At 42.8% G+C, this 144,179-nt stretch overlaps 1 protein-coding gene and 1 long non-coding RNA gene across 3 annotated transcripts in view; one reads left to right on the forward strand and one right to left on the reverse strand.

Annotated features, from left to right (window-relative positions):
• The window catches only part of LOC138920771 (uncharacterized), a 23,264-nt gene extending 22,343 nt beyond the window's left edge, over positions 1–921 (reverse strand). The window contains exon 1 of one of the 2 annotated variants that reach the window (XR_011432541.1): positions 659–921. This is a non-coding gene — a long non-coding RNA (uncharacterized lncRNA). The remainder of the gene's footprint in view (positions 1–658) is intronic. The other variant, XR_011432542.1, reaches the window with a different exon arrangement.
• Positions 922–27,718: 26,797 nt separating this feature from the next.
• On the forward strand, positions 27,719–76,383 carry RAD23B (RAD23 homolog B, nucleotide excision repair protein). The gene is made up of 10 exons (XM_023629842.2): positions 27,719–28,598; positions 43,517–43,598; positions 44,971–45,050; positions 48,150–48,418; positions 52,539–52,594; positions 57,707–57,834; positions 60,561–60,693; positions 62,439–62,566; positions 63,290–63,460; positions 73,918–76,383. Exons 1-10 carry the CDS (start codon positions 28,533–28,535, stop codon positions 74,029–74,031), a joined length of 1,227 nt encoding a protein of 408 aa, XP_023485610.2. The 5' UTR covers positions 27,719–28,532; the 3' UTR covers positions 74,032–76,383.
• The last annotated feature ends 67,796 nt before the right edge of the window (positions 76,384–144,179 follow it).

Consider the following 144,179-nt stretch of genomic DNA (forward strand, 5'->3'; position numbering starts at 1 on the left):
AGCATTGATCAGTAATGAGGGCCAGACATTGGTCTCCATCTGCTGACTCCTTTGTCTTATTTCTCAGTTGGTTCAAAAATTGGGGAAAAGGAATGCTATTTATTGGGCCCCTTAGAGACTCCACAGGGTCCTCTCCATCAGCCTTTGCTCCTGAGGTCCCAGAATGCCTTGTGACTGAGCCTATAGATCACAAAGGCATAAGCCTTTTCTAAGATAAGAGAACTTGACTGGCAAATTTATTTGATTCTAATTCCTTTCATTACCAATATGTGTATGTGATAATACTTACACAATTGAGCACCTTAAATATGCCAGATATTGCACATACAAACTGAGACCTTGACAAACAAGTGTTATTAGTAACCTAGAGTGTTTAAGTAATTTCCGAAGGTCACAAAGTAACCAAGCCAGTTGTCTAATTCCAAGGCCCTTGCTCTTTCCATTACACATTCTCTCCCTCCCATTTTCTTTCTCTCTTCCCACCTCCATCCCTCCACCTTCCTCCTCTCTTCTCTCTCTCACCCACCCTTCTGCCTCTACCTTCCCTCATTTCCACATTTTCTAGCCCTCTAACACTACAGAAAACTAAGACAACATTTGAAACTTCAGAGATTGCAGTATATGTATATATATACAAAAAAATTCTACAAAATCTTACCCCAACAGCTGGGCCCTCCTTGGCAGCAGGCCATAGGAAAACTGTGGCTGTCTCTTTAGTATCCTCCTCAGGTTTCTCATGAGGAATGTCCAGCATCCCATTCAAGGTCCTGAGGGAGGAGGTCACAAAGAAACTAGTGTGCATTGAGAGAGACCACAGGACTTCATCAAGCTGCAGTCTGTCCAGGCTTGACCTGGGGGCTGGACTCTATGTAGAAAATGCAGTCTTCCCTCAAAATGAGTGTGTGCTGTTACTGCTGAATCAAGGTTTCTTTCGCTGGGGTCAATAGTTGTGTAAAAAGTTCAGGGATTGAGCAAACAGTTTAAAAATTACTTGATGAGTGACTGAGGCAAGAAAAAAAACATGTATATATCATTCATTCTCAATGGGGGTAATATCGCCCCCAAGGGAGTGAAAATTGGCTCTTGGGGGAGAGGGTGAAAAAAATCTCACTCTTTTTATATATAAAGTACAGATGGTACCTACATACATATAGTACCTAAACAAACACACAATATATCTGTGGTATTAAAATTTCATGGCAGGGATATTAAGAAAAACACATCTAAAAAGGCCCCTTAGGGGAGCAATAATTTCTAAAAATGATTGGAAAACACTGATGTATATAAACAGCCTAGCAGCTTCTGTGACACGTGGTAGGTATTCAATACGTGAGAATTCTTGTTGCTATTATCATGGTTAGCTGTGATTACGACTGTTCTACCAACTAACTAGAGAACCACGCCATCCCTCCGTGGTCAGGGTGGAGAACGTGCACTGTGGCAAGTGCCCAGATGAACTTAAGGTGGATCCTGAACAAGCTGGAGGTTCAAACTGCCCCGGCTTCTAGAAAACAAGGAAATTCTCGCACACTGCTGAGATGACCTCTGGGATGTCAGAAACACTTGTGCACCGTGGTGTTAAAGTCCAAAGAAGAAGGCATGGTACAGATGTTTGTGGGCAGGGCACAGGGTCCCACGATGCCCACTTCAATCCTCCGGGAAAGGACACGCTGCCCAATTCACTTTCTTCCTGGCCAAGAACTCCACCAAGTTTTGCACCCACGCCTTTGTTTCTCCTTACAGAGGATCTGGCTTGTGGGAGGCCCTCAATAAATGAGTTAATATGGGCTTGGGGCAAAAGTTGAGCAACTTCTCATGCGTGCTGCACGTGCTTTGCAGCCTGGAGGAAAACTAAATAATCCAGTGACTATTCTTAAAACCTAGGTTTGTGTTACTTTTAGCATACAAAGTGGTTTCATTTATAGTATCTTATTAAATCATCATAATAACTGTGTAAGGTCAGGATTATATCCCCACTTGAAGGATAAAGAAGCTGAGGCTTGGAGAGTTCACTTAGTTATTTGTCCTCTTTAGCCACCCAGAAATAAGTTGCAGAGCAAGTCTCCTTTCTACTATACTACATGACCTTTCATATTCCTTTCCCACAGAGGAGAAAGACACGTGAAATGGTAAAGCTCTGGAGGAAAAGTCATGTGCTGGGATTTGGGGCCCCCCTTTGAGGGATGTGGTAAAGTCTGTGAATGGACCTAATCAGTTGTGAGGGAGATGGTAACGTCTGTGAATGGACCCAATCAATTGTGAGGGAGATGGTAATGTCTGTGAATGGACCCAATCAATTGTGAGGGAGATGGTAATGTCTGTGAATGGACCCAATCAATTGTGAGGGAGATGGTAATGTCTGTGAACGGACCCAATCAAGTTACGCGGGAAGGGGTGTTATCTTCATGGAGTATGAATCTAGTGTATGGCAGAGCCTGCTGGGGCTAGTCAAACCTATCAACTGCCAAGTTACAGGGAAATGAAAAACCATCAAAATAGAGAATGGAAGCATCTCGAGAGGCTGTGAAATCTGAGACATAAAATAAAAGACTTAGGGGCACAAATGTTGAGAACAAAAATATGACATGAAAAAAATGAATGACTAGGCACACACTCAGAAATGTTTATTTCAGAGCCAAGCCTTCAAATGCAGAAATGACGGATATTTGACTAAGAACAGAGAGCATTTTTCAAAGACTGAAAAGAATGTGTTTCGTCAGAGACCAACTCATCTGGCCTAAAGGGCTGTAAATGGAAAACAGATGGGAAGGAGAAAAAAACACCTAGATAAAACTGAAATGGGTTTCCATGGATGACATGAAGGAAGGCCTGGGAAGAATTTCAACAGTGAGGGAGGTGCCGAGTAATTCCATGAGAAAACAATTGGGAAGGACATCAGAAACAAAATGTAGGCAGCAGATGTCCAGATATCATGCACAGCACATGAGCAAATAGTAACCTTGAGATTATGGCACAGGGTGACAAACAAGACCTCAGAGATAGCAGAGAGTTGGCAGGATGGAACGGATCCATGGGAACAATGATAGAAGGGTGTGCTGTGCACGAAAGACTGTTGGGTGGAGATGGAACAGCACTGTAGGCTGTGATAACAATAGATTCAGAGGAACCCCTGAACACTTGGATGAAGATGAAAGGAGAGAGGAACAGAAGTGATGTTTTCATGGAAGCAGAGCTGAGCCACGTGGAGGAAAGCCACAAAATTGGCAGAGCACACACGATGGGGATAACATTCTGGATACTTCATTCAGATAAAAGCAGAGTTCTTCACTTGCCTTCCTAACAATTTCATGTCTTAGAAGGTAGAGGAAGGAATGAAAATAACTGTGCTCTGGCTGATTCCAACCAATGGGAAGAAGCCATTAGTTGGAGTGGAAGGGATAGCAACCTGGAAGAATGTGACTGAGCCATCTTCAAGGAAGGGCAAGGTTGAGCTGAGCAAAACGCATACAGAGGACTTTAGGAAGCTAAACTTCAAAAAAATTTAAGAAAAAATAGGCATAATTCTGCAAGTTTCCAAAAGAAGACAGTAGCAGGAAGGGCTCAGAAGCCTGACTTTGGGGAATTCCAATGAAGAGAAAAGAAGAGGGGCGATTCTTAAAGAAATCAGAGTGATGGCACAGAGCTCTTTAAGCCAGGATATAGAATTAACATTCAAAAAGATGGAGACAAAAGATAATTCTATTAAGAGTGGCATAAAACCACACAAATAGCAGCAGGAATGTTAAAATCCTGCAAGAATCAAAGCATGCAGAAATGGTAAGGACCAGAAGAAGTGTAACGGGCCAAGGGAATTATGATAACGGATGGTAGAAAGAATGTATTATTTCTCAATGATGTCAGATTCCTTTAGGCTCTGACAAGGACTGTGATTGCGGGGCTGAAAAGACAAAAGGATAAGAGTATGTTGCAATCCAACTTTGAGGAAGATATTACTGATCCCTTTCAGAATCTAATCTGGGATCAAACTTGGTGGTCTACAGTCTGCCCATCTCCAAACTTTGTTTCTTCTTCCTAAGTCTTATCAATACCATTTCAGGAAGTTGATCTTCAAATTCTTTCAGGATCTTGGGGGTATATCATTCTTTTGGGTGAGAAAAATTGATTCCATTTGAATCATCTGCATACTCTCTTTTATGATGTTTTTAAATTAGATATGTCTAGTTGAAGGCTTGAAACTAGCTAACTAGCTACAGACAGTTTCGAAAGTCCTCAGCAGGATCCTGTTTATACCTCTAGGCAAAGAAAGCTTACTTACTTAAGGTATTCCACCTTTACCAACACAAATTGAAATGTGCTGGAGTTGTCTAGAGTGGTTTCTCTTGAAAGTACTTGGAAAAAGGAGTGTCAATGTCTTTTATAACAATTATGAAGTTAGCCCATAATCAATACAGTATTTTATCAAGTTCAAGAATAATCAAAACTGATCCCTGGGATAGAAATCATAATAGTGGTTGCCGGCATAGATGGGGGCAGGGATGGAATGGAAAGGGACCCTAGTGAACTTCTAGGAGGATGGCATACTCTGTTTTTCAGCTGGAGTGTTGGTTACATGGATATATGCATTTGTCAAAACTCATCAAACTGTCACTATCACTGTATGTAACTACACCTCTATAAAAATACACAAAAAGCATATAATAAATCTGGGCAGTGATATAAAGAGAAGAAAGAATGATTTTGAATGACTCGACAGTAATCAAAAGAAGTTGACATAAATAGTCAAGGAATCAGAGAAAACTAGAGTCACAGAGTTTGAACTTAGCCATGCTCTCCAAGTAGATTTAGGCAAAAGTAAGTCTGACCAACACCCTCAAGCTGTTAATTTCCTATTGCAAAGTCCTCCACACTGCAGAGAAGGAGCACCACCACCTTTTAGCCTGGTTCCATTGGAACCAAGTACCAGTGGTTCTCAAACTTCCATGCACATAAGTATCACCTTGACTGCTTGTTAAAAATGCTGATTCTGGGTCCATACCTGGAGATTCCGATACAGTAAATCTAGGTTAGCACTAGAAATTTGCATTTTAATGAACATCCTTGGTGAGATTGATGTAGGTAGTCCATGGACCTACACTTTGAGAAACACTTCATGAGATGATCAAATCGTGAAACTAGCTCCTACTTCCTCTAATTTCAGGCTCTCCAGGCAACCTTCTGATAATAAAGACCTTTTCCATGCCTTCACAGAGAATATGTTGCTTATATCCACACATGTATTCCAGCCCACGTGACAGTGCTCTTTTTCATTCCAAACAATAAATAGGCATTGGTTTTGTACCTCAGTCTGATGAGCTTGACAAATATTGGTTTGCCCCTTATAAATAGATGTGTTACCACGTGATACTGAAAAATTGTGCTTCTAGGATCATGAGGGACAGAAACGTGATTTGTGCCAAATTACCAAGATAAAGGGTATTTCCAAAATTTCCTCTTTAAAGAAATCCTATGCTTGACATCATTATGGCTATGTTTTCCCTTTTTTTTTAATTAATAAACTTTTTTTAAGAGTAGTTTTAGGTTCACAACAAAGTTGAGTGAAAAGTACAGAGAGTTCCCATTTACCCCCTCTCCTCCCCCACACACAACCTCCCCCAATATGGACATTCTCTACCACGGTGGTACATTTGTTATGATCAATGAAACTGCTCTGACACATCATTATCCCTCAAAGTCCACAGTATAAATTAGGGTTTATTCCATGTTGTACATTCTATGGTTTTGACAAATATTGTTCTTTTAAGCAATTGAACTTAACAATAATCATGTGTTAATATATTTTCATTTTAAACTCAATGAATTTTTAAATAATTTGCATTGTGGCTTATTTTTCTAATTCTAAATAATGTTTATTATTGACATTGACATTTTGTAAAAATGGGAACATATATAGGGCCGGCCTGTTGGCACAGCGGTTAAGTTCACACGTTCTGCTTCCGTGAAACCCACCTGTGCACCACTTGTCAAGCCATGCTGTGGCAGGTGTCTCACATATAAAATAGAGGAAGATGGGGATGGATGTTAGCTCAGAGCCAGTCTTCCTCAGCAAAAAAGAGGAGGAGTGGCAGCTGATGTTAGCTCAAGACTAATCTTCCTCAAAAAAAAAAGAAAGAAAGAAAGAAAAGAAACAAAAATGGGAACATATAAAAGAAAAACACCAATTATTCTACTACCTTGGGCTAACCACTGTGAGCATTCTGATTTTTTTTTTTCTTCAAGTCATTATTCTGTCTTTAGGTACATGTATTTATGGTGGTGGTGGTAAAGATGGCTATTTCTTTACAAAACCTGGGATTATACTATATAAACATCTTCTAACATTGTATCATCGTATCACATTTTAACAGTATTAACTCTCCTCTGATCTGATTTTATTTTCCTTCTTAGCATGAATCACCACCTGACATATTTGTTTGCTTATTTATTCTCTGTCCTTTCCTGAATGTTCCAGGAGAGCAGTTGTTCCAGGAGAAAGTTCTGTTCACCATGAAAACCCAGCACCTATAACAGTGCCTGACACATGTTAGTTATTCAATACATATTTGCAGAATGAATGAATAAATGAATGAGTGGCATTTTATTGTGTCAGTAAATATGCTTCAAAATCATGACTTATGGTGAGTAGGCAATTCTATCAAATGTATACAATGTAATTTGTTGAACCACTCTTCTAGAATTTAACAGTTGGGCTATTTCCACCTTCCAATTGTCACTATTATAATTAATGGCGATACATACATCTTGCTTACAAAAAGGAGTTCATATTTCTGAATATGTCATTAGGACTAATACCAAGAAGTAGAGTTGGTATCTCAAAAATCATGAAAATCTTAAAGACCTTTTCACATTGCCATATAACTTTCCAGGAATATTGCAATTTATATGTCTACAAGGAGTGTAGGAAAATGTCCATCTCTGCACCTTTGCTAACACTGAGCACTGCCATTCTATTAAAAAAAAAGGTCCTGGCCAATTCAATTAATCAAAATATATTTCTTTGATGTTTGAGTGGATTAATAAAATAATAATAAAGGGTTTTGTCTCATTATACATGAAAGACTATTGCAACACTTTTTCCCAGTTTATAATTTCCTTTTTTATTTCATTTATGTTTTTTCCAATAGACGCATTATTGACTTTGATGCTGTTAAGTCCATCTATTCCTCTGCATTTTATTCCACTATTTTTGTGCTTGGAAGCCCTTTCCCCATTCTGAGATAAGGTAAATATTCACCTCCACTTTTGCTAATTGTTAAAAGGCTTCATTTTTCACATATAATCCATTCATCCACTTGGAATATATTTTAGCATATGGCGTGAGGTATAAATCTAACTTTTTTTTCCATTTAATTTATTAATGACTCCAATACAATTTAAATGAGTCATCTTCCTTTTCTTTACTTACTTGGGTTATCACTTTCATCATACAGTTTTTTTTTCACATGGAAGGGTCTGTTGTGAAGCATTTAAATCTGTTCCCTTGATTCATTTGTCTATTTTAGTTCCAGTATCACCTTGTTTGACATCTTCCAAGTTATTAAGTTTAAATATTTAATAAGGTATGTCACCTCAAATTTTTGCTCTGTTTGGGAAGTGCCATACACGATAACTAAAATCTCATGTTCTTCTCACTTGTGTTGAGTTAAATACTAGCGAAGTGGAGTGTTTTTTCAAATGTGTGATATTGACCACTTGTGTTTTTCATTTATTTATCGCATGTCCACATCATTTGGCAAGTTTTCTATTAGACTATTTAACTTGTCCTTATTGATTTATAAGTGTGCTCTATTAGTTAGAGATATTAATGTAACACATGGTTTATTTTTGTTTTCATTTTAATTCTTCTTTATCTTTATCATGAAGAATGTTAGCTGGAGCACCAGCCCCCTCTTATAATTGACTTAATTTCTGCAGGAGCAGCTTACTGTCATGGAAACAACCATTCTTTTCCCACTGATTTAAAATGCTCACTTGGATCACATTCTGTTTTTATGGTCTAGCGGTTAACAGTGAAAACTCTGGGATCAGACTGTTGCCATTTCTCTTTGCCAGTTTCTGTAAGGTTGTGAGTGAACTGGAGCAGTGGCCTTCGGCTCGTGGTAAGTGGCATATAAGTGAGAGCGGTCAGGACTGCACTGGCTAAACATCTCTCCTGGTGTGTCTGGTTTGTCTTCACATCTTGCCTCATTTGATGAGATCAAGCTCAGTAAGGCTTGACCTTTGCTCTTTGAATATTTTCAGCTATTCACCTCCCTAAAGGCAGTTAGGAAAATCCCTCAAGTAAGATAAATGGAGTTCTCCAAATTCTTTGCTTTGATGTGCCCCTCCCCCACCCTTAAAAACTCCCGCTCAGCATTCCAGCCTCTGTCCTTGGGATACTAAGGACACTGTAGGAAGTTACTGTGGAGGTGACATGCTGAATTATCATGACATGCTCAGTTTACCACAGCAGCCTGAAAGGGCACTGCTGCCACCAAACTCCTTTCCGCCCAATTTAAGAGCTGCCTGTGGCAAGCCCCTCACTTAGCCGGCACACCGAGCAAAGGGAGGTGTGCCAGGCCTGAGGTCCTTCTGTTCACAGCCCTACCCAACTCTTTGCGTCTCAGGGCTGGCTCCTGATAGCAGCGCCTCTGCTCTGAGATCGGAATTTTCTTCCTTGAGCTCATACAGGAAAATCCACCTGGGTGTTTTTTGGTCCTACCAATCCATTTCCAGATGCTTTATAGCTTCCAGAACAAGAGCTGCGTATCCCAAAAACTTCATGGCTTAAAACAGCAATTTCTTATGACCTCTCATGATGCTACATGTTGACTGGGTTCAGCTGAGTGGTTCTTCCTCCGGTCTCTCTTTAGATCTCTCACACAGTTACAGTCAGACAGCTCTGCTGCACAGGGACATCCAAGATGACTTCTCTCACACATCTGATGCCTTGGTGCTTCTGCAGATGGCCATTCTTCCCATCCTCAGGGGCAGCTCATCCTATAGGGTCTTTCTAAGTGGCCTCTCTCTACAGCATGGTAATTGGACTTTACACATGGTTGCCAGCTTCCAAGAATGCGTAGGGGACCAGAATATGCCACCCCAAAATACGCCACTTTGGCGTAAGGATTATTTTGACCTGGAGGCAAATGAGAATGGACAGATGCAGAAAGAAGCCTACCCGGAGCTTCCCTTATCTGATCAAAAGCAGAAACGTCTGAGCAATGAGGACTGCCATAACTCCCCTCTTCCAGGGAAGTTTTATGGCCATGAAAAAGACAGAGTCAACACTGAGATGGACCTGCGCAAACACACCTTACTCCACTAGTTTCCACCATATATTTACCTTCCCATAGTTTGCCACCAGTGGAAGCCTAAAACCCTTTTCCTTTGTCTTGTCACTTCTCCACAAATTTACTATTCTTTGCTAAGATGCCATATAAGCTCAAGTTCTAACCACCTCTTTGAGATACTCATCATTGAGTTCTCCCATATATATGCAAATTGCATGTGTTAATAAAATTCTTGGGGCGGGCCAGTGGCACAGTGCTTAAGTTTGTGCACTCCGCTGCAGCAGCCCAGGGTTCTCGGGTTCAGATACCGGGCATGGGCCTACACACTGCTCTTCAAGCTATGCTGCGGCAGTGTCCCATATACAAAAAGGAGGAAGATTGGCACAGATGTTAGCTCAGGAACAATCTTCCTCACCAAAAATAAATACATAAATAAACGCATGTGTTATTAAAATTCTTTTGTTTTTCTCTTGTTAATCTGTCTTTATTCCATCTAATTTGCAGGGCTCTAGCCAATGAACCCAAGAGAGATAGAAGAAAAAAGTATTTTCCTCCCCTACAAGTGTAAAACAGGAAGCTGCCTGAACTTTTAAAGGCTTAGATACAAAATGGTACATCATCACGCTCACTGTATTCTGTTGGTTAAAGTCCAGCTACTATATGGGAGCTGGTTACACAAGGACATGAGTACCAACAGGTCTGGCTCACTGGCAACATTTTTGTGTAACTATTACATCACCCTTTTCAGTTTTCCAGAGCTCTTATGGCTCTTTTTTTAACTGGATTATTTTAAGAAGATTTCAAGGAGAGACAAATGGTGAATTCCTAGTTTGAATTCACCATCTTCCAAGAAAAAGTTGAGTACTTGTTTTGAAAATAGCTCTGTGAATTATTTTTGGGTATTTATGTCATTCTCTTTTTACATATATGTATTGCGTAATATTTACAATGATCTCTTCATTGTCTGATCCTATCAACATCAACTTAATTGAAAAAATAATTTTTTCTTTGACAATGAAATCCCTCAGAATAAGAATATATTCGATTCCTCAATTCAATAAACATTTTTAAAATGCCTATTATGTGCTGGGTCCTACAATTAAGGTGCTGACAGACTAATATGTTCAATTCAATTCAATAGTCAGTAACCACAAGCATCTATTTTTTTTTTTTTTAAGATTTTATTTTTTCCTTTTTCTCCCCAAAGCCCCCCGGTACATAGTTGTGTATTCTTTGTTGTGGGTTCTTCTAGTTGTGGCATGTGGGACGCTGCCTCAGCGTGGTCTGATGAGCAGTGCCATGTCCGCGCCCAGGATTCGAACTAACGAAGCACTGGGCCGCCTGCAGCGGAGCGAGTGAACTTAACCACTCGGCCACGGGGCCAGCCCCACAAGCATCTATTTTTTCAAAATACATTGAGCTCTTGTTAAATGCATGGTACTATAAGGGATATAAAGGATTATAAGACACAGTGCTGTCCTTAAGGGGTCTTGCAATATGGAAAATTATCAAATGTAATAAAAATGAACATCTATGGGGCTGGCCCCATGGCCGAGTGTTTAAGTTTGCATGCTCCTCTTTGGCAGCTCCAGGGTTTCACCAGTTCGGATCCTGGGCATAGACATGGCACCACTCATCAGGCCACATGGAGGCAGCATCCCACATGCCACAACTAGAAGGACTCACAACTAAAATATACAACTATGTACTGGGGGGCTTTGGGGAGAAGAATAAAAAGAAGAAGAAGAAGAAGAAGAAGAAGAAGAAGATTGGTAACAGTTGTTAGCTCAGGAGCCAATCTTTAAAAAAAAAAAAAAATGAACATCTAGTAGCTACATGCAAAAAAAGGAAATTGGACCTTTCCCTAACACTGTATACAAAATTTACCCAAAATGGATCAAAGACCTAAACATGAGATACAAAACTATTAGAGAAAATCATAGCTTCATGACATTGGATTTGACAATAATTTCTTGGATATGACACCAAAAGCACAAACTACAAAAGAAAAAGTAGATAAATTGGACTTCATGAAAATTAAAGAATTTTTGTGCACTAAAGGACACTGCTGTGGTCTGAATGTTTGTCTCCTCAAAATCCATATGTTGAAATCCTAACCCCCAAGGTGACGGTATTAGGGATCAGTACCCTTATAAAAAGAACTCCAGAGAAATCCCTCATCCCTTCTGCCATGTGTGGACACAGGGAGAAGACTGCCATTTTGAACCAGGAAGTGGGCCTTCACCAGACACTGAATCTGCTGGTGCCTTGATCTTGGACTTCCAGACTCCAGAACTGTGAGAAGTAAACTTCTGCTGTATACAGACTATCCAATTTATGGTATTTTGTTATAGTAGCCCAAGTGGACTAAGACAGACCATTAATACAATAAACAGGCAACTCACAGAATAGGAGAAAATATTTGAAGATCACATATCTGATATGGGATTAACATTCAGAATTTAAAAAGAACTCCTAGAACTCAAAAACCATAACCACAACAATACAACCCAATTCAAAAATGAGCACAGGACTTGAATAGACACTTCTCCAAAGAAGATACACAAATGGTCAAAAAGCACATGAAAAGATACTCAGCATCACTAATCATTAAGGAAGTGTAAATCAAAACCACAATGTGATACCACTTCATACCCATTAGGATGACTATTACCAAAAGAAAACAACAACAGAAAGAAACCAGTGTCAGTGAGGATGTGGTGAAATTGCAACCTTTGTGCATTACTGGTAGGAATTACTGGTAGGTAAAATAGGCACTATGGAAAACAGTATGGCAGTTCTTCAAAAAATTAAACATGAAATTGCCATTTGATCCAGCAATTCCACTTCTGGTTATATACCCAAAACTATTCAAAGCAGAAATCTGAACAGATGCATCCATGGTCACAGCAGCATTATTCAAAATAGCCAAAAGGTGGAAACTGCCCAAATGTCCATTGGCAGATGAATGGATAAACAAAATATGGTATATACATATAATGGAATATTGCTCAACCTTAAAAAGGCAGGAAATTCTGATATGTGCTACAACACGGATGAATCTTGAAGAAACTATGCTAAGTGAAATAAACCAGACACAAAAGGACAAATATTGTATGATTCCGTTTATATGAGGTACCTAGAGTAGTTAAATTCAGAGACAGTGGGGCTGGCCTGGTGACGCAGCGGTTAGGTTCACAAGTTCTGTTTCAGCGACCCAGGGTTTGCCGGTTTGGATCCTGGGTGCCGACACGGCACCGCCTAGCTAAGCCATACTGTGATGGGCGTCCCACATATAAGTAGAGGAAGACAGGCACAGATGTTAGCTCAGGGCCAGTCTTCCTCAGCAAAAAGAGGAGGATTGGCAGCAGTTAGCTCAGGGCTAATCTTCCTCAAAAAAAAAAAAAATTCAGAGACAGAAAGTAGAAAGGTGGCTGCCAGTACCTGGGGGGAAGGGAAGGAGTAATTGTTTAATAGGGACAGAGTTTCAGTTTTGGATGATGAAAACATTCTGGTGATGGATAGTTGCACAACAATGTGAATGTGTTACATGTCACTGAACTGTACATCTAAAAATGGTTAAAATGGGGGGCCAGCCCTGTGGCATAGCAGTTAAGTTCAGCATGCTATACTTCCGCAGCCTGGTTTCACATGTTCAGAACCCAGGCGTGGACCTACTTCACTCGTGAGCCATGCTGTGGTGGCAACCCACACACAAAACAGAGGAAGATTCACACAGATGTTAGCTCAGGGCTAATCTTCCTCAAGCCAAAAAAAAAAAAAGGGTGAAAATGGTAAATTTTAGGTTATGTATATTTTACCATAATAAAAAATAAAATAAACACATAGAATAAAGAGTGGTGAATGCTACAAAAAACACACAAATAACCTTTCTCTAGGATTTTCCTCAGATATTGTATCCAAAATTTCAATCCTGTTTCCATCCTGATACTTCTTAACTCCCCAAACTCGCTTCATTTGTTCTTATTGCTATGTAATATTCCATAAATTTAACTTTATTTTTTTATTGTCTGCTTTCTCCCTTAGAATGTAAGCTCCATAAAGGTAGAAATTTTTGCCAAATTTATTCATTGCTTTATCTGCAGGGACTACAACACATAGTAAATGCTCAATAAATATTTGTTGAATGAGTAGAAAAATGTTGAAGGAATTGAGAGGAAGGAAAAATGATTCACTGAGCAGTTGAAGGAAATCTTCAAAGAGAACGTGGAAATTGGGGCCCCCGATTGGGTTAACCCCGGAAATTGGGTTAAGTTCTTGCACTCTGCTTCGGCAGCCCAGGGTTTCGCTGGTTTGAATCCTGGGCGTGGACATGGCACTGCTCATCAAGTCAGGCTGAGGCGACATCCCACATGCCACAACTGGCAGGGCCCACAACTGAAAAAATATATATACAACTATGTACCGGGGGGTTTTGCGGAGAAAAAGGAAAAAAAAAATTCTAAGAAAAAAAAAAGAGAGAACATGGAAATTAAATGTACTCTTAAGGATGAATAGGATTTGAACTCTTGAGAGGCAAGAGTGATTTGCCCATCAGATTAGCAAAAAGGAAAATTACACAACACATTAAGTGTTGGGCGGGGGTCAGGGGAAACTGGTACTCTCAAACAGCGTTGATAGGAACGTACATTGATGCAGCAATTTGGATAGCATTTTGGTAGGACCTATTAAATTTAAAATACACATTCTCTATGACCCAGCAGTCTCACTTCTTTGCATCTTTCATGGAGAAATCCTCAGACACGTGCACAGTGGAGGAAAACTGAGGCACAGAAAGAGTAAGTACCTTGACCAGAGTCATCTCATAATTCATGTGAGTGTTAAAAGTTAATGCATTAGGCATTTAGAAAAGGACCTGGGCACATAATAAGCACTATATAAACACTGGCTCACATTATTATTTATTGGCTAATTGTACCTTTTCCATGAATTTTCTGTATAAAACTTTTGTGCTTTTGCCTAATTGGATCGTAATGCTTTCCTTTTCAACTTGCATGAGTAATTTATATATTAAGGATACTAAATTTGTCACATGTTGAAAATATTTTCCATTTTGTTGCATGCTTCTTATTCTGTTTACATTGTTATTACATGATGAGATAATGAAATCTGTATGTAGTCAACTCCATTATAAGTTAAGCTTGGATATTTCCTGCCAACCAGAAATTTGACAAATATTTGTTTCTTATTTCTTCTGTTTCTGTAGCCTGACTTTTTATACTTACGAATCAACCCATCTGGAATGTACATTGGTGTACATAGAAGTTTTTGTATTAATTTCCTGGGGCTGCTGTAACAAATTACCACAAACTGGGTGGCCTCAAACAACAGAAATTTATTGTCTCACAATTCCAGAGGCTAAAAATCTGAAATTAAGGTATTGGCAGGGCTATGTTCTCTCAGAAGCTTCTAGGGGAGGACCCTTCCTTGTCTCTTCCTATCTTCCGGTGGTTGCTAACAATTCTTGGTGTACCTTGGGTTGTGGCAGCATTCCTCCAATCTCTGATCCATCGTCACATGGCATTCTTCCCTGTGCCTGGGTCTGTGTCCAAATTTCCCAGTCACTGGATGCGGGTCCACTCTAATCCAGTGTGACCTCATCTTAACTTGATTCTATGTACCAAGACTATATTCCAATAAGGTCACATTCACAGATACCGGGGTTTAGGATTTAAACATATCTTTTGCAGGACACAATTCAACCCACAACTAAACAGCTAGCCAATTATTTCACCACTAACACTTTTCTCTATTAAAGATTATTAAATAATGTTTTTTTGTGCCATCAAATCCTAAATTAAATGGATATACACTACAGTCTCTTACAGACTGTCATTTTTCACTCTATTCTATCTATCCTTATACCAACACAAGAGGCAATATCCTTTTAAGTGGCGTATAACCATTTTTCACAACTACATTTGGTCCTGGAGACTTACAGTGGTTCGATTTACGATTTTTCAACTCTATGATGGTGGGAAAGGGATACACATTCAGTAGAAACCATACTTTGAACTTTGAATTTTCATGTTTTCCTGGGCTAGATATGCAGTACGACCCTCTCTCGTGATGCTGGGCAGCGGCCATGAGCCCAGCACCCAGACAGCCACACGAGCACGAGGGTAAACAACCAATACACTTACAACCATTCTCTGCGCATCCAACCATTCTGGTTTTCACTCAGTACAGTATTCCATAAGTTACATGAGATGTTAATCACTTTATTATCAAGTGGGCTTTGTGTTAGATGACTTTGCCCAACAGTAGGCTGTCAGTGCCCTGAGCACGTTTACGGTAGGCACGGCTAAGCTATGATGTTTGGTAGGTTAGGTGTATTAAACGCATTTTTGACTTATGTTTTCAACCTGTGATGGGTTTACCAGGATGTAACCCCATCATAAGTCCAGGAAGATCTGTAGTTGAATATAATGACTTTTTTAAATGTCACATAATACAATACAACCATATCATTTCCCTGAGCAGCAGGGTCTTCTTCATTCCTAACTTTCTCAGAGCCACTGGTTTTGTCACGAAAGCTAAGAAGTACAGTTTTTGCTATGTTTAGGAGCACGCCCCACTCTAGCCCTGTTGTGTTTTTTGGTTTTATTTTATTTCAACTAAACTACAATGTGAGCTACATCTACTTTATAACAATTGGGAACTGGCAGTGAGGAAACCCAAGAAGGAATGAGACAGACTGGGAATACCAATGGGAGCTAGAAACTACAAAACCAATTTCACTCAACAATGAATATGCAAGAAAAGATGGATCAGTGAGCCAACTGCTATCTAAACTTCAAACACTTTGGGTCCTGGGGCTCTCCTTAACTTATACTATTACAGCTCTGCAAAACACAAGCATGCTTGTACTGTAAAACCACAAATCATAAACACGAGTCTGTGAAAAAGAAACCCATGCTTGCCATTTAAAGTTAAAAAAGAATTCTTCTTAATTCTCTAAATATAGTCATGCACCACATAACAATGTTTTGGTCAGCAACAGACCGCATATATGATGGCAGTCCCATAAGATTAGTACCATATAGCCTAGGTGTATAGTAGGCAATGCCGTCTAGGTTTGTATAAGTACTGTAGGGAAAAAGAACTTCTCCTCTACCCTTCTAAGTTCTTCTGGCTGGTCTAACAATCAAATTGACATGAGACAGACTAACAGGAGAAAAACAAACAAAAGTTTAATAACATGTACACATGGAAGAAACCCAGGAAAACCTAGTAATTTGCCAAAATGGCCAAATCCCTCCCCTTAAATACCACCCTCAGCTAAAGACGAAAGAAAATGTTGGGGGTGGGGAGAGTCAGGGACTCCAACGGGAACGAAGGCAACTCACAGGTAGTGAAGAGGAGCAAACGTTTGGCCACACAGAAAGAGAAGAACACAGAGGGGAGCCCAACAAACAGGCTTTTCTAGGTTCCTCGCTGTCTATCACCCAGTTCATGTGATGCCAAGGTGATAGCTCGCTTCCTGAGACAGGTTTTTTATCTGAATTCTTTTAGGGAGTCAAGGGGGAGGTAACAAGAAAAACTTTCTGACTCTGATTCTTAAAAATAATCAACCTGAGGCCGCCCGGTGGCGCAGAGGTTAAGTTCGCACGTTCCGCTTCGGTGGTCCAGGGTTCACCGGTTCAGATCCCAGGTGCGGACATGGCACCACCTGGCAAGCCATGCTGTGGCAGGCGTCCCACGTATAAAGAGCAGGAAGATGGGCACGGATGTTAGCTCAGGGCCAGTCTTCCTTAGCAAAAAAGAGGAAGATTGGCGGCAGATGTTAGCTCAGGGTTAATCTTCCTCAAAAAAAATAATAAAATAAGATAATCAACCTAAAATAATTCTCATGTTAAAGAGGCACATTCTGAGGTGGCAAATTTTGTTGCCCTTCAGTACACTCTACGATGTTTGCACAACAGTGAAATTGCTTAATGATGCATTTCTCAGAATGTATCCCCATCATTAAAGTTTCTTCAGAGAAGCCCACAGAATTGCATTAATTTATTCATAATTTCCTTTAGGACAAGATAATATTTTAATTTGAATACAATTTTCAGAACATTGGCCAATACAAAGATTAGATAACCAGCTGTGAAAGAGAGAGAGAGAGAGAGCTGAAAGATGCTGAGTCCCCGGGTCCATCTCCCACCCCACCCAGGGCCAATCAAGCCCACTGCCTTCCTGGAACCTGCCTCCACCCCAGCACCAAACACAGATTTTGTACTTGTTTATTCCTCCTAGCAACCTCCTGAGGGCAGAGAGTCAGACTTATCCGACACAGGTAGGGCGTGTGGGCATATAATCAATTCCCAATAAACATGGGAGAATAAACAATAATAAATTAATTAACGAATAAACATGATTTCAACAAAAATCCAGCTATGATTTTTAACTCTAAAGACAAGGCAGGTAGACTTCAAACAAATCATGTATTAAAATCAGCTTTAGCTGAGAACGAAAAGATCTGTTGAATGAGAAAAAGAACATTGAGCTGGGAAAAAAGAAAAAACAAGAACTGTTTAAACATATTGAACTTTAGCAAAAGATCTATTTCACAATTTATTGCTAACAATCTTTCTACTCTCTCTTGCAAAACTAATGAGAAAAATCAATTCAAATGAGAAAAAGAAATGTTGGGTTGCGTAAATGATACTGTTTAAACATAAGACATGTGAATGCCAGGCCTTTGCCCCAGTGGCTGGCTGACTGCACCATAAAATCAGCTTTTCAAATCATAGAGAGCTGAGCCAAGAAAAGTAGTTTTAGGGGTATTCATGTAGTGTGTATAAGAGTTGAAATTCTGGAAGTTAAGAACCACCTATATGGCTAAACGGCTTTCCAAAAGGTTGTAACCAATTGTAAGCTCAACAGCAAACTATAAAAACACCATTCCCATGCACTTTGGATGTTATTGGAGGTTAAGTCTTAACTGTTAATGTTAACACATAATATAGCCTTGTTTTAATTTGCTTTTTTTGATGGGTGGCTCAGTTTTCCTTTCATTATTAAATGAGTTCTTTTCTCTGTTCCAGGCACTCTTCCTGGTGCTTAAAGAATGTGAAGGAGCAAAACAGATAAAGATCCCTGTCTTCCAGCAGGAGAGACAGACACTCAACAAGAAGACATAATAAATAAATAAATCATGTAGTGTCGCAGAAGATAGTAAGTTCAATGAGGGGGGAAAAAGGAAAGCAGGGTAAGGGGAATCGGCAATGTTGGACTGGGAAGTGTAGGGCATTGTGTCATACTGATAGGGTGATCAAGGGGTCAGGGTAGGTTTCATTGAGAAGGTGAGATTTGAGCAAACGTTGGAGGAGGTGAAGGAGAGGTCAGCTATCTACAGAAGAGTGTTGCAGGGAGAGAGAACAAATGACGGAGGTGGGAGCGGACCTGGCCAGTTCAAGGGACAGCAAGCAGGCCAGTGTGGCTGGAGCAGAGTGAACTTGGGAAATGTGTAGCTGATGAGGAGGAGAAAGGGGGGAGGTATTGTAAAGACTTGGGAGTTTACTGATTGAAGTGGGGAGCCATTACAGGGTTTCAGCATGAGTGAACTGATCTGATTTATGTTTTAAAGGGATCTGACTATTGTCCTTCAGAATAGGCAAGAGTAGAAACATGATGGGCACGTGAATAGAGTGACCATGTGGCAGAGATGGAGACTATGCATAGTCTCTTGGCATGAACTCTCAGTTAGACTGATGTAGCTACGATCACCTCTGAACATCCAACCTGCCAGAGAGACCACTACTGAATTTCCAATATGGTACCGTTCTTCGAGGGATCAACTGACCGCCTGGTGGCAAGTTGACTGCATTGGGCCCTTTGCATGCTGGAAGATCATGCACTTTGTTCTCGCAAGAATAGACACTTATTCTGGGCACAGGTTTATATTTCCAGCCAGTAGAGCTTCAGCCTGACCCACTATACAAGAGTTTACAGGATGCCTGATCCATAGTCACAGAATCCCACCCATCATAGCATCTAACCAGGGGACCCACTTCACAGTGATGGAGGTTTGGGAGTGATCCCGTGATCATGAGATCCATTTGTCTTATCATATACCACCCTCTCCAGAAAAGGCTGGCTGAGAGAGCAATGGAATGACCTGCTGATAGTGCAGTTGAAGCTGTATCTCAGAGGCAATATTGTGCAAGAACAGGGTCTCATTCTCCAGGATGCAATCTACGCACTGAATCCGAGAACCCTATAGGCACTGAGTCCCCAGCAGGAAGACTAGTTGAGTCCAGGAATCAGGGCAAGGAAGCAGGAGTGATCCCACTTATCATTCCCAGTGACCCACTGGGGACTTTTCTGTCCCCATAACTCTGGGCTGTGTGGGGTTAGAAGTCCTGGTCCTCAAAGGGTAAGCACTTTGTAAGGGGACAGAGCAATGGTCCCATTGAACTACAAGCTATAGCTGCCATTGTTTATATCAAGAGACCAATAAGCAAGAAGAGTCATCAACTTGGTAGGGGCAATTGATCCTTACTAGCAAAAGGAAGCAGGGCCACTGTTACACATCAGGGACAAGAAGGAATATATGTGGGATTGACTTGGGTGCTTCTTGCAACTCCCTTGCCCAGCTGTGACTATGAATGGACAAGTGCAGCCATCCAGGTCTGAGAAGAGTGTCAACATCAAAGGCTTACTCCCCTCAGGAAGAAAAGTTTGGGTCACACCAGTAGCTAATGCATCTAGACCAGCAGAGGTGATGGATGAGAACAAAGGGAGTTTAGTAAGGATGGTGGAGGAGGGAAATAATGAGTACCAGCAGTGGCCCCAAGCCCAAATCCTGGTGTGAACGGTGTGGTCTGTCCCACTATCTTACCTCTTCCAGGCTTCCCTCCAATAAGAGAGGCTCAATGGGCCCCTGGAGCAGCCGTGTCCTGAGTGTGTATGGATGAGTGGGTCGACACGGTGCAAGCAGAGGCCTGTGGCACTCAAGCAAGCACACTGCTCAGATTGCCTGTCGAGAAAAAACTTACCTGTGAGAACTCAGCTGTGAGAAGTACAGTTAGCTGATAGCTTTTCCTGGGCAGTCCCTGAACATGGCGGGGATACCAAGGTCTGGCAATTTTGTCCAAAAGCTGACTGCTCTAATGGGTAATCTTTGCTCCATTTACTTTCAAGGGTTGGCTAAGGCTTGTCAGATCCGCATCACAGTCTGAATCTTTCTCTACCCAATCTGTTTCCTTCTCTTTCCTTTCACAGGAGACATCAGCACTGTGGTCTAAAGCCTTTCTCTGCCAAATCCTGCTTCCTCCCCTTTATTTTTCACAGTTGATACCCACCACAAAACCTCCTGTATTCCTAATTCCATTTCAGTGTCTGCTTCTTCCCACAAACCTGAATTGGCAGAGTGACTGAACAATAAACGAGATTCACACGGCTGAGAAACCCAGGGGGGCAGGGAGGAGGGAGCTGGGCAGAGGTTAAGGAAGCCAGGAGTCTAAGCTAGAAGACATCAGATATTTTTAAAGGTCAATTGTTATGGGCTGAAATCGTTTTAAAAAGTATATTTAATTCTGGTATGCAGAAATACTTTCAATAGAGTTGCAAGCTTTGATTACAACAAGGAAATACTTGCACCACTCTACAAACATCTAGAACTTGCAAAGAGGTTCTATTAACATAAAATTTGTCATAAATCACCCATAGATTTTACAGTATAATACAGCCTCTTTCTCTCACACTCCACGTTGACGCCATCAGCAAAGCCTGTGAGCTCTTACAATAAATCCAGAATCCAACCACTTCTTACCACTTGTATGGCTTCCACCTTGATATAAGTCACTACTCTCGTCTGGATTATTGCAGTAACCTCTAACTGATCTCTTTGCATCCATCCTCCTCGAGCTCCCCCAGGAAGTTCTCCACATAGTGATCAGAGTAATCCTTTCAAAACATAAGTCAGATCCTGTCACTCCTCTGCCTTAAACCCTCCAAGGAGGTTCCATGTTACTCTGAATAAAAGCCAAAGTACGCGATGGCTTTCCGCCCATTGCCCCACTTCCTTTACATCTTGAACGTCACTGGCTACTCTCTCTCCATGGCTCCCTCAGCTCCTTCATCTGACCTCCTGGGGATTCTTCCAATATGCCAACGATGCTTCTACCTCATGGCTAAATGTGCTATGTGAGTATGAACATTTGTGGCTAATACTGTTGCTCCTCTATTTGGTTTCCTCTAAATCTCCCTGGAACCTGCGTGGCTGGCTTCCTCACTTCTCTCTACTCTAATATCACCTTATCACACAGACTTTCCCTGATTAACCGGTCCATCAGTCAGGGCCTCAGCAGAAAAACATGCCACATTCAAATTAGGTATTGATATGGGTTGAATTCTGTCCCCCCAAAGATATGCTGACAACCTAACCCCCAGTACCTCAGAATGTGACATTATTTAGAAGTGGGGTCATTGCAGATGTAATTAGTTAGATTAAGTCATACTGGTGTGGGTGGGCCCTTAATCCAATGACTGGTGTGAAATACTAAGAAGTACCTATATTGGTTTCTGCCCCTGCTTCCTGCTAATATTTAGTCTTTGACCCTGGTTCCTGACACCGGATTCCTAAATCCCTTGGAATCTCCTGGGTGATAGCAGTGTCTTTTGTTCTAATGAGGCGACTCGTGGTGGGCTCCTTGATGGGTGCGGGGCACCAGAAAGACTAAGCCTGGATTAGAAGCTTGGAACTCTCAGCCCACTCCCCATTCTCCAGGGAGGAAAGAGGGGCTGGAAATTGAGTTAAGAATCAATCACGCCTAGGTGAGGAAGCCTCCATAAAAATCCCAAAAGTACAGGGTTTGGAAACCTTCTGGGTTAGTGCACACATCCACATGCCAGGAGGGTGACGCACCCCAACACCACGGGGACAGAAGCTCCTGCACTCAAGACCCTCCCACACCTGGCCCTATGTATCTCTTCATCTGGCTGTTCATCTGTATCCTTTATTATATAAGAAGCTGGTGAACGTAAGTGTTCTCTCAGTTCTGTGAACTCTTCTAGCAAATTATCAAACAGAAGCAGGGGTCGTGGGAACCTGTTTATAGCTGGTCGGTCTGAAATACAGGTGACAAGCTGGGACTTGGAATTGGCATCTGAAGTGGGGGCAGTCTTGTGCAACCGAGCCCTTAACTTATGGGATCTGATGTTAACTCCAGGTAGTATCAAAACTGAATTGAATGGTAGGACCCCCAGGTGGTGTCTGCAGAGAACTGGAGAACTGCTTGGGGTGGGAAAAACCTACACATTTGGTGACCAGAAGTAAAGTAATGAAAGTAGTGATACAGTGGGGAGTAGAGGAGAAACAATAAGAGTTTTTCCTCATCTACTGACGTCCTTATAAGAAAAGACAGAGACACAGACATACAAGGGGAGAACAGCATGTGATGATGGAAGCAGAGATTGAGGTGTTGCAGCCGTAAGCCAAGGAATGCCAATGATTGCCAGCAAACCACCAGAAGCCAGGAAGAGGCAAGGAAGGGTTCTCTCTGACAGGTTTCAGTGGGAGTACGACCTTGCCAACACCTTAATTTTGGATTTCAACCCTCCAGAACTGTGAGACAATAAACTTCAATTGTTTCAAGCCACCCAGTTTGTGATATTCTGTTACGGGGGCCCTAGGAAACTAATACAGGTGTATTCCAGGAAGATCCATGAAAGGGACTCTACAGTGATGGAGGGGAGAATACAGGGAAACTACAGGGAGAGCGCAGTACCCCGGAGTGAGAAATAAGGACCCTGTAGGCCTGAAGGGGCAAGGTGGGGAGCAGTGACCAAAACCTGGAAGAACAGGGTCACCTGGAGAGGGGCCATCCTACAGAAGCAATGACCTTGTGTCAGGGGCACCACCAAGCATAAAGAGGAATAAATTCCCTAACTTCACTCTCCTCCCTCACTCTCATCTCCCACTGGGACTCCCCAGGACGCCAACTGAGGGAGTCCATATAGGTTGGCCTTCCTGGGGCCAAGTGCTGGATGAAGAAGGGAGAAGAAAGAATCATGGGGGAGGGGAAGGAAAGATCTGGCACATTCTCTGTAGCAGCTCTATCTTTTCTGAGCACTAGCGATTCTCTTCATGTGTTTTTTTTTTTTTATTAAATGCCTTTTTTTTTTAAAGATTGGCACCTGAGCTAACAAATGTTGCCAATCTTCCTTTTTTTTTTTTCTGCTTTATCTCCCCAAACAGCCCCTCCGCCCCCCGTACACAGTTGTATATCTTAGTTGCAGGTCCTTCTAGTTCTGGGATGTGGGACGCTGCCTCAACGTGGCCTGACGAGCGGTGCCATGTCTGCACCCAGGATCCGAACCCTGGGCCGCCGCAGCGGAGCGCGCGAACTTAACCACTCGGCCACAGAGCCAGCCCCTCTTCATGTGTTTTTCGCTTATCGTCAGCTGATATATTTTTTTATTTTTAGCTTATCATCTGTTCATCTATCATCCCACTTGAATAGACACCTCTTGAGGGCAGTTGTGTTCCCTACTGTATCCCCAGCATGCAGAATAGTCCCTGGCAGGGAGAGAGTCTCAATAACTATTTGCTGAATCAATGAATGGTTTGAACCTGGGCATTTTTTACCCTGGTATTTTCGAAATCAGTAGCTGCCGCATCTCTGCTTGCTCATCCTCTTCCCTGTAATCATTTGACTGATTTCCAAAGATGCGAGCAAAATTCCTGGGCTTGTTACCAAAAATTTGGAATCAAGGACTCCCTCCATCTTTTTGTCTGGGCCCAAGAGCTCTGCAGGAAGCCTAGCCTACAGGGCCTTGCTCACAAGCACCCTCACCTCGGTGGCCTCTGCATTTTGGGGGTGGCGGTGGGGTTTCCCATCATGTGTCATGTGAACAGTGGGACTGTGGGCTCAGGCAACTACATCTTACAAGGAGGTATATAGTCTGTCCAGCCTGTGCTATTGGGCCAAGAGTGGGTATGTCTGGCATACAGTTTCTCCAGAAATTAAAAGAAAACAAAAACAACTTTTTATTTTAACACTGTACTTTAGAGAATGTTACTGGGTGAATCTTTCAATTAATTGACACTGACATTTCAAATCTACTATTGTCACAACTATTTGGGGGAATATGTTCTTGCATATATCTAGAAACTTTTTTGGGGGGAGGGTGAGGAAGATTGGCCCTGATCTAACATCTGTTACCAATCTTCCTCTTTTTGGTTGAGGAAGATTGTCACTGAGCTAACATCTGTGCCAATCTTCTATTTTGTATGTGGGATGCTGTCACAGCATGGCTTGATGAGCAGTGTGTAGGTCCACGCCCAGGATCTGAACCCGTGAACCCTCGGTCAGCAAAGCAGAGTGTGTGAACTCAACCACTATGCCACTAGGCTGGCCCCTAGAAATTTTTAAGACACTCAAAACAATGGTTATTTCTAGGAATGGGGAATGGAATTTTATTTTCAATCAATCCCTTTCTACAGTTTTGTGGGGTTTTTGCCATGAGAAAAAGATTATTTATTTAAAGACACACACTAATATATAGAGAGGCATCTCTGACCTCTCCTTTTCTGCAGATAATAGTAGTTGAAGCAGGAAAGGTTTTAATACCTCTGTACAGCATCTTCTGGTTTCTAAAATAGTTCCACATGCTTTTTTACAACTGTTATCAATTATAACTAAAGTGACTTTACCATTTTTTCAAGCAACATAGATCAAGCATCCATATTGTGCTAGACTCTGAAGATACCATGATGAACAAGACTGACACAACACCTCGCCTCCTGGGGCTTACAGCTGAGTTGGGAGTCAGTCAACACACGCTCTTGAGCTCCTACTTGTTCCAGGCACCATTCTAGGTGGTGGGGAAAGAGCCGTGAAAAAGACAGTGAGTTCCTCTCCCCAGAAAGCAGAAATGGGAAGTGGGTAGTAATGTGAGATAGACAATAAACAAGTTAAAAAATAGTAATTTCAGGTAGATCCATGAAAAAATTTAAACCAGGGTAATGCACTGATCTGATGGAGTTTTGTGGGACTTAAATGAGACTATCTAAGTAAAGTGCCTAGAATAGTGTCTTGTCTAGAGTAAAGGGTTAATACATGTTTATTAAGTGTTATCAAAGCTGTTGGAGAAGTCCTCTTAAGGAAGTAAAATATGACTTGGAACCTGAACGATGAAAAGGAGGTAGCCATGCAAAGATCTGGGGGGACAGAGTTTCAGGATGAAGTCACCTCAACTGCAAAGGCCCGGAGGCTAGAACCAGCTTAGCCCGTCTAATGGGTGAAAGAAAGGTGGTGCAGAGGGATGAGAGTGACTGAGAGGGAGAGAGAGGAAAGAGATGAGGCCAGAGAATGTGGCAGGAGTCAGATCACATGAGCTCTGCAAGGCCAGGTGAAGAGCTTGGATTCCATTCGAAAGTGTAATTAAGTGTTAAGAATAGATGTGATGGGCTGGCCCAGCAGCGCAGTGGTTAAGTTCACACGTTCCGATTCAGCAGCCCGGGGGTCACCAGTTCGGATCCTGGGTATGGACCTACGCACCACTTGTCAAGCCATGCTGTGGCAGGCGTCCCACATATAAAGTAGAGGAAGATGGGCACAGATGTTAGCTCAGGGCCAGTCCTCCTCAGCAGAAAGTGGAGGATTGGCAGCAGATTTTAGCTTAGGCCTAATCTTCCTAAAAAAAAAACCCCAAAAAACAATAGATGTGACCCGATTTGATTTATGGTTAAAAAAGACCATGCTGACTGCTGGGGAGGCTGTTGAGGGAAAAGAGTGCAAATGGAGAGACCAGCTGGGAGGCAGGTGAAGGATAATGATGAATTAGCCTGGAGTTGTAGAAGTAGAAATGGTGAGAGATGGCTGAATTTGGGATATATTTGGGAGAATAAAGTTGATAGGAGTTGCTAATGGACTAGATGTGGTAGTTGTCAGGGAGGAAGGGAGGAGAGAGATTTATCAGGGACGATGACTAAATTTTTGGTCTGAGCGCCTGGATGGATGGTGGTGCAATGAACTAAGATGGGGGGAAACTGGGAGAGAAGCAGGTTTCAGTGGGAAGGGAGGTCCAGAGGGAGATCAATGGTTCTGTTTGGCCATGTTAAGTTTCAGAGGCTTGTTATATTTCAAGTGAAGATATCCCATAGGCAAGTGGCTAACTGTCTATGGTTAAGGGGAGACATCCAGGCTGGAGGTATTTCAAAACAAGGGACAAGATGAGATCACATGGTGACTAACAGCAGATATACAGGAAGACAGAGGGCAGAGGGTTAGATACTGAATTACCATACAGGGAGATACCTGCTGTGGAAGAGGAAATACCAGGTTAGTGGAAAGGGAGGTTGGTCAGGGAAAGTTCCATGGAAGAATTATATCTCAGCTCCTAGAATCCATGGAAAACCAAGCAGTGACATTGTATCAGTAAGGACACTGGCCCAGAGAGGTACTTTGTCATTGGTCACACAGCTAGTGGTCTCACTAACTTTCCTTTATATTTGAACCACTTTAAGTCAAATGTGCCACAGCGTATCCTACGAAGAGACACAACAGCCGGGCACCTAGGCGCACAGGCTCTGGACTCATTCTGCTAAGGTTCAAATTCTGGATCTGCCACTTACTAGGTGGGTGACTCCAGGCACATTACTCAACATTTTGTCTACTTTATTTTTCTTATCCGTAAACGGGCATACTACAAAGAGTTAACTACTTACGGACTGCTTACTATGTTCTTTGTACTAAGATTTTACATATATTATTCATCAGAGGGCCCTTATTCCCATCTGACTGATGAGGAACTGGAAGCATATTCACCCATTCCACAAATATTTATTCTGTGCCTGCTATGTGCCACACACGTTTCTTCGTGCTGGGGGAACATAGGTTAACACAATAAAATTCTTGTCTTTGTGCAGCTTCAGTCTGGGGAGAAAGATGATAAATTATATAATAAATATGTACATTCTATGGTAATTAAAGCATGATAAATACTATTTTAAAAAAAACAGGGCAGGATAATGGAGCTAGAGAAGTTGCGGTTTTAAGATGGGTATCCAGGGTAGACCTCATTGAGAAGGTGACATTTGAGTAAAGATTTGAAGGAAGTGAGACAGCGAGGCACCCAGGTATTTGGGGAAAGAGGACTCGGAGCGAGGACAGCAAGTGCAGAGGGAGGCCCTCAGGCGGGAGGGTATGCCTGGTACCCATCAACGCCAAGGGCACGCCGGGAGATTCCTGAGATGTGCCGAGAGGCAGGGGCTATGTGGCCAGTTCTAATAACTTTGAGTTTTACACTGGGTGAGATAAGGAAGCATTGGACAGTTCTGCCCAGAGGAGTGATATAACTTGACCTCCCACATGGTGCTTCTATTTAGGTCCAAGGTCCATCCACGCAGTCGGACGCTGGAGTCTGTGCTCTCAGGACTAAAGAATCAGTCGCGACCCCAAAGACTCAGCCACACAGCAAGCGCCCCGTAAGCGCCAGCCCATCTCAGTGGTTTCCACGATCCTTTCGCTGAAACCCCGCCCCGACCTACCGCCCTCTAGCTCCCCAGCTCCAGGGCTGGGCATCCACTCAGTCCGGTCTCCACGTAGAGCTTCCCCGGCTACGGATTGCGCAACTCCGGCAGCGGGGCGGAGTCCGGACGTGGGCGGAGCGGCTGCGCGCGGGAGAACGCCCCGGCTCTCAGACGCGACTAGGAAGCCCTGCGAGCCCCCGGAACGCCCACTGACTGCGCCTGCGCACGCCGGAGCCAGGCCGCGGACATTCCAGAGCCGCAACCCGCCCCGCCCCAATTCCGGGGCGGAGTTCTCGGCCGCGCCTGCGCACAGCCTCGCCGCACCCTACGCCTGCGCACTTCGCCAGCCCGGCACCATCCTCGGGTTCTTCGGGTGGGGGAGGGGGCGCGTCTCGGCGAGTCACGATGATGGCGGCCACCAGCCTGTGGTGAGCTAGCGGATTCTCTGCTGGTCTCGCAGAGCCCCTCGCGCCTCCTGCAGACTCCGGGGCTGTCGCCGGGCACGTGAGGGAGCACGGCGGCCCGAGCTCGCGGGGAAGGCCGCAGTCGCGGAGGCAGCGGCGCGGCCGAGGGCGAGGGCTGGGGGAGAGGCCGCTCCACAGGGCGAATGTGACAAGCCCCCACCCCCCACCGCCTTCCTCCCGAGTGCGCGAGGCGCGCGGGCGACCCCGGGGCCCCGCCAGGCCACAGACCCCGCCCAGCGGCCAGCACCCGGAGCAGGCCCGGCAGCCGAGCTGCGCGGCGGCACCATGCGGGTCACCCTGAAGACCCTCCAGCAGCAGACCTTCAAGATCGACATCGACCCCGAGGAGACGGTGCGAGCGGCGGGGAGCGCGGGCCCGGGCGCGGCGGGGGAGTGCGAGGGGCCCTCCGGGCCTGGGCGCGCGGGGGGCAGCGCGGCTGCGTGCGGAGCCCCGGCCTCGGCTCCGAGCAGGGCCGGCGGCGCGCCGGAGCGGGGAGAACTCCCGGCGCCCCCGCGGGAGGGGCGGCGAGCGCGGGGTTCGGGCCCCGGGTGTTGGATGAGGCCTGCGGGTTCCGGGAGCGGGTAGGGCCCCGGGGCCCGGCCCTTCGGAGTCCGCCGCGGGCTTTGTGGCAGAAGTGAGGGGACGCGGTGGCCGGACGCCGCGGGCCTGGTGGCAGATGGCGTAGAGCACACGTCCGCGGAGCCCGGGAGGCCTCGGCCTGGGAGCTCTCGGTGGTGGGCCGGAGGGGGAGGCGGTTAGGGCTGCCTGGGCGGTGGAGCCGGCTCCCTGGAGTCGGTGCCTAGGTGGGGGAGGGAGAGGTAGGCGTCGCCACTACCCCTGCGTGGACGGGTTAGGCGCTAAGGTCTAGGAGGTGGTAATCGGAGATAATGAGCCTTAAAAAAGTAGGTATCAGGTTCCGTCTGCAGGAGAGAGGTGAGCGGTGAGGAGTGGTGGAATGAATTCTTTGCCCTCTTCTACCCAGAATTGGGAACCCTTTTATGTGTACGTTTCTTGAATTATGGAGCTGCAGTTCTCCCGCCACCCACACCCACACCCTTATGTAGATTGTACTTTGAGACCTCTTTGGTGGTGAAGATTTTTGCATTAGAGCCCTTCCAAGAAAGGCTCAAAGTCAGCTCCAGATTAGCTGGTCCTCTGTGTTAGACGTCTTGGAATTGTAGGAGTTGGAACCCTGCACCCCTACCCCGACATAATAGCGTTTCAGGGGGTATAAAATTACTTTGAATCTCTTCTGCGCTTAAACCCTTGAACACTTCCGAAGTCCACGTGGTAAATTCTCATGCCACCTTCTGTATTTGTGACTGCAGAAAGAACTACTGTGTCGAAATCAGTACAACTTCATGCCAAGAATCTAAAAATGCTTTGGGTATAAATTTACGACTTACGTTCTGAAATTGTGATTTCGTACCCCGTTAAGATTTGTCATAATGCTAAGTTTAAGCCAGCAACTTTCTGCCCATCTCTATTTAAAAAAATAGTTGATTCTATTTTTGGTGGAGATCGGGGGCCTCCTGTTAAAGAGACCTGAGTGCCATTTGTGGCTCTAACTTATTTGATAGGACCTTCGGAAAATTAATCTCTTAGTTGCACCCTTTGCACAATGGGAGTAATAACTGCCTTGCAGAGATGTGAGGATTAAATGGTATTTAATTTGTGGTCAAAAAGTCGTATCTGTTATTAATCAACGGATGCTTTTGAGTGAACATATAGTGGTGTTTTACCTATCTCATATAATCTAAAGTTTTCCACATCTTTAATTATTTAAGAAACATAGTTCCCAACCTTTTTGGACTTGTCCACAAGATAATTTGATTTCAGGATATTAAGTGTATGTGGAAGTATGCTGTGTGGTACATTCTTAAAAGTGCAGGAAGTAACAATTACATAGGAGAAACTTCAGAGTCCTCAGAAGTAATTGACAGCACACTGTGGATTGAAATTACTTACAAAAATCAAACTCTTCTTGAGTATTCCTTTACTGCTTAGTGTGCACTAAGTTGTTAAAGGATTTAAAAGTTAAAATGCAGCTGTTTAATGTTTTCAGACAAAATTTTGCATGAGATATCTATTTGACTTTGGTTCTTCATAGTAAGAAATGTTGGTGCTGCAGGAACTTTATCAGCTTATAATATTCAGAATTAATTCCAGAATTATCGGAATTAATAAACCTAAAGGAATTTTTTTTTTTGGTGAATATCTGTGGATTTATTGAAGTTATGCAGTGACTTCCACAGTGCCACTGAAATATTTATGTTCTACAAGGTTTGTATAGCTTTTTAGGCACTTTGTGCGTACAGTATCGTAGAGCTAACATTGTATTCGTATAGATTCTTAACTCTATTTGCTGCTTTCAAGTTTATTTCCAGGGGAATGTGTTAAGTTATATGAATTATAAATACATTTCTAGAACTGTATTTTCTGAAGCCTCATTGTAACAGAGAGAGGCTTCAGCTTATTGTTGCTGTTTTTATAAAGGTAATTTTTGTTGCCATTTATATAAATATGAAAACTGACATTGTTAACCTGGGGCAAGAAATGAAAACATTTATTTTGTGATATGACTTGTAGGCTTTCGTTTTAATGGCTTTAAATTTCACAGATGTTTCTCAAGCCAGTAGTATTTTAATTTCATTTTATAGTGGTTTTCTAGTTAATATTTATTTTTGATACAGTACTTGAGAGTAGAATTCCAGTAAGAAAAGAAACAATAAAAGTTATATAGTATAGGGAGACTTTTAAGTGTTCTGTTTCTAATTTGTTGTGAAAACTAAATAACCAAATATATTAGAAATACATCTAAAACGAAGGGAAAAAATAGGATTTTAGTGAGGCCTGTAGGAAGATCTACATAAAATTAACAGATTTTGGTGTCTGAGAGCTCGTATTTTGGCTGCTCAAAGGTTTGTCCTTGTTTGATTTTTACCTGGAAGGAACTAAGGAAATTAAGTAATTAGAGGTGGCCCATACAGAAACTCTTGTGAGCTTGAGATGAACAGGAGCAAAAATGAGTGAGAGAGAAGACTGAAAGATAAGAGGAGTCAGGGGAATGATCCATTTGTTGAACGAGTAAATGTTTAGTAAGCTTTGACTGACAGGACCGGAGGAGTTCAGGGACGTGTGGGACATGGTCTGGGTCTTCTGGAAGCCTTATTGACGTAGCTGGAGCTCACTGGCCATAGAGTAGATGTACCGAGTGGAAAAAGCAAGCCGATTTGTTTTTAAAGTGTTTGTATTCCTTTAGTTTTTGAATGTTCAAAGTCCTCCCCACCTTTTTTTTTTAACTAGCAAAACTTTCTTAACACTTACTAGCCATTTTGTACCGTTTATTTGACCATTACCATGCACTGCCTTTAGTGTTAACTGTTGGAAAGTAGTCATTTTATTATTCCAATAGTAATGCATCTCCTCTTCTGTTCAAATTCTAGAGAAACAAAATGAGATGGTAGTATGTGTGGGATGGGGAGACCATTGCTAAAGGAATATTCTTCATTGTGTGAGGTTCTATATTAAATAGATAGTTTACTGTAAAACAATGTAGGAGGAATTTAAATAATCTATATGTCTAATAAAGCATTTAGAGAGGTGTAATAGACTGCTGCTCCTTTAAATTCTTAAAAATTGTGAAGTTTCTTGGTGTGATGGACATTTAGTGGCAAGTGGAAGATACTGTTTTTAAGCTTAGATCCAAAGTCACTTAGTTTTTCGTTTTGCTGTTACTTAAACTCATTAATTAAGAACAAATGGATTAAAGAACAAAATTGAGATAATTGTAGTACAGTGCAGATTTTATTGTATCACTGAAAATGCTGACAGAAAGAGTATGTGGTATACAGTTAATCCTTCAATCTGCTAATCCTTGCTACTGTTATGTGCTTTTATAACTGAAAAAAAAACCCAACAGTAAATTTGAGATAAGAGTTTAAATGCACAAGCTGAAATGTGATCATACTACTATGTAAGTGACATCAAAGCTGTGTATATACACTGGAAAGTTTTTGATAAGAGAATTGTAGAGATACAGTAGTTTTAATTAATATAAACAACATATTTAGTGTGGTATACAATAGTCTGCAAAGAATGACCTCGTTTTGTGGTTTATCTGTGTAATATTGGTGATTATGCTATAAAATACTGCTTTAGTACTTGTTCTTTATACAGTATTTGCTACTCATCATTTATTACCGAGTTATTCCTATTGTGGTTTATTGTATTTTAGTATAGTTGTGCTGGAGATGGTGTTTTATAGAAGCTTCCTAGATTATTGAAACATTAAGCGGTAAATGTATTAACATACTATATCATGTAGGTGAAATTAAGGTTTCTTGGCATAATGATATTGGTAGAACAAAACACGAGAAGTACCTGTGAGATCTGGTATGGTTTCTGCTAGGCTTTTGCTCTTTCTATGCCTGGCACACAGTAGGCATTTAATAAAGATCTTTTGAATGAATTGAATGCATTCTTTTGGTGAATTGTCAAGTCAGTGATCCCTCAATGTTTGCGTGTTGATTCATTTATTTAATACTGATTGAGTACTTATTAAATGTCAGGTCCTGCTGTCATGGTGCGTACGTTCTAGTGGAATAAATCAGTCAAAAAACAAATTTTAAAAATGAGATAATGGTAAGTGCTTTGTAGAGAATTGAAATAGGGTGAGGTAATGTGATAGTGCATGACTGGGTGGCTACTTTTAAATTGGCCACAGGAGGCCTTTTTGAATAAGGTGACATTTAAACTGAGATCTGAGTAATAATAAGTACTCTGAGAAGGTGGGGAATTTTTTCTTTAGGGAAAGCCCTTTAAGAGTGTGTTTTGGCAATCAAAAAAGGCCTGTATTGTGGATCTAGGAGGCAAGAGGAAGAGGGATAAGAGATTAGAGAGTTGGGCAAGGGGCTAGAGCCTGCAGAGCTTTGTAGTAAGCTGGGGGTTTTCAAGGTAAAATAGGAAGCTTTGTGGGATTTTAAGCAGAAGGGGAAATGATATCTTTTATGATTTGGAAAGGTTACCCTGCCTGCTGTATGGAGCACGGAGAGTAGAACGAGCAAGAGTGAAAGCAGGGAGACCAGTTAGGAGGCTTGTGCAGGAGTCGTAAGCAGTCAAGGCTTTGACCAGGGAAGTAGGAGTGGAGATATGGAGAGAAGTGGGTGGATTTGAGATACATTTGGGAGGATAGAGTTGAAAGAATTTTTTGATGGGTTGGAGTGGGGAAAATTGAGAAACATAGATTGTGATTGTATAAATTGTATACTTGTGTTCTTTCGTGAGATGTGGAGGGTGGGAGAGGAGCAGGTTTGGAGATCAGGGTGGGAATCTGAGGCTTAAGTTTAAAGTGCCTACTAAACATTCAAGTGGAGATGCTGAGAAGATTTGTTATGAAGGTTGATTCCAGAGAGAAGTTGGGCTGGAGATAGAGACAGGAAAATAGCCAGTGTGTATGGTTGACTTGAATCCGTGGGACTGGAGGAGATCATCTAGCAGTCTTTTTCAGTGCCCATTTCTTGAGGAAATTGGGCCCTAATGCCTAAATTATCCATTGTACGTAATTAGTACTTCTATGCTACTAGAATTGAGGAACGTTGGTGAGAATGTTGCTAGGTAATAGGATTTGGCCTAGAGCTGAATCCTGGGATGCTCTAACATGTGGAATTTGGTCAGTCAAGGAGCAAGCCTTGAGGTAGGAAGAAGCCAAGAAGAGAAAATGTTTCAAAGAGAAGGAAAGGGTCAAATGTGTGTAATGCTTATGTCAACGAAAATAATCCATAACCAATCTATAAATAAAAATTTGGGAGAGTTTATTCTGAGCTGAAATCTGAGGACCATGGCCTGGGGCCTTTCTTCCCGAAGGAAGAAAGGGCACCAAGGAAGTGAGGTATACAGAGTGGTTATATACCCCCATACAGGACATTTCACATGATTGAAATGTCCCTCCCACAAAAGTCACAAGATTGCCCTGCCCTGTTGGCACAGCGCTTGATGGACACAGCAGGTAGTGGGTCCGCTATCTCGGAGGGCGTAGCAGGAGGCAAGTCTATTGTCTTGAGCTGGGTGGTCACAGGTGAGCGCAGCAATCAGTTTCTAGCCTAAGAAAAGATGCTTAATCCTTAAAGAAATGCCGAAGGTTGGGAGGGGGAGGGAAGTTGCACCTTTATCTCAAGGGCCTTTGCTCTTGCCATAGGGAATATCTAAAGCAGATATACAATGCACGCTCAACAGCCTCTGTCAGGCCCTTTTGGAAAGACAAGGTCAGGCCGAATTAGGTTTACACAAAATGGCTTCCTCATATTCTCCAATATATGCTATTGCTTGCCATTTTTATTTGTCGCTTAAGAAATCCAAAGTGAGATACAAATGCACATGACCTTTGATTTTGGCACTGTGGGGGTAATTAGTGACTCTGATGAGTAGTCTCCTTGGAGTAGGGGGCTGGAAGCTAGATTTGAGTGGATTGAGGAACGAATGGGAGATGAGAAAGTGGAGATAGTAGCTTTGGACACACAGTCGTGTGCCAAATAATGACGTTTCGGTCAATGACGGACTGCATATACGGTGGTCCCGTAAGATTAGTATCATATAGCCCAGGGGTATAGTAGGCTATGCCATCTAGGTTTGACTAAGTACACCCTGATGTTCACACAGTAGTGAAATCACCTAACAATGCATTTCTCTGATCATGTCCCTGTTGTTAAGCAACACATGACTGTATATTGTTAATGATCCTTGACATTGTCCTTTTTCCAATCTAGTTGCTTTTATCTGTGGGTTAAAAACATGAAAATGATTATAATAATTCTGAGCTTCGCAGCATGTGGTAGGCATTGTTTAAAAAGAAACCCACACCAGAATTGTGAAAAATATGTAATAGTGTATCTTTTAAAAAGAAGAAATGAGAACCAACCTGATTAGTAACTTGCCTGGGGTCACAGTCAGTGGCCTTGGTAGTTTCAATGTCTTTGAAAGATAGTCTTGCCCATACCCTGGCCTTCTGTTCTTTAATCTCTCATCCAGTGATCTTTCCTTCTACTCTACCTCAAGTATTCAGTCCCATGGCTAGTAACTAGCTCTTATCATTACCAGTAATTGTAACTCACCCCGCCACCCCCACCCCGTAGTCTGTTTTTAGTATCTCACTTTACCTTCTCTCTTATTCCAACTCTAATGAGATCTATAATCCTTTTGATCTATACTTCTTTTCGCTGGCCCTCCCCTCATGTTATCACTTCCACCCTTGCCCAGCTAAAATAGAATCAGTGATTATAATCACTCCCTGCAAGGGTCAGCATAGCATGACTGTTGAAGCCTGGGTTTCAGTCCTGGCTGTACCACTTGCTATGTGACCTTGGGCAAGTTACCCAATTATATACCTGTTTCCTCATCTCTAAAATGTGGATACTCCCACTGGAAGTACTAACCTTGTAAGGTTGTTTTGAAGGTTATGTAAGTTTGAGATACTCCATATAGAGTGCTTCGAACGATGACAGTGCTTGGCAATATGGTCCCACACTCACTCCGTTGTTCTTGCATAGAAAACTCCAAATGTGATTAAATTCAATTCTATGTGCTTGCACCTGTGCAGCTAGAAGACAAACATAGCCACATTGACTTGTCTCACTTAAGTTCATGAACATTAACCTTAACTAGGCCCTTTATGCTGCCTGACAGTCATATATTTCACTCACTAGACCATTCACTCTTCTGCTTCCATAGGCCGATTTCATGTCATCTCCTCCTTATTTTCAGCTGATGACCCTAGATTTTAGATATTATTGAGATTATAGAAGCAGTCAGGACAGAACTTCTACAAGGTCCTACCAGAGCTACCTACCTGCCAGCTTCCTTTTCTTGTGGATAGCTATCTGTTGTGGATGGTGCTGTCTAAGGCCTGTCCCTCCACTTTTCCACTGTATCCTGTCCTCTGTCACCTGTGAAGGACATCACTCCATCAGTTCTCCCATTCTCCTCTGCATCATTGATTTTTCCATTTCTAGAGTATAGTACAAACATTCTCCCCATCTTAAAACCCTGCCATGTCTTCACATCCCTCTTTGGCTGCTGCCCCATTTCTCTGCTCCTTGCAGCAAAACTTGAGCAGCTCTTGATTCTGTTTACTTTTTTCCACATCTTGTTCTTTTTCAAATACATTGTACTATTCCTAAAGTAAAGGAAACTTTTCTCCCACTTTGTACTTGTCCTGTATCCTTGAGCACAGTACTTAAAAAAATCTCTTTTCTCATTAGTAAAAATGAGTAATAATTTACCTGCCTTCCTCATAAAGTTGGTGTGAAAATCAGGTGAGATCATGGATCTGAAAATTTCTACTGAATTGTGAAAATGAAATAAATTTATGCAATTTTTTAAACAAATCTGCTTTCATCACTTTTCTATTATTTTGATCGATGTTTTCATTATCCTTTCTAAGAAAAGGTTTGTGTGAATGAGGTGGTATTAGTATCTCAACTTGACATAATCAGCAGTTTCAAACAGTTTGTAAGAGCAATGTCCTGCCCTTTTTTAACTTGGAAATTGTGAGATTATTTGATAGGTAATGTATAACATTTCTGTTACTTTTTGAAAGAAATGTGCTAAATTTCAGCGTGCTGCAGCACTGGTCCATGCCGAAGGACACCACAGCATCTGCTCCCTGTAAGTGTGGATAAATGAATGCCTTGTGTAGTGTCTCAAAGAACTAATTTTATAACTGAATGACCTTTATGAACCCTTTAAACATTATGTAAACCTATTCCAGCAGAGGCAGTAGACTGACTACAGATGACTAATATGTATGATCAGGTCCTAGAGGCTTCAACAGAGAGATAAAGATTATACTCTCTCTCCCCCTCCTCCACACACTTCTGGTTGAATAGGTAGGTGATTTTTTTTCCCTAGTGTATTAGGGAGATCCATTCTCTGTTGGTATAGAAACTTTAAAAATTATGTGTATCTTGGGAGTTTCTACTTTTCTACTTAACTCAGTCTTCAAAGTCCTGTGTGTTTTTTGGTCTTGTTGAAATCATCCTGTTAGGAATATATTTTAGAATAGGATAGATTAAATTGGCATGCGTAGTTTGCCTTAGGAGCCTATGGACCATAGTTGCTGTGGGAAAAATGAATTCTGGATTTCAAGTTATATTTAAAATAGTAGGCTCTTGGATCCTAACCTTAATTTAAGGATTGATTGCCCTTGTTTACTGTATTCACTCAGTACTGTTTACTGTACTCAGTTATTTTTTTCAACAAAAAATATCTCTTGTGCTATATTTTTTCATTCCTTGGGTCCAGTGAGGATATTTTTTTCTGTTTGCACTGAAGTGGACTGACATCTTTATAATCAATTCTGTTTTTAGAATTAGCAGGAACCTACTTTTGGGGAGAAATTCAGGGACGACTACTTAGTGCCTGTGCCACTTTCTCAAATGGAGCGATACCACCCAAGGAACCAGAGAGGAAAAAGCTTTGCCCATAGTGAAAATCTAGGAAATCCTTCTGTCAACATATTTGGCTTTGGCACGCTCTCCTTTTGCTAATAATTGCCAAAATTTGGTTGCTCTTATTTTTTAATTTGTTAGGTTATGTATTAGAACTGCTGCCTTAGACTTTTTTTTTAATGAAATCTCAAAATTGCAGTGTTTTCTTGTGTAATATTAGTAAGCAATAGTTGGGGAGGTGCAGAGAGATTTTCTTCTTCTTTAAAACTATTGTTTTCCCTTAAATTACTAAAATAATCCAGGCTTATTATAGTAAATAAAGTATATTGAGTTAAAAAGCTTTAGGCCCCTGATCTAGGTAACCACTGTGGTCTCTGTACATGCCCTTGGTCATGTTTGTTTCTATGTATCTAAATGTAATACATGAACACAACTACATTGTGTATGTTTTTTAAAAAATCAATTGCTTAGCAACTGGCTTTTTTTTCCCTTGAGGATAATTGTAAATATTCCTTTCATCATTCATTCATATGTGCATGCGTTTAGTGAATACCTTGCTTACATAGTCATCATTCTTGTATTGCGTAGTATTCAAATGAATGCATGTGCAATAATGTATTTTACCTTTTTGCAATGCTGGATGTTTAGGGTTGTTTTTAGTGTTACAAAGAGTTGTGTAGTGCACATACTTTATGGATAGATCTTTGAAGTACTTCTGAGAGTATCTCTCTAGCATTGATTTCTGGATGTGGGATTGTTGGATCAAAGGCTGGCAGATTGGTTCAAAAACACCTGCATCAGTGCTCACAAATATCACCTTTATTTGTTCACAGATATCGACTGCCATATGAGTAACTAGCCTGGATTCAAATTTAGGCAGTTGGCCTCCACAGCCTGTGCACTTAATCTTCTGTTTCTATGCTTTTGTGTCCCCCTCAGAAAATGAGGATAATAATAATATCTGCCTATGTACTAGTTATCTATTACTGCATAACAAATTGCCTAAAACTTAGTGGCTTAAAACAACAATAAACTTTTATTATTTCATAGTTTCTGTGAGTCAGGAGTTCAGGGGTGGCTTAGCTCTGTGGTTCTGAAGGTTTCTCATGAGGTTGTGTTAAGGGCTGTAGTTATCTGAAGGCTTGACTGGCTGGAGGATTCCCTTCAGGCTTTACCACCTGGCTAGCAACTTAGTACTGGGTGTTGACTGGAGGCCTCAGTTCCTCCCCATGTGTTCCCCCCCACCCAGGCTGCTTGAGTGTCCCATGACACGGCAGCGGGAATCTCCCAATGTGAGTGATCCAAGAGAGCAAGACAGAAGCAATGGCCTTATAAACCAGCCACGTCGACTGTGTTTAATATTAGATATTGAGTATGTTTTTGTTTCAGAATTCACAGTTTTATAAGAGGGAAGTATTTGGCTAGGAAAAAAGTTTGATTTCTTGAGTATTGCTATGCTTTAGCTCTAGTTGAGTCAGATGTTCAACTCCTGTTCTTTATCTAGGAGGATAAGCAACAAAAGGAAAGCTTAGTCCTGGCTTCTTGTTTATTAGTCTTGGATAAGATAGGCCTGGTTGTTTACTGGGACTGTAGTGCTCAGTTTAGATCTATCCTGTGGAGATGACTTATTGGAATGGGAGTGCTGGCACAAGGCTGAGCAGTTAGAGGAGTCATGACTATATCCATTGCCGGTCATGACCTTCTCAAGAGAAACCTTGTGCAGGGTTGCTGCCACTTCCTTCTTTGCAGCACCCAGAAAGAAGGCCCTTCTTTGTAAGCTGTTATAAAGTGTGCTCGATTGGGAAAGGGAAGGTTTAGACAAACTAGAAACTATCCTTCAGCAAATACATTGTGGTTGAAATACCTATAGGACATCCAGTGAAGGTGTCCAGTAGAGAGATGGGTATGCGTAACTGAAGGTGAGGAGAGAGCTGGGGGATACAGATGGCATCTGGATGGTTATTAAAACTACGAGTGGATGAGATGGATTATCCTGGAAGTTTTGTGCAGAAGAAAAGGCAACCTTGGGCATAACCCTGAGTAACACTTAAAGGGCTAGCCAAGGAAGAGGATTTCACAGAGGAGTGAACAGAGAGATAGGAGGACAGCCGGAAAAATATGGCCTTATGGAAGCAAAAGGAAGACAATGTGAAAATGAGAGACAGGTCAGTACTGTCAAATGTGACAGAGAGGTCAAGTAAGATAGAGAAGGACTAGGAAGTGTCTGGTTATGATAGTGCCGAATTCAGTGATACTGGTAAGAGCAGTCTTAATGGAATTGTGGGAGTTGGCACGACTGGAGAAAATATGCAGCGAAATGAGAATAAAGTCCATGCTTCTGTTTATCAGTGCTGTATTGCACTCTTGAGAAAATAGGTGTGAGGTTATAAGTAAGTGAAGAGAATATGTAGTTAATTTTTTGAAAAATGCTTGAGGGGCTGGCCCCTTGGCCGAGTAGTTAAGTTTGCCGCTCTGCTTTGTTGGCCCGGGGTTTCGATGGTTCAGATCCTGGGTGCAGACTTAGCACTGCTATCAGGCCACGCTGAGGCGGCGTCCCACATAGCACAGCCAGAAAGACCTACAACTAGAATATACATCTATGTACCGGGGGGGGGGGGGGGGGGGGGGGGGGGGCTTTGGGGAGGAGAGGAAAAAAAGGAAGATTGGCAACAGATGTTAGCTCAGGTGCCAACCTTTTAAAAAAAAAAAAAAAAGAAAAATGCTTCAGACTAGGGGGAAGAGAGTATAGCTGGCAGGAAACAAGGGGTTGTGAAGTTTTTTTTGTTTTGTTTTTAAGATGATAGAGAATTGGACCTGTTTAAGTGTGAATAGAAATGAACTGACCTAACCTTTTAAATATATATATTTTATGGGTGCTGGGAATGAAAATACAGTTTCTGTTAGATAGAAACTAATATATATATATATATATATATATGTATATATTTATCAATTAAATCTGTCTTAATTGCCTGATTCATTCTGACCTGTCAAGGAGTAAATTCCTGCTTGTTTCTTTTACTTTTTGGCTCATATATTTCTTCTTTTTATTTCCTTTTTTCTTCATGTATTTCTATGCTACATTAATTTACTTATTCAGCAAGTGATAATTGAGTTACCCCTATGTACTAAACCACTATGTACTGTTCTGAGAACTGGATTGACTCAGAGTGATTCATGTGGTCTATAATTCATTTGTGATTTTTCACCAAGTAATCACAGTTGTAAATATTGCATCTCTTCTCCCTCTCTAAGCAAAAAAGTGTGAAAGGAAATTTATCATTCACCACAGAGTGCTCTAACCATGCTTTGCTACTGCTCACTTGACTTTGGGCAAGTCATTTAGCATGTAAGATAGCGGTTTTCAAACTTTTGGTTCTCAGGGCCCCTTTACACTTAGAAGTTATTGAGGACTCCAAAATAACTTTTGTCTGTGTGCTTGTATTTATTGATATTTACCATATTAGAAGTTAAAACTCAGAAATTTTTTGTGTTCAGTTAAAAATAATAACCCATTAAATGTTATAATCAATATATTTTAGTATGAAAAATTATTTTCCAAAACAACAAAAAGCAGTAAGAAGACTGACATTGTTTTACTTGTTTTGCACATCTCTTTAATATTTGGCTTTAATAGAAGATAGCTGGATTCTCATCTGCCTCTGCATTCAGCCTTTTGTGATATCACATGCTCTGTATCCTGTGGAAAACTCAGAACTGTATACTTGTGAGAAAAGGCAAATGATGTCTTTTGATCGTGCAGATGACCTAACAGGGCTCCCTGGACCACACACACCTGGAGAATCTCTGCTCTAGTAGCAATAGAGGGGTACTAGATGGTCTTTAAAGGCTACTATAGGTCGGAAATTGAGATCGTGTCTTTTATTTCCCACTCTTATAAAGTGCTAACGGAATGTATAGGTAAAATCAGAACTGTCATAAATGGTATTTAAAGCAGGGACAAACCGTAGAGTTGTTAGAGAAGTTGTGGACTCTTTGTGCTGTTTCAAACTGACCTCACCTAGCATAGAGTTTACCATCTAATAGAGTAACAATGTACTAAATTGGATATAGACATGGAATTTATATCCTCAGTTTGTTGAGATCAGATTTTCTGAGCGCTTTTTTAAAAAGTTGTTACTTATGTTAGTCTTACTTTTGAAATTCAGAGCAGCAGAAAATGGTTGAGATTTTTGTAATGGCTTTCCGCTTTGGGGAACATCAGACTAGCAGTGATGCCACTGACCTATTTCAGGAAGATCAGTGTAGAAAGGGTGATTTATCTGGATGGTATTTGCACAGTATACTGGGTTCTAAAGCTTAGAGTCAGAAGAGCTGGTTGTGGGTTTCAGCTACTACTTAGTAGCAATGTGATTTGGGGAAGAAATTTAACCTCTTTATTTCTGTTTCCTCATCTATAAAATTGAGTGGACGATATTCCCATTTGTCCCAGAGTTTTGAGGATTATGTGAAATTGTGTTTGTTAATGTACTTGAATCTATATAAACATTACTATCTTTTTTTTTTGGAAGAATATGCCATCACTTTGTAATTGTACAAAGGAACCCTCTCTTTGTATCCCTTTCTGTCAGACAGTTTTTCACTGAGCTTTTCATAAAGCTCAGAACTATCAATTTAGACAATTTTCAGAAGTATCCTGGGAAGTAGAATTTTCCCCCTTGATTCTTGTGCCTTTAAAGTGATGAAACTAGTTCCATTATGTCTCCTTGCCTTTTTTACTCCTATGCCACTCTACTGTCTGATCAGTTTCAGAAGTTGATTGGACTCGTTTTCTAAATACTTCATAATGAGCCTATTTTTGCATAATTTTAGTAATCGAAGAGACCATAAAGATCATCTGTTTTAGTCCTTCTTACTTTACAGGTGAAACTGATGCTAAGATAAGCCAAGCCACTTGTTTAAGATCATTTAAGTAGAACACTGGTTCTCAGCCTTGGCTGAACTTTGGAACCACCTGTAATGCTTTGTAAAAATACTAACGTCCAGGGGCCAGCCCGGTGGCACAGCAGTTAAGTTCCCATCTTCTGCTTCGGTGGCCCGGCGTTCGCCGGTTCACATCCCGGGTGCGGACGTGACACTGCTTGGCAAGCCATGCTGTGGTAGGCGTCCCACATATAAAGTGGAGGAAGATGGGCACGGATGTTAGCTCAGGGCCAGTCTTCCTCAGCAAAAAGAGGAGGATTGGGAGCAGTTAGTTTACTTTTTTTTTTTTTGGAGGAAGATTAGCCCTGAGCTAACATCTGTGCCATCTTCCTGTGCTTTATGTGTGGGATGCCTACCACAGCATGGCTTAACAAGCAGTGCATATATCTGTACCCAGGTTTCAAACCTGCGAACCCTGCACCACTAGTCCAGCCCCTCTACACACTTTTAAAGTGAATCATTTGCCTTTTAACATTCACATTTAACTTTTGTTATTGTAGATGAGACCATTTTATTTCTTAGACCTTTTATATTAAAGAGGTTTATTTTCTTTATGGGAAGTAAGCCCAACTTTTTAGTGAGAATCAAAGCTTTTTGATGTGAAGTCTTTATTTTGAATAGATTTATCAAATCAACTGGTGAAGTTTTTTTTAAATCTATGTGTATTTAACACATGGTGGTAAAACAAAGTTTATACCTATCATACCTAATAATAGAGGTTAATAATGAATCTCTTGATATAATGTTAGAAAGACATGATCTCAGGTTTTTGGAAGCATTAATTAAAATGTATAAAAATTTTATCTTGCATCTTTTATTCAGATTCTAGATTGTCATTTGTTGTTTAGAGTTTTTAAAAAAGAATCTTTATTTTTCCTATAGGTGAAAGCACTGAAGGAGAAGATCGAGTCTGAAAAGGGGAAAGATGCCTTTCCTGTAGCAGGTCAAAAATTAATTTATGCAGGTATGAATTAAATACTGAAATTAGGATGCCATTTTATTGTTTATGGTGACATTCTTTTAGTTTTAGAAATTATCATCTTACAAATTGTAGTGTATACAAATTGATTCTATCAGAAATATGATTGTACAGATAGAAGCAGTGAACAAGTAGTCGTTTGAATGTAATTCAATCTTCTCTTTAAATAAAATAGCAAAATTGACTGAAGAATATAGAAAACGTTATGTGTCAAAAGACACAAATAAGTGACAGGAAAAGAAAAGATTAATATTCACATTATATAAAAAGCTCTTAAAAATTAGGGGAGAATGGCCCCATAACAAAATCAGCAAAGGATATGAATAGGAAATTGCAAATTTAAGTAGCTTTACTAGTAACCAGGAAAATGTGTGTTAAAATAGACTTCATTTGTGAATTTTGTGGGGAAAATTCTTCTGTTTGTTCTTCAAAAGAAATACTGAACGCTGTGATTGTAGGTGACAGTAGGGTGGATCTTGAATTGCCCGTGGTTTCTCATCTCTTCCTAGATAATGGATTTTGTAGTATTTTCTTAACTGAGATGGTTTAGAGGAAACACTAACGCCATGATTAGGAATCAGAAGCCTAAAGAGGAAGACAGAAAACTAGAATTTCTGGTTCCTAGTCTTAGCCTGTTTACTTATTTCTATACAGAGTAAGAACTCTGTTCCTGTCTTAATGCTTGCAGCTTTTGATTCAATGACTTTTTAAAAATGGAAAACTAAATTCAAGGGAAAGGAAACCTGAGGGAATCCTCATCTAACACTTGACCTTCAACATGACCAGTCTTGTGTACTCTTTTGTGCTTTATTCAGTTCTGTACCGTCTGGCCTTTTGTTGTGTACCAAGTCATTTTCTGAAGTACTTTTGATTATGAATATCTCGCTTTCATAGCATTGGAACATTCCTGTTTTGCCAGATACTCGGTATTTGTGGCAGCAGGAAGTTTGTTATTTTCTCCTTCCTCTTATCAGGAAGGATTATGGATTATTCCCCAGGGGGATCCCTGGGCAATTGCAGTATTGAATTTTATTTGTCTTCATGATCTCCCCTTTCTCAGGACCTAGTTAATGTTTCCTTACCCAGCACGTCTTTTTTTTATAAGTAATAATTTTGAAGAATTGCTTGGGATATCTATATACAGTGTATGTTTGATATCTTAGTCAAATGCTTATGCCTTCTTCACTAGTCATGTTTCTATTTCCATTTATCTTTATCTTGGCTGATTGGTTAATGTTTTTCTTTGGGGAAAGTGTTGACTAATAGAATTGCCATTGGTGATTGTTTTAACTTCAGTTATGCATAAGACAAAGGTTATGTTGCCTTAAATAACATGTTTTTTCTCTTAATGAATTAGGCAAAATCCTCAATGATGATACTGCTCTAAAAGAATATAAAATTGATGAGAAAAACTTTGTGGTGGTTATGGTGACAAAAGTAAGTTCTAGCTTCATTCTGTATATTTTGCTGCCTGCAGGTCTTTAAAAAACAATGCCTCCCAAGTCCAGCCTTTACGCTTTGAGGTGAATACACTTGATACACATCCAGAGTGGCACGCACTTAACTGTTAGTAAAGAGTCTAAGTTTCCCTTGGGTCAACCGTAAAGTTAGTAATTTGATATGTTTGTAGTTTGAACGTAATTTTGAGTAAATTAAAACAGTTTTATATAAATATCTTGTTGAAAATTGTTAGGTTTTGCTGGAGTAGTGAAATCACTAATTATGTAATTATTAGAAAATGTGGTTCTTAGAAATTGAATAATGTTTCTTATTTTGTAGTTTTTAATAGGGGTGCCTTAAAGGGACTTGCTATGTTATCTACTAGACCTGACAAACTCCTCAAGGCAGAAAAGTCATGTAGACTTATAATTTCAGTGTTATTTCTTAGTTAGTGGGGTAGATTTTTAGAAACAAAAAAAAAGGAAAAGGCAGCTAAAGAAATGATAGAATGATCATTGTGAAGAAGTTTTAAACAGAAACAATATTTAGGAGATTTTATTAAAGTCTTAAGTTTTTCCCTAAAGTAGAGAATGAATGTGTTTTCAGAGATTTTTAAAATTTATGTCCTTGTTTAAAGATACATAAGCATGCAGTGGAGAGTTAAGACAGAGAAGTGGTGGTACTGACATTTGTTTTTAGGACTGAATTGCTATAATCTGAGAAGAACAGTGTTACTTCTAGCTCTAGAAATAAGTTTAAATAGTTAATTGAAACCAGTTTATCAAAGACCAAAAGTAGAACAAATAAATTTTTAAGAAGTACGGTTTTTTTTCTTAAATAGCAAAATAATTGATTTGTGCAGTGGAAAATAGAGTTGAACAAATAAATTTTAATTACTATACAGTAATTAAATACTATACTTTGTACTGAGAAACAAAAAACAGGTAAACAGCTGTTTTTTTTACATGTGTTGGACTTAAAAGTTTTACATCCATTAGAAGCCATATTGATTTTGCTATATTTAAGCACTTATTAAATGTTTAGCTTTAAATCAGAGGAACAGAATTCATATTAGGAAACTTTGTCTCATCTAGTTTTTTTATCTAGTTTTTAAAAAAATTGTGATAAAATATACATAACGCAAAATTTGCCAGTTTAACCATTTTTAAGAGTACAGCTCAGTGGCATTAAGTAATTACATTCACGTTATTATGCAGTCATCACTACATCCATCTCCAGAACTGTTTTCACCTTCTCAAACTGAAACTATGTACTGTTAAAGGATAACTCCCCATTTTCCCTTCCCCCCAGCCCCTGGCAACCATTCTACTTTCTGTCTGTGAATTTAACTGCTCTGGGTACTTCGTATTAGTGGAATCAAATGGTATTTGTCCTTTGTGACTGGCATATTTCCTTTAGCATAATGTCTTCAAGGGCCATCCATGTTGTAGCATGTGCCTGAATTTTTGTCCTTTTCAGGGCTGAGTAATATTCCATTGTCTCATCTCATTTTATCATGCATAGTACATAATGGAAAATGTGGTAGCCACACATGTGGAAATCTATTTGTTATTGGTCTTATTTCCTTTAGTATTACAGTAACCTTGACTATTTAGAACGTAACTAAAAAATTAAGCAGCATGGGTCTCAGAATAGGTGCATGCATTTGAAGAGTAGCTACTTGGAGTTGAACCTATTCTTATTTACATAGAATTCTAATGATATTTGTGGTCATTTTATTTTCAGGTGAATAATAGAGGCCAGTTGTTAGAAGGGGAAGAAAACAACTACAGTTAAGCATTATGAAAGTGATGAGAAATGACCTTCTTATAAAGAAGAGACAGGAAAAAGCTGATAAGATCAAAACTAAGCAGGAAAAAAAGCAGATGGGTTTGATCCCGTTTAGAATGAGGCTTAAATAGCTCTTTGTGGCAACAAATACCTTGAGGGCATGGTTGTTGCAACATTATATTGATCACAAATAATCTTAAGGGAAATATTAAAGGAGTATAACACATCTAAATTACGTTTTTATCCAGATTGCAATTCAGAACATCAATAATTTGTGGAGTATTATATTGGCAGTCAAGAAAGTTAGAGAGCTCAATGTAAGACTTAGAATAGGGAAAGGAGAGCGAATGCTGCTAGTCGTTTTTAAAGCCCTCTCCCGCTGCCTTGCGCTCACCACTTTTCCAGTGTGCGCCTCTGCTAGCTCACATCGAACAAGACAAGACTCGGCTCCCTGCTTTTACAGTTTGTTCGTTTATACTTGGGGCAAATTATCTTGAATTTTAACCTTGTCTTCCACCAAAAATTACCTTTTGTCTTTAGGAAAGTTATGAGCTAAACAGGTAGTGAGTATTGATAAACCTTAGGAGAAGAATAAAACTCATAGTATGATTTTTACACATATGTAATTGCTTTTTGCTCTGTGGGAACCTCTCTGCTTCTAGTTCAGAAAGTTCTGAGCATGTAGTTATAACTTTATTTTACCTTTATTTTTCTGTTTGACTACATATACATCTCAAAATGTTATGTCAGCCTCTTTGTATTTATACCTATTGGTTTGTAGTTAGTATTGGGATTTTCCTCCTGCTTCTAAAATACTGCAGAATATCTGGCATGTTCATTAATCATAGTTCTATTTATATGTCCATTATAAGAAAGTTACTTTGGTAATGCTTTTAAATGACAATGAATACTTTAAAGTTATAGCCAAGGAATTTAAATTATAAATTGGGGCAGGGGGCGTTGTGTGGTTCTTTTTCTGGGTACACATTCTCTCTATTATTGAATACTGGCTTCTTTTTCATATTAACTTGATGGGAAGACTGGAACTGTTGCCTAAAGCTATTAGAGGTTGATAGTTAAGGTAATATATATGCTTTCATCAGCTTTGAAAGAGTAACATAAATAGTGATTCAGATTGCTAATATTGATCTCATTTATTATGTCACTTTACAAAATTATTTTCAAGTTGTGGGTTTGTTTGTTACATTTTTTGTAGCATCCTGTAACAATACAGTCTAATTAGAGATCGGGTAATGATGTAGTATTTTATCATAATTCTTTATTTTGCTTTTTACTGTGTTTTAGCCCAAAGCAGTGACAACAGCAGCACCAGCTACAACTCAGCAATCAAATTCTGCCACGACTGCCACAGTTAGTTCCTCCACAGCACCAGCTGCGGCTCAGGCTCCAACCCCCGCCCCTGCCTTGGCTCCCGCTCCCACGCCTGCATCCATCACTCCAGCATCAACAACAGCGTCTTCTGAACCTGCACCTGCTAGTGCAACGAAACAGGAGAAGCCTGCAGAAAAGCCAGCAGAAGCACCAGTGGCTACTAGCCCAACATCAACTGACAGGTAAGAACTGGATTCTAGGAAATTGTATCTCACAATATGTTTATAACAAGAACTTCATGCATGTATTTATTTTGATTATTGTTTTGATCAAACTAACTTTATCTGCTGTGTTAAAGTTTTTCTAAACTTTGAACTCTGGCTTGTGTTTGTTTAAATTTCGGTAATCCAGATTTGTATACTGTGCATTGGGGTTTTTTCCCCCCAGGGGGAAGGGAAAGAGGGTCAAAGTTGTTATTCATTTTGTGTACAAGAATTAGGAAATACAAATGACCAAAAAGAAAAAGAATTATAAAATAACTTGACATTATAATTTGACATATAAATAATATGACATTCCCCCAATCATCATTCATATTTGATCTGTATTGTTTCTGATCATTGTCATATATATATCACGAAGATCCTTCCATGTCAGTAAATATTTTCGCTTGCTGCTTAGCATTGTGTTTCAGTCTGACATTTGTTAGCTTGTAACCTTAGAAAAGTAATTAACATCTTTGAGTTTTTTCCTCATCTGTAAAATGGGAATGACAATAGGACCTATCTGATAGAGTTGTTATAAGGGTTAAATGAAATAATGAGTGTAATAGATGTGGAATAGCACATGGCACACAATTAGTGCAGAGTAACTATCAGCTATTATGGATATGTCACCTACTACCACGTGAATTGTTTCAATTTTGCACTGTTTTGTCTATACTTTTGTGAACTTGTGTAGAAATTTAAACTTTTGCCTGTGCAGATCTTCAGATATTTTTTCCCCAATGATAAATAAAATAACCAAAGCAAATGCATCAATTCTCTTGGCTGGAAATAGTACAAGGGAATTACTCTTTCATCTGAGAGCACAGGTTGTATTATGTCCAGTGTTCACTGGCACTGGAGCTGTTTGTATTTTGTGACTTTAGTTGCAGCTCAAGACTCCAGTGGTATTAGTTAAGAGTCCTTGGACTCAGAACCAGACACAGTGGAAACCTATGCAGCTACTGGAAACACTTACTGACGTGGAAGGATGTTTGTGATAAATACAACAATGGTCAGAAAGAATGTGGTCATGTTCCTTCATTTTAGTATTCTGCCTTTAAGTGCGGTTTCTGTGTCTGACCCAGTCAGCTGTGTGGAGGGGTTTGAGTCACCTGGTTCATTGCTCACTCGGGGCCTCTCTCCAAGGAATTGATTCCCTAAGAAGAGAGCATAGGCTCAGTTAATAAAATATTTTCCCTTTGCCTGCCTGCCTCACTTGACTTTAGGTATTCTGAGGCACCATTTCCTAACTTGATCCTTCTCGCATGTATAGCTAGAAATGCATTCAACACTCTTACCTAGTGGGAGACAATCCAGAGTCAGGTTAAGTTATTATGTCAAAAGGCTTTGGTCAATTTTGTGTATGGTGGGGAACTTACAAATTTAACAAATTGGTTTCCCAAAGCATTTAAACATTGTAAACTTAATTAAATCTTGGGTAAGTACAGTATGTCTATTTTCTTAAATGCTTTAAGCTCCTTAAAAAATTCATAGTATGAGAATTTCAGAATTGATCAATACGTTTTAATGCGCTAATATCAATTCAAATTTCTTTATTGTTTCTATTTTAAGGTACAGTCTTATTTACCTAGTCTCAAGAGTCAGGATTACCTTTTCAAACCTATAGAGGTTGCATAAATGAGTTGATGGTCAGGGATCCAGAAGAGCAGACACCAGAGTCACTTACTTAGTTGCGCTTTGTATGCCAACAATTTACTCTTATTTCTCAAAATTACATACCTCAGAGAAGGGTAACACAGGAAGGGAAGGATGTGAGAAGCTCAGAAAACAAACTACTTAAGTATACCTTAGTCCTTTCATTTGTGCTATAAAACGTTTAGTGTCCTGTAAAGCACAAAACTTAGTGAGATAATTATCAGGAGATGTGCTGGTAAGAATTTGAGGGGTGGCAGAAACTCTGTCCATTGCCACTGATCTGATATTTCATTTATTAATGATTTGTTTCTTTAGGTTGGTTTTGTTCTTTAAAAACCACCTATTACAATGCAAATTCTACTTATTGATGTCTCCCTTAGAGAAACTGCACTTGTGCATAAGGACTGTATTGTTTGTAATTGAGGACAAATTGGAACCAACTTAAATAGCCATTAGTGAGGGAATAACTTGACCTGTGATTTATTCATATTAGAGAACGTTGCTGCTCAGTGCATGGTAGTCAGTAGGCAGCATCAGCATCACTGGAAGTTAGTTTGAAATGAATTCTTAGGCTCCACCCTAGACCTCTAAATCAGAGTTATTTGGGGTGGATTCCAGAAATCGGTATTTTAACAAGCTCTCCTGGTGAATTCTTGGACAACCTAAAGTTTCAGAAGCCCTGATAACCAATACTAAAGTATGCAGCTGTATGCATATTAAATGAATGTGGTTTCAAGGCTTTGTTATCAAATGGAAAAAGCAAATTGCAAAACAATATAGGCAATAACCATACACCAAACAAAAGCCACCAAACAACATGGTGTATTTTATGTGGGTATGCATAGTAATGTATAGAAAACCAGTAGCGAAGGGACAACACACTAACTGATAAGTGGCTTCCTCTGCAGATGGGGAGGGGAGAAGTGGTGAGGCAGAAACAAGAATGAAGAACTGTGGTTAAACAATACCGCAGTCTTATCTGTAATGTTTAGAAAGAAATTTTAAAACTGTGCAAAAATAGCACAAATTGTTCTGTAAAAGAACAGTAATGAAGGGGACTAGTCCTACCATATAGCAAAATATATTATACATGGTAATGATTACAACAATTTACTATAGCTCTTCCTAGAGAGACTGCTCAGTGAAATAGTAGTCTAGAAACAGACCAAAATGCCTACAGGGACTTAATATAAGATAAAGATGTAATTTCAGACCACTGTGAGAAAAATGCTACTGGGATAAATGCCTGTCCATCTGGAGGGAAAAAAGATAGATCACATACCTCCACTCGTAAAAATAAATTGTAGATGGATAAAGATTTAATGTAAAAGTGAAACCATAAACCAGAGGAGAATGTGGGAAAATAAAGATAATCTTAACCAAAAATGTCATAAAAAGAACAATTGATAAATTTGACTACAGAAAGAATTTTAAGGTTAGAAACCAAACTGAAAATTCCTTAATAAGAGCTTGATTTGGTGAATTAAATGGAATACTGTGAGTCTTTGGGAAAAAATTGAGGTGGTTGTGGCTGCGCTGACATGGAATAATTGTTAAATAAAATACGCTAAAGCAAGACACAAGTTGTTATGTAGAAACTGGTGGTAGTGATGTCTCTGGGTAGGGGTCTTGGGCAGGGTTTTCTCAGAACTAAAGTCTACTGTGTTTTGTTTTTAAAATTGGGACAGAAGTATAAGTGTGTTGTGTTGTGTGTGTGTTAATCTAAACTTCTAACTCTTACCTTTACCACTTTTGTAAACTTCGTTTTATTTTCCTTTAGTCTACTCTTTATGATCTTTCATAATCTTGTTTTTGTCTACTTTGTTTTCCATACTTACTTTTCTACAGTTCCCCAACAGAAACTTAGTCTTTTTAACTGGTTTACTTTGGTTACAACTTGGGTTTATCCCATCTCTGCATATTTTGCTTACGCTATGTTCCTTCAGTTTCTGTGTTCAAAACTGAAGTATAAGACCTAACTGAAATTCCGCTTTGTAAAGACTTCCTGGGCCTTTCCAGCCTCGTGTGGTTTCTACATGTGCCATTTATCGTGGACTGCTTTTGCTGTTTCTTCTACTGTGACTTCACTTATAGATTATTTAACTTCTCATGTAAACTCTTTCAGGGAAATAGTTGTGCATTGTCCTTTTTGTATTCCTTAAGTAGTAAGCTATCTGTAAGGATGTTATTTTGTGTCCTTGGACATTTAAAATGATGGATTTTCAGAATAGAATGAGTGTTAAGATTGAAATTTCTTCCCAAACCATACCTATTACGGATAAAGCTTTGAGGGTTTAATCTAGAAGAATGTTGAAATGCTGTAGCTAAACTTCTGCATTTAATTAAAATCAAAGACTCTTTGTAAATTAGGCAGTTACTAAACTTTAATGTGAATTTTACGTACTTTTCTGATATATGATTTTCTAAAAACCTTTTACAGTACCTCAGGAGATTCTTCTCGGTCAAACCTTTTTGAAGATGCAACAAGTGCGCTTGGTAAGTATGTAAGTTGTAAATAACCTTAGAAGAGAGAGGGAAGAGGTTTAAGTTTTGTTTTTCTAGATCATGAAAATCTGTTCATTTTCATGGTAGCTAATAATCAAGGTACTGAATGATTTAGGTGATTATTCAGTTAATGATGTTGCTAAAGGGCCGGCTCCGTGGCCGAGTGGTTAAGTTCGCATGCTCCGCTGCGGCGGCCCAGGGTTCGGATCCTGGGCACGGACATGGCACCACTCGTCAGGCCACGTTGAGGTGGTGTCCCACATCCCGCAACTGGAAGGACCTGCAACTAAGATATACAACTGTGTACGGGGGGGGGTTTGGGGAGATAAAGCAGGAAAAAGAAAAAAAAAAGATTGTCAACAGTTGTTAGCCCAGGTGCTAATCCTTAAAAAAAAATAAAGAAGATTGGCAACAGTTGTTAGCCTAGGTGCAAATCTTTTAAAAAAAAATAAATAATGTTGCTAAAGACTTTGTAAATTATTGTTTATATATTGACTCCTTTAAATTGTACTGTTAAAGTTAAGCATACTCCTTTCCTTAAAGCAAATAATTGTCCATTTTCCAAATGTGAATTTTAAATGAGATCTTAACAAAGTTTGATCTGTGTACAGGTTTATTACAAAGTGTCTTCAAAATGAGTATAAAATGTTACTAAATCTGTCTCACACTTGCTCTTTATTCACCTCTAGCCTTTTATTCCAGCTTGTAGCCCTATAGGTTCCTATCTACATCTTGTCGCTTCTATAGTACTTGCAGTGAAAATGCCTTTTTATCCCACCTTTCACTTTTGCCTCTTGAATAATGTCTTTCCATCTCCCCTTCGTACCTAATCTGTCAAAATCATTTGTTTCTTTCCCCATTTTCCCATTGTAACACCTCTGGTATGGTTCCTGCTGTGCCTGCTAATTAACAAGTCCGTGGGCTGGCACCCCCATTCCTGCCCTTTGGTACTCTTCTATGTTACTGGAAATGGGAGGTAGACAGACAGCTGGGCACAGCAGCTTCAGTGGACTGTGGGCTTCTGGATTCCTGCTTAGCTGCTGCAGCAGTGGTAGCACCTCATTAAGATCTGGAGTAGGCCCTCTGTCCTAATTGGACTTCAATTCCATGATGCCCTCACTGCTGTGGGAAAGGGCATACTGGTTACCCATAGCATGTAGGGGCAAAACAGTTTAAATAATCAACCTAAGTTCACCTGGATGTACCAGACCCACGTTCACATATTTGAGGGACTGTTTTCTGGGACTACTCTGCTACCAAATGAATATAAGTTAGTGTCCAGTCAGAAAAACAGAAATCTGTTTCGAACATGGGATGGCTTAATCTTAGGAAATTGTTACAAAGATACTGGAAGGGCTCACGGAGATTACAAAGAGATGGGTAAAATGCTCTGTAGTGTCAGAGCTGGAGCCAGCTGACACTTGCCCCTGGTGCTGCTGAAGGCTCTGGCCCTTGCCACTGCTGTTTCATTCAGTTGGACTGCATTGATGCTACCGAGCAGGGGTCCAGGAGACCACAGCTCTAGCTGCTGCTGCTACAGCTACACCAAAGCCTCTGATACTGATAGCTTACCTTTACATCTTATGTCTCCTACAACAGCCATTGTCAACTTGATGGTCTCGGGATCCCTTTACTCTTTCATTTACCCAGTCTTTGTGTTGATACCTTGCTTCTTTAAACTTTCCTTTTTGGGGACTCTGACACTACTCATTTCTTGATCTGTACCTCTGACTTTTCCTTCTTAGGCTTTCTTGTTAATTCTTTCTATTTTACCTTGCCCTTAAATATATGAGTTTTCTATGGTTCTGCTCTAGGCCATAGTTCAAAGTTCAAATTATAGGAATGGCAGATACCACCCATCTACTATAAGAGCTCCCCCAAACTATAACATCTTTAAACTGCTAATCAGAAAATCTACCACCTCCACAAACTCCTTAGGTTCCAGATTGATTCATCTTTTCTTCCCCCATCTGATACTTCTCCTTTGTTCCTTTCCTTGTTTGCATCATCATCCACCTTCTACCGAAACCTTGCTGTCTTCATCCTTGACCCGCTGCCTCCCCTGGCCCCGTGAGCCCAGGAGTCCTGTTGATCCTCCTTCCTGAAGTCTCTAGAATATTTGTTTCCACTGCCAGTCAATTGCCTTAGTTTATGTGCTTACGCCACTGATACTCTTGCATTATTCTCTTCTAACTGGTCTATTCCTGCCATAGTGGGCTTTCTAAAAGGCACATCTGATGAGGTCATTGTTAGTTCCTTTCATAGCTCCTCGTGGCCTAGAAGATAGGTCCGAACTCACTCTTAAAGATAGAAGGTTTCTCATCACTACTTTTTTAGCCTCATTAACTCTGTCTCATGTTATCCATTGTCTCTAGTTTTCCTACAAGTCATTTGCCCTTGTACTTTTAAGCTCTGAAAAGTATCAAACTACTTATAGGCATTTCTTTTTGAGTTTTTATAACTTGATTAATTAGGAAGTGTGATTTTAGGAGAGATAGCCTAATGATTAGGTGTGGTGCTCTGCACTCTGACAGCCTGCGTTTGTGTCTCTGCTCCAGGACTTACCAGACATTGATACCACGATCAAATTATTAATCTCTCTAAGCCTCAGCCTAATCTTAAAGGGAGAGGAATATTAACCTTTTTCATAGAATTGTTGTGAGAATTAAATGAGAAACACTACATTAAAATAGTGTGATCTGATACTCCACAGCTCTTAATTTTGTTTACATTGATGCTAATTTCTGTATCTGGTAGCTAGATTACTGAAAGTGTATTGCCACTTGAATGACTTTATGCTAGAATTCTGTCAGTTGGTAATTAAGAAAATAAAATTATATTAACAAGTAAGGAAACATCATTACTCTAAACAAGATATTAAATGCCAAATTTGCTTAGTGATAATTAGTTTTTTTAAGATATACTTTCATAGCTATTAAATACCTTTATTGACAATTCCACAGAAAAAAAGTCATTCAACTGATATTGTCACCTATGGGTCAGAGAAATAGTGATGCAAAATGATATGTCTCTTTGCACAGTTGAACTTTGCATTCAAGTAGGGGAAAGAAAAAAAGAATGTAACAAAATAGATTGCAAATCATATTAAGAAAACTAATGGCTTCCATAGAGAAAAAAAGAAGGCTACTTATATTTAGGATAGTTAGGCAATACCTCTAAGACTGTAATGATTAAATTGAGAACTGGAGCCTGTAAACAAACTGGCCATCCAAGACGCCTGGGGTCTAAGGTTCTGGGGCAGAGAAGGTACGGCTTGTGAAGTAAACTGGAGAAGATTGGTGTGGTGTGTAGAGGATTGTGGAGGGTTGGGAGCCTGAAATGAGATGAGGTTTTCTTTTTTAAAAGCTTTTGCAACTGTCTGCAGAATGGGTTGTGGGCCTGGGGGCAGGAGAGGAAGCAGGGTGTGATCCAGACCAGAGGTCGTTGTGGACTGGTCTTGAGTGAAGGCAGAGGACAAAGAGGGAAGAAGATAGGTCTGGGTTATAAGTTAGAGAAGGATCTACCAGATAAGTTGTAGACTAGATGTGGAAGGAGAAGAAAGGGAATTGAAACCACCGAGGTTTCTGATTCAAGCACTTGGATGGATAGAGGTGCTGTTTTTTGAAATGGAGAAGGCAGATAATGGTGGGACACATTTGAGGGGAAAATCTTTAGAGATGCAAAGTCACATAATGATACTGGTTGAAGAGTCAGTGAAATGCGAGGAAGTGGACATTGCATGTGCAGATATATGTGGCTGCGCAGGGAAGAGAGCAGAGGGACCAGTTCCTGAAAGAGGAATTCGGATGCAGTCAAGGGAGGCATGTTTTTGTTTTTAGGATGACATGCCAGGACATAGTTAAGTGGTGATCAGGATAATTTAAGTGGAGATGTTGGAACGGTGGGAGACGGACATCAGAAAGGATCACCAAAGAGTCCAGTTCTTTGGGGAGACAAGAAAGGGAGTAGTACCCAGAACACAGATGAAAGAAAAAATAGGTTAAGTGAGGTAAGTGTAGTGGGAGAGAGTTTGGCTTTCTTTCAGTCAGTGTGTTTCTTGTCTGACATTTTCATGAAGAACGAGTTAGGTTTTCAGCTGAGAGAGTCGGAGAGAGCCTGTGGGAAATAACTTACTGGAATAGTAGTGCTTGGGGCATTTGTATAGTATGGGAAGTTTTTCTTTGTATAGTATGGGAAATTCTAACTTTCTAGCTTCTAACCTCCTCTCTCCCACTATTTTGATAATAAAAGGTGTCAAAGGAAAACTGAACTTGTTATAGCAGAGTTGATTGCTTGAAATGTCCCTTCTACTTGTTTTTAAAAATCAGTTCATCTGTCTCTTCTTCCAGGTTGTCTTCCCTGACTTGCTGATTCTCTCCTATATTTGTGCTACATTTGTACCTGATTTTCCTATTAGACTTATTAAACATACTCTAGTAGTTTTCTGTTGCCACTGTAATAAATTACCACAAACTTAGCGGTATAAAACAATACAGATTTGTTATTTAAAGTACCGTAGGTTAGAAGTCCAACATGGGGCTCGCTGAACTAAAATCAAGGGACTAAATGACTGGGCTAAAATCAGGGCGGCATTCCTTTCTCTAGGCTCTAGGGGAGAATTTGTTTCCTTGTCCTTTCCAGCTTTTGGAGGCTGCCCACATTGCTTGGCTCAGAGCCCCTTCCTCCATCATCAAAGGCAGCAGCATGGAATCTGACTCTGCTTTTGTCTTCTCTTCCTTACATCTGTTTCTCTGACCCTCTCATCTGTTTCCCTCCTACTTTTAAGGACCGTTGTAGTTAGATTGGGCCCACCTAGATAATTCAGGATAATTTCCCTGTCTTAAAGTGAGCTGATTAGCAACCTAACTCCCTTTTGCCATGTAACCTAACATATTTATAGGATCCAGGGCTTGGGGGAGGGCATTATTCTACCTACTACATATATACTGTAGTTTATACTGTTATTTATCTTTTTATTCTTAACACTATCATGGCTGAAACATCGTATACATGTATATATACTCAAGAAATGTATGGAGAATGTTTATTTATTAAATGTTTCCTTTCTTCCCTCTCCTTCTGCCCCCATATGCCTTTTTTTAGTGACAGGTCAGTCCTATGAGAATATGGTAACAGAAATCATGTCAATGGGCTATGAACGAGAGCAAGTAATTGCGGCCCTGAGAGCCAGTTTCAACAACCCTGACAGAGCAGTGGAGTATCTTTTAATGGTGAGAAGCGTATTTTACTTTCTTCATTCTGGTTGTTTAAGACCAAAATCTCAAGGGAACAAAGATTTTTAAAGAAATAGTAACAATTCATTGGAAAATAACATGCCAGATACTCTACATAATGCTTTTATATTTCTTAGTGTGTTAACATTTTGTGTAGATTCAGAGCAACCTCTTCTAAAAGATTTTGGTACGTGATTTTTAGTTAGAAAACAGCATGACTAAACAAGTTATAAAATTGGCTATCCGCTTGTGGTGCTTGTATCCCAGTTATGTCATCTTAAAAGTATGACAGCTGTGTGTTGGGGCGGCAGATTTTTAATCTAATCTAGTCCAGTGTTTTACTAGGTTTTTTGACCGTCACCATAAGCAAAAGTTTGAAGTTGGAAGCCCAAGCGAAATTTTATTTGCCTTGTACTGTGTAACTTTTTTTATAATTAGCTGCCAACTTTTAAAAATTGAGAGATTTCATTTAAAAATTCCGATATGTGGTTTATCTGGACAACATTAATATCAGATTTTTGCAAGGGTTTAGGAAAAGTTTAGATCATAGACTCTTTAATTTACTATGTTCCCATCCCTCTTCTGTTACCTGACATGGCATCATACATTTGATTTAATGTGTGTTGTGACTTGCCTGGTTCCCTTGGCATTTAAATTGTTAGCTTGTTTATAGTCATTAGCAGTCGAGGGAATTTTGGATAAGTTACCATTTTGTTACTAGCATAAAGGTTTTTGAGAAATAGGATGTTGTGGGCATGGACTGAAACCCTTGATATTTTATGACAGTGAATGTCTGTTCATTTTACAAATGTGGCACGGGTTAAAGTAATAGCCTAGAATTTCGGAGTAATATTGGATTAACTTTTTTTTCATCTTAACATTTTATTCTGTAATTGTCTTAGGTGTTTTGGGGTATTATCAAAGTCTGAATTACCTAAATATCATCTTAGGAATCCACGATCCTATCTCTGGGGAATATAGTCCACAGTTTAATCCATTCCCTTGTCTCCAGCTTGTGCATCTGTTAGAAACTCCTTTTCTCATAGTACTTTCGAGAGTCACAGTTCAGAGTGAATAACTGTGCTCTGCTTTCACCGGTTGTTTGCCTAGTCATTTGCATGTGAGATTCACAAAATCTTTTCTTAGCATATCATTTTATCTTGTGAATTCTCTTTTCCATCGCCCTCTTGAGAAAAGTCTTTAAATGCTGGCAGTTTGTTTATTTATCACTTTGTTTGGAATTGAGGAATCATTGGATTGATAACTGTCATGCATCTATTTGTGGTTATCCTTTCACCTCCCCCCACCCCCACAAAAAACCCATATTATATAAAAGTATTGCCTTTTCTCTTATAGAATGGCTTTAATTTATACCTGATCTGTAATTCTGCATAAGTTTAATAGTATCAGCTATTCTGATCTAATAGATTTGAAATTTTGAGATATATAAAAATGAATCACTATTTTCAAAGTTGCCACTGCTGTTTAGCATCAAATGTAATTGAATGGATGAGAGAAGTTCACGAAACAGTTTAAAGTGTTTTGATATATTTACTGGTTTGTTTCATAGACTGAAAAGGGCTACCTTTAACTCTTACTAGTTCTGTATAAGTGAGGGTGAATGGATGGAAAGGAGAAACACTGATCTAATGAAAAGCTGAATACCGTGTGTGAGAATTTGAGGTAGATCTGTAGCATCATTGACGATTAACTTTTTAGTTTAACCCGTTTGAGAATTTGCTGGAGGCTTTGGACCCTCAATCTGTATATAATTTGTGAGCATTTAACAGTGCCTCATCTAAGGGTTTGAGTTGGTGGACTCTCAAAAATATTGGTTTCCAGTTTGTGGAGTGACCTTTAATGCAGGCAACCACTACCCTACTATTCCTTACACTTCATTTTTCATATGTTTATGATTTTGGCTTCTGATTTATTGGGAAATGGAAGTATATACCATCTCTTATTCAAATGTAATATTTCCTTCTTGATTCTCCTCCTTCCAAATCTATGAGAATTTCGTAGAGACTTTTTTTAATAAGTTGTATATTAGAAGTCTTGTAAATCATTTGCATCAAAACAAGGTGTTAAAAAAGTCTTAGTGCAGTTCTAAGTTACAGTAACTTCAGAAGATAAAATACTACAAACTTAGAAAAAGCATCACCTAAATATATTTAATTATTGAAAGTTCTTTTATGCCTATTTAGTAGATTTTGAATAATGAATTTTAACTTTTTGTATGTGATACTTTCTGAATGACGCTTTCTCAGGACCATGGATCAGCAGAGGAGGTTCTCCTTGCTTGGCCACTGTCTTCACCTGCTCTAGCTATTTAAACTTAAAAGTAAAAGTAAATTAAAATTTTAGTTTCTTAGCAACATTAGCCACGTTTCAAGTTCTCAGTAGCTGTCTGTGGCTAATGGGTCGTTTATTGGACAGCGCAAATCTAGAACATTTGCATCATCGTGGGAAGTTCTGTTGGGAAGTGCTGCCTTACAGTAATCTGTGTTCTTCTACACCACACTCAGGCCATTTCTCATCTAATTTGGATACATACAGCTTTCAGATAAGTCTTGATCCTTTACTTTTAATTGAAGGAGACATCTGTTTGATGCCTTTGGAAATTAGACAAGGATATGAAGTAGATGAATACATCTTTTACTCTGTATAATGTTTAACTAATTTTGAATGACGGGATGTTTTAAAGCATGGAAATTGTGTTATAGGGAATCCCTGGAGATAGAGAGAGTCAGGCTGTGGTTGACCCCCCTCCAGCAGCTAGTACTGGGGCTCCTCAGTCTTCAGTGGCTGCAGCTGCAGCAACCACGACAGCGACGACTACAACAACAAGTTCTGGAGGTAAAGTGGAATCTTTTGGCTGGGGAAGAAGAGGCCTTGAACTTTTATTGTAAAATAATTTAATCTGAAATGCTTTTGAAATGAAGTTTATTCCCATAGCATTTGGATAACTCTTAAAACAAGTTCTCTGTTCATTAATGTTAGAGAAGGGCCCAAAAGAAATTCTGCCAATTGGATATAAATGCTACCCTTGCTTGTATTAAACATCATTGCTGCAGTTTTGGCCAAGGGCATATTCTCTTTAGCTTATTCTAAGGAAGAGATGCTTCCCGGTTTGCATTTAGTGTTACATTCTGAAGTAGTTCAGGATGGTTAGCCCACCTTGTCTCTTTCACTTTCTGTAAATGTCATAAAGTATGTATAATTTCAAAGCCTGTAGGATCTTAGTGGTTATGCAACCAAGGAAATAAAACCCTGGGAGTTTTAAAATCTTGTATCTAGAGGTGACATCCAAGTTTGAATTTAAGTCTCTTTACCAGCCAGTGCCCATACTTCCATTGCCTAAGGTTTGACTAGGGAGCAAAAACGACCCCGTGGTAGATCCAGGAGTTACTTAGTGTTCTCCTTCGTTCTTCTCTATATTGATAGAGTACTTCAAACTGCTAATTTTGAAGAGGCCATTGTTTGATACATTTCCTAGCTCTAATTCTGGAAGCCAGCTCTGGTTAACAAAAATCCATAAGCACTTTGTGTACAGTCTCCCAGGACAGGCTTTTCATTTCTTGAGATTCAGCATGGGAATGGAAAGAGGAGGCCCCAGCTTTAGTTAAGATTTAGGGTGCCGTGTCATTCAGCAACATACTAGGTAAAATTTCTTCATCTGTAAAACTGATGTTATACAAAGAAGGATAAATACCCGTGTTATGTGGTCATTTTAATTTGAATGATTTTCTTAAAATTTAGGAAATGACAACATACATGTAAAAAATTCTCATTATTCATTCGTAACCTCAAAAAGAATTCTTTTGTATGCAATTTCTGATTTTCAGTAGCATAACCGGACAAGTACCACCACCCTAAAAAGACCCAAATTCTATATCTCATACCTTATTTGGTATTATTAATATTTATTATTGTAAGATATCACGGACTAAACAGTTGTGAGAGTATTAGGACTGTGTTATCTTGCAGCTTATTTATCTCAAGCTTATAGGTTACAAATTTTTGAAATTTAATGATAAACAAAAGTCTTGTTTCTGCTTGTAATTCAGGTTGTGCTAATAAAACTCCTTCTGATCTACAAGCATGAACTCTTTTAAGTATTAAGTATCTTTCACTTATTTAGTTTAGAATTTCCTAGGAATTTAAGGTCGGATTTTCTTTGGGGTTTTTGTTTGTATTATAAAGTAAGTGAGTTTTCTTGTTTTTGTTAGTCCTTATATGTATTTTTCTCAGAAACTTGACCAACAGGAGCAACTTTTTTAGAAGCTTTTATTTTGATGGAGTACATGCAGAACACAAGTTCTTAGTATTTGATAATACTGAGTACCCAGGGAAATTGTAGGAAAACATTCCTTTAGTCTTCTGCACTCTCTACCTTTGCTACTAGGAATAATTTCTGCAGTATCAGACTTGCAAGTTGGTGCAGTTTGAAGGTTTTGTCACTATTTACTTCATTTTGTATACATCTAAGAACTCAAATCATATGTTTTACTTGCCGCTGTTTGCTATCTAAATTATGATTGAACCAGCTGTTTGTAAATTTAATTGCAACTTTTATTTAAAAATGTTTATGTGTGTTTTAGGACATCCCCTTGAATTTTTACGGAATCAGCCTCAATTTCAACAGATGAGACAAATTATTCAACAGAATCCTTCCCTGCTTCCAGCATTGCTACAACAGATAGGTCGGGAAAATCCTCAGTTACTTCAGGTGACTCTTGCATCAGTGTTAATTTCAAAAGTGGGTTTAGAGTGTGTCACATTTTGAAAAAGTCTGTGAGCACCTCCTTCCACTCCAGCAACTCTATAAGCTTTTCTTCTAAGCTATATTCAGCAGAATATGCTTTAGATAGATGTACTGAAAAAGAGTTGTGTGTGGAGGTTGGGCTAAGTTGGTCAAATAATAAGCTTGGGAAACACTTTATTAAAGAATCTGAGAGACTCTTTAGCACAGGAACTGTTTAACTTTTTAAGTCTTTTTTCCCACCTTATTACTAATGTAGCACTGCCTCTTAGACAACATACCCATGGGCTTAGTACTGGTCAGGTCATGAAATATTTGAGTTTTGTCCAGCACTGTAGTGCCTACTAGTGTGGAAGATAATTTTATATATATATATAAACCCATATATGTATAAAGGTTCTGCTGCTTCTTATAATGTCCAAGTAGTTTTTTAACATTGATTTTTTGAGAGGGAAACGATTATGAAAGAGAATTTTAATTCTCCACTGTTCACCTTGCTCAAAGGTACTGAAGTTTCTTTCATAATTTATAAGGAATCACATTCTGCTGAAGACTGTGTAATCCAGAATCATTCTAACATATTGCAGTTGCAAAGTTACAGGTTTTTCTCTATTTTTATTTAGAATTCTTATTTTCTGAAGCTAACTTTATATCAACGTATCTTTTTCTCTGTCTTTCACATCACCACAGCAAATTAGCCAACACCAGGAGCATTTTATACAGATGTTAAATGAACCGGTTCAAGAAGCTGGTGGTCAAGGAGGAGGGGGTGGAGGGGGCAGTGGAGGAATTGCAGAAGCTGGAAGTGGTCATATGAACTACATTCAAGTAACGCCTCAGGAAAAAGAAGCTATAGAAAGGGTGAGTTGAAGTAAAACTGAAAATTCATTTAGTTACACTAACCACATTTCAAATGCTCAGTAGTCACGTGGGGCTAGTGGCTACTGCATTGGATAGCACAGATGTAGAGTGTTTCCATCATGGGATATAGTTCTATTGGACAGAGCCAAATAAACCATTGCCCTGGGAATTGCAGTAAAGACAGTCTCTTCTCAGCCCTGCTCTCTCATCTTGACCTTTGTGAAGCCAAGAGGCTAGCAGTGAATACCAGTCTAGCCTGAAATAATTGTAAATATATTAAGAAACTAAAAATTTCATTTATGTTTTAAACTTCAGGAAGAAAAAAATGGTCTTAAAGTGTATGCTCAATACAAGATTATCCATTTTTAATTAATATTTTAAATTTTACATCACTGTCACTGAAATGTAAAATAGATATGTATATCAATTGTATAAAAAAATACAGTGAACATCAGAACCTGGTATCCTGAGTCTCTCTCTGTCCTTACCATGTTGACCAGTGCAGGTTGTGGCACTGCAGTAACTCAGTCATTTTCCTCTGAGCCCCATTGTTAACATTTGTAAATAGGGAATCAGTACTTGCCTTGTGTTAGCTCACGCAGTGTTTTGAGATGGAAAGCAGATATAGTACATTTTAATTTAATATTCAGAAAATCATCTGGACAGTAATATGTCCTTGTTTATGATATAAACATATGAAGTGTTTAAGATTTATAATTATATATTTCTTAAAAGATACTTTATATATCATGCTGATATTTTTCCCTTCATATAACAGAAGCAAGCAAATGACACGTGCCTCAGTTGTTCTATAGCACCTATTTTGAGGTTAGAGTTATCAGTTCTTGATTTCTATGTTGGATGATTTTTTTTCTTTTGTTGCTTGAGCTTTTGGTTTCATACTAAGAGAACGTTGCCTAATCCAAGGTCAAAGAGGTTATAGCTCTTATTACATTTAGGTCTGTGATCCATTTTGAGTTGCGTTTTGGTTGTGCTAAGGTGTAGGAGTCCAGCTTCATACCTTTGTATGTGGATATCCAGTTGCCCCACTACCACTTATTAAAAAGATGACTCTTCCCCATTATATTGTCTTGGCATCCTTGTTGAAAATCAATTCACCATAAAAGTGAGTGTTTATTTCTGGGCTCCCAGTGCTGTTCCATTGATCTGTATGTTTATGCTTATGCCAATACCTCACTGCCTTGACTACTGTGGCTTTGTAGTATTGAAATCGGAAAGTGTGAGTGCTTGGGTTTTGTTCTTTCTCAAGATAGTTTTGACGTTTCTGGATCCCTTGCATTTTCCTATCAATTTTAGGATCAGCTTATCCAATTTCTGCAAAAATAACTGGCTGGGATTTTGATAGACACTGTTTTTTCTGTAGATCAATTTGGAGAGTATTGCCATGTTAGCAGTGTTAAGTCCTACCAAGCCATGAACATGAGGTCTCTTTCCATTTATTAGGTTTTCTATAATTTCGTTCAGAAATGTTCTATAGTTTTCAATTTGTGCTTCTATTCTTAGGTTTATTCCTAAGTATTTTTATTCTTCTTGATGCTATTATAAATGGAATTGTTTTCTTGATTTCATTTTTGGATTGTTCTTTGCTAATTATATGGAAATTCAAGTTAATTTTGTGTAGTGATCTTATACCTTGCAACTTTCCTGAACTCATTTATTCATTTTGGTAATTTGCGTGTGTGTTCCTTAGGATTTTCTGTATGCAAGATAGCATTTGCAAGTAGACATAGTTTTACTTCTTCTTTTCCAATATGGATTCCCTTCTTTATTTTGGGCAAGGAGGGACCTAATTGCCCTGTCTTGTCTTTCACCATTAAGTCTAATGTTAGCTGTGGATTGTATTAGATTCCTTTCATCAGGTTGAAGAAATTCCCTTCTATTCCTGCTTTGTTGAGTGTTTTTACCACAAAAGGGTTTTGAATTTTGCCAAATGCCTTTTCTGTGTTTACTGAGATGATCAGGTATTTTTGTCTCCTTTTCTGTTAATATGCTTTATTATGTTGATTGATTTTTGTATGTTGAACCAACTAACATTCCTAGGATAAATCCCACTTGATCGTGCCGTATAATCTTATTTGTTGCTGCATTTGGTCTGCTAGTATTTCTGTTGGAGATTTCTGCATTTATATGCGTAAGGAATATTGGTCTGTAGATTTCTTGTAATGTCTTTGGTTTTGATATCAGAGTAATACTGGTCTTATAGAGTGAGTCAGGAAGTATTCCCTCTTCTATTGTTTGGAAGAGTTTATGAAGAATTGGTGTTCATTTTTCATTATGGGGTTGGTAGAATTCACTAGTGAAGTTATCTGGGCACAGCTTTTCTTTTGGGAAAGTTTTGTGATTACTAGTTCAATCTCTACTTGTTATAGGGCTATTCAGATTTTCTCTTTCTGCTCGTGTCAATTTTGGTGGTTTTTGTCTTGCTGGAAATTGGTGTCATGTGAGTTAATCTAATTTGTTGACATACGATCATTCATAGTATTCACTTAATAATTTTTATTTCTATAAAAAGTAGTAATGTTTCTGCTTTTATTCCTGCTTTTAGTAATTTGAATACTCAGACCCCTTTTTTCCCCCCTCATTTTAGCTAAAGATTTATCAATGTTGTTGGTCTAAAGAAAAAACAGACAACTGTTTTTGGGTTTTGTTGATTCTCTCTCTTGTTTTTCTAGTCTCTCTTTTATTTATTTTCTGTCTCATCTTTATTATTTCCCTCTTTTGCTTGCTTTGGATTTAGTCTCCTCTTCCTTTTTTTAGTTTCTTAAGATAGAAACTTAGATTATTGATTTAAGATCTTTCTCTTTTTTGTATATATATATTTTTGTGTGAGTTCATAATAGTTTTACATCATTGTGAAATTTCAGTTGTACGTTATTTCTTACCTGTCACCACATAAGTGCTCCCCTTCAACCACTCTGCCCATCCCCCTTCCACTGGTAACCACTGAAATGTTTTCTTTTGTCCATGTGTTTGTTTATATTTCACATATAAGGGAAATCATCTCGTGTTTGTAACTTTCTCAGTCTGGCTTATTTCGCTTAACATAATACCCTCCAGGTCCATCCATGTTGTTGCAAATGGGATGATTTTGTCTTTTTTTAATGGTTGATTAGTATTCCATTGTATATATATTCCACATCTTCTTTATCCAGTCCTCGGTCAGTGGACACTTGGGTTGCTTCCAGGTCTTGGCTATTGTGAATAGTGCTGCGATGAACATATGGGTGCATATGTTACTTTGGATTGTTGATTTCAAGTTGTTTGGATATATACCCAGTAGTGGGATGGCTGGGTCATATGGTAGTTCTATTTTTAGTTTTTTGAGGAATCTCCATAAGGTTTTCTATAGTGGCTGCGCCAGTGTGCATTCCCACCAGCAGTGTATGAGGGTTCCCTTCTCTCCACACCCTCTCCAACATTTGTTATTTTTAGTTTTAGTGATTATAGCCATTTTAACAGGTATAGGGTGGTATCTTGGTGTAGTTTTGATTTGCATTTCCCTGATGATTAGTGATGTTGAACATTTTTTCATGTGTTTATTTGCCATCTGTATATCTTCTTTGGAAAAAGGTCTGTTCATATCCTTTGCCCATTTTTTGATCAGGCTGTTTGTATTTTTGTTTTTCAGTTGTGTGAGTTCCCCATATATCATTAACCCCTTATTGGATATATGATTTGCATATATTTTCTCCCAGTTGGTGTGTTGTCTTTTTGTTTTGATCCTAGTTTCTTTTGCCTTGCAGAAGCTCTTTAGTCTGATGAAGTCCCACTTGTTTGTTTTTTCTTTTGTTTCCCTTGTCTGAGAAGACACGGTATTTGAAAAGATCCTTTTAAGTTCCATGTCAAAGAGTGTACTACCTATATTATCTTCCAGGAGTTTTATGGTTTCAGGACTTATCTTCAGGTCTTTGATGCATTTTGAGTTTATTTTTGTGTATGGCGTGAGATAATGGTCTACTTTCATTCTTTTGCAAGTGGTTGTCCAGATTTCCCAACACCGTTTATTGAAGAGACTATCTTTTCTCCATTGTATGTTCTTGGCACCTTCGTCAAAGATTATCTGTCCATAGATGTGCAGTTTTATTTCTGGGCTTTCAGTTCTGTTCCACTGATCTGTGTGTCTGTTTTTGCCAGTACCGTGCTGTTTTGATTACTGTGGCTTTGTAGTACATTTCGAAGTCAGGGATTGTGATGCCTCCGGCTTTGTTCTTTTTTCTCAGTATTGCTTTAGTAATTCAGGGTCTTCGGTTGCCCCATATGAATTTTGGGATTCTTTGTTCTATTTCCATGAAGAATGTTAGTGAGATTCTGATTGGGATTGCATTGAATCTGTAGATTGCTTTGGGTAGTATGGACATTTTAACTATGTTTATTCTTCCAGTCCATGTGCATGGAGTCTCTTTCCAGCTGTTTATGTCATCATCGATTTCTTTCAGTAATGTCTTATAGTTTTCATTGTGTAAGTCCTTCACCTCTTTGGTTAAATTTATTCCTAGATATTTATTCTTTCTGTTGCACTTGTAAATGGAATTGTATTCCTGAGTTCTCTTTCTGTAAGTTTGTTATTAGAGTATAGAAATGCCACTGACTTTTTGTAAGTTGACTTTGTACCCTGCAACTTTACTGTAGTTGTTAATTATCTCTGAAAGTTTTTCGATGACTTCTTTAGAGTTTTCTGTATATAATATCATGTCATCTGCAAACAGTGAGAGTTTCTCTTCTTCAGTGCCACTTTGGATTCCTTTTCTTTCTATCTCTTGCCTAATTGCTCTGGCCAAAAACTCCAGTACTATGTTGAATAAGAGTGGCGAGAGAGGGTATCCTTGTCTTGTTCCTGTTCTCAGAGGGATGGCGTTCAGTTTTTCCCCATTGAGTATGATGTTGGCAGTGGGTTTGTCATATATGGGCTTTATTGTGTTGAGGTAATTTCCTTCTATCCCCATTTTGTTGAGTTTTTTTTATCGTAAATGACTTGTTGGACCTTGTCAAATGCTTTCTCTGCATCTATTGAGATAATCATGTGGTTTTTATTCCTCGTTTTGTTAATATGGCATATCACATTGATTGATTTGCGGATGTTGAACAAGATATTTCTTAATACAGATATTTACATCTGTTAACTTCCCTCTAGTCACTGCTACAGCAGCATCCCATTAGTTTTAAGTGCACTGTGGTCTTGTTTTCATTCATCTCAAAGTAGTGTCTAATTTCCCTTGTGATTTCTTCTTTGATCCATTGGTTATTTAGGATTGTGTTAATTGCCACATATTTATGAATTTCCCAAGTTTTCTTCTACTGCTGATTTCTAAGTTCATTCCATTGTGGTCAGAGAGCATACTTCATATTATTTTAATCCTTTTAAATTTATTGAGGCTTGTTTTATGGCCTAACATGGTCTTTATGGAGAATGTTCCATGTGTACTTGAGAAACATGTGTAATGTGCTGCTGTGAAGTGTTCTGTAAATGTCTGTTAGGTCTAGTTGGTTTATAGTGTTGTTCACATCTTCTGTTTTCCTGTCAGTGTCTGCCTGGTTCTTGTATCCGTTAGTGAATATGGGGATATTGAGGTCTCCAAGTGTTATTGTGGAACAGTCTGTTTCTCCCTTTGATTCTTTCCATTTTTGTGTCATGTATTTTGGGAGTTCAGGTTTGTTGTTACATGTGTTTATAATGAAGTCTTCCTGATGTTTTATCATCGTAAAATGTCCTTTGTTTTTAGGAGCAATTTTTGTCTTAGTCTGTCTTGTCTGGTATTAATAAAGCCACTCCAGCTTTCTTGTTGTAACTGTTTGCGTGGTATATATCTCTTTTCATCCTTTCATTTTCAGTATGTTTGTGTCCTTGAACCTAAAGTGTGTGTGTCTTGTAGAAGCATATAGTTGCATCCTGCTCTTATCTGCCTTTTACTTGAGCTAGGCCACCTTTAATTTGGACAAGACCTAGGTAACAAAATCATTTTTGATTTTCTTCTTTCATGGGTGAATAGTTAATCATGCTGAATTGGGACTTTTGCCCAGTTTTTTAGGTCATTTCTTGATAGAGTCTAACGCAGGGTGATTGAAACAATTGAGGAGGAGGTTCATAAATCACATTTGGCTGACAAGTATATAGGATTTAATGAGTGAGGTAATTGACCTGAATGTTCTGAATGTCTGAAGTCTTTTAAAAGCAGCGATTATTGAGTCAGAAGTGATTTTTAGGAGACTAGGAAAATGAAATTGAGTGGCTGGTATCACCATTTAAAATACTATAAAAAGTAAGCAGCTAAGAATAGAACTCCGTATGTCTTGATCTCAAAATAGATCATGTAATATAACTAATAGTTGATCTCCTATTTTTCTTGACTGAAGTATTTCATAAGGCAAAAGAGAGTGAGAGTGATATTTGACCCTAACGAAAGACATGACTTTCTTTTTCTTTTTTTTAATGCTTTTTTAATGAGGAAGATTGGCCCCAAGCTAACATCTGTTGCCAATCTTCCTCTTTTTTTCCTTTCTCCCCAAAGCCCCAGTACATAGTTGTATATCCCAGTTGTAGGTCATTCTTCTATGTGGGATGCTGCCACAGCATGGCTTGATGAGCGGTGCCAGCTCTGTGCCCAGGATCCAAACCGGTGAACCCCAGGCCACCGAAGCAGAGCGCGTGAACTTAACCACTCAGCCATGGGGCCAGCCCCAGACATGACTTTCTTTACAAATAATTAGATGAGGTAGTAAGACTCATCTCTAGTTGCTGTCATCCCTCTCTTCGCTTGTATATACTAAAAGCCATTTGATTTACCAATCTGTAGGGTCATTTATTTTTAAACCACCACAGTTCACAACTAATTGTTTCTTTTAAATTTTTTTATTGTGGTCTAAATAGTTTATAACATTGTGAAGTTTCACTTGTACATTAATATTTGTCAAACACCATGTAAGCGTGCCCCCACACCCCCCCCCCGTAACCACTAAATTGTTCTCTTTGTCCATGAGTTTTTTTATATTCCACATATGAGTGAAATCATATGGTGTTTGTCTTTCTCTGTCTGGCTTATTTCGCTTAACATAATGCCCTCAAGGTCCACCCATGTGGCTGTGAATGGGACGATTTTGTCTTTTTTTTATGGCTGAGTTGTATCCCATTGTATATATATACACCACATCTTCTTTATCCAATTATCAGTTGACGAGTACTTGGGTTGCTTCCACATCTTGGCTGTTGTCAATAATGCTGCACTGAACATAGGGGTGCGTAAGTCTCTGTATTGTTGATTTCAACTTCTTTGGATAAATACTCAGTAGTGGAATAGCTGGGTCGTATGGTATTTCTATTTTTAGTTTTTCGAGAAATCTCCATACTGTTTTCCAAAGTGGCTGTACCTGTTTGTGTTACTTCCAACAATGGATGAGGGTTCCCTTTTTCTCCACAACCTCTCCAACATTTACTATTTTTTGTCTTGGTGATTATAGCCATTCTAACGGGCGTAAGATGATATCTAAGTGTAGTTTTGATTTGCATTTCCCTGATGATTACTGATATTGAGCCTCTTTTCACGTGTCTATTGGCCATCTGTATATCTTCTTTGGAAAAACGCCTGTTCATATCCTCTGACCACTTTTTGATCAGGTTATTTTTTTGTAGTTCAGGTGTGTGAGTTCTTTATATATTATGGAGATTAACCCCTTATCAGACATATGATTTGCAGATATTTTTTCCCAGTTGGTGGGTTATTTTTTTCATTTTGATCTTGGTTTCCTTTGCCTTCTAGTAGCTCTCTAGTCTGATGAAGTCCCACTTGTTTATTTTTTCTTTTGTTTCCCTTGTCTGAGTGGACATCATATTTGTAAAGATCCTTTTAAAGCTGATGTCAAAGAGTGTACTACCTTTATTTTCTTTCAGAATTTTTATGGTTTCAGGTCTTACCTTCAAGTCCTTGATCCATTTTAAGTCTGTTTTTGTGTGTGGAGAAAGATAATGATCTACTTTCATTCTTTTGCATGTAGCTGTCCAGTTTTCCCAGCACCATTTATTGAAGAGACTTTCTCCATTGTATGTTCTTGACCCCTTTGTCAAAGATTAGCTGTCTCCAGATGCGTAGTTTTGTTTTTAGGCTTTCAGTTCTGTTCCATTGATCTGTGTCCCTGTTTTTGTACCAGTACCATGCTGTTTTGATTACTATAGCTTTGTAATATGTTTTGAAGTCAGGGATTGTGATACCACCAGCTTTGTTCTTGTTTCTCAGGATTGCTTTGGCTATTCGGGGTCTTTTGTTGCCCCATGTGAATTTTAAGATTCTTTGCTCTATTTCTGTGAAGAATGTCATTGGGATTCTGATTGGGATCGCATTGAATCTGTAGATTGCTTTAGGTAGTATGGCCATTTTAACTATGTTTATTCTTCTGATCCATGTGCACAGAATCTCTTTCCATCTCTTTATGTCATTATCAGTTTCCTTCGGTAATGTCTTAGAGTTTTCCTTATATAGATCTTTCACCTCCTTGGTTAAATTTATTCCTGGATATTTTATTCTTTTTGTTGTGATTGTAAATGGAGTTGTATTCTTGAGTTCTTGTTCTGTTAGTTTGTTATTAGAGTATAGAAATGCCACTGATTTTTGTAAGTTGACTTTGTATCCTGCAACTTTGCTGTAGTTGTTGATTATTTCTAATCTTTTTCTGATGCATTCTTTACGGTTTTCTGTATATTAGAATCATGTCATCTGCAAAGAGTGAGAGTTTCACTTCTTCATTGCCTATTTGGATTCCTTTTATTTCTTTTTCTTGCCTAATTGCTCTGGCCAAAACTTCCAGTACTATGTTGAATAAGAGCAGTGAGAGTGGGCACCCTTGTCTTGTTCCTGTTCTCAGCGAGATGGCTTTCAGTTTGTCCCTGTTGAGTATGATGTTGGCAGTGGGTTTGTCATATGTGGCCTTTATTATGTTGAGGTATTTTCCTTCTATATCCATTTTATTGAGAGTTTTTATCATGAACGGATATTGGGTCTTGTCAAATGCTTTCTCTGCATCTATTGAGATGATCATGTGGTTTCTGTTCCTCCTTTTGTTAATACGGTGTATCACATTGACTGATTTGCGGATGTTGAACCATCCCTGTGTCCCTGGTATGAATCCCACTTGATCATGGTATATGATCTTTTTAATGTATTGCTGTATTTGGTTTGCCAATATTTTGTTGAGGATTTTTGCATTTATGTTTATCAGCAATATCGGCCTGTAGTTTTCCTTCTTTGTGTTGTCCTTGTCTGGTTTTGGAATCAGGGTGATGTTGGCCTCCTACAGTGTGTTAGGAGTATTTCCGTCTTCCTCAGTTTTTTTGGAATAGTTTGAGAAGCATAGGTAATAAATTGTCTTTGAATGTTTGGAAGAATTCCCCCAAGAAGCCATCTGGTCCTGGACTTTTATTATTGGAGAGGTTTTTGATTACTGTTTCAATCTCTTTACTTGGATTGGTCTATTCAGATTCTCTGTTTCTTCTTGATTGACTTTTGGGAGGTTGTGAGAGTCTAAGAATGTATCCATTTCTTCTAGATTCTCCAGTTTGTTGGCATGTATGTAGTTTTTCATAATATTCTATTTTAATCTTTTGTATTTCTGTGGTATCCATTGTAATTTCTCCTCTTTCATTTCTGATTTTATTTATTTGAGCCTTCCCTCTTTTTTTCTGACTGAGTCTGGCTAAGGGTTTGTCGGTTTTGTTTATCCTCTCAAAGAGCCAGCTCTTTGTTTCATTGATCCTTTTTTGTTTCAATTTCATTTATTTCTGCTCTGATTTTTATTATTTCCCTCCTTCTGCTGAGTTTGGGCTTTGTTTGTTGTTCTTTTTCTAATTCTGTTAGGTGTAGTTTAAGATTGTTTATTTGAGCTTTTTCTTGTTTGTTAACATGGGCCTGTATTGCTATAAATTTTCCTCTTAGGACTGCTTTTGCTGTATACCATAAGAGTTGGTATGGTGTATTTTTGTTCTTGTTTGTCTCCAAATATTTTTTTATTTCTCCCTTTACTTCTTCGATGACCCATTGGTTGTTCAGTGGCATGTTTAGTCTCCACATTTTTGTTCCTTTTCCACCTTTTTTCTTGTAGCTGATTGCTAGATTCGTGGCATTATAGTAAGTAGAAAAGTTACTAGATATGATTTCAATCTTCTTAAATGTATTAGCAACTAATTTTTAGTGTTAATGCCAATGAGTGTTAACAATGTATCTATTAGTCTGATAGTTTTAACTGGGAACAAAGACTTTTTTGTAGGTAGTTGTTAAAGGAAAAGTTCTGGGTTCCATCCAGCCCCTTGAGTTGGACAATGAATCCATATTCAGGTAGAGATGAATTCATGTAAAATTCTCGAGCTTTTTTGTGTCTTTTATATGTTTTCAAGTGATGATCTGTCAGTAGTGCTATACTGGAATCCATAATATGTTTTCTTTCTTTTCTTCCAGTTAAAGGCTTTAGGATTTCCTGAAGGACTTGTGATACAAGCATATTTTGCTTGTGAGAAGAATGAGAACTTGGCTGCCAATTTTCTTCTACAGCAAAACTTTGATGAAGATTGAAAGGGACTTTTTTTTAATCTCACACTTCACACCAGTGCATTACACTAACTTTGTTCACTGGATTGTCTGGGATGACTTGGGCTCATATCCACAATACTTGGTATAAGGTAGTAGATTGTTGGGGGTGGGGAGGGAGGGACGTAGGATACAGGGCAGGGATAAATACAGTGCATGTCTGCTTCAATTAGCAGATGCCGCAAATCCACACAGTGTGTAAAATACTATACAACCAAAAATCAGCTTTTGCAGGTCTTTATTTCTTCTATAAAACAGTAGGTAACTTTTCCTAGGTTTCACTCTTTATAGTGTACTAGATCCAGAAATTTAGTGTAATGCCCTGCTTTATATTTCTTTGACTTAACATTGGTTTCAGAAAGAATCTTTGCTACCTAGAATCTACAGGCTCTATTTCATGGCAACACTGGATAAATGGCTTTGTGAAATTGAAAAAAATTTTGGAGCAACTGTAAACAGAAATGCCAAATTATTGATGGTTTTTGTTGCTGCTTCAAATAAGTATAAAATTAATGTGTAAGGAAGCCCATTCTTTCATGTTAAATACTGGGGTGGGAGAGGGGTGCAGGGGAACCTTTTCTTAAAATGAAAATAATTACTGCTATTTTAAAATTTCTTGATCATCGAATGGTGAGACCCTTCTAACATGATTTGAGAAGCTGTACAAGTATAGGCAGAGTTATTTTCCTGTTTACATTTTTTTGGTTTGTTTTGGGGAAAATTGGTAGGTGTCTAATTCCTGTTTACTTCGTTGTTATATTGCAGTAAAAGTTTTAAAACCACCCTTGCATGTTTGCTTTTGATGTATCCCTTTGTGAGATTAGCACTTTGGGGCCAATGGAGAAACGCAGCATTCACGCTCCCTCCTCCCCTTCCCCCGGCAGAAACGTGTTCCTCAGCAAGTCGTCAGTTCAAACTGCTGCCTTTTTTTAAACCCACAGAATGCTGATTCAGTTCAAAATTAATGCAGATGTTTCAAAACTGGGTTTCTGATATTTGTAAATGTTTTTCCTTATTAGATAAGAATGTATGACCATCAAAGTCATTAGGATTATATTGCTTTCATAAAGAGAAGTGGACAGAACTATATAATCCAGCATCTTTTATTGCTTTTGAAAGACTGGCAGAATCTTTTGGAAGGGTTGGGAGATGCGGCTGGAAAAGTACTTTGGAAAATATACAATCAAGATCTCTCATGACATATTAAAAGAAAAATCTTAATAGCAGTGTTGGCTTTTGTTTGGATGTTTTCATCTCAGTTTTTCTTTGCAGTCTCCTTCGTTGACATTGTTATTTGATCATAAAGAGGGGGCAGATTTCTGCCTGTTCAGTTTTTCAAAGTTGTTTTCTGAATATGAACAAAAACTATTTCAAGAAGTAATACTGGTTTTTTTTTCCTATCCTCTGATACTGAATTAAAAAGATGAATTTGCACAGATTTCTTCCTGCATAATCTCTCAGAATAATCCTCAGCACAGTTTAGTGACAACTTTCAAGCTTTTACATCATGCACTCGTAACCTCTTTCTTATGAAAATAAATGAAACCATGATTTCTCCCCACAGTGTTTATCATGTGGTTTAATCTTCATGTGTTTATTCCATAAACACGGCAGGCCTTTGGACTTTGTATTACCTGTATATTTTATAATGGATCATGCACAGTGTCTCAGGAGAATAAAATGAGGATGTGTAAATAATGTTTCTCTTTCAAGGCAGAGCAATGAGTTGGGAAGAGGGGTGGCATTTCTGGTCAGATCATGGAATACTCTCATTTATTTTATGACATTTTATCTGCTACCTGACTGCCCAGAGCGTAGTGAAAAAGGAAAGTAACAAAAACAGTAGCCTCTTTTCTCTGGGAAGTGACAACAGGAATTGGTGGCATGGAGCTTTTGTCTTTGGACAACAAAACTACAAATAGTGGGATTAATAATTACTGGAAGACAGTTGAGGCCGAGTTTTGTCCATTCTTTACAGTACCTTGTTTATCTGCTTCAAGAATCAGCAAGACACTATGAAAGAAACAGGCTTTTTGTGACCTTCTGCTGTTATAATTTACAAACCGTTTTGGTAAATCTCTTAATGTAAGTGGCTATTATTTGACTTTGGAATTTCGCATTTGAGATATTCTATTTCTTGAAATATTTTTATTGTTTAGTGGCTGTATAGAAAATGTGAGGAAGCTTAAGTTTATATTTGTTAAATTCTTATTGCCATCCTCTAGTCAAATATGTCTTTACATTGTTTAAAAATGCTGAAATGTTCCACCATATAATTTTTTCCTGTATTAGATGGCTAGGATTCTAGAGAATTAATTATAAAATATTTTCAATACATCCAACATTGCATTTCTCATTTTTTTAAGTGATTTTGCCATATGGAATCTGAGATTGAAAGTTGACAACGCTTCTATCACCGATATTTGTTTTTTCAGTAATTGGTGAATGTAGCATATAGGAGGCCAGGCAGTAGGTCACTTTTATTGGTATGTTTGTTTTCTTAACCAAAGCATCAACACAGAGATGGGATACTTGATCAGGGTTCATGGGGGCTTTTAGAGATTTTAGTAAATTCCCATTATTCCTGTGCTTCTTGTCTTACAGCAGCCAGCCTAAGACTGCTAGGAAATAACCAAAAGTAAGCAAGCAGTTTCAGGGAGTAAGTACTTCCTGACCCAGTCTATACATTGGTGAGTTCCCCAGCCATGAGGCTCAGGTACAACATGTCCTCTCAGTTGACCTCCCATGTCTGCTTTGTTCTTTTAAACCAGGGGCTGGCAAAGTTTAGCCCCATGAGCCCAGGCTGGCTCACTGCCTGTTGTGTGGTCCATGAGCTAAGAATGGTCTTTACATTGTTAAATGGTTAAACAAAGAAGAATTTTATAATGTGAAAATGATTATTCAAATTTCATTGTCTGTAAATAGTTTGATTGAAACACAACTATACTTTTTCGTTTCCCTGTTGTCTCTAACTCCTTTTGTGCTACAGAGGTTTGCTGCTGACTAGTTGCGGCAGAGACCGTGGCCTGCAGAGCCTAAGTAATTACTGTCTGCCCCTTTATAGGAGAAGTTTGCCCCCCCTTGTTCTAAACTGCAACTAGCCCATCATCTGTTCAATTATGTGATGCTTTTTATTCCTTTTTTGGCATCTTGGCCTCTTCACTTCAGTTTGGTTTGCGTGTGACCATCACAGGCTCTTTCCAGAGGAGTGGTGTCACCCGCACATCTCCACTGTCATGGAAGGAACAGTGCGTGCATGATGTACTAGCCTAGCGTGTGTGGTATCCAGAGTACCACTTTGCAATGATTCTTTGCTGTTGCTGCACTATTCCTTGCTCTTATGGTAAGATAATGAAATTCAGCACAAAGCACACTGTCAAAAGCACCTGGCATAGTGATGAATCTACCAAAACAAAAAATTCAGATCCAGGACTGATCTGGGAATCCTTGGGCCCTGGGATCAGTCTTCAGCATCTTAACCACTGCTGGAAGAAGAGAGTGGGAGGAACACTGGAGGTAGGAGTATAGCAGTTGGACCTGTTTGGGTGGCTGACTAGTTTCCAAAACTGTGTGGGTAGTTTGTGGATAGGAGGATGGTAGTGGCGGTGACGAGGCAGGGGGCAAACGTTTGAATTCGCTAGGGAAAAGCCACAGCACTGCAGTAATGTTTGGGGAGGTACAGGACAGTGATAGTGACAAGTTGGTTGTAAAAGGCCTTCCCTGTCATGATGTGGTTAGATATCGAAAGCAGTGGTCCCTCAGGTAGGGTTTTCACTGTGGAGAGGAGGCTGGAAGGACCAAAGAAACATCAGTGGTGACAAGTTTGCCTCGTGATGCTGCAGATTCCAAAATGAATGGAGACGTGGTCTCTGCCGTTGAGCTTGAAGTAATAGAGACCGTTTGAAGAGTAATGGGTCCTTTAACAGGTAGAGCATAATTTGTCTTCCAAGAGCACAAATGAGAAAATCACAGACTTCTGCCTCATGTCTCACTCAAACTGAATTCTCCACCCTTTCCCACCTGGCTCGGAACGAATTATAGATAGTAATCCTCTCCAGCCCATGGGTGGTCTTCAGGACCCTGGCGAAGCTGGCCTCCTCACCCTAGCCCCAAGCAGCCTGTCTTTTCTCCCCAATGTTTTGTACAAGTGGTTTGCTGTGCTGAAGATGTTGGGAGGCTCTGTCCTACACTCGTGCTGGCGCTCTAGATGGGCTTCCTGCCTGTGGACAGCTTCCACACTTAGGCATGTGTCCACCACACCTGGGTACTGCCTGTTGCATTGCCACCTAGGGTTCAAAGGATGTTTGCTGTGGATCCTGGGTTTGGTTATGGACAGCTTCCATCTCTATAACAAGGCCAAAATTGTCTCAAAACTGCTCTTTTAAAGTGTACAGCTGTAAATTATAGAAGCCAATCTGGGTTTTCTTGCCTTGCAGTAGCAGATTTGAAGAACACTTGATAAATTATCTCAAAATGTATTGGTTAAAAATTGGATGAGAGTGGAGACCTGGTGGGGCTGTGCCTTAGAACAGCCTGGGGTTAGGGTTCTTAGATTTGAATGTTTTTGTGAACCTGAAGTGATTTTTGCAACTGTTTAGCATTTTAGTCTATTTGAGGTGGTTTGGTTTTTGGTTCTTTCACATTTCTTTTTGGTCCATTAGGCCTGCTTCTGCTTATCTGGCCACACTTTGACTAATTTTTATGTTGTCTCCTGTTCTAAGGAAATTATCTGAAGAAAAAAATATTTAATTTATTACTTTAATTGTGAAATATTTTTTTATCTTTTACTTTGGTGCTATAATTTTTCCACCGTGTTTGCATTTCTGCAAAGAGCATTAACAATGTTTTCATCCTTACACAGGTTCTAACTTGAGTTGCAAGAGCAGCACAAAGAGCTTCCATTTCTCCCCCTCCCCCAGCCCGTTTAAGTTTTGCGGTTGTCCCAGTTATGTCCTCCACAGCAGAAGGATCCAGTCCAGGACAACACACTGCATTTAGTCAGCCTTCTCCAGTCCATACTCTCTCACAGCCTTCCTTGATCTTTATGACCTTAATGTTCTTTTGAGATTACAGAACAGCTGTCTGACAGAATGTCCCTCAATTTATGTTGGGTGTTTCCTTGTGACTAGACTCTAGTTAGGCATTTTAGGAAGAAATACCATGGAGATAACTGCTGTGCTCTTTCCACTGCGTCCCATGAGGTGGCACAGGGTGTCAGCCTGTCCATCACTGGTAGTGTTCACTTTGATCATTCAAGGAAGGTGGTGTCTGCCAGGCTTCTCCACTGAACGGTGACTGTCCATTTGTATTTTAGTAAGTGTGTTATATGGAGATATTTTGAGACTGCAAATATCCTATTTCTCATCAAAAGTTTGCCCATTAGTTTTAGTATTTACTGATGTTTCTTGCCTGAATGAATTATTACTAAGATGGTTGCCAAGTGGTGATTTTCAAATGACATAATTTCTTGTGCATTTATTAGCATTCGCTTGTATTCTGGCCTTCTCTTTTTTCCATTTATAATTTGCATCTGTGACCTCAGATTCCCATTTTACTCAGTGGTATATAATCATTACTGTCGGTGTTTTGATGCTCAAGTTGTCCCAGGTTTTACCATTTGGTTGCATCCTTACAGCTGGCTTCTGTGTTTCACTCTTGACGACTTCCTTACTTTCTGGCACAGTAACATATTCCAGGCTCTCCTACTTTCTGTGTCCCGGCCCTGGAATTCGCCGTTTCTCCAAGGAGTTCTGGCTCCCTTTCCTGCAGGTTGTACTTAGAAACCGGCACTGCGTGCCTACTGCTCCTGGAGTCACCGCTCCTAGGCCGGTTCTGAAGACACACGCGCATGCATACATCTGCATTTCTGTCTCAGTATAGATGCCAGACCCCGGAGTTCACACCCAGACCTTGGACACAAGGGTCACCCCAGCTTTTCCCTTCCACGTTTCTGACCCCTTTCTGGGACAGTGAGAAAGTTGGCGCCCATTCTGCTCAGTCTGTTTACCTGTTTGTCACCTTCCCTCATGTAACCAGACTTCTCAGGCACTCCATTGCCTTTCTTGTGTGAGTGCCAAGCTGCCACTCTGCTCAGCCACTGTCTTTGCACAGCTGGAGGAGTAATGTTTACTGTTTTTTTTTGAGGAAGATTCGCCCTGAGCTAGCATTCATGCCCATCTTCCTCTGCTTTATATGTGGGACGCCTACCACAGCATGGCTGGATAAGCAGTGCGTAGGTCCACACCCGGGATCCAAACCAGCGAACCTCGGACCGCCGAAGCAGAGTGCAAACTTAACCGCTGTGCCACCGGGCTGGTCCCTGGAGCAGTAATGTTTTAAATGTTCTTTTCCATTAGATTTAAATGGAGGCAAAAATGTGTTTAGATGATTGAGTCTGAATTTAGCACTCCAGTAACAGCACCTCTCCACGAGAGAAGGCAGCCTTATTTATTCTGTTCCAGTTGCTGTGCCACCAGATCAGCCTCTAGAGGCCCTGCAGTCTCGTAGCATATAAACGCTGAAGTTGTGAGTTAAAATGCTGGGTGAGGTTTCCCAGTTGCCTTCTCCTTGGGCCTGGGGACCACTGTGTTTTAGGTGCTAGTAGGGTGAGGGAGAGGAGGAGAAGAGCAGTGGAGGGGAATGCAGCCCACGCGCTGGACTGTTGGGGCTTCCCCCAAGAACTGTTTTCTGTCACATCTTTGTCTTGGCACATGCTGCTTCCCTGATTCATACGTTTAGCAGATAACGAGCAGTCCCCGAGGGCCAGGCACCTGGTTTGGAGTTGTTCCCACCTCCTTTATCTTGCTAATTCCTCAATATCCAAAACCACACAAGGTCCCTCTTCCAGAAAGCTTTCCCATGACCCTCTTCTCCCTCCAATTTGGGTAAGAGACTTCTGTTTCCTTAGCTGCTTGTAAATAAATATCTCCCATAGAAGTGAAAATCCATTAAACTAAGGTGGTGAGTGAGAGAGTTCTTCAGAGTCAACGGCTGTGCCTTTCGTCTCTATATTCTCAGAACCCAGTGAAGGGCTAGACAATGCCCCGTCTGCACTGGATGGACAAACGGTCAATGAACGAAGAGTTGGGAATCACATCTGTTGTCTTTCCTGGGGCTCTAGGCTTTTCCTGCCACCCTTCCGTTCTAAAAGCCGACTAAGAAGTTGAGAGAAAAGGAACAGTATCCTGAAGGCTGCTTTATTTTTCTTTCTCAAGAGGAAAAGATGCCCAGGGACCTTTGTGCCAGATTCTGAAAGACCTGACACATACTACAGTGAGCTGGCTGGTAGAGACAGTGGGATTCTGTTGACACATTCCAGTTGGGTCTACATCTGAGACTTAGGTGGAGAGCACACCAGGAGCTGCGCTCCAGGGGCCCATGCTGAGGCCAGGTCAGAGGGACTGGGGGTCAGGACGCGGACTCAGGCCTGGACTTCTGTCACCCATCGCTCTGCCTCTGTCCTGGTCTCCTCGTCTGTCAAACAGAGCGTCCCTCACAGCTTGCAAGGGGAGGGGGTCCTCACCAAGGCCGGGTGTGTCTGTGTGGGTGCTGCCCACCTGCCCTGCAGTCCGGGAGGCGAAGTTCTCCACCCTTCTCCAGTGCGGAGAAGGTTGCACCGGAGGACTGAGTGGGTGGCTGAGTTATTGTCAGCAGCACTGAGTGCACCCCTGATCTCTGGGGGCCTTGTCCTCCCTGCTCCACTGTTGTCACCTCAGAGTCCTCAAGAGGCTCTGGGCTTCCTGCTCAGGCGGGCAGCATGGGTCAAACATCTGCCATTCCAGGCACGGGAAGTTTTAATTTCTGTGAACTGTTTGAGCAGTGCCGAGCTTTCTCCTGTCTGTGTGAAGGCCGAGGAATCGGCAGCCACATCTCAGACCAGATTAGCAGAGAACCCAGCCAGCCTGCCTGCCAGGATGCCCACTGGCCCTTCCACCCGGATGGGACTCTCTACTCCATGTTTTCCTTGAATTCCTCTCACAGGCTTTCCAATCAGCCAGAGGCACAGGAACTCCAACCTGGAAGGGGCCTGTGGGCACCACCCGGTGATCCAGCCCAGCACCTCTTACATGCCTAAGCTCCAGCCTCCACTTGAACCCTTCTAGTGACGGGGCACTCATTACTGCCAGCTCAGACTTCTCAGGTTTCACACACTCTGCTTGCCCTCTTCCTCTCTGGATAGGCCATCTTCAGGCTGTAATTCACTTCTGGGGGTCACCTTGAGCCAATGTGTCAACCTTTCAGTTCTTTAAGAAGAGTGACTGTGTCTCTTCCTGACCACCTCCCACCCTCTGACCAAGTCTTGATGCTGAAAATAATCCCTAACTTGGAATGAGTTGCGTCGTTGAGTCTCTTCCTCATCCTGATGAACACAATACTTGAGGAAGGGTCTGAGCAGTATGAACTATCAGAGGAGCTCTCACCTCCCTTGTTCTCTGTGCGATACCTCTATTAATGTGGCCTAAATTTGAAATTGCTGGTTTGACAGTCACATGACACCGGGGCCTTGGATTAAGCAGTGTTCTTGCATTTGGAGTCCACATCTGGTCCATGTTAGAGAAGCAAAAGCAGTCTACCCTAGACCTACATGTATCTCATAGCTACTGAACAAATGCTGCTGTCACCAAGTCCTATTCTGGCCCAAGAGAGGAGAGCTGACGAGCCCAGGTGGCTCACCCTGTGCTAAATGCTTTGCCTGTCCTAGCATCATTGCCATTTGCCGGATGGGTTAACTGAGGTCGACAGGCCAAAGCTGCACAGCTACTAAGTGGCAGAGCCAGGAGGCAAACCTGTGTCTGTTGCCTCCAAAGTCACCCTAGGTGACACTGCCCAGCTTTCTTCCCTGCCTCTTCACATCCCCAGGCTAAGTGTCTGCCCTTCCTGTGATTATTTTTATTCCTCTTTGCTGTTGTGACAGTTCTTTGCTCTTCTGGTGGTTGCCTGGCTGTTGCTGGACCAGCAGCCCCCACAGTGTGGCTCGAGGACCACTTTCGGGGGTCTGTCAGGTCAGAGCTGTTTCATCGTAGCGCTGGGCCTCTGCTGTGTTCACTCCAGCCTGCAGGTGCAGAGTGGAGCTCCCAGAGGCTCCATGATGTGTGACTGCGCAGCAGCTGAACCAGCAGCGGCGGACTCCACCCGTCCTCCATGAGCCAGACGAGAGGGCTGCAGAAATCAAATGGAACACCGTTCTTCTCGCTAGTTTTTCAAAGATGATTATTCTTCATAAATATTTTAAAAGTTTTTAACTTGTAGCGGATTTCTTAAATGAATTCATATTTTTTAGATTTCTCCATTTTAATTTTTAATCAAGTAAATTTTGATAGATATAACCGGCGTGATAATTTTTAAGAGGGAAAAGAAGCCCTAAGACCAGAAAGTTGGAGAACTGCTGTGTTAGGGATGGTTTTTCCACTTTACACTTATTAGGTGACCTTGAAAATACTGCTTGGGAAAGTCACTGGGGCGCTGGTGGGTGTTGCCTCCTGTCTGCTGGGGACACGGTTGGAGTATCAGAGACCTGACGTTTGTTTGATGCCCACTGCCGCACGGCCCTCCATTCCTACTTTCAGGATAACGCTAAACTCGTCCGCTTGGCTTTCAACGCCCTTTACACCCTTGCTCCAACTGACGCCTTCAGCCTGTCTTCCTCCCTCCCCACCCCATACAGCAGGACCTCATGATCCAGGCCTTTGCATACCTCTACACCTTTACACCTGCTGGTCCTGCCCAGAAGTTCTCCCACATTCCTCTCGTGTGAACTCCTACTCAACCTTTAAAACCTGCTTCAAAGTTACAGGCTCTGTGAAGGCTTTCCTGCCCAGGAGCTGGCCGAGGACGGCTTCTTTGTTCTACTCCCTGAGCCTGGAGTGCACGAATGGTGCATGTCTGACTGTAATTATGTATTTGCACATTTGTTTTGTGGACGTAGTGTCAAAGCCAAGAGCAAAACTTGCCATATGGAGCAGCGGCAGGAGCTGAGCACCCAGAGCTAACGAGCAAACTCGAAGGAATCGCACTTTGAAGGCTTGCCTACAGGGCTGGGGTGGAAGGAGGGCTGGTCTGACATAGAGGGAAAGTAAGATGGAAGCCCAAGAGAGTGATGGGGAAATGCCAGGACCCCACAGAGAACGGGCTGGAAAGGGAAAGGGACAGGGACAGTGCTCTCCACCATGCCGTGACGCCCCCTTGTGGTGAGGGGAAGCCATGCAGCGTTTCAGGTGGGAGCACAGAGTGGGGACCCAGGCAGGTGAGGCAGCACCAGCATCTCTGGGTCATAGAGCTGAGGCAGCCTGTGGGGAACCAGGCTCGGGGAGGAAGGGAAGATGCTGCTCTGGAAAACCCAGCCCACACTGGCACCCTGTTCCCCAGGCTTGGGCGAGGGGGGCGGGCAAGGGGGAAGGGAACCACAGCCTCAGGACCGCGGGTACCCAGCTGGATCTGCACTGAGTCACAATCCTCCCGAAGAACTGCCACGCAAATGAGAGCCCAGCCCAGCGAGGGCGAGCCGCAGGCCAGGTTCTCATGACTGGAGCATAGCCGAGGCAGCGTGGGAACTCACACCTCGCTCCAGGCCACCCCCAAGGCCCCTTCGTGCCAATTTTCTGTCTACACCAGCGGGGTTGGGGAGACATGGATTTTCTCCATCTGTGGTGGTTTTGGACCTCTGCCTTCCTATGACATGCCTGGAGGGAGGGGCACAGGGAAAGCTCATAGGGTTTGGAGTCAGATGGGGTTTTTTCTTCTTGGGGTTTATATTACTGTACATGGAGGGGGGTGAGGGCGGAGAAGTCCCTCCCTTGAGAAAAATCAGCCTTGCTCCCCTTCTAAACCCACCCAGAGAGCCTTCATGCAGTGAGAAGGCTGGCTCTTCGGCCCCCTCCGAGGAGGTGTGAGGGAGACATGAGGTCACTACAGGTTCCCCGGGCTAGCGTGTCACACCACCTGAGGCTCCCTGCTCCCCGCTGTCTGGCCCTGACCCAGTCCAGGTGCCACCTTCCAGCTGGAGCATTGGCCCTCACTTGGCCATGTGAATTCTTTGGCCAGAGGCCCCGCAGACCCCGGGCAGGGGGAGGTAGCTGGGGGAATGAAACAATTCATTCCAAAGGGCCATTCTTCCTTCCCTGTGGCCTGGAATTCTTTTGCAACCTCCTGTGTCCCTTTATGACTTCACAAAGCTGATGGTCTTGAACTACTCAATGCAATTCTGAGCAATGCTGGATTTGTGCTAATCCCAGGAACTGATGTAGGAGTCATAAATTTCCCGCTGTGAGCTTGGCAGACACACACATACACACGCACACACACACATACAGATGGCTCTCTGTAAACCTGTGCTCAGGGCCCAGGGAAAAGGCCTGGCCTCTGGACCTTTGCTCATACTGCTCTAGGGCCTCTCTCGACACTTCTTCCCCTGGTTCTCTCATTCAGCCTTCTAGACTCAGCCCAGATAAGCCCTCTTCCCCAAGCCTTGCAAGATCCCCCACACTGGACCAGGAATCTCCCGTGATTCCCCACACTGATGCAAAGCCTCCCATTATCCTTCACACTGGACTAAGAGTTTCCCACAATCCCCCACTCTGTACTAGGATCTTCCCATGATCCCCCACAGTGATGCAGAGCCTCCCGTTATCCTTCACACTGAACCAAGAGTTTCCCACAATCCCCCACACTGTACTAGGAGCTTCCTATGACCCACCCCCCACACACACACACACTGGATGGAGAGCTTCCCATGACCCCCACACACAGACACACACACACTGCACAGAGAGCTTCCCATGATCCCCCACACTGGAGAGAGAGCTTCCCATCATCCCTCACACTGGACCAGGAGCCTCCCATGATCCCCCACACAGTATTAGCAGCTTCCCATGACCCCCCACACTGAACAGAGCTTCCCACGATCCCCTACATTGAGCCAGGAACCTCCCATAATCCCCTACACTGGACAGAGAGCCTCTCATGGACTCACCTGTCAACTTGCCATTGACACAAGCTTTGTTTTTTGTCTCATTTCTTTTTCCATCACTAGAGCTGAGCTCCTTCGGGGCAGGTCCGTATCTCAGTCTTCTGTGTATCCTTAGTGCCTGGCACCTAACAGGTGTTCAGTACATTTCTGTTGAATAAATAAACCCAGTGATAAGGGGTTTCAAGGCTCTGGTTAATGATCACACCATGAAGGCTTCCCTGATGCTTCCCTCCCCCAGTGGAAAAAACAAGCTCACTGAGAGGCTTTTATTTTCAAAGTTCCTGCAGCAGAGGGCTTTGGGTTCTAACTGCAGCTCTGACAGTCATTTGTGAAACTTTGGCTAAGTCACTTTACTTCTGTAAGCCTTACTTTCCTCATCTAAAAAGTGGAGATGTTCATACTCGCCCGTCAACAATCTGAGGAGCAAGATGTTGCCATGTATGATGGCAACTAGTGTCTGGCATGCAGTCAGTGCTTAGTGAAAGTGTATCGCCGTGTATAGGCTGTCATGTTGTCCTCGTGTTTACCACGTCTTCCATTAGAGTGTAGCTCCTCATGGCTCTGTCCCCGCTCTGGGCCTGGCTAGAGTTTGTTCATGGTTCCAGTGACCTTTCTGTGTTCCCAGACACCTGCTGGCTGTTTTGTATTCATTGAGCCCCTAAAGCAAAGCAAAGCGCAGCGCTAGGCACGCCTCAGGCCAGCAGAGAGAATGATGAATGAGGCAGGACCCAAGACCTCCACAAGGATCACCATCTGGGAAGGGGACTCAGGCAATTCTCAGGGACCAAAGGGGCTGTGGGTGTTGCCCATGGAACTGCCAACTACAAGATTCCAAAGGGCGCTGTGCTGGGGGCTCTTCCCCAGGGCTGTCTGGAGGCTGTGGCGGTGGGAGGGACTTCTCCAAGGCTGGGGTCTGGGGTGAGCAGGGAGGGAGGCGTGAGTGCTGGAAAAGAGGAGTCCTCGGGCAGGAGGAGGTCCCTACCCCTGCAGGAGCTGACTCCTGATTGGCTGCTGCTTCTCAGCTGTAGGTGGTGGGCACCCAGCCCATAGATTCCTTCCTCTGCCAGCCTGCAACACAGATAGAGCCACCTTCTTGGGGCTTGACACACATTGCCAGGTGTCTACCATTGCTGCTCCATCTGGGAGGGCTGCTCTGGGCTGACTCCTCCTGTGATGGACCTCCAATGGGTTGACTAGTGTCTCCATATTCCTGTGTTGACATTGTGCTATTGATTCATTCATTTATTCACATAATATTTGTTGAGCATTAAGAGCCAGACCAAGCACTAGCCTGAGGATGAGGACTAAGGGCTCGAATCCTGCCCTGAGGAGTTGTGGGACAGAGCTTTCCCATGCCAGAAAAAGTACCATAGCCGATGGGGCTTACAGGGGAGTTGGCAGGAAATTGAGAAAGGCCTCATGGAGCGGGGCATATGTGAGCTGAACTGTGATGGTTCGGTGGGAGTTCACACAGCAGGAGAAGTGAGAGGAAGCGCATTCGAGGCAGAAGGAACAGCTTTTACAAAGGCACAGATGTGAGAAAGAACCCGGCAAATTTGGGAATGATGAGGTTGTTGGTGTGGCTCAGGCATCGGTCGGGGAGGTGGGAGGTTAAGTTAGGACGGGGCCAAATTTATAAGGGGGCATAAATGCCATACTGGAGGCTCACACCTGACCTCACGGTCAGTGGATGGCCAACCGGGTTCCAGGCACAGGCCTCAAGGCCTACTTCATGAAGTCCATAAATATTTATTGAACACCTACTGTACACCAGACACGAGGAGGAGATTGAACAGGCCACTTGCCCTTAAAGCTACGATTTAACGTCTTTCATTTGGGGCTTCTGCCTATGATTCTATTATAGGAAAAAAGCCAGTTATTGTCTAAAAAGGAAAACCAAAACAACAAGTGTGCAGCCTATTGCTTCACTGGGGAGCCACTGTAGGTTTTGTCTTTCCTTGGTGGGCAGTGGGAGGGGTGTAGTGCCGCTTGTTTATTTTGTTTTTAGCAGGAGAGACAGATAGGGTCAGATCTATTTTCAAAAAGGTAAAGATAATTATGTGGCTCCTCAGGCCTTCCTTGCAGCCAAGGTACAGGAAGCAGGAAGCCCAGAAGGGGGCCTGTTTCTCTGGGCCCTGAGCTCAGGACTGGTTCCCTCTGCCCTGCTGGGCGCTCCCAAGGAAAGCCAGTAGTGGCAGATGATGTGGCTTCCCCTGTTGGTTCCAGGTGCCAAAAGGAAATGTCATTTCCTTCTGGGAAGGCCGTTGACCTCCTGAGAGGCTGGAAGTAGGAAGCTAAAGCGATCAAAGTACCATGCCAACCCCTTTTCCTTCCTGGGAAGAGACGCGTCTGAGGAGAGCCGCTGGAGTGGAAATGGCCTGGTCTTTGAAATAATACAGATGTGGGTTCAAATCCTACTTTGGCCACTTATTAGCCGTGTGATCTTGGACAGCTCACTGAAATTTTCCAAGCCTGCGTGTCCTCTTCTGTAATGATCATAATTGTTATTTACGCCTACCTCATTCACCTGTTATTAAGACATATCACAAAGCCATAGGCAAAAAAAGGAGCAGAGAACAAAGCAGACAAATGGAAGAAAACAGAAAATCCTGAACCAGATCTAGGAGTATAGGATATGAGGGAGAAGTGACAGCAGAATCAGTGGACCAAGCATGGAATATTTAGTAAACGGTGTTGGGGAAACTGGCTTCTCTCTGGACGAAAATCAAATCGCCTTATTATACATTTGTGTGTCTTCAGTTATCTTTGGTTGACTAAAGACCTAAATGTGAAAGGTGAAACTGTAGAAATGAGTAAAAGGAATATAAGCATTATTTTCCTTAGGGAGGGTAAGGATTTCTAAAGGGGAGAGGGCGTGGAGGTGGGCCCTGAGGGGCACATGTTGCCTGCAGGAAGAGGCCTCTGGACTGTCCTGGAGGGGGTGGGGGGGTTGGGGGGGAGGCAGCTGGACCCTGCTTCTGGCCCAGAAGGTTCAGGAGAGTCTGGGGAATTGAAAGTGTCAGAGGCATCCACCCAGATGTCCCTCTCCCATTGGTCAGGATCCCAGGGCCCTAACTGGATCCTAACAGGGCCCTGGTTGGGCAGTTAACTGTCTTTGAAGTTCAGCCGCTCTCGGACTGTTACATCTGGGGTTTGTCCCGGCCTCATTCCCCCTTCCCTGTGGAGAAGATGAAAGTTTCCTTGTATGAGATTGAAAAGGCCCTGTGGCTTCCAGTCCTGGCTCCGTTATCTGTTACCAGGCCTCAGCTGTTCATCATCTTTCTGTAGGGGCATCTGTAGTGCTTAGCCACAGCCGTCTAAGCATCTAACACTGTTACCTTCAGAGCTATTAGGGATCAACACCCCGGGGAAACCGGCCGGAGGAAGAAGTCAACTGCGATGCCGGCCTGACGAAGCCTCGGCCAGTCCCCAGGGACTCCTGGAGCAAGCCTTGCTGGCAGAGCTGTCCCACCTCTGGCTGAAGTGGCTGGGCCTTCGTACCACCCCCCTTCCCCCTCACGGGTTACCAGGTGTGGCGGCCCCAGGAAGGGCATGACCTCAGGCGAGGCTGCTCTCAGCAGCAAGTCCCTCCATGAAGGGGGACCTGGGCGCAGTCCCTAGGTGTTTGTAGCAGTTGGCAGAGTGTATGGATAATAATAGGAGCCAACATTTATTGAGTATGTATAGAGCCAGCCTTGGCTAAATGCTGTTGATGGTCTAAGGCAAGAACCTTGATATCCCCACGTTGTATGCTCAGATGAAGAAACTGAGGCACAGAGAGCTTAAGTGACTTGGTCAAGGTTGCACAGCACGTGATGGAGTTGGAATATCTGGAGAATTTTTAATTATTTTTAATAAAACTTTTTTGGAATAATTTTAAATTTTCAGAAAAAGATACTGCAGATAGCTTCTATATACTGTTCGCCCTGCATCCCCTGATGTCAACATCTTACACAACTGTGGTGCATTTGTCACAACTGAGAAACTAACACTGATACATTACTGTTAACGAAACCACAGACTTTTTGTGGATTTCCACTAACGTCCTTTCACTGTTCTAAGGTCAAATCCAAGACACCACGTTGCAGTTAGGATCCCAGAGATCTGGACTCTTAGGTGTAAACTTTTGACCTGTCTGCTTACTGCCTGCTGTTCCCACAAAGGTTTGGTGGCCGTGAACCACGCAGGTGCACCCTCTCCCCAGGTGTGTGTGGGCAGCCCCAGATGTGGGCTGCTGACTCGCTTGCCTCTGCGGGCATGTGGAGACGGCTCCTGCTGGCCCTGCTCAGTACTGTTTGTTTGGATTGGCCCATCAGACATTTACCTGTGCGAATGGGGTGGGCGCTGTACCTGGGCACACAGAGCTGCTTCAGGCCTGGCTCTGCTGTCCAGGAGCTACCCACAAGCATGCCCCTTCTGTCTGACCCACCTGTCGCCCAGGCTCACTGGCCCTGCAGGTTTAGCTTGAAGCAAAGAGGAGTTAAAGGGATCCCTGTCCTCACCCCCACATACCTCATAGATACCTGTTGTGTATCTATGCTCTGGTCCTGAGCCCCGTGGGCAGCTGCCCACTGAAAACTGTGGGGCTCTGAGGACACTCTATTTATACTATGGACTGAAAGAGAGACACCGAGCTTTCCTGGCTGGGATGTGGAAAAGATTATCGCTCTCCATCCCCAGCTTTGCCACTTAATTCCTGTGAGACCTTTGCGTCATTCCAGGTCTCATTTTCTCATGGAACCAACTAGAACAGCATCTTGCTTAGTGGTTAAAGAGGGTAGGCTGATGCCAGATGATTTGAGTCTCTGCCATTATCAGCTGTGTGACCATTGCCATGTTACTTAACCTCTCTGTGCCTCAGTTTCCTCATCTGTAACGTGGAAAGAATAACATCCACTTTAGAGGACTCTTATGAAGATAAAGGGAATTAATAGTTGCAAAGCATCTAGAACCGTGCCTGGCATGGATAAGCTCTCAGCAAATATTAGTTACGATCATCTAATTTGCATGGATGTTTAGAGAGAATCAAATGAGAGCATTATTGTAAAGGTGCGCTGTAAGTGGCAACCATGACAAAAAATGATTAGTACTGTTATTTTTTTAAACTATTGTATCTGGAGATACAAGTAGTCCGTAGAAAATCCTCGTTCGTCTGGGTTGGATTACCGTGACCAAGTTCAACTGGAAAACCGATGAGCTCGTGAAGTCTCCATCCTTTATGGAGCCCCTGTATGTGCTGCCTATAATTTTAGGCATGTGTCCATCTATTTTCTCAATCATCGCACAAAACTGGGATGGCTAGTTTTATCTACACTTACTGGTTGTCGAAACTGAGCCTCAAATATGTTCCCTCCCTCAAGAAGCAGGAACCGGCCTCGACTAGTGGCTATTGATTGAAAGCCTGGAATGTTGAGACCCTTCTGGGTGCTGGGGAGTAAGCGGAATGGGTCCCAGCCCTGAAGGAACCCGCATTAGGCGGGAGATTCGGTGGCCGTGGGAACCTGGGTGCTCTCAGAGCCTTTCCTCCCATTCTGCACCAGGGAAGGGCTTTCCTCGAGAGGGGCACTGCCCTGCCTGTCACTCCGAGGGACTGTCAGGACTCTGGCGACGGCCTCAGACTTGCCACCCGCTAGACCTGGGTGAGAGCCGAGCTGGAGTCGCTACTGCCGGAAGCCTCCTGGGTGCAAACGCTTGCGTGGAGCCAGGAGTTCCCTGGAGAAAAACTGAGTCTTGACGATGTCATTCACATGCTGAATCCAGCTGTGCCTGAAGCTAAGGCTCTTCCTGGGGTAAGAAAGTCTCATTTTGTCTCAAGAGTGGCCTGAAACAGTCCTGATGCTCTCCCAACTGGGCTGCTTGGAGGATGAAAGATTCCCTGGGGAGAATTTAGCCCGGTGCCCGCACCTAAGCCACCACCAGCGCTCAGCTGTCATGATTAACTAAATACAAAGGAGCCGTTATTGCCGCTGTGGCCGTCGCGGTTGCTGTCGCTGCGTCCGGGTGGAGCCTGCCTTGCAGATGTGGCCCAGGCAGAGCTCCAGCTGCAGAGCCTGGGGTAGACCGAGCGGGGCTCCCCTGGGACGCGCGTGTCGGAGGCTCCTCCTGGCGCGCGTGCTCGCTGGGCTTCCCTGTGTGCGGGTAATGCCGTAATTGCAGCTTTGCCAGCTGTCGGCCGTGGAGACGGCCCAGAAAATGAGGCTGGCTCGGTAAATATTGAACCAAATTATGCAAATGAGCTCCACAGGAGACTCAGCTGCAGAGACAGGGTCTGATCGGTGGGCCTTGACGCAGCTTGCAGGAGCGCCCCTCTCCCACTCAACTGCTCCCAGCCCCCTGGGGCCCGCCTGAGAGCCTGGGGCTGGGATGGGGTCCCAGTCCCCACTGCCTGCTCCTGATGGCCATCAGGGATGAGGGTTGAACAGCTTTGGGGGTGAAGTTAGCAGGGAGTGATGAAGTGTGTTTGTGGCGGCGGGCTGGGGGGTTGGGAGGGATGCTATTTAGTTCCTGCCACAGCTTTATCTCACCCCAAAGGAGACAGCCTGGCAAATCTTTTTTTTTTTTTTTTTTGGTGAGGGAGATTCACCCTGACCTAACATCCACTGCCAATCTTTCTCTTTTTGTATGTGAGCTGCCACCACAGCATGGCTGCTGACAGATAGTGGTGCAGGTCTGCGCCCAGGAACTGGACTCAGGAGCACCCCCAACTTAACCACTGGGCCACCAGGGCCAGCCTGCAAATAAGTCTGTGAGGCACAAACCTGGGCAGGGTGCTGACTCTCAGCTCAGCGTGCCCAGCTGCAGAGGGGAAGTGGGATGGGGGATCACCCCGCCCTGTCTCCATCCCAGGAGTAAAGCATTTCAGTGGCTCTTCCCGACGGGCAGGCCGAGGTCCTGAAAACTCCCGTGGTGGCTGAGTTCACTGTGAAGGAAGTCAGGATTCTAGAAACATGGGTTAGGGAGCAGGGTGGGGGCAAGTAAAACTCTGAAGCTCTCCTGTGGTCATGGAGGGGATCCCTGCGGCCTTAGCAGGGATGGAGACACATCTGGCACATCTGGCAAGAGTGGGTGCGTGTGCAGGAAGCTCCCGGATGTGAGGGTGCTTGGCTGAAGGAGCCAGGCGGGTTGCAGCGAGAGCCTGGGGGAGAGCCAGGACAGGACAGATGGCCGGGGTGGGGCCAGCGTGGTGTTGCAGGCACAGATGCCCCTCCTTCCCCACAGACTGCGCCCTGAGGTGATGGGGATGCAGGCTGAAGGTGTTGCACAGGGACACGAGCAGCACTCCCTTGAGACCAGACGCTCAAGAGAAACACGACGTAGGGGGAGGAGACTTCTAACTCTTGATGGACCGCAGTGGGGTTTCGAGCGATGGGGACAGCAGGGATGGGGGCAAGCATTTGATGCTCTGTGTCCCTGGGGATGGGCCTGGGTGCTCTCAGGGGACACCTGCGGCAGTGGCAAAGCATGACCCAAAGGCAGCGCAGGCCTCACACATCCCCGGGGGAGCCGGAGTGGAAGACGGCGGGGGAGTGTTTGTGAGTTCTCACGAGGCAGCCCAGGGATCTCTGTCCAGAAGAAACAGTGAGGCTCGGGGGGTGGAAAGGGCTCCGCCAGTAAGGGCATTACATTAGTTTCCCATTTCTGCTGCCACAAACCACCACAAAATTGGCTTAAAACAACACAGATTTATCCTCTTACAGTGCTGGAGGTCAGAGGGTCTCACAGGGCTAACATGGAGGTGTTCGAAGGGCTGTGTTTCTTTCCAGAGACTGCTGGGGAGAATCCATTTCCTTGTCTTTTGCATCTCCTCGAGGCCGCCCACATTCCTTGGCTTGTGGTCATGTCACTCAGACCTCTGCTTCCAACGTCACGTCTCCTTCTTCAACCCTGAACTCCTGTCTCCCTACTATCAACCCTTGTGCTTACATTGGATCCACTTGGATCATCTCCTTATTTTAAGGTCAGCTGATTAGCAGCATTAATTCCATCTGCATCCTTAATTCCCCTTTGCCAGTTAACCTGACACAGTCACAGGTTCCGGGGGACAGGACGTGGACGTCTTGGGGGGAGGTGCACATTATTCTGCTTCCCACAGGCATAAACTGAAAAAATTGAGTTATTACTATTCACTGTAACCTCAAGACTACCCACAGGTTGGCAAGGCCCGGGGAAACTAGGTTATGCTTAGAAATATTTTCACGTTCATGAAAATTAAACAATCAAGATGGCATATTACACAAAGCGAGTGCCAGTGACATGTTATATACGTAAAATTAGAAATTCTGGCTGCCATGTTATTATTTTCTGTGTACCATCTCTTGTTCTATGTAAACTTTAGAGAATTTTTTTCTTCCATGGTTTTAGGAAGAAACTCAGCCATTTATTTTGCGGTGTTGCAGACAAGCCAAGCCAAGCCAAGCCAAGAGGCAGTTTTTGGTTTGTTTTCTTGCTTGCTTTTTTTTTTTTTTTTGAGATGGAAACTATTGTCTCAAACTCTTTTTTTTTCTTTCTGCTTTTTCTCCCTAAATCCCCCCAGTACATAGTTGTGTATTTTAGTTGTGGGTCCTTCTAATTGAGGTCTGTGGGACGCCGCCTCAACATGACCTGACGAGTGGTGCCATGTCCACGCCCAGGATCCAAACTGGCGAAACCCTGGGCCACCAAAGTGGAACGCGCAGACTTAACCACTAGGCCACGGGGCCGGCACCTTCTTATTTTCTTGTCTGATCCTTTATCCCAAGAATCAAAACCTTTCTGATTTTACAACTGAATGTTCCTAAGTGTTTCCACTCCCAAATTCACGAAAGATCTTTATCTGAAATTATCCTAGCAGTGGGAAGAGTAGTCTGATAAATCTAGAGAAACCAGAATTATCCATAAGGGAAACTTGCAATTGGGAAGAAACACAGATGAGCTCATCCAACAACAAAATGCTCTCCTTGCTGCCAATCAGGTGTGGGGCAGCTGGAGGTACGCAGGAGGTTGCGCTTGTTTTCCATCCTGCCTAAAATAGCCTCAGACGTAGAGGTCTGGTTTGATCCCCACCATGAACCCATAAGTCAATTTTGTTATCCATTTACGCCCCGTATGGGTCTGGTCCCTCTTTATCTCTGGAGGCTTATCTCTCCCCGCGCCCCCACGGGCCACCTGTGAGGTCCAGGCACAAGGCAAGAGCATCACTCTGGGAAAACCCCAGCTCGCTCACACCTGCTGCTGCTGGCAGCCTCTCCCTTGTCCACCTGACTAGTCATCCTTCGAGCCCCAACTCAAAATGTCAACCATTCTGTGCAAAACGCTGCCTCCAACTCAAAAACTGGTGAGCCTAGGCCTCTCTTTCCTGGGAGCAAGGGGAGGAGAACCAGATCTAACAAGTGAGTTTTCAAGGTCCTCATAAGTAGCCTTCTCTGCTCATATTCAGCCACGCCCTGGGATGAGCGGGCTGTGTGCGTGGTCTCAGTTTCTCATTGTGTGCTGTGTCTCACAAGGACTTTATGAGTCAAACCTTATCATCTCTACTTTTCAGCTGGGCAAAGTTTAGAGAGATGGGGAACATGTCCTAAATGATAGAGCTGGTGAACGATAAAGCCAGGCCTCGAGGCCAGTGTGTGGATCACAAGCCCGTGACCTTAACCTCTGTATAATCCCGTCTGCACACCTGAGGCGGAAGCAAAGGGAATGGCAATCTACACAGGCGGCCTGGGACGGCGGACCAAGCAGAGGAACTGGTATGAGAAAACCTTGGTTTAAGTCCCAGCGGGACATATGCATGCTGTGGATTCTTGGGCGGACCACTTGGCCTCTCTGAGCCTCGCTCAGCTTCCTGGTGCCTGTCTCATGAGCTTATGGTGAGGATCAGATGCATGGAGCCCATGAACACCCAGGTGATCTCTCTCAACCAAGCTTCGGGGGATTATTGTCAAGGGGCACCGGGGAAGGCTCCCTGGCCAAGGCAACAAAGCAGACGCAGGATCAGCCAGCCTGTGTTCCGAGGCCCTGGCGGCAGGCCCCGGGCAGGTGGAGAGAAGACGCAAGAGGAGGCCCAGCCCCACAAGCACCAGCTTCTCCAGAAGTGTTCCAGAAGCCGCAAGGACGTGGGTGGGACAGTCGGCTGAACAGAAAGCCCAGCTGAGGGGAGCTGGGGTCTGACAGAGGGGGGTCTCAGTCCAGGCTGTGCTCAATCTCTGGATCTTGGGGTCTCAGCTTCCTCGTCTGTAACACGTGCTGATTTCTACTACCTACTTTACTGTGGCAGGAGGAGTAAGTGGAATAAAGAAAATGAAAATTAGTTATAATTGAAGAAGTACCTACACAAGAAACCAATAATAGTGGGTTTCTATAGGCGGGGGAGGGGAGGACTGTGTGGCTGGGAGACAGGAGCAGGAAGGGACTTTTCACTGTGTATCCTTTATACCCTTTGATATTTTGAACCACGGAAGGCACTGCTTTTTGAAAAAGTAAACTTAGAAGAAAACTCAAAGTCAGTAAGAAAGTCAAAACCAACAAATAAAAATAAGTCATTAGCATCAGCAGCAGCAGTGGCACCATCTCTATTTAGAAGACTCTTCCCCTGAGGTTTACTCTCACCCCGCTCTAAGGAAACCAGGTCCTCGGTCTCCAAAATCCCCGGCCCCCCGCTGCCCTGCCCGGCGTCCCAGGGCATGTCAGAGGCTCTTCCGCATCCACAAGGACCCAGTCCCTGCAGACTGGGCAGGGAAATTTCAACTTAACAGCACCTGCCACAGAATAGTAAGCAGGCATTTAAAAAGAGTCGGAGTGGCGGGCCCGTGGCCGAGTGGTTAAGTTCCCACGCTCCGCTTGGCGGCCCCGGGTTTCCCCGGTTGGGATCCTGCGCGCGGACATGGCACTGCTCATCAAGCCACGCTGAGGCGGCGTCCCACATGCCACAATTAGAAAGACCTACAACTAGAATATAGAACTATGCACTGGGGGTTTCGGGGAGAAGAGGGGGGAAAAATGAAAAAAACAGTGGGAGCCCTTCAGGTGACCTGGAGGGATTTCCAGGAGTCGCTGCTGGCAAAGGCAAGATGCAAGGAAACAGGTGATGGCATTTTCTAAAACGAAGACCAGTGGTATTTGGCTACAGACAGCAGACTGAGGATTGCATGGGTGAGGGAAACAGGAAGGACGCAAACCAGGCTGTGAGCAAGGATTGCCTGCAGGGTGTGGATCCGGTGGGGGGACGGGAATGGAAGGTGTCGGTGGTTAAAAAAACTAACAGTACCTTCCCATTGATGGAAGTTGACATAGACACGTACATCTGCGGATGCAAAAAGAGGTGCAAGAAGAGCAAGAACCAACATCAGTGGAGGTTAGCTTAGAGTGGGGAGGTTTTAGGTGGCGTTGTTTTGTCCAGATATTTACATGAATAGTTCTAATTACTAAAAATCTTCATGTATTATTTACACAATCAGAAAAAATCTAATTTCAATGGGAAAGATAACCAAAACAAACTAAATAACTGATATGAACCCCTGAAACAGCTGTAGTTACAGATAAGGTCAGATTTCTTTTAAAATTCAGATGGAATGATCTACTGACAAAGTCTTTCTCCCTTCCTGGTTCGCTCTCCTCTGGTAAATTGGGAATCCTGGAGGTGCGGTGTTGACCCCAGAGGCCGGCCTGCATGTTCTCGCCACCAACCACGAGGAGCAGGGCAGACATGCCTGCCTCTAGCTCGTTGGCTGCAGGGAACACTGGCTGCTCGTGGTGGCTACCATGCCACCTCCAGGACAGCCACCTGCCGTTGCTCTCTCATCCAGCACCACCTCGAAGTTCTCAGTAAGAGGCGAGGCGTGTGTCGCTGACTGCTGCCGCCCATGCTCCTCCCCCAGGCCATTCCTCAGAATGGGAGGCCATTCTCCCTTCCGAGTCACCGTCAGGGGAGCGACCCACTGCAGAAGCCAGCTTTCAGGGGACATCGCTTTAGTGACAGGGCTCTTTTAGTTTACACACACACACACACACACACACGGCTACTTTCCACCCAGCGACCCCACTGTGCCACAGGGCTCAGGACCAGCCTGGCCTGCCTCCTGGGAGGAGGGCTGTCTGCTCTCAGTCCACAGCGTCTGTCCCAGCTGTCCCCATTGCTCCCTGGTGAACCTGGAATCCACCTTCAGACCCGCGCCTCCGGCGGGTGGACGCTCCGGCAAAGCCACAGGAACCCGGGGAGGGGAGGACGGGAGCATTGTCAGGGACGATGCCAACAGTCCCTCTCCTGACCTCGAGGGCAGGGGACTCACTCTACTCCCTGGAGGGAATGTCCTTTCTCTCTCCTCCATCCTCACTTCTCCCCAGGGAAGGCAGTTCCTTAGGCAAGAATACAGTTGCTCTGCCCCTCGCTGGCCCACCTGTTCCTCCAGCAACAGGACACGCGCGCTCTCCTCTCCTTCGTGGGCTCATTAGCGAGCCCCTGCCGGGGAGGCCAAAGGTTGTCTCAGACTGGGGGCCGGGGGGTTCTGGTTAGGATTATGGTTATAGTTGTCATTAAGGCCATGGTTTAGGGTTGCCCTGGGTGGGCGGGGGGAAGGAGTGGGCAGGTCTGGATTACATTCTCCAGCCCAGCTTTCCAGCAAAACGCTGCCAATTGGCTCCCTAGCTGACTCTTGTGTCTATTTCTCAAGTGGCTCAGCTCTCAGGGAGCAAAGCCATGCGATGCATTAGCCAGGACCACCCAGGGCCACCAACCATCAGACCTTGACAACCTCCACCGAGAGTACCAACCCCACCCCTCCCTGCAAGTTCCCCAGAGGAAGTCCCTGCCTTGTCAGTATGAAGGGCCACGTCACTGTGTGCCCCAGCAGGCGTGGTGGCTGCTAGATGCCTCCTTTGCTGCTGTGGCCCCGTAGAGCGTTAGGAGAAGAAAGCAGTGTGACCGTTGAAATTTCCCCAGGTCTTTGTTGCTCATTCATATTCCTGCTGAATGAACAACTGAATTGGTCTTTTTTTTTTTTTTCCATATTAAACGTTGTATTAGTCTGCTAGGACTGCCATAACAAAATAACAGACGGGGTGGCTTAGACAACAGATATTTATCTTCTCACAGTCCTGGAGGCTAGAAGTCCAAGATCAAGGAGCCCACAGGTTTGGTTTCTCCTGAGGCCTCCCTCCTTGGCTTGCAGATGGCGCCTGCTCGCTGGGTCCTCACGTGGTCTCTCTTCTGTGCACTCACATATCTGTGGCCCTTTTTCCTCTTCTTGTAAAGACATCTGTCACATTGGATAAGGGCCCACCCACATGACCTCATTTTCCCCTAATTACCTCTTTAAAGGCCCTCCCTCAGATACGGCCACATTCTGAGGGCCTAGAGTTACGACTTCTACACATTAATGTGTATAAAGAATGGGAGGAGTGCAGGACCATTGAATAATTTAATTTGGGATAATTTTTGGAGAATTGGAATAAGTTTAAACATAACCCTCTTCCTCCAACTAACAGTCAAAAATCTCCAATAGTTTTGTAGAAAACCCACTAGCAAAAACCTGTAGAAATACTTATCAAATTTCTACAGAAGGAGAAAAAGCAGGAGTTCCTAAGCTTAAAAGAAAAGGGAGGCTGAGTGGTTAAGTTCACGTGCTCTGCTTCAGCAGCCCAGGGTTTGCCAGTTTCGATCCTGGGCACAGACCTACACACCACTCATCAAGCCATGCTGTGGTGGCATCCCATGTAGAAGAACTAGAATGACCTACAACTAGGATATACAACTATGTACTGGGGCTCTGGGGAGCGCCCCCCCCAAAAAAGAGGAAGATTGGCAATAGATGTTAGCTCAGGGCCAATCTTCCTCGCCAAAACAGAAAAAGAAAGAAAGAAAGAAAAGTGTGAGGGTGAGGGGGAATTCACACAGAGAACAATAATTGGTTTAACTACACACAATAAAAATTTTTCATATGTACAAAGTTGGAGAAGCAAAAGGGTGGAAAATATTGATTATAATGGATAATTATTTGTTACAAAAGCTTATACAGATCGTGAAAATCCTTACCTTCAGAGTTGAAAGAGGATAAGAATGAATAAAGAAAAATGTAAAGGCATTTTACAAAAATGTGAAGCAAAGTAGGAAAACATTCAATATCATTTATAATCAAAGTACATTTTACTTTATTTATTTCATTTTTTTGAGGAAGATTAGCCCTGAGCTATCAACTGCTGCCAATCCTCCTCTTTTTGCTGAGGAAGACTGGCCCTGAGCTAACATCCGTGCCCATCTTCCTCTACTTTATACGTGGGACGCCTACCACAGCATGGCTTTTGCCAAGCTGTGCCATGTCTGCACCCGGGATCCGAACCGGTGAACCCCAGGCCGCCAAGAAGGGGAAAATGCAAACTTAACCACGACGCCACCGGGCCGGCCCAATTCTTACACATTTTAAAGTTTGAGAACGTATGATGCAAAAAACCCAAAGCCGATGGCCCCTGCATCTCTGCCCCTGTGCTTGAGGCCTGACTCTGACCATCAAATCATAAAAGGTTAGGAGTTTGAAAATGGTAGAAATGGAGGGCAAAAACCCAAAATAAAACCTTTACCTGTCAGCCTTTTACCCACCTGTCACATCAGGACATGAATGAATAGTCAATCTTTCATAAATTTGCTTGATTTTAAGTGAGCAAAGATCTTTATGCCGTAGAACAAGAAGGAAATTCATTGCTTTACTAGAATGGCACGACAAACCCACGTTTGCATCAAAATAAACCACTACCCTCCCGAGACACAGGGAAAGAGGAGGCGGAGACCACGAATACTTGGCTTCTCTTGAAGGTCAGTAGCAGAAGCAGGACAGTTCTCGTGATGCTCCCGACAATACTTAAGCAACAGGACACTGGGGAGTCTGGGGACAGGGTGCACAGGCCTTCAAGGACTCCTCAAGTTGTTCCATCGTCACAACTCGGGCACGATGTTCCGGGGGCCAGGACGAGAGGCTCAGGAGCACGCGGGGCTTTGTACACGGGGCTGTCCAAGGATGGTGATTTCGACCAAGTTCCCAGGGTTAACTATGTCCACCGTCAGCAGGGCCCGGCTTTTCCACTCCGTTTCTGGAATTACGGCTTGGTCTGGGCCGAAGACGCAGTCAGCCAGCCAAACATCCACATAAAACCCCACAGGAAGCCACCACAGCTGGGTGCGAGCCCGTGGTGGAGGCAGGGGTAACCTCAGCAAGGCGCCCAGGACTGAGCAGGTGTCCATTCCCCACCTGGGCCTCGGCAGCACCTGTGTCATCCACCATGCTAGCACAGTCGCCCAGGAGCAAGTCCGACCAGCTGGCCCGGACTCCCTGAGTTGGTCTTTGGTCAGCTGGTTGACCGGACTTTGAGGGAAGGGAGTCTTTGCTGGTGACACCTGCTTTACCCTCTTAGCGGCCCTGTGGAGCAGGCATCATGATGTCCCTGCTGAAAGGGACAAACGGAGTCTGAGAGGTAACACATCTTGGTCAGAGGTCTCAGCCCAAGTCTTTACGATGTGAGTTCTTGCTCCTTGAACTATGTTCTGTTGCCTCCTAGAAGCTGTGAACATCCCACAGAAACTGCCTGTGTGAAATGCTAATGTGTATCAATGAGAAGGATGGATTAAATTCATGAATATTCACTTTACATATGGCGCCCGAGGAGGTGCTGAGGAGGGAGGGTGCACCAGCTGCCTTGAGGCTGACGTGCTCTGAGCGTCAAGTCTGCCGGTGACACTTGAAGGGCCGTGGATGAAGGTGTCATGGCAGGCTGCCCCACCCTCGCTGGTCCCCGTGAGCCCAAGGCCCAGCCTGCTTTCAGGGATCATCCCATTTACGCCCTCTATCATTACTCCCTCACTCATCTCTACACTAGTCTCCTGGCTTCCGACACTTGGTCCCTGGACCCCACACTACCCCTGGGATTTGGCTGCAGCATCTGGAGTTCTCCACTTGGCCCCTTAGGGCTCCATGACCTTGTTCCTCCTCTAGGCCTACCCCGCTTCTGATGGCGTCTGCTGGTCCCTCTTCCCTTTGACAGGAGGGGGTATCTGCACCAACCCTGAAATGCTGCCCATCTCCTGTCCTCACCTCCTCTGGGCTCCCTCACACCCGCCCTCCCAGGCCCCCAGGTGGTCCCTGCATGCCTTGCTGAGTTGAGATGTCACCGTCTCCAAGAGCCGTGGAGGAGTGAGTTCAGGGCCAGCCGTCAGAGATTTCCAAGGGAAGAGAAAATGTGGGTGCCGCCACCACTGCCACGAACACGGTTGATTTGCCCAAGATGAACTGAGCCCCCTGATCTACGGCTGAATCTGTAAACCACTTGGTTTGGGGGCATCTCCAGCAGCAGCAATAAATCTCAGGCCCCTTGAAGACTCTCACTGTGAGTCCCAGTGGATCCAAGCAACAGCCTCCTGCCCTGCCCTTTTGTTTGAGGGTGCCCAGGGTTTGTTTTAATTGGGGATGGGAAGACATGCAGACACGGAAATGACTGTCATGGAGGAAGAAACTTATACACACGGCTCTCTAGAAGCAGGCGCTGCACGTGAGGCAGGGCCACATGGGGTGCACCAGGGTCACAGAGGGAGTTGGGGAAAATGGAGCGAGAGCCTTTATTGTGGTTTCCATGGGAAGGAACAGGCAGGGCAGGGTAAGCAGGTTTAGGATTGGCTAGTTGGAATAATTTGAGTGGGCTCCAGGGTGTGGAGGCTGTCCCTAGTTGCCTGGTTGCCTGGTACCCGGCTCTGGGATGGATAGCAGGTGGATAGTGAGAACATGGGAGCCTGAGAGAGGAGGCTGTGGGTGTGTGGGCTCTGGATTGGTTGGTTTGCATAGGAAAGTCATGCTCCCAGGTCAGTCACTTCCTATCTCTAGGAATTAACTAGCCCTGGGAGGGACAGTCCCTCCAGGGTCAGCAAGGCCCCAAGATGTCAAAGCATCAAGAATACAGAAGAAGAAGAAGACATGATTAAACCATTGACTCTGTCCTGAGCCATTGGTTCATTCCGTACTGGACTTTCTCCATGAGATTTTACAAATCCTTTGCTAGCAATGGATCACCACAATGAAGACAATAAAAAGCTATCAATTATTTGGCACTTTCTATATGCCAGGCACTTTGCACACATGTGACTAAGTTTGCTCAGTGCAATACAAGTGAAAGTGGTTTTTGCAACCTAGGAAGTATCAGTAAAGGAAGGGGATGTGTTCTTTCTCTTTGCTTCTTTAATTTGACTGGAATGTGGATGTAATGGCTGGAACTTGAGCAGCCATTTTAGTTAATAAGGAGAAAGCCTCTGTTGAGACTGTCAGTGCAAAAAGAGGAGATCTGAGTACTTGATGTTCAAGGAGTCACCATATCATCTTGAGCCACCATCCTGGATTTTACATGAGAGTGAAATAAACTTCTTTGTTTAAACCACAGTTATTTTTATTTTTGAAACACACAGCTAAGGGCAGTCTTAACAGGTAGTTGCTATAATTATGCCAATTTTTTTTTTTGAGGAAGATTAGCCCTGAGCTAACATCTGCTGCCAATCCTCCTCTTTTTGCTGAGGAAGACTGGCCCTGAGCTAACATCCATGCCCATCTTCCTCTACTTTATATGTGGGATGCCTGCCACAGCATGGCTTGCCAAGCGGTGCCATGTCCGCACCCGGGATATGAACTGGCGAACCCCAGGCTGACAAAGTGGAATGTGCACACTTAACCACTGTGCCACTGGGCCAGCCCCTATGCCAATTTTAAAGATAAAGAAACAGGCTCAGAGAAGTTAAATATTTTGCTCAAGATCACTGTGGCAGAGTGATTGTATTATTGTTTAAAATATTTGAACTCTTCCTTAAAGAGCCTTCCTTATGGAGGCTGGTACTTTCTGTCCCATTGATGTCAGACTTGTCCCTATGACCTGATTTGGCCAATGAAATGAGGGAAGAAATGACACATGCAATTTCCTAGCACAAGTGCTGTCTCATTGTCCCATCATCTTCCTTTATTCCTCTGCTACAGAAATGGCGATGTCACTGATAGGGGCTGCTCCTTCAGCCTGGATCCCAGAGCTATGGCCAACCATGGCCGCCATATGCATGAGTTTGAAATAAATACCCATTGTTGTGAGCCACTGCGATCTGGGTTATTTTGTTACCACAGCATAATCTAGCCCAAGATGACTAATACAATTGCACACCCAGCAAGAGTTAGGCTGCGGTTTACACGTGCACCGGTCAGGGCCCAGGCAGGAGACAGAAGCCACGTGTCTTAGTGCATTTGGGCTGCTATAACGGAACACCATAGACTGAGTGGCTTAAACAACAAACACTTGTTTCTCACGGTTCTGGAGGCTGGGGAGTCCAAGATCAAGGTGCCAGCAGATTCCATGTCTGCTGAGGGCTTGCTTCCTGGCAAAAGGGGTGAGGGAGCTCTCTGGGGCCTCTTTACAAGGGCACTAATCTCATTCATGAGGCTCCACCCTCATGCCCTAATCACCTCCCAGTGCCCCAAGACCTCCTATCACCATCACATTGGGGAGCAGGATTTCAATATATGAGTCTCAGGGGAACGCAAACATTCAATCCATAATTACACCTCCGAGGTGTGAAGAGTGTGTATTTAACATAAAGAATTGATAACAAGGTAATGGAAAAAGTTAAAAGAAAACTCTGAAGAACGACAAAGGTAGCAACCACAGGAAGCAGCCAAAACTTCTAGAGCAGAGGCAACAAAGGGAAGATGCAGTAATTATTAAACCTTAAAAATGTAAACGAGGGACCCCAGGGGGCCGAAACTCAGATCCCTGAGCAAGCAGGGGGTGCCAGCTGGCTGGTGCTGATATGTCGGAGGTGGACAAAATGAAGCTGTTCCTGCAGTGCTGGAAACTGCAACCCGGATTCAGGGGCTGCCACAGGGGGAACAGCTGCTGCCACGGCGGTGAAGAAGCCAGGCAGGTGGCTCACAGGAGCGGGAAGCAGACAGGAAGGAGCTAGTCCCTCCCGCTAGCGCCCCCTATGGACAGCATTTATCATCAACAGAACGAACTGGCAAAGCCAAAATGAGGTTTGCAGGCTCCCAGCCCTGGCGTCACAAAGAGTGGAGAAGGGTCAATTTGGAGCTGAGAGACGATAACACAATGGCATAAACCTAAGCATCGGCACCTTCAAACCCCTCAAGGAGCACTGATTTTCCAAAGGCTCAGAGCTTTCACAGAGATACTAGCACAGCAATCCTTAGGCAGCTTATGCAGAACAGGGGGAAAGGAACCATCTTCCTGCCAGTTGTACGGACTGGGAAGCAGGAGTGGCCAGCCACAGGCTCCAGACCCACCGTGCTTTCCTCTGTGTTCCATCAGCAGGTGCAGCGCCACCCTCAGACCCAGGGAAGAGGGCGCTCTTCCCAGCCCCATGCTGTAGAGGGCCCTGCATTTCAGATACACTTCCTAAAGAACACATGTGTGCCTCTCTCACTTGGGGTCTGGCACTCAATGCCGTGAATATCTGCTCTTGTGACTGACTCCATTCAGGCCCCAGGGAAACATGTCTTCAGATTTCTTGGCCTGTGTCCTGAAATCAAAAGGCAACTGAGTCCAAATATTGAGAAGGTTTGTGGCTTTGCTGCTGGTGATAGTGGATGTGGATGCTGCTTCGAAGTGTGGGGAAGATTTGACTAGTGGAACTGCTTAGATAGAAGATGAATGAACTCACTTTTAAGGTCCTTACGCTCTTGCTGTGCAGAAGCTTTTAGCTTGATGTTGGCCCACTTGTTGATTTTTGCTTTCGGTGTCATATCCAGAAAATCGTTGCCGAGACCCATGTCAAGGAGCTTTTCCCTATGTTTTCTTCTAGGAGTTTTATGGTTTCAGGTCTTAGGTTTAAGTCTTTAGTCCATTTCAAGTTAATTCTTGTGAGTGGTGTAAGACAGAGGTCCAACTTCATTCTTCTGCATATGGTTATTCTGTTTTCCCAGCATCATTTATTGAAGAGACTGTCCTTACCCCATTGAGTATCCTTGGCTCCCTTGTCAAATATTAGTTGACTTTATATGCAGGGGTTTATTTCTTGGCTCTTAATTCTGTTCCATTGGTCTATGTGTCTATGTTTTTGCCAGTACCATAGCATTTTTTTTTTAAGATTGGCACCTGAGTTAACAACTGTTGCCAATCTTCTTTTTTTTCTGCTTTATCTCCCCAAATCCCCCCGTACATAGTTGTATATCCTAGTTGCACATCCTTCTAGTTGTGGCATGTGGGACACCACCTCAACGTGGCCTGACAAGCTGTGCCATGTCCTTGCCCAGGATGCAAACCCTGGGCTGTCACAGCGGAGCACGTGAACTTAACCACTCTGCCACGGAGCCGGCCCCTAATACCATAGCATTTTAATTCCTTTAGCTTTATAGTATAGTTTGAAACCAGGAAGTGTGATGCCTCTGGCTTTTTCTTTCTCAGGATTGCTTTGGCTATCAACAAATGGGACTACATCAAACTAAAAAGCTTCTGCACATCAAAGGAAATAATCAACACAATGAAAAGGCAACCTACAGATTGGGAGAAAATATTCGCAAACCATATATCAGATAAGGGGTTAATATTCAAAACATGTAAAGAACTCATACAATTCACTAACAACTACAACAACAAAAACAATACAATGAAAAAATGGGCAGAGGATCTGAATAGACGTTTTTCCAAAGATACACAGATGGCCAACAGACACATGAAAAGATGCTCAACATCACTATGCATCAGGGAAATGCAAATCAAAATCACCATGAGATATCACCTGACACCTGTTCAAACGGCTATTATCAAAAAGACAAGAAATAACAAGTGTTGGCAAGGATGTGGAGAGAAAGGACCCTTGTGCTCTGTTGGTGGGAATATAAATTGGTGCAGCCGCTATGGAAAACAGTATGGAGGTCCTTCAAAAAAGTTAAAAATAGAACTACCATATGATCCGGCAATTCCACTTCTAGGTATATATTCAAAGGAAATGAAAACATGATATCAAGAAGTTATCTGTACTCTCATGTTTATTGCAGCATATTCACAATAGCCAAGATATAGAAACAACCTAAGTGTCCACCAATGGATGGATGGACAAAGAAGCTGTGGTATATATATACAATGGAATATTATTCAGCTGTGAGAAAGAAGGAAATCTTGACATTTGGAACAACATGGATGGAGCTTGAGGGCATTATGGTAAGTGAGATATGTCAGGCAGAGAAAGAAAAATACTGTATGATCTCACTTATATGTGGACTCTAAAAAGACCAAACTCATAGAAACAGAGAGTAGAATGGCGGTTGCCAGGGGCTGGAGGGTGGAGGAATTGGGGAGATAGTGGATCACTCTGATTCCGTTTTGAGAACAGACTGGGCATGGGAAGGCAAAGGTAGAGAAAAGGTAGAATCGGGGAGACTACGTAAGGGGGCCATTTAATAACTCAAGTGACAGATGATGGAGGCATGGACCTGGATGACAGTAGGGGAGGTAGAGAAGAGTGGTTGAATTCTGGATAGCTTCTGAAGGTGGAGCCAACAGCATTTCCTGATGAGTTGAATGTGGAATGTGAGAGGAAGGGGAGGCACCAGGTTTGCCTCCAAGGTTTTAGCATGAGCCAATGGAAGGATAGGATTCCTATCAACTGAAATGGGAAAATCTGTGGGTAGAGCAGACTGGGAGAAGGACAGTCCATTTTGGACATGTTGAATTTGAGAAGTCTATTAGATGTCCAAGGGGAGATGTGAAAAGGCTTGTTGAAGGATCTGGGGTGGAGATAAACATCTGGGAGTCATTAGTGTGGAGATGATATTGAAAATAAGATCACCAAGGAGTGAATGAAGATAGAAAAAAGGAGAAGAAAAAGTACTAGGGGCCCTGAGGCCACTCCAACTGAGAAAGAGAGAAAGACAGCTAGAGAGAGAGAACACCAAAAGAGACTAAGAAGGAGCTACTGGAGAGGTAGGTGGAAAACAAGAGAGTAAGATGACCCAAAAGCCAAGTAAAAAACATGTATCAAAGATGAGAGAATAAATACTAAGTCCAATGCTGCTGATAGGTTAAGTAACTCGAGGACTGGGAATTGACCATTGAATTTTGCAACGTGGAAGTCCCTAGTGAGTGATAAGAATGTTTTTGATGGGGGAACTGGAGAAGAAGTCTAATTAGAGTTGATTTAAGAGAGAATGGGAACAGAGAAACAGGAGAGGGCAGGTTTGGATGACTTTCAAAGAGCTTTGCCTACAAAGGGGAGCAAAGCAGAAGGGAGACAGGAGAATTTTTTTTAAATGGAAGCATAATAGCATGTTTGTATGCTGATGGGAATGGTCCTGCGGAGAGTGGGGAACCGATCCTGTAGGACAGAAAGGAGCAGATTTGCTAGACTAACGTTCTTGTGGTGCATGGAGGGGGAGACTGCACGTGGATCATTCCTCACCCTTGATCCTCAGAGTTGTAAGGTTGCACTGTTTTGATTTATTCAGTGTCATAGAGCCAGATGGCATTTGAGTCCCGGAGCCGTGTGTCTATTTTGTGGATATCTCCACCCTGATACGAAGGATTCTGGGAAATTGGAAGACAGTTTGCAGACATGAAAGACGATGCCGAATTTTCCATAGTGCTTACCTGAGCACCTGGACACACATTTTTAGCTCCTTAGGCACCTCTGTGCTGGGTTTGCCAAGCTCTTGCTTAACAATCAGTGGGATTCTCACTCCTGAGTGAGCACCATCCCCAGGACCCCAAGTTTCACCTACTCCCTCTAATTACCAGTGTTGTCTCTCTGCTGTCATCATGACTGAGGATGATACAACCGCAAAGGGGAGTGAGATGCCAAAAAGGTGGGAGGAGCAGCTTGAGAGAAAGGTGTGGGGACAGTGTGTTTCATGAAGAATGGGGTGATTAACACAAGAGTCTCACAGAGAGGTCAGGCGAGATAAGGGCTGAAAAGCACCCACTGGGTTTGGCAGAAGGAGGCTATTGACCTTTGTCAAAGCAGTTTCAGCGGAGAGGTGGGGAGGAAACCAGGTTGCTGTGGGTTGAGGGTGTGTGGGAGGCGAGGAAGTGGAGACAAAGTGTGAGGGATATTTGTTTGATTTATTCAGCTGTGAAGTGAAGGAAAGAGATGCTCTGACCCCTTAAGGGCGAGCTGGGGTGAGGGGAAAGAGAGTTCAGGATGGGAGATGTTCAGAGGGTTCACATGCAGAGAGGAGGGATCCAGAGGAGGAGGGACTGGAGGGCCAGATCCAGATCAGTGGAACAGAGTTTTGAAGGAGACGGAAGGGCTTCTGAGCACAGTAAAGGGAAGGAGAGAAGAGAAGTGAAAATAGAGATATTCTGAGATGAGGAGAAGTTGGGCGTTCACCTGGTGCAGAATGAGACAAAGTTCCGTAGGATGAAGGACTTTGAGAAATGTTCAGGCTGTGAGAAGAGGCAAAACATTTTTGAAAGGCTAGTGCAGCGAAGAGGCCAGAGCTAGAAAAAGGACTTTGGAGCAACATCGTGGCCTCACTGACTCCATCCACAGGAGTTTAGAGCTGTTGATGCTCCCCGCTCCTCCAGAAAGGAAGCAAGCAGGAGCAGGGGTGGCAGAAGGAGAAGGGGCGGTGAGATAGAAGCCCCAGATTAAGATTAACCAAAACCATAAATAAGGAATCTGTCAGGTATTATGAATGCATTTCTAGCCAGCCAGAGGTAGCCCCTCAGAGTCCAGCTTACCCTCCTTGTGGTCTCTGACCTGTCAGAAACATGGTGGGATGGCAGAAACTCAAATTCCTCTTCCTGTCACAGGAAAAATTGGGGAATCAGAGAGGAACTGTTTAGAATGCTTCCAGATGGCTCAGTGAGAAAACAACTCAGCTCATGTGGGGTTCAGTGTAATAAAAACAGGCCAAAGAAGTTTCTTTGAGCACAAAAATGCCAGGGTGATAGAGTTACGAGGAAAAGGGTCAATATTTTCTTAGAAATATACATTCATCCTTTGAGACGAGACTGTTACGTTTGGAAGAAGGTTAATGGTGTCAGTGGTGAGGGGTGCTGCCCTCAGGTAATTCAGAAGGAACTAGTGAAAGCTTTCTCTGTCGGGGAGAGCCAACTGCCATCGGAGCACCCCAAACCTCCCCACCCCCTCTTCACCCCAATCCGCAGGGCTGATTCCGAAAACAGGTAGAGGAGCATTTCCAATAACAATTGGAAAACTTGGGGTTCCAGAGCTTGCAAGATGCAAGAACTGAGAGCCAGGACTCTACCAGGTGAGGACAATGGAATTACCCAAGTCAGGGAGGTGGGGACGTTGGGTTGAGGGGCTGGCTTAAAAAGAGTCTGTGGGAGGAACTGAACAATGAGAGCTTGAGGAGTCAGAGAAAGATGGGGACTGAGTGTGTGTTTTTGTGGATGGCAGAGGCCTGAGTCCCCGGCAGTCACAAGGGCCTTGTGGTTAGAAGGCCCCTGTGCTTGGTGTAATCCTCTGATGTCACCTTCTTGAAATCCTTAATATATTTTTGGACAAGGGGCCTCACATTCTCATTCAGCACTAGGACCTGCAAATGATGTAATCAATCCTGTGGGAGGGTTTCCAAGAATCCAAACGAGGTGGTTGAAGTCACCACTACTGCTTTGGGTGGATGTTTGACACTTTAGTAACAAAACCAACTGGGCACCACCAGGCAGAAAGCCCCGAGCAGCAGCCGTCATCTCCTCCAAGACAAGAGATCCTCAGCCCGACTTGCTTGATATTCCCCCTCAGGATGACAAGGGACGACAATTTTCCCCCCAACTGACACCCCCAGCATGACATAGAGTAGAATGGCCCAGCTACACTCTGGTAACCAAGGTAACACCCTCATCCTTAATCCCCACGGGATGGCATTTTGTGGTTGCCATGGCCAAAGATCTGTGTACCTCTTGGTTCCTTTGAAGTAAGTTCTAGTTTCTGTCATTGCTCTCTGTCCTTCATTCAACAACCTTTTATTGTTAGTCATTATGTAACAGAGTGTTCCATCTTCAATCCGTCTGCCAAAAGCTTAGCATGCCCCAGCTACCCTTCAAAATAAAGGAGCCTAACAGAGAGAGGCCTGGAAAGAGGAGGAAGGAAGGAGAGGTCATGCAGAGTGCACGTGCCATTTCTCCATCCACTTTTCAATGCAAATTCAAGTTCAAAATCCCCTTTCCTCCTGTTCCAAGCGCACTATTTAAAAAGTAGCCATTAATCTTGCAGTATGAATTTAAAAGCTTCTCACAAATTTCCACCTTGGAATCTACAGGGGCCTCTTGTAGGCACTGGTGGTTGACGGAGGGACAAAATAATGCAATTGAGCTATGCACTCGACGTGTCAAAGACAGAAGGAATCTTTGGATGAACATCCATTTCCCATAGAGTCTCCACGAAAAAGATTAGAATGTCATTAAATAGAGAGAAAAAATGAAATCTCCCCTTCACATCACGTGTTCACACCTTCCTCTCTCCCCAACCACTGTCAACAGTTTCGTGTGCATTCTCCCACAGCTCCTTCTTCACGTGTCAAGTCATATGTATGTATACATATTTTACATATAACTTTTTTTAATGAATAACAAAACTTTTCTGTTTTCACCATTTTTAAGTATACAGTTAAGTGGCATTAAGTACATTCATATTGTTGTGCCAACATCACCATTATCCATCTCCAGAACTCTTTTCATCTTGCCAAACTGAAACTTTATGTCCGTTAAACACTACCTCTCCGTTCCTCCCTCCCCCCCGGCCCCTGGTAACCCCTGACCTACTCTCTGTTTCTGTGATTTTGACCACTCTTAGTACCTCATATGTCTCAGTCCCTTTGAGCTACTATGATAGAATGCCATAGACTGGGTGGCTTATAAACAAAAGGAATTTATTTCTCACAGTTCTGGAGGCTGGAAGTCCAAGATCAAGGTGCCAGCAGATTAGGTGTCTGGAGAGGGCCTGCTTCCTGGTTCATAGACGGACATCTTCTTGCTGTGTCCTCACGAGGTGGAAGGCGTGAGGGAACTCTCCAAGGTCTCTTTTGTAAGCACACCAATCCCATTCATGAGGGCTCCACCCTCTTGACCTAATCAGTTCCCAAATACCATCACTTTGGGAGTTAGGTTTCAACATAAGAATTTAGGGGCAGGCCAGCCCCATGGCCGAGTGGTTAAAGTTTGGGTGCTCTGCTTCTGTGGCATGGGTTCACAGGTTCGGATCCTGGGTGCAGGCCTTCTCCACTCATCAGCCATGTTGTGGTGGTGACCCACGTACAAAATAGAGGAAGATTGGCTACAGATGCTAGCTGAGGGAGAATCTTCCTCACCAAAAAAAAAAAAAAAGAAAGAATTTGGGGGGCACAAACATTTAGCCTATAGAATCACAGTATTTGTCTTTTTGTGATGGGCTTATTTTGCTTAGCATAACGTCCTCAAGGTTTACCCACATTGTAGCGTGTCAGAATTTCTTTCCTTTTAAAAACTGAGTAATATTCCATTCTATGTATATAACACATTTGGCTTAACCATTCACATATAACTTTTTAAATAAAAAAATTTAATGTGGGCTGGCCTGGTGGCACAGTGGTTAAGTTCACACATTCTGCTTTGGCAACGCAGGGTCTGCCAGTTGGGATCCCTGGTGCAGACCTACGTACCACTTGTCAAGCCATGCTGTGGCAGGCGTCCCACATGTAAAGTAGAGGAAGATGGGCACAGATGTTAGCTCAGGGCCAGTCTTCCTCAGCAAAAGAGGAGGATTGGTGCAGATGTTAGCTCAGGGCTAATCTTCCTCAAAAAAAAATTTAATGGGATCCCAACACACAAAATGTTCTGAATCTTACTTTTTTACTTCATGACACCTATTTTCATTATAGCTTATGTGGATCTATGCAATTCTTTTTTAATGATAGTCTATTATACTGTAAAGATGTACCATAGTTCATTTAATCACTTTATTTTTGCTAGCTATTTAGGTGGTATACAGCTAATGCTATAAACAATCCTACTACGAGTGTCCTTGTGCATGCATATTACGCCCATAGGCAAGGGTTTTGTCAGGAGACGTGCTTAGAAGAGGAATTTCCAGATCCCAGGTTATGCTTATTCTTGCAACAGCCAAGTTGAAATTTAAAGAATTTCACCAATTTCTTCTCAACAATGTGTGAATGTGTTTCCTTCCCCAAGTCTTTGCTAATATTTGTCGTTGATCTTTCACTGCTGTTTGAACATTCATTTTGCTGGCTATTAGTAAAGTGGAACATCTTTTGATTCTTTTGTTGGCTGCTTGAATTCTATGAATTGTCTGTTCATGTACTTTACACATTTTTCTCATTTCATCCAAAAAACTACCCTAAGAGTGAGGTGCTGTTATTCTCCCTACTTTACAGATAGAGAACTGAATGTCCAAGAGCCAGAGGATGATAAAGAAACTTCCACTGAACAGTAAAACATAGTGGGAGGAGCTCAGCCCTGGAATCAGAATGCCACTTCCTGGCTGTGTTACTCAATTTTTTTTTTTTTAAACATCTGGTGCCCATATTCCTCTTTTTTTTTCTTTTCTCCCCAAAACCCCAGTACATAGTTGTATATCCTAATTGTAGGTCCTTCTAATTCTTCTGTGTGGGATGCCACCACAGCATGGCTTGCTAAGCGGTGTGTAGGTCTGTGCCCAGGATCTGAACTGGCGAACCACAGGCCGCCGAAATAGAGTGCACGAACTTCACCACTCAGCCACGGGGCCAGCCCCTCAGATAAATTACTTAACCTCTTTGTGCTACAATGTCCTCATCTGCAGAATGGAAATACTACTAGTGTCTATCTTATAAGGTCCTTGCGAGGATAAAATGAGACAATCCATGATAATGTTTGAATAGTAGCTGGCACAGCACAGACACGCAATATACGCCAGCTATTGTTAATATTATAGAAAAATATGCAGATCTGGAGTAGCCTGGAAAATGTCCATGACAAAATAGAAAATGCAAAGAACATCCACTAAATACTCTATATTCTATGATCGCTATTTTGTGACAGCTATGTCTGCTCATGGAGAGAGACTTGGAGGAAATATGCATCTGTGAAAAGAAATTCTTTGTTAGGGCGATGGGATTATGTGCAGCTTTTTTATATCATTCTGTAATTAATGAGAAAGGGAGAGAAGACAGGAGAGGAAACAAACTCCAACTATGGACTTTGCCCTTGAATTTGCCCTTGAAGAGATGGAGGAGGTTTCCAAGCCTCCCCCGGACCAGTCCCTCCCTCCTTGAGAACACAGCTCTGATGTGCCCGAGCCCCAACGAGCTAGCTTGCCATGCGTTCTCCTCTCCAAAGGCTGCTGGTGGCTTTGTCTCTCTGAGTTACAAAAGCCGGGGCTCTGTCTCCGTGGTCATTCATTCTTCCGTTCATTTAACAGTATTCCTGGAGAGCCTTCTATGTGCTGGCCACCATTCTAGACCCTAGGTACACAACGGTGAACTAGACAGGGAACTTGGATCTTGACTCATCATAAAGAACTTAAGACAATAAAGCAACAAATATATAAACAGAAAACAACCAGATCGTAATAAGTGCTAGGCTGAGAATTAAAATACAGGGCTGTGACAGTGGCTGACTGTGTGGCCACTTTAGATTGATGGTCAAGGAAGGTGCCCTGAGGAGGTAGTGCTTCAGCTGATGGCAAGAAGGTACCAACCTGGGAAGATCAGGGGAAGTATATTCTGGAGAGTGGACAGCATGTTCAAAGGCTCTGGGGCAGAAACCTCTTTGGTGGCAGTGAGGTCTGAAGGAAGGCTGGCGTGGCTGGAGTGTGGTGGGCGGGCGAGGATGAAAGCAGTCAGATCAGATGTGGCTTTGTGAGGGAGGGCGCGGATTTGGGAATTTATTCAAAGTGAGATGGAAAGCCACTGGAAAGTTAAGTAACAAAGTGACTTGTTCTGATTTATATTTTTAGAAGGATCCTCTGGTTACAAATGGGTTGTAGGGAGATTAGAAGCATGGGCACCAGTTCTAAGGGCACCGTGGTGGTCCAGGCAAGAGATGCTCAGGGACTGGGGTGTTGGCAGTGGAGAAGGAGAGAAATGGATGCTGGGATATCTTTTGGAGGTAGAGGTTCCAGGACTTGCGGAAGGATTGGGTTTGGGGCACAGGAAAACAGAGGGATCAAAGATAATTCCTGGAGTTTTGGTTTGGGTAACCGGGTGCTATTTACTTTGATGGGGAAAACTGGAGGAGAAGCAAATTTTTCAGAGGAAAAGCTAATAATCCTATCAACTGTCTAAGTAGAAAATGTCAGAGAGTGGATTATGCGAGTTGGATTCCCAGAGGAAGTCAAGGCAAGAATTGCAGGTTTGGAAACCTTCATACGTGGATGGAATTTAAACCAGGAGGTTGGTGGGATCACCCAGGCGGAGTGTAGTGAAGAAGAAGGCAGCGGAGTGTAGCGGAGAGGAGCGAAGGGCAAGGATTGAGTCCTCGGTCCTTTAAAGTTGAGAGACTAAGCAGAAAACAGAGACTCTGAGAAGGAGAGGGAGGAGGAACAGCCAATGAGGTAGGAGGAACACCAGCAGGTGAGATTTCATGGAAGCCAAGAGAAGAAAGTGTTTCAAGAAGGAGGGCATGGCTCAGCTGTGTCGAATGTTGCTAAAGGATCAAGTAGGATGAGGACTAAGGTAACCACTGGATTTGGCAACAGGGCGATCATTGAATTTCACTGCAGACACCTTGAACATGCAAGGCATGCCAATTCGGGGGCCAAACAACACTGGGTTTGAATTCTAGTTCCACCACTTACTAGGTGTGTGACCTTGGACATGTTTCTTAACTTGTCTGCAAATTTGGATAATGACATTAACCTTATAGGATTGTTGGAAAGTGAGATAAAGTAGATGAAATTGCATAACACTTAGTAGGTACTCAATACATATTGGTTCTCCTTTTGTAGGCAGCTGTGAAGAGGCAGGGAGCTTGGGGCAGCCCCAGGAAGGAGACCTCGGTGTCCACAGGTTCTGTTTTGGAAGCCTCTGAAGCACTTATTTCAAAGAAAAGAAAAGGGTTATTGACCCACAGGCCTGAGAATTGGGGTGGCCGACTGACCAAGAGGTATGTGTCTATCCTTGGGTCCCGTGACGAGCTCTGAGCCTTTTGGCTTGGCCTCAGACATGCTTGCTGATGAAAGCTTCAATCATATGATTTCAGGGGCCGGCCTGGTGGTGCAGTGGTTAAGTTTGGACGTTCCACTTCAGCAGCCCTGGCTTCGCCGGTTCGGATCCCGGGTGCAGACATGGCACCACTTGGCAAAAGCCATGCTGTGGTAGGCATCCCACGTATAAAGTAGAGCAAGATGGGCATGGATGTGAGCTCAGGGCCAGTCTTCCTCAGCAAAAAGAGGAGGATTGGCAGCAGTTGATAGCTCAGGGCTAATCTTCCTCCAAAAAAAAAATTTCATACCAGCCCAGCACTATCCTCACCCCTCTTAAGTTCTGGGCTGAGCAGGATGGACTGAGGCTACAGGTGACTGACTGCACCTAAAACCTTGAACAGTGTGTTCTGAGCAAAAGTGGTATTTAGGGTAGCACTCCTGTGACTTGGACAAGTTTCCGGAACTTGTGAGAAGTCCCAGACCCTGTAGTGGGAAGACCGTGGCTCCCCAGCCCTTGATGGAGAAAAGTGGACCAGCACAGCAGGGGGCCCGTTTCAGTAACACGTTTGTGCTCCGTTCCTAGAAACGTAGCTGTGGCCTGGGGTGGAAGAGGGCCAGAATGAGGGGTCCCTGTCTACAGAGCAGCGAGCGGTGCTGGATTTAGTCCTTATCCCAAATGTTCAGGTCTGGGGTCCTCTGTTCTTAGTCCCAGGAGTTACTGGGAAATGCTAGGGCTGAGTCAGAAACCACCAAGAGATATAAATGAGAAAGAGCGCTGGGAAAGCAGAGAGCGCCTGGGACAGGGAGGGCAAATACATGACACACATGTGGCCGCTCCAGCCCCCTGGGTCCATGGCCGACACAGCTAATTCATCACAACTCCTTCCCACGAGACCTACCTCCAGCCTCTAACCCAAGCCCATTCTCAACACAGAGCTCTGCGCAGCCACTGCCAATAATTTGGCCTTGGCCTACAACACAAACTTAGTAAATATTCTTGAACTAGGCCAATTTTACTCATCTCTCTAACTAGTACTCAACAACTCCTTATAGTCTGAGTAGTAAAGTGCGCTGCAGTGTTTTAATAGTATCTGGTAGCCCTTGACCATCATTGTCAGTCCTTCGTCATATTAAACTTATCTTAGGAGATGATGGGGTTTTGGAATTGAACTCTTATGGGCATCTAGAGCAGTTCTTTCAAACTTTATGATCTCAGTAAATGCAGGGTCCGATTGAGTGAGTCTAGGGTGGGACTTGCGACTGTGTATTGCTAACAAGCTCCCAGGTGGTCCCAGTGCCGTCCACACTTTGAGTTGCGAGCGAATAGACCACGTTGGGCGCTGACTCACTGGAGAGGAGAGGAAAATTTCAGACTAACAGGAACCTAATAGGACTCCCAGTGTTCTAGGGGAAATTTGGCAGGATCCTGCGGCCACCTGGACAAGCAATCCGGGATGAGGTAACGGTGTCATGCAGACTCATGTTATGAAATCCATGAGAGCTTGAAAAGAATACGCACTCCAAACCCCATCGCCTTGTGTGCAAGTTGCTGCTCCTGGGCAGGGAAAGGTGACGGCTGCTGGGCACCTCGCCTCGCCACTTGGGAAGATAGGCAGTGAGTGGGCTGCCAGAAGACCGGTGGAGTCAGCTGGGATCAGCACAGGATGCGGGAAACCACAGGATCCCAGAAGTGGAGATAGCAGCCAGGGGGCCATGCCCTTTACATTGGGAGCTCCAGCTGACACAGGCCCAAAGGCCATCCCGGAGCCACAATCAAGCAGCCAGAGATCACGTCTGTAACTCACTTCTTCACCTTCTCACTCACTTTCTGCAGTTCCAGCTGCGTCCCTGCCAGAGGAGAGAAGTTGGGTTAAAGATGATTTGTTTACTGGCTCCTTCTAGCACAACTCTGGCTAGACTCAAGGTGTGTTGAGATAAGTGCCTGAGGGCTAAAGTTGTAGCTGGTTACTAAGGGGGCAGAGAAGAGGGTGGAGGAATAGCCGCCACCACCAGACACAGTTCTCCTCGAGAAGCTGCATCCTGGGCGTGCCAATGTGGAGGCAGCAGAGTGTGATGGAAGAGGTGCCGGTTTGGATTCAAATCTCAACTCCTCTCTTAACACTTCTGGAACTTGGACAAGTTACTTGATTTCTGTGCACTTTGTTTTCCTTATTGGCAAAATATTATCTCCTCGCAGGGCTAATATCAGAATTAAATGAGGTGACAATGCACAAGGGCTGAAGAAGGGCCTGCCTTGTCCCCAACACTCACGTATGGGGCTCCCTTCCTGGTTCCACCAGGTACTGTCCCTCTAATTACACAGCCCCTGCTGCCCAAGAAGAGCTGGGCTGTAGGGCCGCTACCCCACCCAGTCTCCGTTGGCCCCCCTTCCCCTTCCATCCCACTGGCAGCACACCACCCAGGAGTCAGCTAACAGGAAACACACGTATCTCTTCAAGTGGAAAATGCAAACAGTAAGATCCACCTCCAGACTCTGTGAGGGTTTACTGAACCGCTGGATTTGGAAATATCTAGGGTGACTGATAGATCATGGTGTGTCCAGAACACTTCTAGTTGACGTCTGATATCCCAGTGTCTCCCAAGGTCCCAGTTTGGATGATAAAGTATAAACGCCAAGGGGCTGTGCAAATACCAAGCAGTGTAGGTTGTATTGTGGTTAGAAGTTATTGTTGCTAACTGTAAATTAAGGTTAGAAACACAAGAGTTGAAATGGTTCTTTTTCTGCCTTTAATATGTGACCAGGCCCCTTTTTCCTACCCTTGTCTTTGGGAGGACAAGAGGACACCCAAGGAGTTTTGATGATTGGAGAGAGGCTCAGGAGCAGGAAAATCTCCCTTACCAGAAGAGTACCCTCCCAGGACCCCCTCTACCCATGCCCCCATCAGCCACCGCCTCACTCCCAGCCTTGCCCCAGGTCACTGACTCACTCCATTCAGGCCTAGACCTGTGCTCGCACGATGCGTGGAGAATCTCCACTCAGCCTCTGCCAGGAGGATGGCAGACATTTTTCTGAGAATGTGAAACACACAGGGGCCTCTCTGAGGCCAGATCCTGCTTGGGCCTCCTGGATTACTCAAGCATCTCTCTTCTTCCTCCCCCACTCCTCCTCCTTTTTTTTTTTTTTTTTTTTTTTGCCTCTTATGGAAGCTACACTGAGATTGAGCAATACCCTGGAATAATTGGGTCAAGTCAGTCATGTGTAGGGAGAAGGAGACAATTAGGCTGTGTAGGTGACTGTGTATCAGGCAGTAGCCAACACACCATTAGCCAAACAGGAAAATCTGGAACATCCACACGCTGCCTACTCAACTACCCATCACTTACTGGTTGAAGCCCAGCTCCACTCAGACAGCCAGGCGGCCTTCACCAGCAAGTCTCAACTAACCCCTCAGCCTCATCTCCCTCCACGTCCCACCATGGACCCTAATCTTCAGCCACACTGGACTTTTCAGTGTCGCCTGAACATGTCAACTTTCATGCTTCTCTGACTTTACCCATGCTGTTGCTTTTCCTTGTGGTGGTCTCTCCCTTCTTTATTGCTCCAAAAACTACTCTAACATCTGCTTCTTTAGGAAGGCTTCCCCAGGAGGAGTTAGATTCTCTCTCCTTTCTCCTCCCAAAGCACAGCACTTGTATTGCCATCAATACTCTACGGACCTGTCTCCCGACTCATTCGACTGTGAGCTACTCAAGGGAGGAACCATGTCTGACTCATCTTTGTATTTTCAGAGTCCATCACAGTATTTGGTGCATGTGAGGTGCATAGAAAATGGATGCCAAATGGATGAATTAATGAATGAGTAAGAGGGTTGGCTATGAGGTCAAGGCACCTTGATTGGTGCCCCACCTCTGCCAGTGACCACTGTGTGATCTTGGCCAAGTCACTTAACCTTTCCTAACCTCAGATGCCTCGCCAATAAAGTGGTAATAATAACACCCACACTATCTACCTTGTAGGGCTGCGGTGAGGACCCAATGATATAATTTATGGGAAAGCATCTAAAAAGGGAGATACATGCGCCCCAACACCATGAAGTCTACTAGACTGATGGGGCCTCCAAACCCTCACTCCTGAGCGAGGTGAGCACTGGAAAAAGAGGTCTCCTGCTCTCTCAACTTTCCAAGAAACTGTCAGCAGAAGTATCTTTCAGTGCAAGCACAAAGACAGATGGATGTGCTTATATGGAAATGTGTTTTTAACAAATATAACATGAGAATGGAATTCTTTTTTTCCCCACATCAAGCCTTGATAGCTAATTAATTCCACCTGGAGGAGGGAGCCAGGCGTTGGGCAAGAAGAGCCCTTCTTCCATGTTTGGGAAAGAATTTACGGTAGCTATCTCATGGGGATCTGGGGAAAGGCAATGGATCAACCATGTCATTGGTTTTGAAGGATCTCAAAGATTATTTAGTCTGACCTCATCATTTCACAGGCAACCCAGAAAGGGTTGATGAGCTCAAGAAACTGGGAAATGGAAGAACTGGGCATGACCTCTTGCCTCTGGTTCCACTGCTCTTTCTCTTACATAGCCAATTCTCCTGACCCCAGACGATGATGACATTCTGAGCCAGTCTGTTGATGGTTGTTAGACCAACCTGGGGACAAAGTTAATTAACCAAGGAAATATACTTTATAGCAGGCCTCATTCTCCTCTCAGCAAATATTGTGCCCAAATGAATGCTTTCAAGTTGATGACCCTTGGCACCCTTTGCCTTCCTCCTAATAATCCCCATTTTGTTAGGTCTCAGATATTTTTGAAACATTTATCCCTTTAATGAGAGGTTTATAAATTGCCTTTGATGTGCTGAGTGCCTGGGAAGATGCTGAGCATTGTGCTAGGCTTTGCAACAATGAGATGCAATGTCCAAAACAGCAATCACGGGCGCTGTGGACAGTCTGCAGGAGACCTGGATTCCAACTCCCTGACCCTGCCACCAACTCACTGTGGCACCTGGACAAGGCATTTCCATCCTCTGAACCTCAGTTTTCAAATCTGCGAAATAAGGCTGAACTCCTTTCCGATTTCAGGTCCGTGAGATGACCCGGGATTCTTGATGTCCACGTGGCAAGAACAGGATGTTGCATTCAGATTTATTTGCTTAACTCGGATGTCATCCCTAACTCAGGCACATGGTAGGGTGGGGTCAGGGACTGTGTTTTTAAAATATTTGAGCAGGGGCCAGCCCCGTGGCCGAGTGGTTAAGTTTGCGCGCTCTGCTTCACTGACTCGGGGTTTCACTGGTTCGGATCCTGGGCATGGACCTAGCTCCACTCATCAGGCCATGCTGAGGCGGCATTCCACATAGCACAACCAGAAGGACCTACAAGTAGAATATACAACTATGTACTGGGGGGCTTTAAGGAGAAGAAGAAGAAGAAGAAGGAAAAGGAGCATGGAAAGGAGGAGAAAAGAAGATCGGCAACAGATGTTAGCTCAGGTGCCAATCTTTAAATAAAAAAATATTTGAACAATATGTTAAACAAAATGGCAGCTTCAGCTAGGCGCCAGTTCTGGCTAGCCATTCTGTTCTCCTCTCAACTCTGTCTCGCCCTCTAGGATGCCGAGGGATGAGAACCCTTGGCCTCAGCCTCAGTCACAGTTTTTTGTTTAATGTTACTCTATTATTAATGATTTCTCTTTTTAGCTGATGTTCTTGACTTTGTTCCCACCTTCTCCCCTGGCCATCTCATCAACACCTACAGTTCCAACTACTACATGGATGCTGCAGACTCTCAAACTCGTCTCCTGGTCCAGGGCGGGACCATATACTCTTTCCCTTGGGCATCACCTCAGAGCTTCAGACACATATTCAATGTCTGCTCCTGAGTGTCCCATAGTCCTATCACATTCAGCGTCTCCTCCCCACCCTGCTACTTCTCTCTCAGTCTTCCCCATCTTGGTAATGAAGCCATATTCAACCAGTTGACAAAGCAGAACCCTAGAAATCATCCTTGATGCCTCCCTGTCCTGCCTGCCCCAGCCACCTCCTTCCCTAACCCAGCTCATGGCCTTCCTTTCCTATTTCCACCCCTTTTGCCCTGGTTCCTGCCTTGTCATCTCTCACCTGGACCACCGCATCATCCTCTTAACCTACCTTGCTGCTTCTTCCTTTGCATCGCCTCTTCCAATCTAGCCTCCACACTGGAACTACAAGCAGTGGTTTGCATCCTTGATGCAATTGGGATCACCTGGGAAGCCTTAACCACTGATGCCTGGTTCCGCCGCCAGAGATCCTAATGTAATTGGTCCGGGGTGTGGCCCCGTACAGAGAGTCTTAAATGTTCCTCAGTTGATTCTAACATAAAGTCAATACTCAGGGCTACTGTGCTAAAATAACCTTTCTGAAACTACTCACCGGGTAAAGTCTAAACCCTATAACTAGCACTGCCTAACCATTCCCAACCAACAACTTCCCTCATCTATTACCTTATCTCCCCAGGTGATTTCAGTACGTGGGCAAGGATGAGACCACTTGTCTTACCTACAGCATGGTGAATGGATTGGGTGAAGATGAGACAGAGAGACCTTTAGGAGGCTGATGTGGTGGTCCAGTGAGAGATGAGGAGCAAAAATGAGGGCAGCCATCAAAGTCAGCAGAAGGAGAGAAATAATAAAAATCAGAGCAGAAATAAATGCAATTGAAACAAAAAAGGCAGTAGAAAGGATCAATGAAACAAAGAGCTGCTTCTTTGAGAAGATAAATAAAATTGACAAACTCCTAGCCAGACTTACAAAGAAAAAAAGAGAGAAACCTCAGATAAACAAAATCAGAAATGAAAGAGGAGAAATAACAATGGATACCACTGAAATACAAAGGATTATAAGAGAATACTACGGAAAGCTACATGCCAACAAAATGACAATCCAGGAGAAATGGATAAATTCTTAGACTCTTACAATCTCCCAAAGCTGAATCAAAAAGAAATAATCTGAACAGACCAATCACAAGTAAAGAGGATGAAACAGTAATCAAAAGCATCCCCCAAAATAAAAGCCCAGGACCGTACGGCTTCACTAGAGAATTCTACCAAACTTTCAGACAGGATTTAATACCTATCCTTCTCAAGCTATTCTCCCCAAAATTAGGGAAAATGGAATGCTTCCTAAGATATTCCATGAGGCCAACATCACTCTGATACCAAAGCCTGACAAGGACAACACAAAAAAAGGAAAATCACAGGCCAATATCACTGATGAACATAGATGCAAAACTCCTCAACAAAATGTTGGCAACCTGAATACAACAATGTATCAAAAAGATCAAACATCATGATCAAGTGGGATTTATACCAGGGACACAGGGATGGTTCAACATACACAAATCAATCAATGTGATACATTACATTAACAAAGTGAGGAATAGAAACCACATGATCATCGCAATAGATGCAGAGAAAGCATTTGACAAGATCCAAGAGCAATTTACGATAAAAACTCTTAGCAAAATGGGGATAGAAGGAAATTACCTCAACATAATAAAAGCCATATATGACAAACCCACAGATAATATCATACTCAATGAGGAAAAATTGAACACCATCCCCCTGAGAACAGGAACAGGATAAGGATTCCCACTGTCACCACTCTTATTTGACAGAGTACTGGAGGTTTTGGCCAGAGCCATTAGGCAAGAGAAAGGAATAAAAGGAATCCAAATAGGTAGTGAAGAAGTGAAACTCTCGCTGTTTGCAGATGACATGATCTTATATATAGAAAACCCCAAAAAATCCATCAGAAAACTATTCGAAATAATTAACACCTACAGTAAAGTTGCAGGGTACAAAATCAACTTACAAAAATCAGTTGCATTTCTCTACTCTAATAACAAACTTACAAAAAGAGAACTTAAGAATACAATAACATTTACAATTGCAAAAAAAGAATAAAATATCTAGGAATAAATTTAACCAAGGAGGTGAAGGACTTATACAATGGAAACTATAAGACATTATTGAAAAAAATAGATGATGACATAAAGAGATGGAAAGACATTCCATGCTCATGGATTGGAAGAATAAACATAGTTAAAATGGGCATACTACCCAAAGCAATCTATAGATTCAGTGCAATCCCAATCAGAATCCCAATAACATTCTTCATGGAAATAGAACAAAGAATCCTAAAATTCCTACGGGGCAACCAAAGACCCAGAAATGCTAAGGCCGTCCTGAGAAAAAAGAACAAAGCTGGAAGCATCACAATCCCTGACTTCAGAATGTACTACAAAGCCATAGTGATCAAAACGGTATGGTACTGGTACAAAAACAGACACAGAAGTTAATGGAACAGAGCTAAAAACACCAAAATAAAACCACACATCTACGGACTGCTAATCTTTGATGAAGGTGCCAAGAACATACAATGGAGAAAAGATAGTCTCTTCAATAAACAGTGTTGGGAAATCTGGACAACCACTTGCAAAAGAATGAAAGTAGACCATTATCTCACGCCATACACAAAAATAAACTCAAAATGGATCAAAGACCTGAAGATAAGTCCTGAAACCATAAAACTCCTGGAAAATAATATAGGTAGTACACTCTTTGACATGGAACTTAAAAGGATCTTTTTGAGGGGCCGGTTCCATGGCCGAGGGGTTAAGTTCGTGCGCTCCGCTGCAGCAGCCCAGGGTTCGGATCCTGGGCGCGGACATGGCACTGCTCATCAGGCTATGTTGAGACGGCGTCCCATGAGCCACAACTAGAGGGACCTGCAACTAAGATATACAACTATGTACGGGGGGCGGTGGGGAGGGGAGTTGGGGAGATAAGCAGAAAAAAAAAAAAAAAGATTGGCAACAGTTGTTAGCTCAGGTGCCAATCTTTGGAAAAAAAAAAAGAAGATTGGCAAAAGAAAGGGGTTAATCTCCATAATATATAAAGAACTCACACAACTGAACTACAAAAAAATAAACAACCCAATCAAAAAGTGGGCAGACATTTTTCCAAAGAAAATGTACAGATGGCCAATAAACACAAGAAAAGATATTCAACATCACTAATCACCAGGGAAATGCAAATCAAAATTACACTAAGATACCACGTTACACCTGTGAGAATGGCTATAATCACTAGGACTAAAAATAACAAACATTGGAGAGGGTATGGAGAAAAGGGAACCCTCATACACTGCTGGTGGGAATGCAAATTGGTGCAGCCACTATGGAAAACTGTATGGAGATTCCTCAAAAATCTAAAAATAGAAATACCATATGACCCAGCTATCCCACTACTGGGTATCTACCCAAACAACTTGAAATCAACCATCCAAAGTAACACATGTACCCCTATGTTCATTGCAGCACTATTCACAATAGCCAAGACGTGGAAGCAACCCAAGTGCCCATTGACCAATGACTGGATAAAGATGTGGAATACGTATACAATGGAATACTACTCAACCATAAAAAAAAGACAAAATCATCCCATTTGCAACAACATGGAAGGACCTGGAGGGAATTATGCTAAGCGAAATAAGCCAGGCTGAGAAAGACAAACACCAGATGATTTCCCTTATATGTGGAATATAAACAAACACATGGACAAAAGAAAACAGTTCAGTGGTTGCCAGAGGAAGGGGGGTGGGGGGGCGGGCACAGGGGTGAAGGCAAGCACTTATGTGTTGATGGACAAGAAACAATGTACAAATGAAATTTCACAATGATGTAAACTATTATGAACTCAATAAAAAAAAATGAGAGCAGACATGACGGAAATGGTGAGTTTCAGTGACCCTTTTGTCCTCCCTCAAGCCCAGAGGCATCGTTAGTAAAAACGTTCTTAGACACAAAATCTGATATATCTTTCTCTAGTTCCGCTTTGTCATACATCCTTCCAGCAAGTGGGTGAGTTCAGCTAAGCAGGTATAACACCTTAAGTATTCTCCTAGAGAAAGGGAGGATGGGAAGGGACAGCTGACACCAGAGAGGCCACTACTGAGCTGGTGCGCATACACACCAAGTCCCAAAGATGGTGTAAAACTGCTTCCTCGCCCTTCCAGTAGCCCCCTGCCCTTCTACACCCACCTAAGCTAGACATCAAGGTTGTCTTTCTCTCTCTGCTTGCCCCTCGTCTCTTCACATCAACAGTGCTCTTGGTTTTGTGATTGTTTGTTTGTTAATGTCCTTCCTTCCTCCCAGGGTTCTGCTCCTCCTTCTCTTGGCTCTGATTCATGCTCAGCCAGTCGAGTGCATCTGGTTTCCCCCTGACTGAGCTGGTGGGGGTGCGGTGTGGGAACTCTTGGAACCCAGGTCCGTATGACTCCACAGTCCACGTTCTTTCCAGTGTACCAAGCATCCTTTTGTAACTTTTGTTTTTCTGATAAATCAAGGCTTTCCCAAGAACAATCTAATCTGAACAGCATGAGGTCAGAAAGCAGATGTGACCTCAGGAGTGAGCATTTCCAAAGCCTTGTGTTTTCCAGATCAATGTCTTGCAATGAGGGGTCACAGTTCTCATGGGATTTCTTAAAGGAGCGTTCTTTGGAGGAGGCATGGGGGAGTAGAAAGAGCAGGGTTAGGAATCAGGAAAACTGCAAGGGCCAGGTCAGCTGGAGAAAGTCACTTGCCCTCTTTGAACCTCGTTTATCTTGTCAATAACTAAGGATAATATATTTGCTTTGGTTCAGTTTACTGTAAAGATCCTATGATAAAATGCCCGGAGAAGTGCTTATTAAACTGTGCAGAACTCTGAATACATAAGACATTGCTATTCTACATGCAAATGCAAACAGTTGGTGCCTGGAGGTGAACCATGGGAGAGATGCATTAATTTCAAATGCCAAAACTGACCAGGCGTTGGAGCCATCAAGAGGTTCATATGGTTTCCTAACAAGGGATCATAATTTGTCTTGTGACACCCCAAAACTGCTATAAAACAATACTGTGTAGGATGTAACTATTGAGGATTAAGATGTATGGGCATGATACCCAGATTTACAACATACTGGCTGTTTTGCAACTTGAAAATCTAAATCCAGATTTTGGAAAGAAATGTTTGTCTTCTAGCCAAGCCACAGAGCCAAAGAGAGAATCCAAGGGAGAGGGTCCAATGGGTGCTTCTAGAGTCCAATCTGGATTGGCAAACCTGAATGTCCACCAGAGGAGGCAGTAGGAGTAAGACGATAGTGGGGAGTGAGGCAGACTGGGCTTCTGAAGGACCGTCATAGGAGACAACAGCTACTGAACATCCACCCATTATAGCCACATGGGAATCAGGCGAGCGCACCAGATTTTCCGATTTTTCAGGAAAAGCTGGAAATGTAGGTTTTTGTTTGCGCATGTATATGAAATTTCCATTTTTAAATGTTGGCAGTGGAACAAATTAAAACACTGGGTGGGCCAGACAAACAGATGTGCTGATTGGATTGGGCCTCAGGCCACCCACCTATTACTTCTGCTCTGTGCCAACTGGCCACCCATTAGAACCACCTAGGGGAGGTTTTAGAAATCCCAATGCTCAGGCCCCCAAAACAATCAAATCAGAATTTCTGAGGGTGAGACTCAGGCATGTACAGAAGTTAAAGCTGGCCAGGCGATTCCAGTGTTCAGCCAAGTTTGAAAACCAGTGCCTCAGAGCCTTGTTACTTAAAATCTAGTCCTCACTCTGAACACTGTAAGACACTGATGAAAGAAATTGAGGAAAACACAAAGAAATGGAAAGATATCTCATGTTCATGGATCAGAATAATTCATGCTGTTAAAATGTCCATACTACCCAAATCTATAGATTCAATGCAATCTCTACCAAAATTCCAATGACATTTTTCACAGAAACAGAATGAACAATCCTAAAATTTGTATGGAACCACAAAAGACCCTGAATAGCCAAAGCAATCTTGAGAAAGAACAAAGCTGGAGGTATCACACTTCCTGATTTCAAACTGTATTATAAAGCTGTAGTAATTAAAATGCTATGGTAATGGCAAAAAAAAAAAAAAAAAAAAGTCACAGAGACCAATGGAAGAGAACTGAGAGCCCAGGAAAAAACCCATGTATATGCAGCGAACAAATATTCAAAAAGGGAGCCAAGAATACTCAATGGAGAAAAGAAAGCCTCTTCAATAAATGGTGCTGAGAAAACTAGATAAACAAATGCAGAAAAATAAAATTGGACCCTTCTCTCACACCACTTACAAAATCTAATTTGAACTGGATTAAAGACATAAACATAAGAATTGAAACTGTAAAACTCCTAGAAGAAAACATAGGGGAAAAGCTTCTTGACATTAGTCTTGGTGACAGTTTTTTGGATCTGACACCAAAAGTACAAGCAACAAAAGCAAAAATAAATAAGTGGGACTACATCAAACTGAAAAGCTTCTATACAGCAAAAGCCAATCAACAAAATGAAACGGCAACCTACAGAATGGAAGAGAATATGCACAAATCATGTATCTGATAAAAGGTTAATATCCAAATATATAAGGAACTCGTACAACTCAATAGCAAAGAAACAACAATGATTAAAAAGTGGGCAGAGAGACTAAATAGACATTTTTCCAAAGAAGACATACAAATGGGTGACATTTACATGAAGAGATGCTCAACATCGCTAATCATCAGGGAAATGCAAATCAAAACCACAACGAGATATCACCTCACTCCTGTTAGAATGGCTGTAATCAAAAAGAGAGACAACAAATGCTGGAGAGGATGTGGAGAAAAAGGAACCCTTGTGCTCTGCTGGTGGAAATGTAAATTGTTACAGCCACTATGGAAAACAGTATGGAAGTTCCTCAAGAAATTAAAAACAGAATTACCACATGATCCAGCAATTCCTCTTATGGGTAGATATCCAGAAGAAATTAAATCACTATCTTGAAGAGATATCTGCATCCCCATGTTCACAGCAGCATTATTCACAATAGCCAAGATATAGAAACAATCTAAGTGTCTGTCAATGGATAAAGAAACTGTGATTATATATATATATATATATATATATATATATATATATATATATATATGATATATATAATATTATAATATATATTTTATATATAGAATAATATTCCATTGTGTATACACACACACATGCAATGGAATATTATGTAGCCATAACAAAGAAGGAAATCCTACCTTTTGCAACAACATGGATGAACTTTGAGGGCATTATGCTAAGTGAAATAAGTCAGACAGAGAAAGACAAATAATGTATGATCTCACTTCACTATGGAATCTAAAAGAAAAGCCAAACTCATAAGAACAGGGAGCAGACTGATCGTGTCCAGGGGTGCAGGGGTGGGGACGGAATGAGTGAAGGTAGTCAAAAGGTACAAGTTTCCAGTTACAAGATCAATAAGCTCTGGGAATCTAATGTATAGCATGGTGGCTATAATTAACAATACTGTATTGTATATTTGAAAGTTGCTAAGAGAGTAGATCTTAAAAGTTCTCACGCCCTCCAAAAAAAAGGTAACTATGTGAAGTGATGGATGTGTTAACTAACCTTATTGTGGTAATCATTTCGCAATGCATATGTATATCAAATCACTGCATCAAGTTTTTAAAATGAGCTAGACTAAAGGGCAGTTCCTCTCCCTAGAATTCCTTCCACCCCTTCTCTGTCGCGCTATTGCCACACGTTTAAAGCTGACAAATTCTACAAGGCTCTGCCCCGCCAGCTCCCAGCAGGAAACGTTCGCCCCTCATAACACGCTAAGTGCATCGCCGTGTTATCCTTTCATAGCTTGTGATACAATTGTGTGCATGACTTCACTTCCCAGTGGCCTAGAAGTTTCCCAATTCTGAATCCATAATGAAATCATCTTTGTATTCCTCTAAAGCGTGTGACATAGAGCCTTGCACGTAACAGGCATTCATTCAAAAAATTGTTGGAAAAAAGAGAGAGAAACTTTAAAATTTTGTGGCACTTTTGAACTCTCCTTTGTTCTGGGGCAGGGATGACCAAACAACTTTAGCCTTGCTTCCTCATCTAATCAATTAGAAGGGGCTGCTTGAAGTGCTGTGTAGAGATAGATAAAGCCACATCCAGCCCCAGGGGAGCAGAGCACATGATTGATTAGTAATGTCTGTCTCGAGTGCAGGATGGGAAATGGCAACAAGCACACAATAGATTTGACATTTCTGTTCTAGGTGCTTGGTTGAACAGGAGTATGATTTCTTTGGAATATACACACAATTCAAAGTAGAATGTCAGGATCAGGAAAGATAAGAACTATTTTCACCAAAGAAAATGTATCTTCTTTATTCCCCTATGAATCCTCTGACAAATTCACACTCCCAATTGGTAGTGGAAAAATTACCCATGACTCCAGCTTATAAGCTCAGTCCTGTCCATCAGATTTTATCCAATCCAGTTGTATCAGTACGGATTCAGTTGTAGAAGGAAACACCCTAGCTGTTTTAAGTAAAAAGCAATATGATACAGGGAATTCAGTGCTGAAAAAAATAATTGGTAGGATTGAGGGGCTGAGTCTCTGGAAATGGTTCCTAGAAAAACACCCACATGGGGCCTGCCCAGTGGTGCAGCGGTTGGTTAAGTGCGCACATCCCGCTTCGGTGGCCCGGGGTTCGCCAGTTCAGATCCCGGCTTCGGATGTGGCACCGCTTGGCAAGCCATGCTGTGGAAGGCGTCCCACATATAAAGTAGAGGAAGATAGGCACGATGTTAGCTCAGGGCCAGTCTTCCTCAGCAAAAAAAAAGAGGAGGATTGGCAGCAGTTAGCTCAGGGTTAATCTTCCTCAAAAACAAAAGAAAGAAAGAAAGAAAAACACCCACAAAACTGGGCTTCCAGGGGAGCTGCTACCTCTGTCACAACAGGAAGTGGGGCAAACATTTGTTCAACTTCAAGAACACCATCTCAGGCACTGTTCATAATGCGGCTCACTCTGCATGTTCTCTCTCTCCAAATTGCTTCCCTGCTCCTCCCAACTGATTCTATGCCTGGAGGGCCTTATTCTCATCCTTTGCCAGCAGTGGGGACAGTGGGGACACAGGAGAGTCTGCCCGTGTGAGTGATGGCCTGTGGAAGGAAAGAGGATATTGTGGGCCCGTCTGGCTCCCATTTCCATCATCATTACTCTCTCCTGACCTAGCTGATGAGTTGCAGGGCTCAGTCACGGCTGGGTGCTGTTAGGGTGAGGGGAGGTGTGAGCCCTTGGTCTTCATCTGGTTCGATCCATTATCAGAGGACTTTGTTGATGAAATGGGTGAGTGTGGTTTTCTCCATTGATGCTTGGTGTTGGAAGCCTCACGTGTGCACAGCACTCCCGTATAAGCAGTTGTGTTGGTCCCACCCACAGCTTAGAGGCTGCCCTGTTCCCAGTGTGTGTCCCACAGCACTGCATGACTCCTGACACACAGGGAGCCAGCGTTCCCACGTGTGCAGTGATTGAAGCCAGTGGATCCTTCTTCAACCCTGTAAGCCCCAAGGAGAATTGGGAGCCCACTTCACCAGCACATCGGTCTCAGAAATCTCCAGGGAAGGCACAGGAGCCCATCATTTTCACAAGCACATCTCTAAGCTTCAGGGATTAGGAGCCCAACATCCCCTGGGAGAAGGGATACAGGAAGACATAAGGACCGAGAAGCTTCAGTAACTACGGATTCTGCATTTCTCCTACAAGACTGAAAGAAAACAGACACCAACAGCTGCTAAAGTCACAAAGAGACACCAGACATGGTCATGACAAACACTGCTGATAATCTTGCCCAGAGGATTAAACCTGATCCCGTGACCGGATCCAGCTGTCAATTTCCAGGAAATACAAAGGAAAGAGCAACGAGAAGAACTACACAAGAGTGTGCAATCAGCCAAATCGACTGTGGACGCGACGGGTCAAAAAGCGGGGGTTCATCAACTGATGAGTTGTAATGAGACAAAGGAGATGGGGCAGAATATAGATTTAAAAACATTTAAAGACGCATCAAAATTCTAAAGTGAACTAGACTAAACTAAATCTTGGGATGTACGTGTGAGTGGGAACACTATAAAAAAAAGTACCTGGAAACGAGATAAACAATGCATGGAATTTTTTATGGGGAGAGGAAGGACGTTGTGACAAAGTTCTTCTTTCCTTGACCCAGGCAGCGTTCATCTTATTCATTAGAACATAATTTGATTTGTATGGTTTCCTGTCTCTGGGTTTTATGTTACAATAAAAATATTTTTGAAAAATAAAAAGTCATCAAGTAGAGAGGGAACTTGTTTCAGAGAGGGGACCTGCTGTAGGGGAAAGAACATGGCACTGGATTAGGAGTCATGGGTTGAAATACCAACCACCACTGTCTCTGAAAAAGCCCGCAGCTGCTGTGAGCCTCTGTTCCTCAACCCTACGGTGACAGACCAGCGGCTAACTGCAAAGGTCCCCACCACGCTTTATAGTCTGTGGATTCTGTGGTCAGAAGCTTTTGTCAGGTTGAGCCCATGGATTCCTCAGTGATCAAGCTGATATGACCCAGGTCTATTGCCAAAGTTCAAAAAACATTTTGTAAACAAATACACTATAACCTGGAAAATGAACATTTTCAACATGGCAGACACTGCTAGGAGCCTACCCAATATCCAGCTAATCTCCTTGTTTCCTTGTTAACAAACCCCTCACTATTAGGGGTAGCAATGTGCCCAGCTCAAACGACTCGATTTCCCTGGTACTCAAGTGCGAGGGTGGCCACTGAGGCCAGTGGGTGGGGCTTCCAGGGAATCTATTGTTTGTTTTCCTGATAAAAACAACAGGCTTACCTGGCTTATGATTTTTACCTTTTGTCCTTCGTCCACTTCCCACCTGAAACTAGGATAAAGGCCTGGAGGTGCTACAGGTGTCCTTGAGCCTGAGAAGGAGGGCTGAGGGTTAGGGATGGCAGAGCCAGAAGATGGAAGAGCCTGAGCTCCTGATGGCACCACAGGGTCCCAGCTCCAGCCCTGGCTGCAGCTTCCAGACTTCCTGATATGTTAAGATAATGAAGCGCCTGGGTTGTTAAACCTCTGTGATTGGATTTCTGTTACCTGCAGCCAAATCCTCCTAAAGAATTGACTTCTTCTATCTACAGAGATAGAGTGCTCTCAGAATGAAAGCCAAGGTTTCCTTGAAAACTAGAAACTAACATTGTAATTGTCACATGTATCCTGTTAGGGCATCTGAGAGCCAACTATGAGACGATCTTTGCCCAGAAGTAGAAATGGCACCCGTGTAGGGGCTCCCCTTGGTGTTGCTGACTGATGTCAAGGAGTGAATGTTTCAGGATAACAGAGATGCAAGCAGGCCATGCTGAGGCTTTCAACAGTTCATCGAGAAAGTGCAAAAAGGAGTGGAGAAGAGTTTTGCAAGTGACAGATCACTGTGTGCCTGGATGGGCCAGTTATCATCATTTAAACTCTTTCCCACGTGGTACAAATAAAATAGAGACCTCATGGTGTAAAGAACACGTAATGGGAAGAGTACTGAGTTTGGAGCCAGAAGGCCCAGTGTGTAGGGTATGGCCCCACCACTTGTTGGTCACATGATCTTGGACAAGTCATTTGGTTTCTAAGTCTCATTTTTTTCATCAGCAAAAGGAGGCGGTGAATGCCTGCCTCGCGGGATTGTTGGGGGGCCTGGATTTGATGATGTCCTTGAAGGTGCTACCACAGCATGTGTGGCACTTGATAGGTGCCTTACAAATATAGGCTTTTGGCTCTTTCTGTCACACCCAGTAATAGGTCTCATTAAGTCACAGTTCAACTTAAGCATAAACTGTGACCTCAAGACTGGACAGAGCTTTAATTGTCCTCTGGTCCAGCCCGCATCTAAGGCCAGAATCTTGGCTGCAATATCCCTTCCAGATGGAGAGCCAGTCTCTCTTTGCACACTCTCGGGAACAGGGAGCCTCCTCCCAGAATCCCGAGGAGAGCATTTTCTAAACTTCCTGAGCGCTGGTCTCCCTGCATTCTGAGCCCTGTGCTGTGCTCTGCTTGGCAGCCCCTCCCTGACTCCCTGGATGAAAGTCACTCTCCACCAACATCACTGCTTCCTCCATTGCATCAGGACATCCATCCCCGTTGGTCAACGTTGGGTCCAGAGTAGCCATTCCCCATGGCACCAACTCCCTCGAGGTCAGATGCTGGCAGGCAGCCCGCAGACCACTGAATCTGCTCTACAGATGTGCTTGTTTTCGTTTTTTTTTTACCTCACAGTGTTTTTAAAAAATAGAATTAGGGCCAACATTTAAAAACCAGAAGCTATTACATTTTAAAAATCTAGGTTCTTATGGAATGTCTGTTAATACCAAGCCTCTATTCCTATATGCCAAGAGTTGGCTGGAGCTGAGTAGAGGCCACCCCAGACACAAGGGCACAGGGGTTTGCTGTTCACCATACTCTCCACCTCTCCCAACTGCCTTACACTCAACTGGTTCACCTCACTTATATTTAATACGCGGTCCCTATGGGCATTAGGATTTACCACCTGTGCTCCACTTGGGAGACCTCCTTTGTATGTAAACAGTTCATTCTCAGCCAACACAAAGGTAATCCACACCCCTCAACAGGCAACTTGACTTTCTGCAAAATTCTTTCATCATTTTTGGGTACCACCTTTGAGTATTCATCCTAAAGAAATACTTTCACATGTGTCCTAAGTAGCATGAGTAAATATGTCATCCCAGCATCGATTATAATAATGAATAGCTGAGAATCACTTAAATGCCTATTTACTGGGCCGTGGCCAAGTCAACCACAGTATCTCCACGTCACAGAGTACTATGCAGCTGTAATAATGATAATAATAGTAATAATAAGACGGCACTACATGTTCAGACTTTGAAAAAATCTCTAATATAGATTAAAAAAATAGTACAGAAACAAATATAGGCAAAAACCCAGTAAGCTGCAAGATAATATAAAAATATGATGCAATTTGTAAATATGTAAAATATATATTATGTAAATAAATATTATAAAATATATAAAATAACATGGTCACAAATAGATATGCGTATGTAAATGGATAGAAAAAGTTCAAGAAGGCAACACATCAAATATGGCAGCAGTTACTGCTGAAATGGGACCAGAATTGGGGACAATGGTTAAGGAAGATTTTGGCTTTATTAAAATTGTTTAAAATTTTTTTTCAGTGAGAGTGTATTTATGTGTAGTTTGAGTTGTTGAAATCCAATGAAAAAGACAATTTCTGCTCCGTGCAGAAGCTCGTGCCTAGGATGGAGACTGAAGGTGAAGAAATCTGTCACCTGGATCACATTCTGTCTGTGGGCTGGTGTCCTGCATTTCTGGGGAGCCATCGCTCTGGGCTTTTTGGGTAGAGTTCCAATTTGAAATGTCCTGTGTCCCCATAAATACACTCATTCTTGCCAGACTTAGCCTTCTGATTTTAGGTTTGGAAAATATAGTCACTGTATACCTTATACAAATTGCTGTTTCTAAGCAACTGCATATCAAGGATACATCAAATTTACCAAAAATATACCCTGGAAGCCTCTGTGTCCCCAAACAGGGCTCTATAATGTATCACTTCTGACCGATATAAATTCTTGTGGGCTCAGAGCAGACGGAAACTCATCCAAGTGTTCCATCTCGGCTCCAGATGGCACAGTGACAGCGCGGTTGAAAACAGCGCCCAGAGGGCACTGCTCTGCGGGGCTGTGCTGCCTGCCGGCCCGCACGTTTCCACAGAGGCTGAGCACGGAAATCTTGGCTGCTGCCAGCCCCTTCACCTCTCGACAGATGTGTGGCTCCACGTGAGGCAGGCCCAGGGAGGCGCCGGCTGGGGTATTTCCACATCTGGCGGGAGTCTCCCATCCAAGCTGTTCAAGACAAGACTGGGACTCGCTCTTTGAGGTCAACCTGCCGAGGACGGATGCACTGCTCGTGAAATCGCAGACTCTCTGGGCTAGACGTGGCCTTAAGGGAACCTGATATCTAAGAGATGGCCTAGGTCCCTAGCAGGCCAGGGCAAGCCCAGTGGGCATGCTGCCCCCAGAGAAGGGGCTCAGCCAAAGCAGAGGGGCCAGATTTTCTTGGATCAAGAAGGGTGACACGAACACAAATCAAAACCACAATGAGAGATGACTTCATACCCATTAAGACGGCTATTATAAACAGCAACAACAAAAACAAGCAAATAAAACAAACAAAAGAACTCCCAGAAAACAACAAGTGTTGGCAAGGACGTGGAGAAAATTGGAAGCCTTGTGCATTGCTGGGAAGAATGTAAAATGGTGCAGCCTCTGTGGAAAACAGTATGGTGGTTCCATAAAATATTAAATATAGGATTACCATATGACCCAGCAATTCCGCTTCTGAGCATATTTCCAAAAGGATTGAAAGCAGAGACCTGAACAGACAATTGTACCCCAATATTTCTAGCAAGAACCAAAAGACAAAAGCAACACAAATATCCATCGACAGATGAATGGATCAACAAAATGTGGTCTATCCATGCAACGGAATATTATTTGGCCTTAAAAAGGAATGAAGTTCTGACACCTGCTACAATGTGGGTGAACCTTCAAGACATTATGCTAAGTGAAATAAGCCAGACACAAAAGGACAAATATCATACGATTCCAGTTATATAAGTTACCATGAATAGTCAAATTTACAGAGACAGAAAGTGGAAGAGTGAGCACTGGGGATTGGAGGGAGGGAGTGATGAGTTATTGTTTAATGAGTGCAGAGTTTCAGTTGGGAAGACGAAAAAGTTCCAGAGGGTCCAGCCTGGTGGTGCAGTGGTCAAGTTTACATGTTCCCTTTTGGCTGCCCAGGGTTCGCCAGTTGGGATCCCAGGTGTGGACCTAGTACCACTTGGCAAGCCATGCTGTGGTAGGCGTCCCACATATAAAGTAGAGGAAGATGGGCACAGATGTTAGCTCAGGGCCAGTCTTCCTCAGCATAAAAAGAGGAGGATTGGCAGCAGATGTTAGTTCAGGGCTAATCTTCCTCAAAAGAAAAAAAAAGTTCTGGAGATGGAGACTTGTGATAACTATGCAATAATGTGAATATACTTAATGCCACTGAACCATACACTTAAAAATGGGTAAAATGGTAAATTTTATGTTATATATATTTTACTACAATTAAAAAACAAAGAAAGAAAAAAGGAAGAGGGATGATATCCAGAGCAGAGAAGGTCACCGTGGTGGCAAAGTGACGTGGCAGATGAAGCTGGAATCACCCTAAAAGGCCATGGACTTTCGTCTGCTGCCGTCAGGGCTTCAGCCTCCTTTTAATGGCTGGGCTCCTGGGAACAAAGTTTTACAGCAGGCATTAAAGCTGGTTCCGTGCCACTCCGGACCAAACGTCATCATAAATCCAAAGGGAGTAGAAGCTAATGATACCCTTAGTCGGGTTGAGCGCTGCTCTTTGTTCTTGCTTTGGTGGCTGTCAGGAGGGTAAGAATTCACGTTCAACCTGACAGGTGTGTGCTGGACTCATTTTCCCTTAGAAGGTTATGCTTTTCTTTGCTTTTTTTTCCTCCTTAGGGGACAGCCATATGTTAAATCCACGTGCCTGTGTCAACGCAAAGGTGGAATTGCATATGGCTGGCGTGCCCGCTGCATGGGGAGGGGTAAGGCTGGCTGGGTGGGAGGGACATGAGAGCCGAGGCCCTCAGGTGTGGTTGCAGAGGCCTGCTGTGTGGCTCTGTGAGGCAGGGCACGCGAGCTGAGACTGCTGTGTGGCTAAAAGGCATCGGATGTCAGTGCTGAAGTGAGGCGGGGGCGGTGGTGGTGTGTGTTGACCAGAACACTCATCCAGAAATTCTCACACTGACTCTGGGAGGTGGGCATGACTATCAACCATCTGCATAAGTTGGATAAGAACAGGAGCCCTAGAGAGAGGAAGGAATTCATCCAAATTGCTGCAACGAGTTAGCAGAGCTGGGACCAGAACCGTGTGTCCTTGGCCCAGGTCCAAGGTGCTAAGTTCCTATTTCCAAGTACTTAAAAATTGAGGGTCCCAAGCCATTTATTGGTCCTCACTGACACATTACGTTGTAAATTTGCAAGTACTGAAATTCTGACTTAAGCCAGAATTACCATTGACAGGATGAGTGTGGCTATAATTCTAAAAGGGCCCAATGATCTCCTCCCTCTGAAGTTCTGCCCTGTATAATCCCCACCCCTCGAGTGTGGGTAGGACCTGTGAGCTGCTTCCAACCAATAGAAAACGGTGAAGGTGATGGGCCAGCACCCTTGTGATTATATTATATTATATGGCACAGGTGGCAAGATTTTGCAGATGTAATTAAAGTCCCTAATCAGTTGACTTTGAGTTAATACAAAGGGAGAATTTCTTAAGTGGGCCTGACCTAATCAGGTAAGCCCTTTAAAAGGGACTCAGGTCTTCCCCGATGTCAGAGACTCCAAGCAGCAGACCCTTTCTCCCTCTCTCTCTGTCTCTGCGTGGCTGGCTTTGAAGAAGGAAGCTGCTCCGAATGCTACAATCATAAGGAAATGAATTCTGCTAACAACCTGCGGGAGCTTAGAAGCAGATTCTCCCTCAGCCTAGCCTTCAGATAAGAATGCAACTCAGCCAACACCTGGATTTTAGCCTGTGAGACCCCGAGAAGGAGACTCAGTTAAATGTCATGCCTGGACTCCTGACCCAGGAAAACAGTGAGATCCTATGGGTATTGTTTTAAGCTGCGACATTGTGATAATTTGCTATGCAGCAATGGGAAACCAATACAATGGGCAAGTTAATTGGGTATGTCCAGAAAAAATCCAGAGAGAAAAACACTAGCCTAAGAGGTAGCCAGACGAATATAACCTCAGGAGGTAACAGAACCCCCTGCCCAGCTGATTCCTTATCCTCTTAGGCTCCCCATAGATTTATCTAAAGCTGTGGAGTCCACCATATGCTCTGGCACACAGGATTTCATTCAGTCTTCACAACAACCCTGCAATGTGCGTATTTAAAATATACCCATTTCACAGATGAGGAAACTAAGACCCAGTCTCAGAGGGTAGTTCTTTTGACACATATTCATTAGGCAATTTCTCTCCTCCAGGTACCATTACGGGTACTGATAAGACATCAATGAAAAGAACCAACAAAAGGAGCTTATAGTATAATGGTGCTTTGAGTTGTGGTTAAGTGATGTACCCAGAGATTAAATGACCTGTCCGGGGTCTGGGTTAGCAAGGGGAAGAGTGAAAACTAGAACCTGGTCTGTCTAAGCTCCGAAGTCTATACTCTTCGGGAGGAAGTCGCAATGGACTGCCCACACTTAAGGAATGGGGAATTATGCCCCCACTTCTTTAGGGTGGAGTCATCTACAGAATTTATTTGGAATTCTTCTGCACGGGGTATTTGTCTCTTCTTTCCCACTTGTTTATTTGTGCAATCAAGTATCAATAAAGTATCAGTTGTCTCTTTGACATACCTCCATCAAGGCGGCTGTGGTGGTGGTGGTTTGAACACCCCCTTGCTTTCCGGCACTACAAGACGCTCCAGACTTGTTTTGTGCATCCCTGCCCCAGTCCTACAACCAGCCATTTCTCCAAGGAGCTCGGATTCCTTTTAGTGGAGAATAGCATTAGAAACCAAGATCTGGGCACTAGATGTGCTCATTGCTTCTGGGGCACTTTTACTTTGTATTTTCAGGTTGAATGTATTTGCTCCAGGTTCAATAATTATAATTAAGTCTGCATATTTTGTGAACAGGTTGATCCTAAAAGTTAAAAATCAGTAAACAACAAAAGAATGAATTTGGACCCCTGCCTCACACCATATACAAAAAATTAACTCAAAATGAACCAAAGATCTAAATCTAAGAGCTAAAATGATAAAACACTTAGAAGAAAACATAGGCATAAGTCTTTGTGACCTTGGATTAAGTGACACTTTCTTAGACATGACACCGAGAGCACAAGCAACCAGAGAAGAAATAGATAAGTTGGACTTTACCAAAATTAAAAATTTTTGTGCTTCAAAGGACACTATCAAGAAAGTGAAAAGACAATGCACAGAAAAGGATAAAATATTTATAGATCATATATCTGATAATAATGTATAAATAACTCTTACAACTCAACAATAAAAAGACAAATAACCTAATTTAAAAATGGGCAAAATAGTTAGATAGACATTTCTCCAAACAAGATTTACAAATGGCCAATAAGCACATAAAAAGAAACTCAATGTCATTGGTCATTAGGGAAATGCAAATCAAAATCACAGTAAGATACTATGTCACACCCCCTAGGATGGCAATAATGAAAAACATGGACAATAATAAGTGTTGGAGATGATGTGGAGAAATTGGAACCCTCATAGATTGCTGGTGAGAATGTAAAATGGTGCAGCTGCTGTGGAAAATAGTTTGGCAGATTCCTAAAAGCTTATACAGGGGTTGGCCTGGTGGCGCAGCAGTTAAGTTCAAGTGTTCTGCTTCTCAGCGGCCCGGAGTTCGCTGGTTTGGATCCCGGGTGCGGACATGGCACCGTTTGGCAGGCCATGCTGTGGTAGGCGTCCCACATATAAAGTAGAGGAAGATGGGCATGGATGTTAGCTCAGGGCCAGGCTGCCTCAGCAAAAAGAGGAGGATTGGCAGTAGATGTTAGCTCGGGGCTAATCTTCCTAAAAAAAAAAAAAAAGAAAGAAAGCTTATACATAAACCAGCATTGACCCAGCAATTCTACTCCTAGGTATATACTCAAAGATAACTGAAAGCAGGTGCTCAAACAACATGTTTATAGCAGCACTATTCATAAATAGCCAAAAAGTAGAAACAACCCAATGTCTCCCAATGGATGAATAAATAAACCAAATATGGTATATCCATACAATGGAATATTAGTCAGCCATACAAAAGCATGATGTACTGATCTATGCTACAACGTGGATGGACCTGGAAAACATTACACTAAGTGAAAGAAGACAGCCACAAAATGACACATTTTGTATGATTCCATTTGTATGAAATGCCCAGAATAGGTAACTCCACAGGGACAGAAAGTACATTAGTGGTTAGCAGAGGCTGGAGAAAAGGCCTATGGGGAGTGACTGCTAATGAGCACAAGGTTTCTTTTTGGGGTGATGAAAATGTTCCGGAATTAGATAGTGGTGATAGTTGCGCAGCCTTGTGAATATACTAAAAACCACTGAGCTGTCCACTTTAACAGGGTGAATTTTATATGTGAACTAATCTCACTAAAAAAATTAAGTTTAGGGTCTGGCCCAGTGGCATAGGGGTTAAGTTCCTGTGCTCCACTTCAGCAGCCCAGGGTTCACCGGTTCGGATCCCAGATGTGGACCTACACACCGCTTATCAAGCCATGCTGTGGCAGGCGTCCTATATATAAAATAGAGGAAGATGGGCATGGATGTTAGCTCAGGGCCAATCTTCCTCAAAAAAAAAAAGTTAAAAAAATCCTTTTAAAACTCAGTAAATAGCATTTACATTATAGTGACTATATAAGTACTGCATAATGCTGAGCTAACGATCTCTTTGATGACATTTCCTGTCTTTTATAGTTTCTAAAAATTTCTCTGTGGAATCTAGTTGCCTTTTTAATTTAATCGCTTAGTTTTAGGAAAGGTAACAGGTGCACATGGAATACAATTTTAAAAGTACAAAAAAGTCTATAAAGAAAAATGATCCACTCAACACCTCTGCCCAGCAGCTACCCTGGTCTCCTCTCGGTTTCCTCTTCCTCCTGGTTTTAGGGAATATTTTACTCTTAAAGATAATTTTATATCAGCACATTAAAACCCCTCCTTTCATTTTTTTACAGTTGCATTTTATTCTATTGTACAGATTTCCTCCAAAGCAGCAAGTTCCCTCTATAATTTGTTGTTTTCAACCTTTCACTGTTATCGGCAATGCTATAATGAATACTCATGTACATGATCCTTTCACACATAGTTAGGTATCTCTATGGGGTAATTCCTAAAAGCAGAATTTTAGGTCAGATGGTGTGTGCGTTTTTAATTTTCATAGCTGTTGTCAAAGGACCCTACAAGGAAAGTATATCAATTTACACTCCCAACACAATTCATCAGAGTGTCTTTTGCCCTATTCCGTTGCCAATAGGAGTATTATAAAACATTTTAGTCCTTATGAATCTCAGAGTGTCTCATTCTAGTTTTAACTAGTATTTCTTTTATGTTTAACGGGAAACATCTTTTCATATATTTTTAAGAATATTTCCCTTGTCTGTGAATTATCTGCTTTTCTATTGGATTTCTTATTGAATTGAAGGAACTCAAAGGAGAAGAAGAAGAAAAAGAAAAAAAAGGATTGGCAACAGATGTTAGCTCAGGTGCCAATCTTTATTTTTTTTTAAGATTTTATTTCTCCTTTTTCTCCCCAAAGCCCCCGGGTACATAGTTGCATATTTTTAGTTGTGGGTCCTTCTGGTTGTGGCATGTGGGACGCCACCTCAGCATGGCCTGACGAGTGGTGCCATGTCAGCGTCCAAGGTCAGAACAAGCGAAACCCTGGGCCACCGAAGTGGAGTATGTGAACTTAACCACTCAGCCACCAGGCCAGCCCCTAAGGTGCCAATCTTTAAAAAAATTAGGGGGCTGGCCCCGTGGCCGAGTGGTTAAGTTCGCACGTTCCGCTGCAGGCGGCCCAGTGTTTCATTAGTTCGAATCCTGGGCGCGGACATGGCACTGCGCATCAAACCACGCTGAGGCAGAGTCCCACATGCCACAACTAGAAGGACCCACAACGAAGAATATACAACTATGTACCAGGGGGCCTTGAGGAAAAAAAGGAATAAATAAAATCTTTAAAAAAAAAAATTAGCCCTTTATTGATTTTTGTGTTCAAATAATTTTTCCAACTTACAATTTGAGTTTTAAATTTGTTATGGTATTTTTTGCCATGCAGGAGAAAAAAATAGTTTTCATACAGTTGAATCTATTGAGCCCTTTTTAAAAAATAATCTTTTGCTTTTTTGAACAGGTGCCTTCCTAACTCTGAGATGTATAATAAATTTTATGTCATAGTTTATTCTAGAACATTTACACTTTTTTCTGTTTAACTTTTTAGTTATTTCTTATACTCTTTGCAAGAAATACAACGTGAAGTTTTTCCAACCTCCATATGTAATCAGACACTCCTTCAAGTGTTTCCAGAAATCTTTCTTTGGGGATTTTTCACTCTCCTGCTCCAACCTGGTCTGGCCTCTCCAGGCCTATTGTCACCGGGACTTCCTTCACTGCTTCCCTGGGTTGATCGCCCCATTCGTGGATCCCGTGTGGGTTTTTTCCTGGATTTCTTCTCCCTTTTGCTGTTGCACTTCCATTTGGTGCCCCCCCCTCCCCTCCAGCAGAACTTGGACACTGTTGAGCTTTGTGATTTGGGGCAAGTCATGTGACACCCTGACCCTCAGCTTTCTCGTCTGTGAGGAGAACACCTGCCCCACAGGATGGATTGAGATGATGGAGTGGAGAGTGCTTACGACTGGGGCTGGCATGTTGCGGGAGAGCAAAAATGGTGGCCAGTCCAGAGCTAGACACTGAGGTGGACCAACACGGTGCTCCAGCATCCACACTTCCTTTCTGTTCCCCTCCCCACCCCCACTGCCCCAGGACTTTGTCTCTTCTCCCTCCAAAGAAGGATTACATAGTCATTCCCACCAGAGCATTCAAGATGTCCCTGGGAATCAGAACAGTGCATGAAGTTTTTAAGAAGTATTTATCATGGAGAATCTCAAACACATACAAAGCTGGAAAGAATCGTATAATAAACGTCCATGGACTCGGCTATAGCATGTGTCAGTTCATAGGCAAATCTGTGTCGTCTGTACCTTCAGCAGTCCCCGTGCCCCACTCCCCATACACACAGGGTCCTTTTGAACCAAATCTCAAATCATTTATAAATATTTCAGTAAATATCTCCAAAAGATAAGAATTAAACACACACAAAAAATACCATAATTGCACCTAAAAATTAAAAATAACTCTTACGACTGTCCAGTCAGTGTTTACATTTTCCTGAGTGCATCCTTAATTCGTTTAATAGTTGGTTTGTTCCAATCAAGATGCAAACAAAACCCAATAGAGCATCCAGTTGCTATGTCTTTTCAGTCTAAAGTTTCCTTCTTCCTCTTGCAATTTGTGTGTGGTTGTTTTTCCCTCGCCAGTGTCATCCTGTTACCTC

The sequence above is a fragment of the Equus caballus genome, chromosome 25 (genome assembly GCF_041296265.1).
Source record: "Equus caballus isolate H_3958 breed thoroughbred chromosome 25, TB-T2T, whole genome shotgun sequence".
NCBI lineage: Eukaryota > Metazoa > Chordata > Mammalia > Perissodactyla > Equidae > Equus > Equus caballus.

Excerpts from the sequence above, each read along its gene's own strand:
- RAD23B (XM_023629842.2), top strand. The coding sequence starts at position 28,533 with ATGCGGGTCACCCTGAAGACCCTCCAGCAGCAGACCTTCAAGATCGAC. Across the intron at positions 28,599-43,516 it reads ACATCGACCCCGAGGAGACG|GTGAAAGCACTGAAGGAGAA; the intron begins GTGCGAGCGGCG and ends TTTTTCCTATAG. Across the intron at positions 48,419-52,538 it reads AGCCCAACATCAACTGACAG|TACCTCAGGAGATTCTTCTC; the intron begins GTAAGAACTGGA and ends AACCTTTTACAG.